We start from the raw sequence: 144,179 nt of genomic DNA, 5'->3' as shown, positions 1-144,179 counted from the left end.
GATATTTTGATGGAGTAATTTTGTTGGGGATTCATTAACTTCCAAGATCCAGGGGGCATTTCAAAGGAGAAAGTGGGGGAGGGGTGGCCTTCTCAGAGATTGACACTCTGGATAGCATAATACATTCTAAAATTCAAATTCCCAAGGAATACCTCTACGGTGGATAGGAAGGTGGGTGGTGAAAGCATCTACTAAAGGCTGAGGAGGAAGTGGGCAGAGTTGTCAGCCTGAACCAAGATGGCCTCCAGACTTCACTGGGGCTGGATGTCACTTCCTACCTCTTGAAAAATGGGAGTTGAATCTTCTGAAAGAGCAAAGAACTGAGTGGAAGGATCCCAGTCAGTCTGTGGTTTAACTTGATTTGGTGAGTTCTTCTTCATGATGAGAAGATGGTCCTATGTGAGAATCAAGAGGAGGGGACCCCATACAGGTGCTTATGAATTATTGATCAGTCTCTTGTTGGGAGAAATATGATACAATTTGGTGCTCAGTAAAGCCTGGCTCTAATTAGAAATCTTTGACTCAGTCATCTATTTTGTGCTGCTGTTATTTTATTTATTTCCCCTTAGGTTTTTCCTCAGTGTTTGATAAATTTTATTGTGAATCTCTCAGCTGTCTCACTTGTGCTAAGGAAAATAAGGGGAAAGAGTATGTTTACCTTGAGCTGAGAAGAAAAGAGGGAAAGTATTTCTCATCTTCCCTCCCTCACCAACCCTGGGAGAAGGAGACTAGGTCTGATGGTGGCAACAGGAATCAAAATAAAAGAACTCTGGGGAAAGGCAAAAGCTCAGAGGGAAGTGTTTGGACACGGATGTGCCCCGCCCTCTTCACCTGCCAGACCTGTTTCCAAGAATATCCTTCTCCAGAGGATAAAGTTTAGATCATCAAATGAAAAATCCTCATTGTGTTCTTCATATTAAAAGTAGTAATTCCTTCCTTCTAGGATGGTGATTTAAAGGATTAAAATTGTTTTAATATGCCACTCATAGCCAGGATCTATGGAAAAGAGACAATGAGATGTAATTGAAGGAGTGTCTCATTGAGATCTGGGTTGGATTTTTGGCTTTGCATTATAGCATGACTTAGACACGTCATTACACTTCATATTCTTTTCCTGTAATGCAATAAGTATAAGAAATAGCATCTAATGGGCTGGTTGGAATAATTTGGAACAATATGTATAAAGTGTTTGTTAGTTGACTGGTCTATGAATAATTCTTAAGAATTATTAGCTTTTATTTTTTGTTGTTAATTTAAATAGCTTTTAACCGATGCATAAAAACCATACATACTTATGGGGTGCCATGTGATGCTTTGGTGCACATATTCATAGTGTAATATTTAAATTAGGCAAAAGTGTTTTCTCAAACATAGATCATTTTTTATGATGAAAATATTAAAAATCTCTTCTACTAGTTTTTTTTAAACACATAGTACATTACCATTATCTGTAGTCACCTTGCTGTGCAATAACACACCCAGAGCTTCTTACTGCTAACTACAATTTAGTCTTTCTGATTCATCTTCCCCCACCTCTTCATTCCTCTGCTATCCTTAGTCTCTGGTAACTACCATTCTACTCTCAACTCCTGTGAGATCAACTTGTTTTTAGATTCACCTATCAGTGAAATCATGTGGTCCTTGTCTTTCTATGGCTAATAGAATGTCATACATTTTCATGGTTAAATAGTATTTTATCATGAATAAGGACCTCATTTTCATTATGTATTCATCAGCTGATGGACACATGGGTTGTTTTAGATTCTTGGGTGTTGTGAATAGTGCTGCAATGAACATAGAGTCCCTGGCTTCTCAACAGACTTGATTTCATTTCCTTTAGAGATATACCCAATAGTGGGATCACCGGGTTATTTAGTAGTTCTATTGTTAATTTCTGATGAAACTCCATTCTATGATGCTTATAGTAATTTACATTCCTACCAAGAATATGCAAAGTTTCCTTTTTCTCCACATTCTTGCCAACACTTTTTTGATAACAGCCATTCTTACTGGAGTAAGTGATATCTCATTGTTGTTTTGATTTGTACTTCCCTGATGATTATTGATATTGAATATTTTTTTTCATATACCTGTTGCCCATATGTATGTCTTCTTTTGAGAAATGTCTCTTTATGTATATTTCCCACTTTTAAACTGGGTTATTTGTTTTTTGATATTGAGTTTCTTGAGTTCCATATATAATTTAGATATTAACTCTCTATCAAATGAATAGTTTGAAAATATTTTCTCCTCTACATTGTCTCTTCACTCAACTGTGTCCTTTGCTATACAGAAAGGTTTTAGTTTGATGCACCCCATTTGTCTATTTCTACTTTTGTTTCTCGTGTTTTTGGAGTCTTGTTCAAAAAATCCTTGCCCATTCCCAAGTCCCAGAGAATTTCTGTAAGTTTTTCTTGTGGTAAATTCATTGTTTCAGGTCTTTTCTATATATATACTTGCTAACGTAATGTAGAGTGAGATTGCAATGGGGATAGGGCTAGGGGAATGGGCAGGCTCTCTCATTTTCCTTTTGTTGTGAGAAGCAGCGTGCCATAGTGAAACAGCTGTAAAATCAGATCACCTGTGATCTTGGGCAAGTTATTCACTTGTTCATCCTCAGTTACTTTGGCCATCCAATGAAGCAAATATAAGTGCCTAATAGAGTTAGCGCTTGCCCCCTAGCTTAATAAACAGTAGGTTCTTCCTTTTGTTTTCTTCTACATCTCCCACCACTAACTACATTTTTAGGGTGATAAAGCTATTTATTTAGGCCTCAAAACTTGGAAGTTGACTTTTAAGCCAATGATTGTGTCTACAACTGTATCCATTTTTTTACCCTTAATCTGCTCCATTTTATACCATCCAATACCATGAGATGTTTATTGAACACTTATCATATGCCACAGATGAGGGATCAAATGTACTGTGACAGTTCTCAGAAAACTCTCACTTTAGTCAGAGGATTACATAGTTTAGAAATAATTATAAGACAGATATTGTACGTGCTGCAAGAAAGGAAGGGTGTGGAGGGTCAGGGTGAAGGCAGGTAGGGCATAAAAGTGGGGTTGTGGAGGAAAATACAGACAGCCACTTTGAAGAGATAACTTTGGAAGAGGGCTGTGAAGACTTTCTCTAAGTTGAGGTAACCAGAGAGAATCAGGAGGAGGAAGCATCCTGAGTGAAGGCATGGGTATAGAAACCTGTGGAACATATTTGGGGAATGGTGACAGTTTAGTTTGGCTGGAATATTTGATATACAAAAAGAAATTATGGGGAATAAGTGAGAGTCATTGTTGTTCAGAGTTTTTAACAACAGGATAATAATTTTGTACTCAGGTTGATTTTAAATGAGGAAACATCAAGAATTCTTTTGAGCAGGAGGATAAGTGATATGACAATGAAGATGCAATGTGTAGCTATCAGAATTTGGAAGTAGTGGGGTTTACCTCTGGATATAGCTGGGTCTGATGGCTGGTGTGGGAGATAGGAAGACAGAACTCCAAGTTCCAAATTCATAGGGCAGTAAAGCTAAGGACAGAGAAGTGGAAAACCTTGGGAATCACTGATAATAGTTTTGTCTAGGATGCTCTGAACATAAGATAGAAGTAGGGGCATTTGAAAAGAGGACCAAATATCTCTTTGTGTCCAGTTTCCCTACCAGTAAAATGGCAATAATATATAGTACCTTCCTGCCAGGGTTATTCCAGAGACTAAATGATTAATACTTATAATAGTTGCTGGCACGTAGTACTTGCTACATAAATATTTGTTCAATAATTAGAGGTAGAGTTAAATGGATATAGGTCATAGGTTGATTCAACATAAGATACATATTAGTGACTTTTCCTCTCAGTGACTACTTATCACTGAGGCTTTGATTTATCTTGTTTATCACCTTGCTTTAGCTGATATTTTATGTAAAATTTGGTATGTGCTAGCTCAAGTTATCTAGGTTACAGTTCAAGACAGAGTGTGATCAACACTGATATCTTCAGCAAATCTGGATACCAGGAGGATGTCAGGTTGGTTGAGAAGAAAACACTTTTGTGTCTAACCTTCAGTTTATGGTTATTTCATAGCCAGTTAATTTGATAATGATGGTGATTTAACAGTTTTAGGCTAAAACTCTAACATTTCTAGGAGATAAGTTTCTTTAATGAAATCATAAGAGTTCTATGGGACACCAAAACACAATGAAAAAGAAAGTATTGGGTAAGTTAAAACTCAGTTTTGGGCTTTGAGACAGTCACTTTTTTCTGTGTCTTATTTTCCCAAAATATAAAGTTAAGAAATTAAACTTCTGTGAATACTACTTGGACTTTCCCACACTTCTTAAAAATTCAACTTTTTCTTTTTTAGCTGGGGTACTGAGGATTGAAACAGGGGCACTCAACCACTGAGCCACACCCCCAGCCTTATTTAGTATTTAATTTAGAGACAAGGTCTTAATAACTTGCTTAGCACCTTACTTTTCCTGAGGCTGGCTTTGAACTTGCAATCCTCCTGCCTCAACCTCCCAAGCTGCTGGGATTACAGGTGTGCACCACCGTGCCTGGTGTAAAAATTTAATATTATGGATATCTCCAATATATACCCAAGTAGTGAAGTGGCTTTGTTTGAATTTGGATGGGTACCTGTTTGCTCCATCTTCTTGGGCTCTGCTTTTCTCAGCCCAGGTGTGCCTTGGTTGAAACCCCCACTGAGACTCATTCTGTAAACAACCGAATGCAATGATATTATTTGCTATTAATTCTAAAAAAATGCTATATGTCAAAATATGGGAACATTTTTATATAATAAACAAACACATATTCTTTTGTAATGTGGACAATTGCTCCTTTATGTCTTTGTTGTCTAAACTCTGTGGCTTTACCTTTTCTCTGAAATGAGACAGTTTCGTTTCAAAATACAATTGTGAAAACTTAATATGCTAGCTTTTTGTTTTGTTTTGTTTCTGCTTTTTGAGACACTGGCACTTGTCATTCTTTTTAACCTCTCTTCAAAACTGAGATACACTAAAGAGGAAAAAAAAACCTTCCATTTTTAAAAAGGTATCTGAAATTTCACAAAGTATGTTGGCATCACAGCATTCTATGAATATTTAATCTTCATCATCAAGACAGGAGGTTGGAGGAAAAAATCAGGTTGTGATATTTGGGAACAGCAGGTGTGGGAAGGAGGGTGTTGAAACCCTCTGCAAATGCATATGAAATGTTGTATGGCAGGTTCCCTCTGCAGCACCCATGTCACCTGGGGTCCCAAACATGCTTTAAGCAAACTCTGGGGAGCTGGAACTTGTCCTCAAGGTTCCCATGCCCTTGGAGAGACAGAGTTCATCCCTGCAAGCAAGGATGGCATTCAGTGAACTCCTTCCCCTCAGGATTTCTCTTTCTTAGGCATTTGTATAATACAGCTAGTTCTGGTCCCTATCCCGGTGGTTTTTTTTGTTTTTTTTTTTCCTGCTACTATTGTTAAGCAAGTACCTCTCTTATGTGTGCTAAGTCTATGAGAATATAGCTATCTAGCTATGAGAATTTGCCATGGAGACTGAAACTTAAGAGTTCATCTATCAACTCTTTTTTATCTCCAAACAATGAGGAGCAATGTAATCATAAAAGGGTGGCAAGTCACCTATGTACAAATCACTTGGCTTCCAACCTCATCACATTCTGCCTCCTACCTCCCGCCCCATGCTCCAGACACAGGTATTGCTGCTGCCTCCCCACGGTAGGACTGTTCCACCCAAGCTCTTGCCTCTGGGTTTTTGTTTAGGTTTTTCTGGATTAGAGATCTCTGAGTGACTATCACCGAACATTGAAAAGGTGTAACCCTCTGGTTCTCAAACTTTTTTACTTTTTTAAAATAAAAGTCTTCTGGCAGGCCTTCTTAAGAAAATTTCTGACCCCACTTCCAGAGATTTTAATCTAGTAAATCAAGAATGAGAACTGGGAATATGCATTTTAGCATGGGGTTCTCATACAAGTGGTCCAGGAATTGACTGTACATCAAATGCCATCTTCAGGGAGAAATTTTTTTTTTCCTGTATCTTACACTGGTATAAAGGTCCAGGCTCAGACTGGAGTCATAGGTCACCATCTGTGGGCCTGTATTTGGTTCAGATGGTCATAGAGTGTTATTGATGTGCAAAACTCTTAATGCTGGGGAGGTAGAAGCAGGGATATGGCTGGTCAGGGGCTAAATCAGACAAAAGGATCACCTCCTTTTTTTTCCCTCTGTGATGTGGGCTGTTTGCAAACAAACCTGGTCATATCAGGAAGTTGAAAATTAAGTATAAATGTCTTGGTCTTAAATTAATGTGGCCTTGGCCTTGGAGTCTACCACATCCTTTCATTTTTCAGACATCTCAATAGAACAGAACATAATGATGTCTTCAAGTGTAAATTTAGATGACTTGGCTTATAGGATCAGTGTAGTCTAAATTATTAAGTCTCTTGAGGTTGGGATCTTTGTTGCCCCAGAGCTACTCCTGGGAGCCAGAATACTACCCACCAGAGAGCTCCCTCTCTCCATACCCATAAACAGATGCTTAATACCTGGGATCCTAACCAATGCCCCTACTACGGCCCTTGGAGCCTGTGTTTCAAGAGCTTACCTGCATTGTAGTTTATTTCATACAGTTTATTTACATGTTTAAAACTTGTCAATTTAACTTCTCTCTTTCAACTTCTTTCCTGCTGTGACATGTGACTTAGGCCTATGAGGAGAACTTTGCATAGTGGTAATCTTTTCATCTTGCTGTGGTTTTAAAATATCAGGGTCATTTTCAGCTTAATTTGACTGTGTATAGTGAGCATCAGGATCTTCTTGTCACTATACTGGACATGGATCCATGTTATTGGTATGACAGGGAAATCATTTCTTCCCTATTGATCCCAGAGATGTAGAAAGGAGGAAGTAATTCAAAAGAGAATTCATACTGAGAGGGGCACAGGAGCTGTCATGTTTAGTGTGTGAACTTGGCTCTGTCTGTTCTCCAGTCTGTAGTGCAGTTTTTGTTAATTAAGATGAGCTGTGAGGGCAGCCCAAGGTGGGCTCTAAGATCCTGTCTAGCTCTGTAATGATGAATAGTGACAGTCACTCTGGGATAACCCTCTTTTTCTCCTGAGCCTTAGGAATAGGGAGGAGCCCAGGTGCTTAGCAGGAAAAGTGAGCCACACCCTGGCCATGAGTCAGATTTCTAATCTACTCAAGTTGGGGAAGGTTGATTTTGGCGGAGCCCATGGCACATGCTCTGCCTCTGTGTGTTTTGTTCGGAATTATATTTATACGAAGGGCATTCCAAAGCAAGGCTCTGCCTTGTGGGGAGCCCTTCTCTGCCATTAATGACTGGCAAAGTTATGACATTGTTCTCTTCATCCTGCTCCTTAATTTTCTGTTACCTTGGGGACATAGAGGTGTAAGAGCAGGGTTAGGACCTGTGACATAGTTTGCAAGGCTCAGAACAACAACAAAAAATGCATTTAAGAACTTCAAGAGGGTGACAGCAGAGAAAAGCAAACACAGAGTGCTTCTCTAGGCAGGTCCTGTGTCACTGAACAAGCAGATGCCCATGGAGTCACTCTGGATGAAAGTGGGTCAGGGAATGAGATTGGGACCTGCAGATGCAAGTAAGGCATGGCCTCACCAGGCCAAAAGATGCCTTCTCATACCAAAGCCCCGAATGGAACATCTGCACTGTGTGTGAACAATGGTGCAACTATTACTGAAGTTTGGTGCCCAGATCATCTCAAGATATTAGGCTTAGCTTCTGTGGGAGTCAAGAACAGACCCTGCTTTGCAAAGGAGAAACAGAGGTCAAGATAGTAGAAGTGATTTGCTGAAGGTCACTGTGCTTGTCAGTGGTAGAATGAGGACTCTATCTGAGGCTGCTTAACTACCATGCCTGTGCCCTTTCTAATCCTCAGTGAAGCTGAGTAACAATGAAATTATTCTTTTTCATTGTGAATTCAATTGGAGCTTGGGAATAAGAGTGAGATGTGGGAAGGGAAATGAGATAAATGCTGACTGAATGGAGAAAACAAAACAATTTAGAAAGCCAAAGCAGTTTGTCTGAGTCCTATCTGATGCACAACATACAGCAAAGCAGACAAATGTCTGCAGCAAAACAAAAGCAGATATTTTCAAATAAAATATGCATATTTCCCACCAGCCCTGAGCTCATCTGATAAGGGACAGATTGTCCACAGTAAATAGAGAGGGAAAAAGATGCCTCGGGCTGAATTTAGTCCCCTGTCAAAATCCGAGAGGGGCTTATTGTTTCTCCCTTTGTGACATGTCGCCTCTTTATCTGCAAGGCCTCTTAAGGCTTTGAAGGAAAACAGAATAAGTTAGCTATTTATTTGCTTATTCATTTGCCCATCCATCAAATATTTCTTGAGTACCTACTTAGCATTTTACTGTGCTAGTCCTAAAAGGATGTTTAAGATGAGTCCCCTCTTTTTGAAGAGGGTAGACAGATGTGTATCGGGACAGAAAACTAACCATAATTGTTGTTATGCTGGTGGCATATGCCGTGTACTGTTGGAAATCAAGAGAAGAAGAAATTCATGCTAATTAAATTGCTCATTTGGTGACCTGCTTGTGTGTTCCTATTTGCCTCAAAAAAAAAAAAAGTCACTAATATCTATGCATTGTCATTGAGCTCTTCTTTCCCAAAGGCTCCTAGGAAGAAGATGTAGCTTGGGGTAGGAGGTGATGTTCTTATAGAAAGTACTCAGATACCCTTGCTGATACATACTGATCCTTCTCTGCAAGATCAACCAGGGGGAGGACCTGGGATGAGGTGGATCTGGCTTCTACCTGATCAGTATCTACATACTTGTGCTCCTCCCTCCCTGTCTGCCAGCCCCAGCAGTAAGTAAGAGAAGAGCCCTGCTGAGGCCAGAGAGAAAACTAGCTGTGTGATCGCCCACATGTCACTCTGACCCCCTCTGGAAAATGGCAGGAGTGGAAGATGTCTAATCATCTAGGACTTCCTATATTCTTTCTCACTGACACTAGGATTGAAGGAGAAGAACAAGGAGAAAAATTTATAAAGACTATCATAGAGGAGAGGAAAGAGAGAAAACACCAAGAGAAATGATCTTTAAATGCATACCTAGAGAACTTATTCTGTGATCCTCTGTTCCTTGGCAGTTGAGCATCCACCAGGAAGTCTGTGCATAGGCTTTGACATTGCCAGAAATAGTAGGCATAAGGTGAATTCTCATGTGGATCATAGGAATAGTGCTTCATACCCACCTCAATGCTTGGAACTTATGGAGCTCTGCTCACCTCCAGGATCTCACTTCTTATTCTCTCAACTGCCCCGGGTGGTAGGTGCAATCTGTAATTTTAATTCTCATTGTGCCGAAGAAGCAACTGAGACTTGGGGAAACTGAGCTACTTGCCCCGATGCCAGTGATGGCAGAACTGGAACCAAAGGCTAGGTTTTCCCTATGATGTTCTTTCTCCTGGATGTGTTGTGCTTCCTGCCCCACTTTACCACAGCTGGACTATGATGGCAGCACAGCACCAGCTGGGGAAGCATCCAGTGGCTCCTGAAGAAGGAACATTTATTAGACAGCTGCCATGTGAACAAGTGAGCATAGAGTCTTTTGCTCCTTAGAATAGCATGCTTCATTATGCTTTTATGTATATATAAATGCGCCACCATGTAATATACCCTTTGGTATAACTAATTTGCACCCATAAAAAATAACATACTGGAGACAGAAGTGCATCATTTGGTTCTACTCTTCAAAGACCAGGCTGGATTTCAGTTCTCTTTGTCCCCCCAACCCCATCTTTTTTTGTCCCCACCCTAAACCATCATAAAGACAATTAGAGCTGAGTGGGGACAGTATTTGTCTTGCAATTACTCTTAAGTGCTCTATAGTTTTGTGGGATCTAAGTGGTATGACCTAGATACCAGTTCTGAGAAACTGAATTCAGCCAGGCTCTGTGTAGAGAGGGGAATGAATCAGTTAGATCAGGCAATATGGCTCAGTCCAGCGTGTGGATGACATATAGATCTACTTTTATCCTCTCTGCTTGTTGAAACCCTAGCTCTTTTTAGAGCTCAGATCCATTGCTACCTCCCCTTCTGGGAAGCCTCCCTGGAATTTCTCCCTTTTAGAGTATTACAGCATTTGTTCTGCTTTGTTACTTGCCAACTGCAAGAAATTGTGGAGAATGTATTGACAAAGAAGATGTAGTTATTACCTTCGAGGGCTCACAATTGTGTGAGGAGAAAACACACACACACACACACACACACACACACACACACCCCTATAAAGCAATGTCACATGACAAATTCTCCAATAGGAAGCCTGACAAGTCATTCCATGTGTACATGTGTCTGTTCTCACATACTGATCTACATGTCTCCTACATATATGATATAAAAGTGATGGTGATGTTTAAAAATCACCAATATCCAATAAATCAAATCATCATGAAGAATATTATTAATAGGAATGTAGGCCTGAGACTTGAGCTCTGTTACTGTCCTTGGGAACACATAGATGCCATGCAAGAAGGGACGGAAGACTGCTCCTGCTCACCATGGTCAGATGTCAAAGAGGAAGTTGGCAAGAAAACCCAGGACTTCCTGAGGGAGAAGACAGGAGAGGTGTGTCATTGCAGAACCAGAAAGTTCCCACCCACAAACCCAATTCCTTGCCTCTGACAGGTTAAGTTCCACCCTGTAAACATTTTCTTTCCTTTTATTTGACCTTTTGTTTGAGAGTGAGTCCTTAACTCTCAGCCAACTTGGTACGTGAGTTTCCGATCAGATTGGATTGTTAGCACTGGGGACTCTCCTGTTTGGCTTCATCTGAACCAGCCATACCTCCAGTGGCCACTATATTTGTGGTCTACCTGCCTTTGTCCAGGTAAAGAAAGAAGAGCCTTGAGGACTGGCCACAGCCTAGCCAGGTAAGAATAGGTGGCTTGCTGCTGATTTTACAGAGACAGGGTGTCTCTCTATGAGCTGATAGCTCCTATTGCTTAGGCTGAGTCTCTGAGTCTCCACCATGGACTTACAATTTGATCTAGGCTCATAGTTTTGTATGACCATGTGAAATTCCTTTATTATTCCTCACTGGCCAGGGTGGATAAGGTTTGTAGACCAGTATTTTCCAACCTTATCTATATATCAACTTTGATCTTGACTGCCTTGTGAACAGGGTGGGATGGGTATAGTTTTCTCTATTCAGTGATTCAGTGAACTGAGGCATAGTCAGTTGATATGATCTGTTCAAGTCTGAGCAGCAGGTTATGGCCAGCAAGAGGTCTGTATCCCTCTTCTCTCTTCCTCTGCTGTACTACCCAGCAGGGTCACACCTTAATCCGAAAAGCCCAAAGTGAAAGGGCTCCCTGAACTTTCAAGTGGTGAACAAAAGGTGATTACTTCTTGGCATGCAGGTTGAGAAGGTTATGTTTTTAATTCACCTGAGAGTGACTTTATAATAATATATAGGCTCTGTCACACAGGGCTGTTTTCAGAAACAACAAATGAGAGCATGTATGTAAAAGGATCTTATAAACTGAAAAATGATATGCAAATGGGAGAGACATGACTATGTGGAGCCTGATAAATGCTTTAAATCTCCGTATAAGCAGATTTTAATTTGGGGCTGAATGACATTCTTCTAATGTCAGCAGCAGCATTGTAAAGCACAGATCACAAGGCCCTTGGGAAACATTTGAGCTTTTCAGTCTTTCTGTGGTATGTGTAAAAGCAAACCTTAATGGTGGGGGGACACCCCCAAATCCTTTCAAACTGACTCTTGCAATTTCCTCTCTTATGACAGTTATCATCTTATCTCATTGTTCTACAGTTTTAAGAAAATCTCATCTTCAGTGATTATGTAGTTTATATTTTAAGATGCTAATTTTAGAACTATCATTTTCCTCTTTGTGCTCAAAAGGTTATCTCATTTTTAGTTGTGAAATGAAATGTTTCCTGTGTGTGTGTGTGTGTGTGTGTAAGAGAGAAAGAAAGAGAGACAGAGAGAGAGACAGAGAGAGAAAGAGTCTTTGGCATTCTTCTGTATATTCTTCTTGTCTTCCCAGCTGGAAGCATACTAAAGAAATTGTTCAATCAATGACCTCAGATAAAATAGAGAAACTTGTTCTAGAAAGATGAAGTGATATGAACAAAACGTGATTGTTGGAATCACAAGTTAAATGCATGTTTCTTACTCTTCCACTGACCATGACAAGTAGTGAATGGTGCTGGGAATCCCAAAGCCACAGCATTACCTATGTCATTATGGAGATTGTACTCAGGTGTCCTATAACATTCCTTTCACTTCAAAGTTTTCGGCCCTTTGACTTTGCTTAGCATCTCTAGTGGTAATGTCATTATACCTTGTAGAGTAGGGCAATTTGACTTTGTTCCTGTGAAATATTTGTTTCAGCCAAATTTTGGAACCACTCATTAGGTGTAGGATAGGAAGTGGGCAAAAGGTGGTGGTGTCCTCATTTAATTCAGCTAATTTGGAGTTTGATATCTTGGAGATCAAACTCAGTTATTTGCAAACTGAAGTATTAAGCAGGCTGATACTGTGTCAGGATTCTTTTAAACAGATATCATTCAGTTCAATAGTTTCAGAACTTTCATGCTAGTTAACTTTTTATTCAACATTAGAGAATCTATTGGCAGGGTCAAGTGTAAGGGTTCATTTAATCCAGAGGTTACAGTCCAGCAGCTACAGGTGAATACAGCATGCAAATGTGTTTGTTTTCTATGTGCTTGAGTGTTAAATAAAATCATCAAGTGTTAAATAAAAATCAAACTAGTTGCAAGTATTCAATGTCCTGGAATTTCTTGTAAAAATCCAAATATCTCATTGTTTAGGAGGACCAGAGGGTCTGTTAATAATGGAGCCATATCAAACAAGATACAGATCCACACACCAGCCGTGTCTGGGGAGCATCTGCTTCCTGTGGAGGGAGCATGTGCTCCCCAGGCGTTTTCAGCCCCTATGGCAACTAATTTAAGCTACCAGGTATTTTAGTTTGTCCCACTGATTTTGTCTAACCTCTTAGGTGTTGGAATTCCCCTAAATAATTCTCTTTCAAAGGAAATTTAGCTCTACACATCAATAGCCTAACTTATAGGTCATTGTCACAAGGAAGGAAGTGAAATTAATTCCTTGGCCCCAACCTCTCATTATGTAAGAGGTAGGAGTAGATAGGATGGCTTCAACCGAACAAACCTTGAGTTCTGATACCTACCCACAATATTTACTTGAGATGGATATCAAACTCAGTTATTTGCAAACTGAAGTATTAAACAGGTTGATACTGTGTCAGCATAATCTCCAGAGAGTAGGAAGGAAATCTGACACTTGCTGAATAAGGCCCTTTACTCAAGACAACAATTGCATAGAAATAAGGAAAGAAGTTTTGATGCACAATAGCATATGCATAGCAACATGGTGCTCTATCCAAAGAATATAAAATAAATGACTGAAGTCCTGGAAACTTGGCCAATGATATCTTTTCTATCATATCTCCATTAATAAATAGTCACCCCTTGACCACTTGATATATGTCCTTAAGTTTAAGGATATAGGAATAAAGTATAGTGACTCTTCCCCAAAGGGTCTTCCATTCAGTAATGAAAACATATATACAAATGAACAAAACAAAACAGAATGAAAAATAAGTAAGTACATAAATAAATGATGCAAGAAGAAAGCAAACAGTGTGGTTAGAAAGTGGCATTTGAGCTAGACTTTGTACATAAAGGTGAGAAGACTTTCCAGCAAAAGAAGAGTTAAAGCAAACTCAATTCCATACCACTTGAAATACACTTAAGAAAGCATTCACTGTGGCTATGCCTAGGGCCAGTGGACTGAAGTAGAATGAGGCTAGATATCTGATTCTGCACCAGATGGTGGATGCTGATTTGCAGGGATAAGGGTTTCCTTCAGGTACAACATGGTGGATCCAATGTGCACTATGACTATTAGCCAAACACTGGTCTGTGCTCATATCTATGCAGCTTCATAATTTGTTAGTGACAGAGCACCTTTAACATGTAGTTTAACTCTTCTCCAAGTTTTTCAGGAGAATTAATGGGAAAAAAAGGAGAATTTAGCACTGGCAATATAGTGGACAATATTAGATGCTAAGTGCAGGAAGCAAGGTGGTAATCTACACTGGAATCAGAAAAGTTGATGAAAATATTTTAAAAATACATTGAGAAATATTTTTTAAAGTGATAGAGATTCCCTTTTGTCTCCCCCCCCCCCACCTTTCTATCAAAGAAAGTCTATTCTGGGTTATCTGAAAATGAGAAAAGTGAAGTTGCATAGGTTCTTCTAACTTATGTTACGGGGAGAGTTATTTTTGCTTGATGAACTTCATTCTTTGGTCTGGAGAGCACATTCTACCTGTAGAATAATTATAGAAGGTTCTTGGGATCTCCTGATCCTGTATTCTTCCATAATATATAACTAATATGTGAGTGCTTCACTGTGGTTCACAATATTCCTGGGTTGAATTCGTGAAGGGAAGGTTCTTATCTTGCAAAGCGTTTCTCTGGTCACCACAGCAATTGCTCATACAACCCCAGTGTCAAGATACTTTGTAAATAACCAAAAGTTTCTCATTTTCAAGCACACGGTCTTGTAGTATGACTTGGAATTATCCCTGTATCTCAAAGGTCTGTGCTTCTACAACACCATAAATAGTTCTGATAAGAGCAGTAGTGAACATAAAGAATAATTCCTGCTTTCAAGGAAAATACATTTTGGTGAGACAGATGGAAAATAAAATCAATTGGTAAAATATATATGAAATATGAAATACTATAGAGGAGAGAAAATTATGAATAGGAAGTTGGGGGTAACTGAGATCTTGGAAAGGGTACTTAGGGAAGGAATAAGACTCTACTTGAATAACCCTTACAGTATGAGGGAATCTGTCATACCAGCATCAGGGAACAAGCATTCTCTGCAGCTGGAACAGCGACTCTGAGGCAGGAGCATTCCTACTGGCACCTTTGAAAAATAAAACATGAATATTATGTTAGAAAGAAGATCCTGGCATGGTGGTAGGAGGCAGTGATAAGGCATGCACCTGTCAGGCACGGTACGGACATTCACTCTGAATGAATGGAAAACATTTGCAGATTTGGGCAGTGGAGCAAATAGTTTGACTTACATTTCAAAAGAACCTTCTATCTGTGGTTTGAGGACAGATCAGGGTAGAATGGGAAGAGGGTAGACAGAAGCAGGAAGGTTCTTTATGGAGTTAGTGCTTTGATCTGGATAAGTAATGTGGAAGTGTGGACAAACTATGTAGTCATGGGAATGAGAAGAACATTTAGATTCTGGTGATTGATTGACTAACTGGGAAATCATGATACAGGAGTAGGTCAAGGACAATCCTATGATTTTTCTGGAGCAGACGGTAGAAAGGAACAGCCTTTATTGGAGTAAAGAGTATAAGAGAAACATGTTTTTGAAGGCATGTCAGGAGCTTACATTTGGATAGGTAAGGTTTGGGATTTTGAGTTGTGAATTCATATATGAATTCAGTGAAGATATCTGAGCTAAAGATAAAAATTGGCAGTCATTAATACATTCATGATATTTACAACAATGAAATTAAATACAATCATCAAAGGAGTGGGTATAGACAGAAAAAAAAAACATTTATGACTGTCTTCTGAGATGCTGCAATGTTTGGGGTTCAAAAGTGAGAATAACTCATTGTAACAAATAGGAAAGGACATGGTGGGAAGGTTCCCAAGCAGCAGAGTGGGGTGTCTTATCATTTAATTCACTTAGGATCTACAGCACATGGTGATAATGACATCTGCCCAGGACAATGAGCCCCCTTGTCATCTACACTCTGATGCACACCACTCTTACAACCTCTGACCTGCGCTCCCCTCTGGTTTCACTAGAATCAAGAGAGGAAATGGAGGAGGAACAGGCTGAGAGGTAGTCAACACTGGGTGGGCATGGTGTGTCCTGGAACAAATGAGGGAAATCATCCAAGAAAGAGAAAGTAATTGGGTGGGACAGATGCTGCTTAAAGGGGGAGCTGGAAATTTTCTGAAAACAGAACATATAACACTGAGGCTTGAGGGGGCTTGAGAGAGAATAGGAGAAGAGGTCTTGGAGATGGTGGATATAGATGTTTTTCCAAGGAGCTTATTTGTAAGTGGAAAATAGGAAATATCTGGAAGAGAGAGTGAAAGGCTTCTTTTTTTTTAAAGTGGGAGAATGAATCTAGAATATATTTTGATGGAGATTGTAATTTGATTAATGCCTATAGAGCATTTTATTTAATTTTTCTACAACTGTGAAGTAGTTCTGGTAAGGGTCATTATCTTATATTTTAACAGGCAAGGAAAATAAAGTTTAAGGGCTAAGATCATCTGCCCAAAATCACATAGTAAATTAATAGTAGATGGGATTTAAACCTGAGTTCTGAAAGTCAAGATCATGGTTCTCTTCTCTGCTTGTCTCTACCCAGCTAATGTTGGAGATCACTTCAAACACTACAATTCTCTATGAAATCTTCACTTCATTGCCGTATAATGTCCTTTAGCAAGTCTCAGGGAATTCACACTTCCCAGCAATGTCTCTTGAACTGAAGGAGATTTCACATCAACTGTAGAATGTTTGGAGTCTTGGGGAGAAAAGAATTTACTATCTAACTTGCAGTATTTGAAAATATTCTTCCAAGCACAGGCTTCAGGTTGAAGCACCTACATTCTGGCAAATGGGAATGTAGCTATTCATGCCTTTATTGTAGGGCTGATCTCACATCAATTTTTTTTCATAAGTAATGAATTTGTGTCTACCTACCAACATCCATGATGCCTCTTTATATTGTCTTCTTTCTGTCCATTTGAAGCTCATACTCACTTAATGAAGCACAGAAAAGTGCTTCCACCTACTTTATTCCCAGTTGGGATATTGCGAGTCTTTCTGAGAAGGGATACACAGCTATTTTGACAGAACCCAGCCTGTATAGAATATAAAACTTTGCACATCATTTGTCTCTTCCTCTAATGGTGGCTTTCCTCCCCCATCAAATATATAATCCTTGTCTTCTAGCAGCTGGTTGTACTGGGTCCTTGGTGTCTCTCCAGAGGCTTGCCTTGTGAAAGACCTCCTGTATCCATAGGCATCCAGACAATGTGTGACTCTGTGGTATATCTAGAATGCTCCAATTGCACCTTTTTCAGATGACTGTCTAGTCCTTTAATCCAGTCATCTTGTGATTATCTATTTGCCAAACTGATTCTTTTACAGACTTTGTGCTTCTCAAGGTCAAAAATTGTATTTGTATGTTTCATTCTAGTCTTCACTTCTCTCTTTTCTGTAACACGGAGATTAGCCCAGAGAACTTTTCCCCAAAATATATTTTAATTAATAAATTAGGTTAGACACTCTTTTAATTCGTTTGTCATAGCACTTGAGAGGCTGATCTTCATTACACAGAGAAAAAATTGGAGAACTCAACTTCTAACCATTCCTACATGAAGAGTTAATTAAGCAAATCAGATGTAAAATTTCAGAAACCAGCTACTGTGGTTCATTTTTCTCTTGAATGTGGGATACATAAATGTATCTAACTGATGTGTACATCTTGAAAATCTGACATTATCATTACTCATGCTTACTCTTATAGTATCAGACTTATCATTAACATCTGCTGATATCATAAGCATTTAATTGATAACACATTTAATAAATGAAGAACTCTTGCTGATCAGTAAGTCAAAGAAGATGAAACTAATAAAAAAGTTCAACCATACCTATACATTCCAACCTTTAAAATCTCATAACTAAAAAAAAAAAAAAACAGGGCAAAGTAAAACGAACATTGGTCTTACTTTTTTAAGCCATTAGTTTTAAAAATTATGAAACTTTATGCTGACCTTCAGAAAAATAGATCTTTAGGCATGTAAAATCTGATCCTTTAATAGTTTTCAAGTATAAAGACATTATTAATTAATTAATTAGTGTAGCTGTAGGGAAAACAGGCTTGGGTCAGAAAAGCTTTTGATCAACTAAGAGCACTTAGTACCTGTGTGACTGAGAAGTTCATCAGCTTTCTAAATTTCAATCTCCTAATCTAGAAATTAGGATACTTGTAGTATCTAAGGCACAGGGAGAGAATGACTTAAAAATGAGGTAAAGTCAAGTGCTTAGTGCATGGTACCTACTTAGTAAGTGTTGCTACCTTTGTCAATATTGATATCCTTTTACATATTGAGTATAAAAGACAGTTTGTAAACAATTTTTTTTGTAGCATAACTCCATTTTTGAAGTAGAAAATGTTGATGTTGTGAATAGATAAAAGTAGAAAAATCATAAAGACTATAGACTGGAATTATTTATTTCCATTTTCTTTCATAGTGAGTTTAAGATTTTTTTCCTTCTTTGCTTTTATGTGTAGTCTAGAACATAGTAAGAAAAATTGAATGGATACAAATTATTGTTACTATTAATCCCTATGAGTAAACATATATCAATGCAGTAGTAGCTTTTGCCTGTTATCTTGGTTATCCTTGTCATCAAATCATGAATGTGACCTCTGACCTAGATGTAGCCTTCTAAGCTCCTTGAATCACTATTACCTTAAATGAGACTTCTATGATTCCTTGTTTACTTATCAACTTCTATACCCATAGCTTTACATCTTTTGGTTCACCTCTTTGAATCAATATTTTTTTAAAATTCCTCTCCTCAGTTGTAAGAAAAATGTGTGCTTAGTGTGAAAAACACCAGAAGATTTGGAAAAGTATAAAGAAGAAAATAAAAATCATCCTTCACCCTGTTATGCAGAAATAATCATTCATAACATTTTAGTGTGTGTACTTCTGATCATAAATGGGTCATTTTTAATATAATATTTTGTAGTATGCATTTTGTTTCACAATAATATATGTCTTAGTGTCAATACATATTTACAAGATTATTCTACATTTTTTTATTACCTCCCTCTCCCAGGATAAGCTCCCTTGGACACTTCAGTTTGTCAGTTCTAATATTTTTCTTTGCTTATTTATTTATTCTTCAGGTTCTCACAATAAAACCATGGGGTATGTGTAGTTTAAGACTCTACTTTTTTCATTTAACATTATTCTGTGAGTCTTTATCAACATTTAATTGACTTAAAATATGATTTCTAAGTGTTGCATTATATTATACTATGGTTATGGATAATACATACTGTGAAACTTTAAGTTTCTCTGATTTGAGTTGAGAGATGCTTAATTAATTCTCCCTTCTACTGGGTTCTACACTCCATACAAGAAGATCTATTTTTTATTTATCATTGAACTACAGTAGCATAATGAAGGGACAAAGATCAAAATCCTTGTGCTGGATGACATGATTTCCCTATGGCAGCTTTTACTATGTAAAGGGATTCAGGAGGCTGTGGCTGTTTTGTTCAGAGAGTGGAGAAAAGGAAATGGCCTACAGTGCTGTGTTTAGTTGTGCTGGGAAGGAAATTCCACTTCAGTTGACTAGGACTATCTGGACAAACCCTTAGGCTAGAAAGCTTGGTCCTCGAAAGATCCCCATTGGTTGGCTGGAACAGCCAATGAAACCAGACAGGTTGTTCTTACCTTGCAGCGTTTCTTGCTTGTTGAATTAAAAAATCAACACCCCCCCCCAAAAAAAAGTCTAGTAATTTGGTTTTATTGATTTCCTCTTCCTGTTGCAGTTAAAGATATAAATTTCTACAAACATATAACCAAGGACTAGAAAATGTGACTTTTCGTGAGTTAAAGAAAATGCAGATATATTTCAGCCCTTTTAGTCTTGTTATTTTCACTTGTAAATGACCTTTTAGTTCCTCAAGTTGGTTTGAAATAGAGGCTCTATCCCGGCCCATGTAAAGTCCTAGGCTAACAGAGTTGGAGGGAAACTGATGTCCAAGTAGTTCAATATATTCCCAGTTCACAGGGAAATAACAACAACAACAACAACAACAACAACAACAAAACCAGGAAAAATGATGATCAGAGAAGAGACGTGGCTTAATTTTGAACCAAGAATTCCCGACTCTTGCTACTTCAGGCTTTTCCCATCTTTATTAAATTTCATGTACTCTGCTCTCAATTGTTTACAAGTTCTTCTCACATAAACTCAGTTGATTATACTCCTTCTAGCCTTCCTTTCCCTGCTTAACTTTAAAACTATGCTTTGAATCCATACTGTATTTTAGGAACATTGCTAGGTCTTTAGATCTATTAGCCCACCTGATTCTTGCAGTATTCTGCAAGGTATATATTGGGTCTATTTCAAATTTGAGAAAACTGAATCTAAGGAGTTTTAATTGCTGTCTAACCCCAGGAAGCTGTAAGCTGTACAACCTAGATTCATACCCAGGTCTGATCCCAAAGCTTTTTCAGTTATGCCAGTCTATTTCCTGATAAAGATATCGATTGCATGAAATGAATCAATTTATGTCTTACTGCTCTGTCCATTATCTTGTGAAAGGATTGGCTTAATTAATTTTCCTGACACTTGTGTCTTTGAGTTGTAGGTGAGTGAACTTAATACATCACCAACACAGTGTGTTTAAATCGGAAGAAAAGTCATCTTTCAAGCTCCAGTGGAGGAAGCTGAATTGTATAGTTTAGCCTCTTGTACTAAGCAGCTCATGGAGGGGCCACAGTAGGAAACAGACAAAAACTGAAGTTTTGCAAAAGGCAAGGAAATAAAAACAAACAATGAAAGAAAGAACTATGTTCAAAACGATATAAATAATGTCATCTCTACTACAGTGAGGATGCATTTCAGAGAGAAACCCTGAAGTCAGAAGACTCACTAAAGTGTTAGAAGGCACGAAGGACGTTTAGTGATACGTGTTGGGACACTGGCCAGACATCTTACTCTGACTTCTTAGAGAAAGCTGGGCTATGATATGACTTCTAACTCTTTAGCACAATAAAGGAGGAAAGAAGCAGGTATTGCCTGCTAATCTCTTTTATCCCCGTGTTTTTTGATCCTGGCTTCTGTTGAGGCCTAAGTTCGAAGAAAGGTCTCTGTGAAATCTCTCCCTTCAATAATCCTCCTTTACGACCTTTTCTCCCAGGCCTCTGTTTAAAATAAAATCACCCCTCTCTCCTCTTTCTCTTTCACATCACTTGCTGGATATGACTTTTTCTGTGAAGACAAGAACTTCTGCCAAATCGTGATGTCTAGTCCTTCTGTGACTAAAAGACTTCATTCTCAGAGGATGTGTTCATTGGAAGTACATTGGACTTACCTAAGACAAACATTCCCCCTCCCTTTTCCCTCATGCATTTACATAACAGGTTTGTAACTTCTTGGCCTCCCTAGCTGTTTCATAACTTGTTGTGAGAAAAGTCTTGCCCAAGAGACACCATATTTCTCCATCTCTCCGAACTTCTTTGATTTTATTTCCTGAATGTAGCTTTTACATATCAGTGGGCAGAAGAGATCCACTGCCTGATAATCCTTTAGCTAAGACATCCATTCATGCATAAGAAATTGTCTGTCTGTGGGTATTAATTTTAGTCTTCTTATGACTTGGAGTTTTGGAGATTTTCTGATAGCCAAATTTTGATGTATTTTCTGTATGAAACAGAATTCTTTTCCCTTAATGTCAGGGGCTGGAAAGGATGTCTGCAATAAAAATGTGGGTGCTTAAAAAATAACCTTTCATTTTTTTCAAATACTTTTACTAATTTTTACTAGAATAATCTTTTTGCTCTTTTAATATTCTGTAGGACATTTTCTTTGTAGAAAATTAGAAAAATAATAATTAAGGGACAAATAATTTCTTATCTCACTACTCAGAGAAAACCAGTATTAACATTTTGATGTGTGTCCTCCTAAACTTTCTTTCACATACATCTGTATTTTATTTTATAAAATTTAGAGCCATACTATGTGCTGTGTCCTATTTTATTTCTGGGTTTAAAAATATTTTCCACAGATTTTGTTCTACTACATTTGTATATTAGTTACTATGACTATATAACATTTGACTTAAACTACAGCTTGTTTTAAATTTTCTGGTATTATACATTAATTATAAATAAGACATTATTGCTACTTTTACAAACCATAATACTGTGGACCAGCCCATTTTTGGTTATACCTATGTAAAAAGAGAAGGCTAGGGAGTGGTCAACCTTATTCAGTCACTTGATGTCTCCATTCACAAACAGGCCATGTTACGTGAGCACAGATGTTTTGTTGCTGCTCTCCTGTGCTCTAGAGGAAGCAATTAATAGAGTGCACTTGAGTCTGGGTATCACCTTCTCTCTAGGACCCTGGACTAGGAGGAGCATTGCCTTTTGGAAAGACTTGGCACAACCCTGGTATAAACACGCTGCCTCTCCTTCCTATCGTCACCTCACCAGCTTGCTAATAGTTTTAACCTCATCAGGATAGTAATTCGCCTTCCATAAATGCAGGGGAAGCCTCGCTTTACCCTTGGCATTTTTCAGGGACTGCCAGGAGCCTCTGCTCAGAGGTTATTTTATTGCCTCCTACTTCTATGGTAATGCAAAGGGTTCTTCAAAACATGCAAGATCAAGACATTTTATTCCTTACCAAGTGCTTTCACATTTTCCATTTGACCTTCACAAAAATCATGTAAAGAGGGTCAGCACCAATGTGTACATTTTCGTGGATAAAGGAGAGGTTATCATGGAGTAGTTAATGATGGTGGAATGTGATGATCATTATTATCCAAAGTATAGGTGTGAAGACATTAATTGGTGTGAATACACCATGTATACAAGCAGAGATATGAAAAATTGTGCTCTACATATGTAATAAGAATTGTAATGCATTCTTCTGTCCTATATAAATAAAATGAAAAAAGAGAGGTTATTACAAGCATATACATGTGACACATGAAGATGGCAGTACTGACCATTCTGTGTAAGGAGTACTTCCATTGATCTTTCCATGGTTCCTACTCCTACATCCCTCTTAGTCACTTTGTGATCAAAATCATATATTTACAAAAGAACTGATCAAATCCAAGTGTCTTCTCTCCCCACTAAGCAGCCTAGAGATAGATAGACACTCACAAAAGTAAGGGTCTGTGAATATCTTGAGCATACATTCTTTTCATAAACACATATTGGTTGTACAAACTGGCCAGTTTCACTGTGACATTTCCATCCATGTGTGTATTGTGTTTGGATTGTGTCCACTCTCAGGCAGGTGTTGTAATTTTCTCAGGACACTCATTCTATGTGTATGCTAGTTATTGTGGCTTGTTGCTTTAACAGTAGTTGTGGCAGGACACACAAAAACATACATCTTTGTTACTTCCTAATATTCTGGCCATATTTATGCATATATGTGCATATATAATTATATCATATGCATTGTGTTTTGTTGTTTTCACTTTTTCGTGAAACAATGAAATGAAAAAGGCCATTTTTGAAAGTCATTGTTGTGTATCTGTGCTTCTTACTTACTGTCTTCAGCAAACAAATATAAAGCTATTTTTTAGCTTTTACTTTTTAGTATTCTGAACTGTCCACCTTTTAAAATTCATCTTAGAATGAATCTAAATGCCACTCTTAGAGCAGAACTACCATCCTCCTCCATCTTTGTGCTCTGCACATCGTTATTTTACCAAGAGCTGTGTATGTTGCTCTGGCTCTCCTGCCTTTTTTCTCTCTGGGTGGAGCTCTTTGGATCCATTTAAACCTTTCTGGCATCTTGTAGAACAGGCTGGCTTCCAAGTGTTAACCTCCTCCCCAAAGTGGTGTGGAAATGGGTCAAAGTAGCCTCAGAATGATATTATTTTAACACATTCTTACAGCTAATTATTTCGTCTGATTTGCTGTCTTGTTGAGCATTCAGTGTTTCAGAAGCTTAATGTATGGTTCACTATTACAACCCAAATTATCCCTCAGTTATAATGTCAAACAAAATGAGAAGTTAGCAGTACCTATTTTTAAGACCCTAGGCTCACTCCCTTTTCTGGTTTCTTTCTACCCTTTTAATGCCTTCTTCTGAACTTTGCCCATTGATTCCAAGGTAAGCCTCCTTTCTCTTTCCTCCATTCCTAGATGTGCTCTGAGAAAAGGCTCTGAGATTCATATTTACCCCTTAAGGTTGTTTTAGGTGATGTGAATGTTTGCTTGGTGCTTCTGTCTCTGGAGTATATGCCTTCTATAACATCCTCTGTGGACAGGTGCACTGTGCTGAGCTGTACAAAAGGTTATGCATTCACAAATGAGGGTGTGGTTTCTTCCCATGCTCAGTTTTTCTGTACTCATTCAGCCCAATCTCAGGCAGTAAATGGAGAACTAGTTGATAGAAGATCATTGTTCCAGAGAGCATAGTACAATCATATTTCTAAACTTCCATTCATGCTAAGCTTCTGGGAACTGGTATATTTTGAGCTGGGTCTAGATGAAAGAACTTCAAATTTATCTTTTTTCTCTTTTTTTGAGATAGGGTCTCACTAAGTTGCCCAGGTTAGCCTCAAAGTCAGGGTGACCCTCTCACATAAGCCTCTGGGATTACAGGTACCTACCACTTCACCTGGCTGTCCCTTTGTATTTTCTATCATGGATGCTCCACAGAGTGAAGATATTTATTATAGACTTGTTTGTTCCACTAATACATAATGAATACATTCTGTATGTTCTAGCTGATGCTAAGGATACCACAGTATATGGAATCCTGTTGCTATCATCTAAGACCTCATGGCCTAGTGGGAGAGTGAGAAAGTTCAGACAAGCTAACCTTCATGTGTAATGCAGTATAAGAACTCTGCAGGGTAGGCATAATCTATAAGGCTACATGGTGGAGGATACTTGACTGATGAGATGAGATTAATGAAGGAAGCCTCTAGCTGCTGTCTAAGCTGAGATGAGAAGAGCAGAGGGAGCTATGGGGTAAAGGAAATGAGAAAGAGCTTGGTAAATTTGTGTACCTACTAATAGAAGAGTATGTCTGAAGCTAAGAGTATGAGTGCTGAGGCAGGGCAGGAGAGATAGGAGAAAGAAAGGGAGGGGAGACACTTGGTGAGACATGAGCCTGTGCTGTTAGGTAGAGGTGCAGATCATGAACTGACCCTGCCTAGCAACTCAGGTTTTATTCAGAGTATAGTAAAGACCATTGGGCGTTAAGATAGCACAATCGGTTTGTATTTTTGGAAGGCTTACTTTCTGCTGTGTGCTATATAAATCAGAGTGAGTAAAATTGTTGGGGTGCCGGTTAGAATGCCTTTATAATAATCCTCAAGAGATGAAGTAGAGGCTGTGGGCAATAGAAATGGAGCAAAGTAGAGAGTTTAGTAGTTATTGAGGAATTCAAAGGTAATGAACTAACAGGTTGGTTAGGATTGAAAAAAAAGAGCATCAGAGAATTTTCTGGTCTTTGGAGGTGTACAGCTGTGGTCTCCCTCACTGAGATTGGAATAAAGAGGAAAAAGTTTATAGAGGCAATAATAAATCTTAAAGATAAGTTCATTTTTGAATATGATTAATTGGAAGTTCCTATTGGTCAGCCAAAGTGATATGACTAAACTGAGTTTTGTAGAGATGATTTGTAGTTTGGAAGAGAGAGCTGACTGGAGACACAGGTGCAGGAGTCAGAGATTTAGAGATTGTAGTTAAACAAGGAGAAGATGAGGGCATCAGTAGTGTGCTCTGAAAAACATTGGCCTATGAGCAGTAGGTTGCCATGATGGAAGCTATAAGCCATGAACACAGAAGTAGAAAGAAAACAACTGGGAACTGGCAGTCCCAAGGAACAGAAGGATATGAGAATTTCAGGGTGGATACAACCATCAGCAGCATTGAGGGGGACAAAGAAAGAAGACATAGCATGGAGGGTAGCCACTAGTTTCAGTCACAAGAACTTTGTTGAGAAAGGTCTTCTGAGGCTGAGAAGCAGACTGCTGTTGATTACAGTGTGAATGGAAACCATGGATGAAAACAGAGTGGGGATGAATAATTTTTTTGAGAAACTAGGTCATGAGATGCTAGAGGTCCATTCATCCTTCTTGTGCGTTCGAAGCTCAGATGGAACAAATATGGTTTTTCTTTATGGCAAGCCTTTTTACACTTGGAAGGGAGTCATCAGTGTCCTGTACATTTTCTGTCTTCTCAATTGAATTTCTGTAGTACCTCTATTATTCCTCATGTAACAATGTTAGTGGTCCCTCACATCTGTGTGTCCACCTCCTTAGAGAAAAGGAAGGTCGTCTTACAGGTTATGAGTCAAAATCTTCTCCTGGAAATGGAAGAGGGGGAATTAAAAAAGTACCTGCTGAAGTTAATGAAGCATGTTTTCATTCATTTACTTAAGTATTATCTGTATATATGCCAGGTGCCCTAATAGAATAAATGATGGTTTGACTCAGTTTTGAGTGGTGCCTTCAAGGCAACTGCTCAGAGCCTGACTTTATGGTCACAGGAGAGAGCTAACCTTAGACTCATGGAAAAAAGGAGTCCTCATGGAGAACAAACTAGTTTCTCTCGCTCTGAAGGCCAGCTAAACCTTCCTAGGAATTTGTAGCAGTCAGAAGAGGAGAGAGGATCCTAAAGGCTTGGTACTTCCTTTAATTTGCTTTGTGACCTAAGGTAAGTCACTTCCCTGATCCCTTCTTAGGAACTGGTTTCTTATTTGTAAATGGGATGATGTTGATTGAGGTGACATCTAAAATGCCTAGCAGCACTCTTGGGTTCTACCATGTAAAATTGTGCAAGTATTCACTTTACAAAAAACAATACTGGGCTAGAGTTGTAGCTTAGTGGTGGAGTGCTGGGTTTGATTTTCAGCACCCCAAATATATAAATAAACAAACAAATAAATGTCTACGAACAAATAAAAATATATTTAAAAAAACAGCAACAACAATTCCGTCAATGTGCAATGACTGTGGTATCTATCCCTTGACCTGTGTGGTGGTTGCATGCTTATCTCATGAGGATTCAGTGATCTGCTCATCTATCATTATTTGAGTACATGGCATACTTGACTAAAATGTTCATTAATAAAATAATATTTTATTATTAAAATAATTAAGACTGTAGTTTTATTGGGGGAATGCTGTATCATTAGCATTTGGATTAATATTTTTCCTTTAATTTTATTAAATGTGAGAAGTGACAGTTGGCTTAACAGGAAACTCAGGTTCTGGAACAAATTCCTTAAAGCTCCCAACCAGGAGCATCTTGTTGTGGAATGTTTTTCCTGTTCCTGCGTGACACAGAATTAATGCTAAAGATAGTAATCCTAGTTAGGCAATGATCCATTCACTCTCTGAGATGTCCTAATAGTAGGGAAAGAACCTTGGTCTAATTTCTAAGCATTGTCATCATCTAGATTTGGAATCAGTAGATACAAAATCAGGGGTCTTATTGACTTTGGAAAGAGAAGAAAAGAACTGCTGCAGGTCTCATGGTTGGCCTTGGCAGGTTTGGCCAAGGTTGGCCTTGGTTTGCTTTCATTTTTTTCTGGGCTCCTTTTTGCACTTGTATATGGAGAAAATTTGAGACTTCACAGGTACTCTAAAGTATATCAACAAGACAAGTGTTTAATCCTGGTTAGGTCCTTGCATATTGCTTTTATGTTTTATTCTTTCCGTCTCTTTTGTGTGTGTATGGGAGACAGAATCTGGTGATTTAGTCATTATTCTCTTCCCAGAAAGGCTATTGCTTTACAAATGGTCAGACCAATTGCAAAGTGGGACAATTTTGTTGCCTAATATAAGTCACTCCACCCTATGTTGGTTTATAGGGTGGCTTTTTTTCTACCTTATCAGACATATCTTCTGATGAATCACCTCTAACTCAATAATCCTTGTGCAGTTTTGTGTTAATGGCAACCTCCAGAATTTATCATTGTGGGGATATGAAAGGGAGAATCTGAGAAAAATGGGTTATAAGAGTGAGACAGATATTTTAAATAACAAACACACAAATTAGAAAGAATGTATTACTCTGGAGAGAGAGAAGTGAAAAATAGATGATGTAATGTTGGAGTATACACAAATATGACTCACCTCTCCATAACCTCTCCAAATCTGCAATGAAGTGCTTAACCCCCTGAAATTATGAAGGCAAGCGTCTGTGTATGTGTGTGTGTGGGTGGGTGTGGGTGTGGGTGTGTGTGTGTATGTGTTGCTGGTATCAAACTCAGGGCTTCGTGCATGATAGGCAAGTGCTCTACCACTGAGCTATCTATGACCCCTGCCTGCAAGTGTATTCCTTACCCCACTGAGCCAGATCCTGCCTTTGGGTTTTACTGTGGGTGAACTATCCCAACAGGCAGAGAGGAGTAACAGCAGGAATATGGAGGAGGTATTAGGAGGATTTCAGGTTCATGTCCTACCAGAGTATGGTATTTTTCACCAAGTGTAACCAGCTCTTCAGGGAGTAGGGATTGGATGTGGGAAACGGACATATTGGTTACACAAACCATATTATCTGCCATCCTGGAACACACCTTCCTCTCCTTCTCACACCTTTACCTGGAATGTGTGTCCACCCATCGTCTAAGACGCTGACAGTTCCTAGGTGCCTTTCTCACACCTCTCAACCCCCTCTCTCCTCCCACCACTGTTACTCCCATCTTCTGTTTTCACTGTTTTCCTATCATAGTTGTACCAGGAAAGGCTGAAAAAATGCTTATGTTCTCTCTCCCCCACTAGATTATGGCCTTCTACAGATTAGAGTCTCTGTCTTGAGTTTCTTTGTGTGTCTGCATCAGAGGAAGTGCATATAGAAGATGCTCCTGGGAGCTTTCACACAGGACTTTGTTTGTCAGTCCATAGACATTTACAGCACCACTGTGCCCTTCAGATCTCAGACACAGCAGAAAAACAGGCAGGACATCTATTTGAGAAGCTTATACTTGGTGCCCACTCTGAACATTGCCCACACTAAATGCTGGGCTATGAAAATGGTGTGGCATAGTGTCTGCAGTTGCTGGAAGTGAAGATAGAACAGGAGTGAAGACAGGAGAGGAAATGGTGAAAACAAGCAATGTGATCGATATCACAGGAGCCAGGAGCTCAGATGTTGTCAAAATCCATAAAGGGTGGAAGGTAGAAGTGTTCGTGGAAATGTGTAGGAACATTCATCTCAGGGATCAATATTATATTTATTAATTCTTTTCCTCTCACTTTTTTTTTTTTAAGGAAACCACTCTAAAAGTTAACCTAGTGTGAGGATCTCAGCAGACTTCTAAATTCTTTCCTTCCCCAAAGCAAGGCTCATTATCTAGGCTTTTGTCTGTCTCTGGCCTTGGCTGGTTACACATTCTACTCATCACTCTCAGTGTCTGTAGCAGCTCTGATAATGTGGATTTCCAACTGAGCTAGAAGATATTCAGAGGGCAACACCCCACAATCTGCACAATGGGGATCCAAATTCATGATGATCATCATGATCCCCTTCCTCTGACCCCAAAATATTTGAAGGTCAAGAAAATTGCTCTGTTGAAGTCACATCATGAAGATGAGACAGGAAGACCAAATTTGAGCAATCCTTGTGGGCTTGTAATATTTGGAGTAAATCTTGAGGAGTCATTTGTTGAGCCAAAAGAAAATTTAGGGATAATTTAGTTCAACAGCTTTCAAACTTGACTACCCCCCCCAAACCCATACGAAAGCAGCAGAAATTATGTAACAGATAAAAAATAGATCCTCTTTGACCAAAATGGGTTTGGTGACTGAAAAGCCCATCTATTCACTCCTCAGGTTGTCCTCAGGAGCAGTTTTCAGAAGCAAAATTTGAAAATCCATCAAGTCTGGCCCCACAAGCCTGTAGTACAGAGAGGAGAATCAAGGAAGCAACCTGTCCAGGGTCACCCTGAGTGAGGGACTCCTGGTTCTCAGCCTGGCCCTGTGTGCTCTCTCCTCTTCTCCCCAGCTGCTGAATTCCAGCACTGGCGGCAGAGCAGAGGGCCCTGCCTGACCCAGGAGGAGCTGGAAGGGAAAAGCCTCCCTCCACTTAGCTTCCCCTCAGGACACAGAGCATCCCTGCTGGCATATTATCACTAATACACAAGATGTGAAATTGGGAAGACTTGTTTGCCAGTTTCCTTATCTCAGCTGGCACAGAGTGGGCTTGCTGGAGAGTTACAAGGTGTTAGAGTATTGTTTATCCACCACACATGCCTTGGCTGTTCTCACAGAGAAAGGCTGCACACATAAATTCACATATTTTACCTTTATAAAATGTCAAAATTAAAAGTAGATTCTTATTCTGGGGATGTGCCTTAAGAACGGTTAACCCCTTCATGTCTGTAGAGATGTCATCATTCAAAAACACAGTTGATATCTTTGAAAGCAACCCAGGTCACAAGAATTAACTTCCATCCCTCCACCACACAGTCGACCTGCAAAAGGGGAATAATTCTTGTTAATAAACCATAGAATTTTCTAAGTTTCTAGTCTTTCCACAAATATACCTGTGGGTACAAGGTTTTCAGCCCAATGATGTCTGAAATTTCATTATTTTTTTAACTTATTTTTAGGGAGCTCAGGAGAGAGACATACCCCTTTGGGGCCTCAGTTTTCTTATTTTTAAAGGGCAGATGTGATGGTCTAAATGTCTGTGTACTTCCAATATTATGTTGAAACTCAATCCCCCAAGCAACAGTGTTAGGAAGTAAGACCTTTGAGCCCTGTCTTTGAGTTCATGTGTGGTGACCTTGCCTTATAACAGGGCTGGAGGGAACTAGATAGGCTCTTTTGTCCTTTCCAGGGAAACACTAGGAAGGCCAAATTGGCAAGGATCCAAGAAGGATTCCTGAAAACTAGATGTCAGGTAGTGCTGAGGAAATGGAGACTGGCAAACCGCAGAGCCATTATATAGTTCACTGGGAAACAGCCCTGAGTTTTACCAGCATCTCTGTTTAATGTCAATCTTGTTTTCTTAAATCTGAACTATGATACTTTCTGTTATATCCAAACCATTCCTTTTTGGAATTCCAGGGAGAGGGAGGAAAAATTCCCAAACCTCATTTACTTTGCCTCTGACTCAAGTCCTGGCTAGTGAGTGTGGCTGGCTACTCCTTTCAATCTAATTAGTTGTTCTCAGAACTTTTTATTCATCTACTTCCCTGGGAAGCAAGTATTTACTGGGGGACAAGTATGCTGGATCTGTCTTTGATTTTAAAAGAGAAAAAAGAATCATCTGATGATGGTGTAGCTTGTCTACAGGACAGAAATCTTTTAGTATATAATGGAGCAGCAGCTTTGGGGGAGATTGGAAAGCTGCAGATGAGAGGGGTGGGGAGGGTTCTTCTTCAGAAGATCTGAGGTGGAGATCCAGAATGGGAAATTAAGTGGGAAATCTGAGGAGTGGTATAGATTCGAGTCAGGGCCTCATTATTGTCTCCATGGGCCTTTTGCCTTCTTGAGCCTTTTCCTTGTAATAATATCAACATTAAAAATTGTGTTTTTGTGGCTTTAGTCTAATATTTTGTATTTGTTCTCTCTTAGTCAAAATGTATTAGGTTTGTAGTACCTTACAAATTTTACTTTTTTTTTAATGTGAGAAAAAAAATATTTTTTGATCCTAAAAGTTATTTTTTCCCTTCTGATTTTAAAATAAGGTCAAACATTTGGTGGACTCCCAAAACCTTTGTGAGCCCCAGGCTCTGGGCTTCCTGGGCCTAATTGATGTGCCATCTTGGTTCTGGGGAAGGAGAAAGGCTTCATCTTGCCACATGGGTTTGGGGGCTAGTGATGCGGAAGAAGCTGCAAAGGGGCCCTGCTCCCTGACTGGCCTCAGACCTGCCAAAGTGCCTCTGGTTTGCCAAGACATGCATTTGATGGTCACGCCTCTGCTGTTCTTCTAAAGTTGCAACTAGACAAATAGGAAAGAACAGTGAACTAGAGTCCTGAAAACTAGCAGTCTGCTTTCATGGTTTGATTCTAAGTTGCTGTGTGACCTTGGGTAAGTCCTATGTCTCAATGGGTCTGTTCCAATATTTGAGAAGTGAAGGAGTTGTACTAGACAAGAATGCTTTCTGTATAATTTATGCCCTACATGCTCCTGAAATGCTATTAGAAAAAGTCACAGTGAGATAAATGAAGTCATATATAAAAGAAGATGATTATACTTAGACCAGAACCTGGAAATAAGCTATTTACTGAAATACTACATTAAACTTAGCTCTGAATTTTCTGGCAACTGAAAAATACTGAGTTTTTTTGTCTGATTGAAATGAAGGTGGCTTTTCTTTCTGGATTTATTTGGCCTTTATTTATACTTTTTTTTAAATTATGAAATCGGCACTATTGTTGTTTAATTTCTTTTTTTAAAGAAAAATTCACTCACAGTTCCATAACCTCAATAAATCTAAATATTACCCTTCTAGACTTTATTCCGATGATCATTACCAGATAACATTTTTATTTTGGTTTTTACTTTTTTTAACTCAAGAAGATATGGTCTTTATTGTCATGCTGGTGCAGATTTGATGCCTGTTATCCTTTTAATGTATACACAATATCAGTTGGATATATTAAGCCAGCCCTGATCATTAGGCAGTTAGTTGATTTCCAATTTTTTATCACCATCCAGAATGAGCTATCGATATTGTAGTATTTAATTTCTTTAGGATACTTTATACTACACAAATTTCCAGGAATAAAAAGGTTCAGAAAAAAAGTATGAACCTCATTTGTGTTTTCTAAACTGTGACCTTTTAATTTTCCATGAGGTTGTGCTGTTTTTGCTCTGGGGCACTAAATGCTAAGATAAATGAATAGGGAATCTCATGAAGCAATGTCTTTTTCAATTTGAAATGGCTCTCCATGGGTTTGTTGCAAAAGCAGAGGAATATTTGATGTGAGCTAGATTTGTTACTGGTATCAATATGCTTTTAGTATTTCAGTTCATATAGTCTATTTGTGCAGGGAGAGAGGACAGCTTATTGAACTGGGAATAAACAAATTGTCTGGAGAGTGAGCTGAGGAATGGAGAGGGACGCTTAGAGGGTCAGCCCTGCTCTCCCATCAGGAAAGTTGTTGAAGAATTTTATTCCTTGTCCATCCAAGACTTCCCCCTGATTGTTGTAGAGCTGGAATCCTTCTGGATTGGGTGGCTGTGCTTAACTTTCCCACTATTTATGGCTGTAAGAATGTAAATGGAGCTAAGTGTTTCCTTCTTTCCTGGATCTCAAACAGCTTGGTCTCAGAGTGCTGAGCTTCCCGGAGTGTTTCCAGAGAAGACAGCCTGAGGGAGAGGAAGTGGTGCTAATTAAATCCGCCCTCTGTTTTCCAGGCACAGGAGCCTTTCACAGATGTCTGTTGTTAGGCGTGTGTTCACAGAGTGCGCAAATACAGAAGCAGGCTTTCCTTCCCGAGTGACACAAACCTTCTTCCTTCACAGGTTATAGGGAACTTTAGAAAGGCATTTCCTTCCAACACCCACTGTAGCGGAGGTGGAGGTGGCAGACCTGCATAAACAGGGTGCTCAGCTGCCCGCAAGGCCAAGGTGCCTCACCAGCCCCGCCTCTCTCACCCTCATCCACACTCCCACTATATTTCCCTACTTCTCCATCCCTTGTATTCTTATAGGCCAATCTCTTCCTTTTGCACATCTAACTTTTAAAAATTACCTGAAACTAAGGAAGGCCCTCCTGTTAGGGGACAGCATGACATCATGATGGACATGTTGGGCTCACAGTGTGGTTGGAAGTCCAGGTGCTGCCACAGCTCTCCAAGTGTGCTCTGGGTAGGACCCCTCTACCCTGTGTCCTCAGAAACACAAGGATAGAGTAGAAAACTCTTCCAGGGTTGCTGGAAGGATCAGAAGAAGCAGAATAAATTGCAAACTGCAGAAGACTTTCCCCTTGTGGGTTCCCCTAACTGACTGTGTTCTCCTACACTCAACCGCATAAGGTGACTGTCTACGGCCGCATTTGTCTGAGGCAGTCCTATTTGTATCTATCATCCAGGCATAACTGCTAATAGTTCCCTTAAAAAAAAATTAAAAAAAAAAATATATATATATATGTGTGTGTGTGTGTGTAATTTTAATTTTTATTTTAAAATATAGTTTAATGTATTTTATATTGTCTAGATGGACACAATACCTTTGTTTTCTTTCTTTATTTTTTGATGTGGTGCTGAGGATTGAACCCAGGGCTTCACATGAGCTAGGTAAGCGCTCTACCACTGAGCCATTACCCCAACACAGCAGTATCCTTTCAATGCCAAAGTATCCAGGTTTAGGTAATAAACTGGATGATCATGCTATTTTGACTTCTGTTGAATGCTGTAGTTAGGCCCAAGTTCAAGAGAGGAAACTTTTGGGGGGATGGGCTTTTTCTTACTTTTGGGTGTTTCATGGGAATTAAGGAAATTGAATTAAAACTACCTTTGATTAAGAACAGGGAGGCAGCACTGAGAAAGTGATACATTCCCAGTTACATGGGGAAATGAGACACAAAACCTTCCATGTAGAGTTGGTATCAGGGATGATTGGCCTCCTGCCTCAGCTTGAAAATGCAGCTTCAGATACGCATTTCATGAGGCTTACGTGTGCCTTCTATTTTGGTTTGTTTTATATTTACAAAATAAAAATAAATTTATGATTTTTATTTTAAATGATGTATGATCACTACTAATATCCAGAGACATAAAAATGAAAAGCACCTCTAATACTTTCATCTGGAGATAACTATTTTTAATATTCTGTTTTACTTTTTTTCCCAGATGTTTTCAGCCACATCATGCAGGTATATACATATACAAGACCATTTATAATATTTCTTTCTTTCTAAACGATTTTAATAGGCTGAATAACATTACCCATATAACTTATTTTTTCCCATAATTTGGACATCTTTACATGATACCAATATATACTCATTTTTTAATTATTGTATTGTATTTGATCATATGGCATAACATTTTATTTGGTCAATTCTGTATTGATTGATACTCAAGTCTCACTATAAATTTTTGGTATTATACATAATATTATATGTTTAATTTTGCTACTATATGCCATATTTATCTATTATACATAATGTGATGAACAAATAAATGCATTTGTGTGTGTGTGTGTGTGTGTATGTGTGTGTGTGTGTGTGTGTCTTTGGGCAGTTGTCTAGATTATTTCCTTAGAATACATTTTTAGTATTGGAAGAAAATTCGCAAATTTAAAAAACTTTACTCAATTTTAAGTAATCTTTTGCCCTCTTACTACCCACAAAACAGATAAATTGCTAAATTTTAAATAAGCTTACAATCTGGTGAGTTTTCAAGCAACAATCCTATGAAATCTTGAAGAGAAATTGGTAATTATTTCATACTACTCTTCCTTAAGATCAACTTCTGGTCTCCTTGTATTAAAGAGGAGAAAGTGGATAATGATGTTCATCACATTGTAATGCAAACAAACAAACAAAAACAAAGTACATGTATAAAGGCATGAATTGGCCTTTATGAACGTACTTTATATATAAAGATATGAAAAATTGTGCTGTATATGTGTAATAAGAATTGTAATCATTCCACTTCATATATTTAAAAAAATTAAAATAAATTTTTTAAAAGAAGAGAAAATGGAAGACTTGCAGTTTCCTTTTTTTCTATGCAGAAGCTCTCTGCTTCTGGGCTGTGCTTAAAGGTCCTGTGGGATCATGGATTGTAGTTAGAAGTGTGGGTTATTGAGCTTACCCACTAGTGCCCCTGTTTATTTAACCTTTGGGGTGTTGACAGTTTCCAGAATGTCTTTTTTCCATCATAGCCTATTTTGCTGCAGCTAGGATGCAGATGATTTATTTTTCTAACCAGAGGACTTCTCTTCCCTCGTTTTAGGCTGAAGAATGTCAACAATTGGAAGTTTTGAAGGATTCCAGCCAGTGTCTCTGAAGCAAGAGGGAGATGACCAGCCCTCTGAAACTGATCACCTGTCCATGGAGGAGGGAGATCAAGATAAGACCCCTGTGCGGAGGGAAATCTCAAGACAGTCAAGTGTAACTAAATCAACACTTTGCCCCAATCCTTATCACCAGCCTTATATCTCACGGAAGTACTTCGTTACAAGGGTAAAAGCTTTTAAATATTATGTAAAATTGTTTTTAAAAAATCTTAATGCCCTTCTGTGTGCCACAAGTCTTGCCACGTGGTTGCACTATTTTTTATTCTCATGTAATAATAGCAATGATCATGATGGAGATATCTTTATTCCCATTGTACAGATGACGGGCCTAAACTTCAGAAAAGTTAAATGTCTGTTCTTGACATCCCAGATAGTATCAAGGAGAAACAGTTGCTCTAGGATTTGGATCTTTGGTTCCTTAGTCTTGTGTTCATGCTAAATTTGGCTTCAGAAAACTAATGTTTTATGCAGAGTGAATCTATAATATAGCAGCTAGAATGTAAAGCTGGGAACCTGGTGTTTGTTTGGAAAAAGACATAGATTGTGAAATGGAAAAGGGTTTCTGGGAATAGGCTGAATCTCCAGGATTGAGGGTGGGTACTGTTGTTCTGTTGTGGGGGTATGCACTTTAAAATCTCAAGTAGCTGCAGTCTGGAGCTGAGCTGTCTCACCTGTGAAGTGCAGTACAGCTGGGGAGTAAATGGGTGAGGATGAGGCTCTTTTAACTGGATGTAAAAATGTGTCTTAAATTTATTGCATCTGGATCAGGTACTTTCTGGGTTTCTAATATCTTCCCTCTTGAGCTTTTTTTTTTTTTTTAAATCTTCTTTCTCAGTTCTTCAATGTTCTTGTCAATAAAGGTAGTGGTTACCTATTATCAATTAGGGGTAAAATTAGGGAATTGCACTGTGACCTCAGAGGTGTAATTTTCGTGTGCAAGGAATATTCGTTGGTTGAAAAAAAATGTTTTTCAACTTAATATCATAAATATTTGGGGCCAAGAATTTGTGACTATTTACAAAGATTTTACTAATGAATTTTGATTTAGTATCCTTACAAATATATTTTAAGATAAATTTTTAACTAAAGCAACTGAATGTGTGTGAGTCTCTGTGTGTGTGTGTGTGGTGTATGTGTGTGTGTGTGTGTGTGTGTGTCTGATTGTGTGTGCTTAAACATTATGTAGACTCTTATGTGCAAGGTGCTTTGGTAGGTTCTATATTATGTGTGTGTTTATGTGTTTTTGCATATGTCAAACATATGGTTTGCTTTCCAAAATATGTGAACTTTATTGAATCTGCGAAGTTGTGAGATAGAGCTGCAAATGAAATCAAAGCATCCTTTAGAGGTTTATAATCTTTGATATTGATGAAATTGGGGTTTAATGAAAAGGAGCAACACAGTGATATAGAGTAAGGTATTTATCACTGGGAGCCAAGGCAATCGTGAAACCTGACTAAAACTCCATGTAGAGATGTTGTCTTTGCATCTGGTGATGGGCCTAATTTGGTATAGGTCAACCAGTAAGCAGTTGTAAAGAGAGAATAGAGAATAGTGAAGAGGGAAAAAATACATGGCAAAACTGAAATTTCTCAGGACGAAGTAAAACTTTGTCTATCTGCCACCATCTAACTTTGATGATATGCATCTTATGTATGTATGTTTGTATGTATTTATTTATAACCCAGGGCATGCCAGGAAAGTACTCTACTACCGAGCCACATCCCCAGCACAGGGATTCATTTTTAGTAGCTGGCAACTATTACCACTGCACTGCTCACTTAGCCAACCCAGGGTTAGGAGAATCTCAGGGAGGAAATCAGACTAATACGGATATACTGGTACAGGTTCCACTCCTTATCATCAAGGGGACCAGGTAATAGTTGTCTTGAACATGAGCTGCCCCAGTGTATAAATGACCTATACTGATTTTCAGCAAGGAAAAGGACAGAAATTTCATTTTTGCCTTTTGAATCTTGCACAGATGTCTCTTTCAGCCAACTCCACTTTGAAAATAAAGCAAACACAATTCTAGAAAATGTAGTTCCAGCTTAGATAAATTGACACAGTCCAAAGCCACTACATATGTTATTATATATTTCCATAATGCTTTTATTATTGTGTCTCTGTGTGACTTATATAATAAATTCACATCCTTTATCTGTTTGGTTCCCTGCAGTGAAACTGTGTGGTAGGCAGGGGAGGGCTTACCATATTTTTCTTAAAAGTGAACATATTGAAATTTCAGAGGAGTGAATTAACCTCTGAAAGCCACACACTATTAATGGAAAATCTGCAGCTAGATTCTGAATCTGCCTACCCAGTCAAATGCACTGCTCTTCTTATCATGCACAATTGAATTTATGGCCCTTGTATAAGAGTTTTCAGTGAATCAATCTAATCAGCGTGAAGAACATCTTCATCAGGTGTGTAGAAAACAACCCTAAGTTCTCAAAAGCTTATTCTCATTTTATTGGGGAGTCTATTGTGTATCTGAGAACTCTTTATTGGCCATGAGGGCAAAATTCCCAGGGCACTCAACATTTGCTCTCCTTCAGACTAAAAGGCATGAGTTCTTTCTAGCCTGTGAGCATAACCAATGTGTGTTAGCACATGTGAGGATAATGAAAGGACAACTGTTGATTCAACTGAAATTTATAATGACAGGCTTTTTAAAAAATAAATAAAGGATTAACTCAGTTTTACTAGCTTATAAACAACAGATCTCCTGATGTGGTGGTAGTTGAGAAAATGGAAAGGTGTGTGTGTGTGTGTGTGTGTGTGTGTGTGTGTGTATGAATTTCTTCATCTGAAAAGTGTGGATAAAAACCCCAGTCTTATGTCAGGTTTAAATATGCTAATTTTGTAAAAGTTCTCAGAGTATATGACACATTTATCAACATTTCATAAATTATTTCAAAATTGTTATTATGGATGCCTTTTCTCTGTTAACATTCACATTTCTATATGTAGTTATAAGAATGGCATTGAGATACCCAGGATGTCACAGGAATTCCAGGATGAGATAGAAATGGAGATGTTAGGGTCTATAGGAGTAAATAAGAGCCAGTTTATTTTCTGAAGAGATAATTAAATAAAACCAAGATTCATAAAGTTTCAAATCTATGAACCTCTTCAGAAAGTATCACTCCTTAGAACTGAAGTGAAATCTGAGATGCTGTCATACAGGGCTTCTTAATCGCTACTGTGCAAACAAATTAGATTCTGCACTTCTACAAACCTTCTGGCAACACTGAAGCTTTTTGTCCACAGATCACACTTTGTACCCCAAGGAGCTTGTCAATCCATTCATTTGCAGAGGGAAATAAAGGCCAGAAAGGGGGAGCTGCTGACTGAATGTCATATTATTAGTGAGCTTTGACTTGCCCATGAGGCTAGAAAGAGCAAAGCTGGGGCTAGAACCAGTTTCCAGCTGCCATTTCATAATTCTGGGGCCAGTGCTTCAATGAAAAACAAAAACATTTATTACAGATCAAGAATTTGAGGGATAGATGTTGCAAATTCAGAAGAGCAGTGAGTGAATGAAAAGATTTCTTGGTCAGCATTTTATTTTACTAAAAGATTTAAAAATCATTGCACATAAAATGGTTTATCAATACAAAATTAGGAAATATGGATAAACCAAATAGAAGTCACCATAATCCCACTACTGAAAACTAACCAAACAGTATTGACTATTCACTTACACCTTTGGGTATATATCTTTTTAAACTTCTTACATGTATAATTTTTATGTAAAGTGAGATTGTATGCTCAATATATTTTATATGTCAATAATATCCTTCTATATCATTTGTGTGTGTGTGTGTGTGTGTGTGTGTGTGAATGAGAATTAAACCCAGGGCTTTGCATATGCTAGGCATGTACTCTACGACTGAGTTACACCTCCAGCCTTGTAACATTATTTTTAACAGTTCTATAATATCCCCCTGTGGGGATATACTGAAATTTATTTAACATTTGTTGGATATTTAGGTTATTTTTATGTGTATAATTTAAACTAGAAAGGAAAGCCATTTCTTGGCTTTCTGTGGCAGGATAAACTAACTCAGGTACCAGATAGACCTGTCAGTGCTATAATAAAAAGACTCAACTAAATGAATTTCAAGTTGGCTTTGTAAAAGGATGACTGAAATGAAAATTCAGATTAATTCTTGGCCAACAAGAGATAATGTTAACATCTTACTCTCAGATATTAAATACAGGACTGAGTATCAGACCATGAAAGAAATCAGTCTGGTCCTTAAAACCACATTGTTCTTTACTAATCAGTCAAAGGAGGTTATTTCCTTCTATCAGGCTTTCATACTATTATTTCCCCAATTGATACCCCTCTGACTTAGTTTAGGAGAATTCTGTTCAGTGGTAGAAGGTCTTAGAGAATGTCTAAAATACCCCATAAAGCACACAAAGGAGGTGTAACTTGTCCAATCAAGTTCAGGCAGCAACCTAGAGACCATGAAGGACTGGGAAGTAGGTCCAGAATTCAGGACTCTTGACACTTTCCCACATACTGCACTACCTCTGACTTAGAAGAGTGAGTTAGAGGTCACAAAAGTGAAGGTCTAAACCCCTTGTCATCTACACGCTTGATAACTTTTTCTTCCAGTTTGAGCTCATCTGCTATTATTGCTTAGACATATCTAAATTCAGCCTAGTGCCTTCTCTGAACAAAAGTATCCCTCAAGGCTAATAACTTGAGGTACATTATGATAATCATCTTAGTTGTGGAGACTGTATTCAAAAGCAACTTCTTATGAAAGAAATAATACTTAATCCACATGGGGAAAGATATTTTTAAACTCCCTGTAGGACTCTATATTTGCAGATACCTTATCAGAAAGTTGAAAGCGATTTGGGATGGGGAATTATCTCTAAATTTGTACTTGAGAATGTAAATTACATACAAACTAATGGGACTAAAACTATTTGATCTTTTAATATTTAATTAATGGTTCCCCATGGCCTTTTTATAGCCTGTGTTCTATTGTGAGCAACGAGACTTTAATAAGCAGGTTCAGGACTTCCCATTGTGTAAAGAGATGTCATTGCTTCCATGACACTAATTTGGCTTTCATAGTCTCTCTCTTTCCCTCTTCGTTTGCTATAGGGTTCCCTGTGTCTTGCTCTCACATGGGGGATAAATACATCTATTAATTTTATTGTTATTGCCTGTGTGAACTTCTTTTTGGTCTAGAAAATAGATATCTCACTGAGCAAGAGGTTTCTCAACTCCCTGCTGTATACCCGTATTCCTTGAAGATTGCAATAAAGATGATTTTTCTTTTTGAGGGCAGACCCTTAATAGCAATGTGACAAAATAGATTGTCTTCATTTTCAGGGAAAGACATATTTACTTTGCCTTTATAAGTCACATCTGATTTATAGCTGATTTTATTACCATATGTTATCCTTGCAAAGTGATTTCTATCTTACCATGATGGCGCTCACAGGAGAAACCTGAGTGCCTGAGTCTCTAGGAACATTCTTTCCTGTACCATCCCTTCCCCTTACTGTCCAACTGAGGAGCTCCTTACATGGAAAAGAGTATGGGTATGGATATAGTTTTTGTGACTAGTGACCCTTGGCTAGCATAGTTAAGGAAATGCAGGAAAACATACATTTTGGGGGATTCCCTGAGTAATTTGCCTTGACGGAAACTATTCAGGGACAGACTGTAAGAGATGGTATTACTCATTATGCTTCTAATTTAAGTCTCAGAGCTAACTGTTGGATGGTATTATCCATTTGCTCCCCCAATTCTGGTATGATTATTTCCCTTCTATTTTATATTAGCAATAATGGGAAAGATGATAGATAGAACATTTGTTAGTCAGTGTTTGTCACTATTTTCATATGTGATGTTTCGTGACATCTCCCAATATGTTATTATCTTATCCATGTAACATGTATGGATGTACAGAATATTGAGGTGACTTATCACACATCCCAAGAAAGGCTGAAATTTAAATACTGACATTCCAGGAAAAATTCAAAATGTTTGAACATTTTATTTTATTATTTCACTCAATATTTTTCACACTAGATGATAAATCTTAATTTATTATAGTGACCAACAATAATAAAATAAAGAAGAGTGAAATTCTTTATGGAGGTCCCTTTCTATGTTTTATAAGGGCTTGACCATTATTCTCACTGAAGGTAAGAATAGCACACAGAGAGTTGGAGGGAGCTCCAGAGGCTACCAACCGGTTTGGTAAAGAAAAAACTTCATTTTTAGTATTGAACTTTTGAAAAGGTGTGCAGTAAAACATCACCTTTGTCCATTTCCATCAATTCTTCCCTCTGTAGGAATCCACTCTTAATAGTTCTTATAGACCCTGCTAGAGCTTCTTCAGGCCAGTGCAAGTAAGTGGGAATACTAGTTCTTATTTCCACTTCTTTTTACGCAGAAAGTGGCCTATTTTATTCTCTCTTCTGATAACTTTTGCCTTTCATTTGATAACATATTTGGAAATCTTTCTATATTAACACAAATTCCTTCATTATATTTATTCCTTTGTCATGTTACCTTGTATAAATTTACATCAAAATATATCTCACTAGTACCCTATTCATAGGTACTTATGGTTTCCCCCCCCCAAATGCTGCTACCCCAAAACAAGACTGCAAAGAATACACACTTGTCATTTGCACATATGCAGAAATTTCTGAATTTCAGAAGTGGAATATCTGGATTAAAGGTTAGATCATTTTTTATTATTTATTTATTCTAATTTGTTATATACGATGGCATATATCATTTAATATCATATATCATTTAATATCATACAGATAGAGCTCAAATTTTCAAGTCACTGATTATACACAAAGTATTTTCACACCATTTGTGTTTTCATACATGTACTTAGGGTAATGATGTCTAACTAATTCCACCATCATTCCTACCTCCTTGACCCCTCCCTTTCCCTCCCTTCCATTTGCGCTATCTAAAGTTCCTCCATTCTTCCCATGCCCCCCCTTCATTACCATTATGAATCAGCATCCTCATATCAAAGAAAACATTCAGCCTTTGGTTTTGGGGATTGACTTACTTCACTTAGCATTATATTCTCCAACTCCATTCATTACCTGCAAATGCCATGATTTTATTCTCTTTCAATGCTGAGTAATGTCCCATTGTGTATATATACCAAAGTTTCCCTATCCATTCATCTACTGAAGGGCATCTAGGTTGGTTCCACAATTTAGCTATTGTGAATTGTGCTACTATAAACATTGATATGGCTGAGTCCCTGTAGTATGCTGTTTTAAAGTCCTTTGGATATAGACTAAGGAGTTAGATAGCTGGGTCAAATTGTGGTTCCATTCCAAGTTTTCCAAGAAATCTCCATGCTGCTTTCCATATTGGCTGCACCAATTTGCAGTCCCACCAACAATGTATGAGTGTGCCTTTTTCTCCACATCCTCGCCAACACTTATTGTTGTTTGTATTCTTGACAGCTGCCATTCTGACTGTGAGATGAAATCTTAAAGTAGTTTTGATTTTCATTTCTCTAATTGCTAGAGATGTTGAACAATTCTTAGCAAGAAGAGTGAAGCTAGTGGCATTACTATTCCTGACCTTAAACTATACTACAGAGCAATAGTAACAAAGACAGTATGGTATAGGCACCAAAACAGACCTATAGACCAATGGTACAGAATAAAGAACACAGAGACTAACTCACATAACTACAGTTATCTTATATTAGACAAAGATGCCAAAAACGTACATTGGAGAAAAGATTCAACAAATGGTGTTGGAAAAACTGGAAATCCACTTGTAACAAAATGAAATTAAACCTCTATCTCTTGCCATGCACAAAACTCACCTCAAAATGGATCAAGAACCTAGGAAAAAACCAGAGACCTTGCATCTAATGAAAGAAAAAGTAGACCCTAATCTTCATCATGTTAGATTAGGCCCCAATTTCCTTAATGAGACTCCTATAGCGCAAGAATTAAAATCAAGAATCAATAAATGGGATGGATTCAAACTGAAAAGCTTCTTCTCAGCAAAAACCAAAAAACAAAAAACAATCAGTGAGATGAATAGAGTGCCTACATTTTGGGAGCAAATCTTTACCAAAAGCACATCAGATAGATCACTAATCTCAAGGATATTTAAATCACTCAAAAACCTTAACACCAAAACAAACAAACAAACAAAAACCCAAATAATCCAATCAACAAATGGGCCAAGGAACTGATCAGACACTTCTCAGAAGAGGCTATACAATCAATTAACAAACATATGAAAAAATGTTCAATATCTCTGGCAATTAGAGAAATGCAAATCATTTTTCTTTTTCATTGATTTTGCCTATTACTTTACATAGGGAAGATAAGTAAGGTTTAGAAAATGTTCTACATTATTATATTTATCTTCACATATTTTGGCAAAATACCTGGCATAAAAGCATTCAATAAAATGCTTATTTGGGTATTATTTCATTATTCTCCAACTTCACTTTTTTCTGGAAATTATTAGTCTCACTACTGAATTATATTCGTGAGAGGCCGAAATTCTGTGATACAAAAAGAGAGAAAAGTACCCATGCTGACTCATCAAAGAAGCATTATTTTTTTTTTTTTTTTAAGAAAACTTTGAACAGTGTACTTGGAAAAGTCAGACTGCAGAACGGGTGCCCAGGTTCGGTGAAGGGAGGACGGTCAGGAGATCATGGGAATTTCCCTTCAGGGCAGTTTAACCTTGCCGGCAGAATCTCAGGAAATGAGTGATGTTGGCACCAACTTCTCAGTTAGCAGAAGTTCAAGGTGCATTGGACGAATGTTCCAGAAGTTACTGATTTCATGACAGGCTTCAGCAAGCCTGGGAGGCCATGTTAGCTCTCTGACAACTCTCTAGCCAGCAGCAGACAGTGATAGAGTTAGAAATCACTCAGTCCACAGGCTGACTATCCAACTCAGTGAGAAACTTGTTAAAATGATGGAATCAGAGTCTCTCACTCTAAGGGCTCTGATCATATTTCCCTGAAGGTTTATAGGATGTTTTGCTCATCAGCTTGTCTCATAAAATTTTGGCTTAGTCCAGTCTCTCATCTCACTGGCAAAGAAATGGAGGTCCAGGAAAATCAAATAATTAGATATCATCACAGAGTTAATCAGTGACAGATCTGGAATATGAACCCAGGTCACTCAATGCTGTTCATTCCTGGATGATGGGCTTGGGGAGGAGCTAAGTAAGTAACACTGTATCATTTACCCTCGTTTCAGCTGAAGCAGCTCAATTCCTTTCTTGTTTTTCATAGATAGATTCCCATAATCTTTTCCTTAACAAATGGACATTATGTTCTAAGTGTTTCAGAGCCTTTTATCAAAGGTAGAAAAAAACAAGCAAATGATAATCATACAACCAGCAGGTATTTGAATCAGTCCTGGCCAGGCTAGGGTCCCTGTTTCCTTTTGTGAGAGGAGGGTCTTATACTAAGAGGATTAGGAATGTTAATATTTACAGCAGTTTAGATATTTGGTATTAAAGTCCTATTATACAGAGAATACATATGAGATATTACAACTGAATTGTCATTACTGCAGCCCAGTGCTGGGAACAAAGTCAGCACCATGTTAGATACCCAAAAATGAAGGGTCAATTTTCTTGTAATCTCTTCTTATCAATAAAATAAAACAGCTTAGATTTTATAAGTCTCAGGCTATAGTGGTTCTCCACCTTGACTGGGTATAGGGATAATCTGGGATGCTTTAAATTTCCTGGTATACTTAGACATGGGCCCCATCCACTGAATTTCTGGTATACTCGTTCTAGTCTGCATCCTTGGTGTTAGGATTTTTCAAACCTCCCTGGCAATTCTGGTGTGCAACCAAGGACTGAGAATAGTTGCCTTGAAGGCATTGATTCTTATAAGTACAAACTTCACACTGACAACATCACCTGGGAACTTGTTGGAAATACAAATTATCTTTTTCCTGACCCAGACTGACAGAATAAGAAATTCTGGGATGATCCCATAAATATGTATTCCAACACATACTCCAGGTGATTTCCATGTGCACCAAAGTTTATGATCTTTGAGCTAGAAAGTATGAACTTATCAGTGATACTCTTAGTTACCAGTGATGAATTCTGCTCCCTCACCTGTTGAAGTACAACATTAGGGAAGCATGCTGAGGCAAGAATATAAAGCAGGGTTTGTTTAAAAAGGGTAACATAGACTTCTCCCTGGAGGGAGAAGGGGGCCATAGCTAGTATCCTGGTATCCCAAGAAGTGAGGGGTTTTGCCTTTTTTTATATGTCTTAGGATTCCTTTGTTCTCCTGGTCTCTTCCCCTTATCTTTTTCTTCCTGAGCAGGGACTAGGCCCAGGAGATCCTCGGTAGGATGGCCAAAAGGTGGGAAACAGGTGGGCTGGAGGGGTTGGGGAGAAATGATCTGGACAGGAAGAGGGCCTAATTAACAACTCCCTTAGGGAGGGACAATCCCTGGGACAGGTTACCTTAGCAGCAGGTTGGAGCAGGGGCAGGTTATCTTGGTGAGGGTGAATGAAGGTCTCTGAAGGCATTATCATTTCAATCCTTCTCCAACTTTCTGGACTCAAATTGGCCTCCCTGATCAGATCTGACTTGATTTACCTATCTAGACTCACTGCCAGTCTAGTTCAGGCTTCATTAGGATAGGTATCGATCAATAAGTAGAACTAGGCCAGTAAGCAGAAACACTTATTTGGGAAAGAGCCAAGAAAGTGAGGCAAAAAGGTAAAAAAAAAAAAAAGCTCATCTCTCAGAATGAGCTAAAATTTATGATCAAAGCATTGGAAGAAAAATGCTATTCTGTTTTATTGAAGTACTCTCCTAAGAGAAAGGTTTGATTTAAAAATGTATACAGTTCTAAATACTTGAAATTTCCTGATTAACATACTTGGTAAAATTGGTCCTCTGAAAATGGCTGTCTGCATTTGCATGAGAAAGTAGGAGGAAAACTTGGATTACTTTTGCTTCACCAATGCTCAGCAAATTGGTAAAAACTAGAGTTCAAGGCTAAGATCTCAGGCTGGCAGTGTGTAGAATAAATGTGCAACTGCAAGAATGGTACCTTCCCTGAATTGCTTTGTGGAGGAACGGCTGGGTTAATCTAACAAATCTGGGATATTCTAACAAAGTGGCCTAATCTTCTCTAAACTAGGTATTTTCTCCTTCCCTGCAGCCAGGGGCCATTGAGACTGCCCTGGAGGACTTGAAAGGCCACATAGCTGAGACTTATGGAGAGACCATTCAAGGCTTCTGGCTCCTGACAGAGTGAGTAGCTATGGCCAAAGGAACTAGAGTGGAAATGTTTTCCTTGACATCACTATAGCAGAAAAAGAAATGAACCTCTGATAGATTGTCTTCTGGTTGCTATATAAGAATTGATTGGCTTTTCCATCTAGGAACACAAGTTCCTTCTGTCTCATGGCTGATCAAATGGCCAGTTTGGACTTTTCCTGCTGTTATCTGGGCTGGTCCTCTTGTTTGGCCATTACTAAGACTACTTCAGGGCAGGCCTGTGGCATGGCTCTCAATGACTGATGCATTAACTTCCTAAATCTCTAGTTCTAGTCTCATTTCCTATAACCATGTTGGGCTATTAATCATTCCATTCCAGTGTAATGGCAAGAAAGTAGAGTTCAAGGTTAAGATCTCAGGCTGGCAGTGTGTAGAATAAATGTGCAACTTCAAGAATGGTACCTTCCCTGAATTGCTTTGAGTAGGAAAGGGAATTAATGGATCAACTTGTATAGTTTAAATTGTATTTTATGTACAGTCAGCCATATAAGAAGGCATACCAGGCCACCTGTGGAAATTAGGATAAAAAACAAGTCTAACACATAAGTCCTTATATTATTACCCTCCCGCATTTACCCCTCAAGGCTTATCTTAGTGATGAGAGTTCTCATTGCAAATTTTCAGCATGCAGATGTTTACTTTTTTGTTGTGCCTAGAAACTATTGTGTGAGTGACCCTTTCTTTACCCACCCAGTGAATATTAGTGATTTCATGTTTTTTACAATAAAAAGCAAAATATCCACATGATAAGGGAAAGAGGCGACTCTTTTATTTAATTAATTAATTTATTTATTTACGACAGAACACATAATATTAAATGGAAAATGTGAATATCCTTCTATGACACTTAATGTTTTCAATAACTTCTGTTTTCTGACCTGGTAACCTGATTGCCAAAGAATCCCACAGAGAGGCTCAGTGATTCCTATGCTATGAGGGAAGAATAATTTAGTTAAGTCAGACATATTTAACTCAGTTGAAAGAGGGCAACACTTGAAAGTTTAACATCCCAGGCCAGCAGAACACATGCCTCAACTAACGGGAAATAGAGCCAAACTACCTGTGAGTCTGTCTGATTAATCTCTATTTTATACTATTCTTTCAAATGGGTTCCCAGAATTGGATGAATAGAACTTTTGAAATACAACTTGCCTGTCCAATTTGAGTCTTTGTTTCTTCATCTATAAAATGGTTCTTTAGAAGACTAAATAAGATAATATCTGCAAAGTGTCTATAACATAGAGGATTTTCTTTTCTTTTTAAATATATTTTCATTATACATAAGATTAGGATTCATTTTTACATAATTATAAAAGCATCGAATGTAATGTGCTCTAATTCAGCCCCCAGTAATTTTCTTTTCTTTACCCTCCTCCCTCCTGTTCCCTTCTCTCTACTGAACTCTTTCTGTTATTTACTTATAGTATTTTTTTTTAATTAGTGTCTTTTGGATATACACGATAGTGAGATTTACTTTAGTGTCCTCCTCTATTCCCAAGCATGAACTATCAATTAAAGACTGCTTCTCCATCCTCCTCCTCTCCATCTTCCTTTCCATCTTCTCCTTCCCTTTCCCCTTCTTCATCTTTTGTTGTCTCTACCTTCATTTGCATCCTATTCCACCTCTATCATTTCTGAGTTGACTTTAATGAAAAGGGAAGCCTATAATTCAGGCTTTTCAATAATTTACTTTTAACAGTCTCCATTTTATTCCTACCCCCCATTCTCCTTACACAGAGTAAAATTTGACTTAAGCAAATATAAACCCTACTTTAATTAGGACGATGTCCACATAGATTCTAGAGGTACAATCAAAAGTAAATTCTTAACCTAATTTGTTTTGGTAATGCATCTCTCTTATAAGGAAGAATACACAAATATAGCCTTTCAAAATCTAGTTGTAACCCTTTTTGAGTTCTCAAATGATGGACCATTAACTTAATTAATATTGTATATTTTAAAAGTTTGGTTTTATTTGTATAAAAATGTGCCTTTTTGTTTGTTTGATGTTTGTTTAGTGATTATAAAGACTTGCAGATATAAGTAGTCCAAAGATAAATCAGATTGTTCAATCTGCATGCAAGCTTAGCACCATAATTCTAGGTGCTTGACTTAATATGAACTACAATCATTAGTTTTCAGATAAATATGAACAGCTATGTCCCAAAGACCCAAACTTTAAACCCAGTTTTGAATCTAATAAGAAGTTCTGAAATGGGTAAAGCCTATCTATAGACTCATTTTCCATTTCTCCTTTATTTTTTGGTACTCATCTAAATTAAGGACAAAAATGAGTGATCTATCTTGTGTACATGGGGTTCCATGCAATCATGTTTGCTTTCACATTTCTTTCCTACAGTTTGGAACCGATCTCACTTTATATGAGATGGGTTTGGTATTCTTTTCAGTCTGCCTCTCTGCCATAATTCTTTAATTTCTCCTTCCAATTAAAAGATGGTTTCAAGAAAGGTTCTGATTTTAGTCATTTCCACCATGGTGAGAATTGCTACTTTCTTCTCTTTGCTACTTAAACCTTAAAGCTTGTCCTTTGGGGTCTTGTGCAATGGGAAGGGCTGTCTTCTGAACTAAATGAATGAGGCTCAGTCACTGTGACTGTTCAGACACAGGAGGGAGGCCCCATTGTCAGAAAGAGGAGGGTTGACAGAAGCTTCCAAAGGTCTTGAATAGTTAAGTCTTTTTGTTTGTTTGATTAGAGATTGTGGGACATCAATATGGGGAAAGGGAAAAGAAACAGTAGCAATAAAAACAAACAAAACGGACTGCTAAAACAGCAACAGCAAAACAATAAAAACCAAATCAAACAAACAAACATACAAGCTCAGAAAGAGAGAGCCTGGGACTACCCTGCCCCTTGCTTCTTTATTTTATAGAGAAGAGAGACTCATTCATTCAGGTCCCATGAATTATAAAATCCTCAATGTTGACCAACTTCTTTAATCCCACCAACCACACAAGACCCTCTCATAACACTTCTGTGTATGATGGGGCTTCATGCATATTGACTCTCAGCTCCTGCATGGAGATGAGATTTCTCTGGTTGCTCTTCCAGTAATTCGAAGTATATCTGCTTTTAAATAAGAATTCCAGTTTCAGAATGATGAATGTAAAAGGCCTTTTAATATACATGGCACATTAAAGCATATGTTTACATTTGTAAATTTGCTTCAACTTCCTGCACCTTGTTGCTTTTATGATCACCATTTTACAAATGAGAAATGGAGGTTGGGGTGCATGAAATGGCTAGATGGAGAGGTAGATGTGATAGAGCAGGGAAGATGGACAACACCCCTCTAGTAGTCATGAGGCTGACTGGGTTCTGATTCTTTCCAAAATGTGTAAGATGCAGGTGTGCAGTGATTGATGAGCTCAATTCAGTCATTAGTCATGGTTGGTCAGACTCCTAGAAATAGTTTGATGGAGGAGGACAACGTGGGAATCTCAGGAGGAGAAATTGGAGAAGTAAATGCTTATGGGCCTTTTGCATTATGCTAAAAAAACTGAGATTCTATCCCATTAATGATGTGAAGACACTGAAGGGTTGGCAAAAAGCAAATGTATTGACATTTTATGAAGATCAGTATAAGCCCATAATCAGTTATTTAAAATCTTTGGAAACTGATGTGAATTCAAACTGAGAATTTTTCAGATTTTAGAATGGTAAAACAAGCTGGGCGTATTGGTGCATACCTATTTTCCCAATGACTAGGAGGCTGAGGCTGGAAGATTGTAAGTTCAAAGCCAACCTCAGCAACTGAGTGAGACCCTGTCTCAAAAAAAAAAAAAAATGTGGATGTGGCTCAGTGGCTAAACACTCCCTTGGTTTAATCCCTGGCACCTCCCCCGAAAAAGTAAAACAATGCATATTATTTATTATTTTATGTCCCAAGTAGAAATGTAAGAATCTAAGATAACCTCCCCCTTAATTAAATATAGTAATTATTTTGAAGGGAAATGTGTGATTCAAAGTAAGATAAATAAAACTATAGATGGCAGGTCCAGGTCTAAAATATGGTAAAGATCTGCTATCTTCAGAGCTTTGCTGTCATGAAATAGTAGATTAGGATATTTGACCTTCATGTGTTTGAAATGTCAAGGACAAACCAATGTGTAGAAGGTTGGGTGACAGATATTTACTTGTACAGTATCAGTCAGGGTCTTACCAAATGGTGTATTAAAGTTGATTTACACTAGCTCATAAGAGGTGATTGGTGAGCTTCAGGAATTTTAAGAACCAGTTATTATTAAAACTAATTTGTATAAAATTTTCATAAAAATATAATGTAAAATAAAAATAAATATATAGTCAAAACTCACCACTTTATGATTATTTTATTTCATTTTCTTGTTATTCATGCTCCTGGGGTAACTTTGACCATTATATTTGCTTAATGAAATATCAATTATGTTGTGCTATGACATATTTCTTCCTAACTCCCCATTCACTGCTATTATGTTGGCAACTTAAATTCAGCCACAGTGACAACATTACACTGTGGAAATTGGTAAACACCACGGGTCAGAGCTTTATTTCTTGATTTATTATTTGTTGATTTTCAAAACTTAAGAAAGTAATGGAAAATGTTAAAAATGATGGTGAAATTTAAAAGCATATCCTGTCTGCAGGTCTAACATCACAATACTATTTTAAAAATTGAGGAAATACTATTCTTACATTAAGAAGTTATTATATAATTCATCAAAAGTTACCTTTTTCATTGATGAATGGATGCATAAAGTATGCACAGAGGCAATAAGAGAAATGTTATTGCAGTATGTCCAAGGCTACATGGTTGCAAAGAGATTGTTTTCTGGACCTGAGGTAGAGACAGACTTTGCTGGCTCTTATCCATCTTGCTGACCCCAGCTGGAAATGACAACAGGCTCCTCTTCCTGAAATATCACTCTGGTGCCCTCTACTGCAAAAGATTAACATGGTCCCCTCTTTAAATGAGAAACACTAAAAGGAATTTCATCATTTAACACGGAGCATATAACATATAGCATAGCTGGGCTTTGTGGATCTTTGTGTTTCATATGAGGAAAATTCATGGCAACTCTTGGGTTTTGGCCTGGAAACCCGATGGATTGCCGGCTACTATTCCAAGTTTTGAAGAAAATGATAATTCAACTTCTTTGAGAAGCCATCATAAGACAAACATGATAGAAATTACTTTATGCACACAGTCTCACCTAGTCTTCCCAACAATCTTACCATTCACCTGTTATAGTACCTGTTGATTACAATTTTGGAAAATATGATTTTGAGGTATCCATAGAGCACCCATGTGGAGAGGTTGAATAGGCAGTTTTACATATGGATCCAGATCCTGTCTTCAAAAGTATTTTTTTAAATGGATTTTGGAATGCTTGTTTATTAAAACAGTGCCTTATGTAGAAGCTTAGGACATAAAAAGAAATTAAGTAAAGCAATTTTCCAAGGATGGCATTCAAATGAATTCAGTTGAAGTATTTTATGGTATTCTAAATTGTATGGGTATATTACTCAGTAAATTAGAAAAATACTTTGAAGGCATTTGGAAAAAGGACACAAAGCCTGGATAGAGAAGCCAGGAGGAGAACTGGAGTGCTATATCCAATGAACCCAGATCCAAGCTAGATCCCAGTTTAGCTGAAACCATAATGAATATCCCAAGAAGTGTCCTAAAAGGAGCCAGGTCTTCTGCCTGGTGTATCAAGGAGATTTATATGCCTCTAGAGCAATAAAGATAAGATAGTGTTTGTTTAGCTCTGACCTCATCTTCTCAATCTCTTTCTTGGCCCTATGGAAAAGCACACTTTAAGAAATTGTGTATGTGTCTTGAGAAGTGATCCATTAAGCCAATGCCGAGAAGACCATCTTGACACTTTCTGGTGTCTCTGAGAGGATGATATGATAGCAGTGAAGTGGCTCTTCAGCACCATATACTCTGAGATATCTTAGCTACAGTGGTTCAGGAGGCAGGAGGAGATGGAATCTTCCCCTGCACACATTAGGCTGAAGTGGTGGGGGTGGGGATTCATCATCATTATTTTTATTATTGCTAAATGAGAAGACTTGCCTATGGTGGCTGGGATCAAGTAATTCTTACTCTTCATCTTTGTGAAAAATACTTAGAATGTGTTTAATTATCTACTTTTCTCCAACCTGCCCGGTTTCTATCCTAGGACTTTGTTATAATAGGAATGTGAAATCCAATTCATTGTCTATATTAAACATACAGATATAGAATTAAAGTAGGAAAATGATGTCATAGAAAGTGGGTAGATTTGTAATTAGGAGACTTGGGATCCTCTAGTTCCTACCAGTGTAGCTTCATGAACTTGGGTAGGGGTTATTTTTTCTCTATTAATTTGGGAGTTTGTTTTAATATGTTCTTTGGATCATAAAAAATTCACGGCTTATGAAAAACATCCACTGTTAATTTTTGGTGTTATGTTATTCCACCTTTTTTCATGCATTTTTGCTAAGGGTTGTTATATTTTAATAATAACATTTATTGAGCTTTTGAAATGTGCCCAGCACTGTGATAAGTTGGTCTGACCATGCATTTGCCATTACATGGAGATAATGCATATAATTTTGATTATCTCTAAATGGTACTTCTTTTTTTTCCTTGTATTTTTCTTAGTTACAATATAGTTTTTGTAAAGCTACTCAATTGTTTACCTGTTATTCAGTACTTTTCAAACTGTCAATAGCTACCCACATTAACCAGATTTAAGGGCTTATTGTTATTCTTCTAAAATTGAAGCATTGAGTAGGGATGTCTATTATTGGGGCGGAGTAAGACTTTGTAGTTGGAAAGAGAAATGAAAATATATGGTGAGTGGGGCACAGTGGAGCATACCCGTAATCCTAGAGGTTTGGGAGGCTGAGATAGGAGGACTGTGAGTTCAAAGCCAGCCTCAGCAATTTGGCAAGGGCCTGAGCAACTCTAAGTAAAACAACCCTGTCTCTAAGTAAAACATTTTTAAAAAGGGCTAGGGATGTGGTTCAGTGGTTAAGTGCTCCTGGTTTCAATCCCTGGTACCAAGATGAATCTGAATATGTTTTTTGATAAAATAGTAACATTTCTGTAGCACTTTGTAGTTTAAAAGCACTTTGTCTTAGTTGAACTTCCTGGCAATGGTCTGAGGCAGGAAGTGTTACCTCCAGTTTGTAGAAAAGGGAATCAAGGCTAGGAAGAGCATCATAGCTCTAAAGTGGCAGTGATAAAGCTGTAACCCTTTATGCTGCCCTGACTTTTGCTAAAAATAATCCTTTCCTATTGAGCAACGATCCCATGTGTGCCTTGTTATTACATCACAGCCCCGTGATGGGCAAGGGCTGCCTCTTTCATAGTGGGCATCCCCTGCCGAGCCCACTGTAGCTCCTCTGGCAGAAACATGTTTGAAAAATTAGAATTCTGTTTCTTGGACTTGGACTTGGTGATGTAAGCGGAAGTGTTTAGAAAGATGTTTCCAGAAGAAAGAGCTCTCCCAAATCTTTAATTAAAAACAAAGAGAGCCTGGGAGTCAAAGGAATGTTGAGGAACAGGTGACTAAGAAGCATCTTCAAGGCCTGGGCTGCCTCTGATCCTCCCAGCACTGCTTTGGGATCACTTTCACGCTTGCTCTCCTCAAACAGACCCAGGGGACAAGGCCAGGAGGAACTATTGGCTTTATTTTATGGATGAAGAAATCCAGAGATTAAATGACCTGTCCAGGGGCAACCACTTATTAAGGGTCACAGGAGAGCTTGACTGCATGACACCTCCCTCCCAGCCTCGCTGTCTTCTTATTACACTGCTCTCGCTGCCTTTTGTGATTTTTCATCTTCTGACACAGCGATCACTGCAGTTTAAATTGGTTAAATGATCTTTGTGCCTGTGTCTAGTTTCTCTGTTGATTGTCTTTTGTTTGCAGGGACAAGGGTCAGAGGTTCATTGGAGACCTTTTCCTCTTTTCCTCTCCAGATCTTTCTCTGACTTGTGCTGTTGATTTGACTTTATTTAGTCTTTGCCCAGAAATCACTAAAAGACTCAGACACCTGTGGGGAATGGTGAATGATACTGATGGACTAAAGGCAATCACACTTTGATCCTGTCAGTCTACTAATGTTATAAGGGTTGCTGAATTAACTGTAATGGAAAATACTACTAATAATAATTAAAAGGGTAAAAGACCCAAAACCTGGAAAGCAGAGATTTATAGTCACAACGGATTGAAGGATAAATCTACTATGCAACTTAAGTTAATATTCTGAACTGTTCTACCTAACACCATTTTTTGCACACTTCCTGGTATTCCAGATTCCCGATATTCTAATTGTGGTCCTGGGATCAGCAGCACCATGGTCCCTGGGAGCTTGTTAGCAATGCTGACCCTCAAGTCCCATCCCTCAGGCCCTCCTACACCTGAACCTGCATTGTCACAGGATTCCTGTGCACCTTATAATTTAAAAAGCACTTATCCAGATCACTCTCATGCTCACGGCCCATGCACTTGCATGGGTCCTCACTATCTCCATACAATTTCATTGCATTTTTAAGACCCTGTATGTAAGACTGAATTACTCACTCCAGCCCTATTTACCTTTAGAAATAATCACTTAAAATAAAGAGTCTGGTGTTTCCCCAAATTTCTGATGCTATGTCTTGGCCTCATGGTTTTACTCATCACCTGATTTCCTTTAACATGAATGCGTTTCCCTGCTTGTTTACTGGCCTAGATCTCTCCTGTCCAGCAGGAATACCAAGTCCAAAGAACCATTCCATATGACCTCAACAGGAATAATCTCACCTCCCTTCCTTGGACTCCTTTTGTAACGAGTATAGTCATCATGCACATTGAGAAAGCATTTAGATTCACTTAATTCTAGCCTATCTCGCCTCACCTTCCGGTACTCCACACAGTGTATGGCACATGTTATGGCTTTGAACCTAATTATGAGCTTGACTCAAATTTAATTTGATAGAGTTTCTGACACTAGCAGAGTCCATGTGTAGTCCTGTCTCTGCACCCCTCAGCCTCCAAGCAATGCAAAGCAAAGCCCAGTAAGCCTTGCATCTGTCCTTGGGTGAAAGTATTCAGGCTTAAAAGAGCCTCAAATCTATCAAGATGTTAATGACCTGTGGCAGGACTCTGGCAGCAACAAAAGCACCTCTGTTGCCAGAATCTATTTATGCAGGGTGGGTGTTTTCAACAACCACTTAATTAAACACTTTGCTTTTCTCTATAAATTCTCCATGGCTGCAGCCTCATGCAGATAGCTAATGGTCCCTCAGTGACCTGCATTATAGGTCAGTGAGGGCATTTAGTTACTGCAGTCAAAAATGTACTTGGAAGTGTTTGTTTTCCCATGACTGCCACCAGTAAGGGAGGACACAGAAAGAGCACAGATGATAAATGTCTGGTGCTGCTAAATGCCTGGCTCCATCACTTATCAGCTATTGGACCTTGCAAATCTTGTAAATTGTGTAATCTCATATCCTCTTGGTCTTAGTTTTATCATCTATAAAATGGGGATATGAAGAAACTTATTTTTATGGATGAAATTACTGAATATATGTATAATGCTTACAACAATATTTGTTGTGCCATGAAATGTTGGACTTTTATTGATTTTTTAAAATTCTAATTTGTTATGTATGACAGCAGAATGCATTATAATTCATATTACACATATACAGCACATTTTTCATCTCTCTGGTTGTACACAAAGAAGAGTCACACCATTTGTGTCTTCATACACGTACTGTCTTTCCTACCCCATGACTCCTTTCTTCCCTTCCCTCCCCTTTGCTCTATCTAGAGTTCCCCTAATTCACCATGCTCCCCACCCCTCAACTTCATTATGAATCGACATCTTTTTATCAGAGAAAACATTCAGCATTTGTTTTGGGGGGATTGGCTAACTTTATTTAGCATTATATTCTCCATCTCCATCCATGGCAAATGCCATGATTTTATTCTCTTTTAATGCTGAATAGTATTCCATTGTGTATATATACTGCATTTTCGTAATCCATTTATCAACTGAAGGGCATCTAGGTTGGTTCCACAGTTTAACTATTGTGAATTGTTCTGCTGTAAACATTGATGTGAAAACTCAACTCAAAGTGGATCAAGAACCTAGGAATTAAACCAGAGACACTGTGCTTATTGGAAGAAAAAGTAGGCCCAAATCTTCTTTATGTCAGATTAGGCCCCAGTTTCCTTAATAAGACTCCTATAGCACAAGAATTGAAATCAAGAATCAATAAATGGGATAAATCCAAACTCAAAAGCTTTTTCTCAGCAAAAGAAATAATCAGTGAGGTGAAGAGAGAGCCTACCTTTTGGGAACAAATTTTTACCACATACATATCAGATATAGCACTAATCTCTAGGATATATAAAAGAACTCAAAAAATTTAACACCAAAATAAAATAAAGAAATAACCCAATCAATAAATGGGCCAAGAAACTGAACAGACACTTCTCAGAAGGTGATATATAATCAATCAACAAATATATGAAAAAATGTTCAACATTTCAATTAGAAAAACGCAAATCAAAACTACTCTAAGATTTCATCTCATTCCAGTCAGTATAGCAGCTATTAAGAATACAAACAACAAATAAATGTTGGTGAGGATGTGGGGAAAAGGCACACTTATACATTGCTGGTGGGACGGCAAATTGGTGCAGCCAATCTGGAAAGCAGTATAGAGATTCCTTGGAAAACTGGGAATGGAACCACTATTTGACCCAGCTATCCCACTCCTTGGTCTATACTCAAAGGCACAGACAATCCAGTGCAGCTGGATTATGGTGAGCAAGTGTGAGAGAGCTAGAAACTAGCTAAAGAGTAAGAAGGAACAAGAAAATACATGTATTTTGATTACCAGACTAAAGAGTTTGAGCCACATTCTTTATGTAACTATTAATTGGAGATCGTAGGCCACTTCTACCCTGCTCAGTGGTTTAGATAGGAAATGTGGTCCCAGTTTGCCAGTGCCTTGCCATTCCTCTCTGTCTTGACTAGCCCCTCTCTACTCCCTTGATACAGTGTTGTGTGGAAACCAGCCCATACCCTCTCATATGAGAGGCAGCTGTGTGTGTCTCTTCCAAAAACATTTCATGAACTCGCCTTGGAATCTTGATATAGTTTTATGTATGGTAACCATTTATATCAATAAGATAAGAATCAAAGCATTGTTGCTATTTTTGAAATTGTTTAACATTTACAATACACCACTGTTTTATGTGTTTTTCATGATCACAGTGGACACTTCTCTCTTGATTTACTGAATAATATCAAATATGGTGTTGATTTATTAGAAAGGCAGTAGACTCTGGAAATAAATACCCAATAATAAAAAAATTAATCTTAATGAACAGGAGGCTGCCAAATATGTTTCATTAAAAAATGAGACTTAAATCTTAACAATCATAACCTCAACACATGTGAGCTATCACAGTTGTTAGATAGATAAATCCCATAGTTTCCTATGTGTAAGCATGCTGCCTCATTTGAACAGGGCTCTATGAAGAGTTGTCTAATTCTATGGAGTCCATAGTTGTCCCCAGATGTCTTACTGTAGGAAGGCCAGGGTGGGTTTAGAAGAGCAACCACTTTAAAGAGAAGGAAGCCTCTGCCCCTACTGGTCTATCTAACAGACATAGCTGGATAGTCCAAGTGTTGCTGTGATTCCTCAAATGCTATCCTATATAAATTAATAAAAGTGTGAAATTCTGAGTAAAGAAAATGGTCAGGGAAAGAGAAGGACATTGATAAATATTCAGTCTACCAGGAAGATATAGCAGTCTAAAGGTGAATGCACCAAGCAACAGAGCTAAAAAATACTTTCAATAAAAACTGACAGAATTGAAAGCGGAAGTGGACAAATCTGTAAGTTTAGTCAGAGATTCCACATCATTCTTTCAATAATAGACAGAATAAGTAGACAGAATAAAGCAGGAAAGATCTAGAAGAATGCAACATCATCATCAATAAACAGAACATAGACAACATTTATAGTACACTCTATCTAATAACAGCAAAATACATGTTCTTTTAGGTACTGATCTCTCCAATACTCTGAGCCACAAAACCAACCTCATCAAATCTAAAGGAGTTGAAATCATAGAATATATTCTCTGACTACGATAGCATCAAAGTAGCAATCAATAGTAAAAAGATTATATAAAAAAATCTCTAAACACTTGGAAACTAAATAATATACTTCTAAATAAATCATGGATCAAAGAGGGAGTCTCAAAGAAATTAAAAAGCACATTGAACTGAACATAAAGAAAAGCATAGCATATACAAATGTGTGGGGTTTATCTAAAACAGTGCTGAAAGGGAAATGTATAGCACTAAAATAAAAGTGATCATATATATTGAGGGAAAGTCTCAAATCAATAATCTAAGTTTCTGCTTCAAAAAACTAAGGAAAAAAGACCTAACATGAGCAGATGAAAGGAAAAATTGTAGGTAATAGTTGAAATCAATTTTTATAAATGGATAAAATTAATAAAACAAAAGCCTGATTCTCTGAAAGGGTCAATTAAATAGATAAACCTCTAGCAAGACTGACAAAGAGAATAAAATTATCAATGTCAAGAGTGAAACAAGAATATCAAAGAGATAATAAGGGGTTATAACTAGCAACTCTGCATACAGAAATTTGATAGCTTAGACAAAATGGTCAATTTCTCAAAACACACAAACTACCACAACTAATTCAACATGAAATAGGACATTTGAATAACCCTATAACAATTAAGAGATTTAATTTGTAATTAAAAATCTCCCTCAAGAGAAATTTCCAGGCCCAGATTGTTTCACTGGAGAATTCTATTAAATGTTTGCAGAAAAAAAAGAACATCAATTTATACAATCTTTTCCAGAAAATAAAAGAAACACTTTCCTACTTATTCTATGAGGCTCATATAACCTATTATCAAAACCTGACAAAAGTAAGGCTACAGGGTAACATTCCTCAAGAATATATAGGCAAAAATTCTTAAAACAAGAGAGAATAAAATTTGGCAATATATAAAAAGAGATGTAAACCACGACTAAGTGAATTTATTCCCGGGATGGAAGACTGGTTTAGTATTAAAAAAAAAAATCGACCAAGTTAATCCACTATATGAACTGTCTAAAAAAGAAAGATCACATGATAATGTTAATTGATACTGAAAAAGTATTGTGATAAAAACTCTCCAATTAATAAAGGGAACTATTTCTCTGTGTAATAAAGATCATCTGCATAAAACATATAGGTACCATCATGCTGTTGAAAAATATGTTGTGCTTTCTGCTTAAGACTAGTAACAAGAAAAGGTGTTCATTCTCACTACTGCATTCAAGATAGTATTAGAAGATTTAGCCAGCACAATAAGACAAGAAAAGTAAATTTAAAAAGATCAAATCAGAAAGGAAAAAAACATTGCAAATGAAATGATAGTTTTTAAAGAGAATTCCAAGAAATAACAATAAGAACTCAGAGAACTAATAAATGAGTTTAGCATAGTTGCAGGATACAAGATCAACATACGTAAATTAGATACAGTATTCCTACACATCGGAAATAATGAAGTGAAAACCAAAACTAAAACACAATAACATTTATAATCATGAAAAGAAGAAGAAATAGGCATAAATTTAGAAAAACACACATAGAACTTGCATTCTTAAAGCTATAAAATGCAGATGAAAGAAATAACAGAAAACCTAATGGACTGATATACTGTGCTGTCAATTAGAAAACACAGTAAAAATGTCAATTATTTCCAAATTTGATGTGTGTATTTAGCACAATTTCTATCAAACTTGCAGCAAGATTTTGGTAGGTGTACACAAGTTTATTGTAAAATAATTATGGAAGACAAAGTAGAATAGCTAAAACTATTCTTTAAAAACAAACTAAAGTGTTCTTCACTGAAAAATTTCACTTTTTATCATGGAATTTCAGTTTTTGACCATAAGTCAGCCCATGAACCAAAAGATAGTTTACTTGGATTATTTGAACTAACAGAATTCCTTATCTTGAACTGGAAGATACAGAGATACACCAACATTAATAGGGTGGATCTGAAAATACTTGAAGGGTCGGGCATAGTCAAGGTCATAATCAAGGTTGAACTGAACAGGAATAAAACATAAACAGAAGGAGCACCCTAGTCAAGAGGAAACAGATGAGATGTATACAGAGATACTGAAATCCTGTTAGAGGCAGTTTTTGAGAGAGTAGCTTTCATTCCTTGTGATTTCCCAGGTTACATGGAGCCAAGCTGTGCTGTGGTTTCTGCTCTTGGATTTCTGTGGAACTCCTCTGAGGATTTTTATAGCATATCTCCCCCTCTTGGGTTTGGATGATCTGGGCTGTGTCTCCTGTATTCAAACAGCTGTAACTAGCACAGTGGAGGAATATCCCTTCCAAAAAAAATTGAACAATGTAGGTGGCAAGATGTGTACATTTTTTCTATCTTGTCCCTCTGTGCCATCTTCTCGGCTGCCTCCTTAACACTGGGCTTTGCTTCCTGCCGGCTCTATCGGCTTCTAATCAAGTGAGTCCCTTAAAGTGGATTCGAAAAGAGAGCCTCTCAGGGACAGGTCTCTTGTGAACTCTTGGCCTGCTATAGAGGACTTGAGCTATTCAACATCTATTCAGTAGTTTTGTGGAAAAGGATGAAGGCTGGGATGTAACCAGATTCTTTTCTTTGTGTGCCTTTTCAAATATCCTCTTGCTGATGGTACTGGGGTAGGGAGAGCAAAATGGGCTGGTAGCATAGGAACTGTAAGTGGGAAGTGCAGCATCATGGAATGTATATGGACTGAGAAAGGAGTCAGAAGAGCTGGCTCCTGGCCTTGGCTCTGTCACTTTGTGCTAGACCCATGTCAATTTATTGAGGCTTGCTTTCTCCCTCTGTAAAGTGAGGGAAAATAAATGGGTAATGTTGAAAACGTATTCATAAGTTGCAAAGGAGCAGTGGTTGTTCTTGCATGTGATCTGGCTTCTGGTTGCGTCTTCCTTCCTCCACTCTCCTCCTCCTTCCTTTGCTTCTGTGGTGCTGGCCTCTTGCTGGGTCATAGCCTGGCTGAATCCCATCCCAGAGCCTTTGCAGTATGTCCTCTCTTGACCCAGAATACCATTCCCACAATTATCCCCTGAAGCCTTTTTATCCAGGTCTCTGTATTTATCTGTTTATTTCATTTTGTCTGTGTTCCTTCCTAGAATGCAAGTGTTAGAGGAATAGGGGTTTATTTGATTCACCACTATACCACTAAAGCCTATAATGTAATAGTTTTTCAATAAATATTTGTTAGATCAGTAAGGGGAATTACTTCTGGCCTGGTTTCCTGGTATTGTTTCTCTAAAGAAATACCTTCTTTATACCCTATAATGAGAAGTTCAACTGCAAATCAATAAAAATCAAATTTGCTTTGGAGCTATAATCCTAAGCTGCTGCCCTTGTGACTTCTGACTTGAGTGAATATCTGAATCCACTGCTGGTTTCTGAGCTCAGGGTATCTAAATAAATGTGGCACGATTGCTTCAACTGGTGCTCATGGAGTGCCTGTGGGGTGTTCCAGATGCTCCAGGTTCTTATTGTCTAAGGTGTCCCATAGCACCCACCTGCAAGGGGAACTTGATAAGTGATGCGTAGTATATATTTTAAGCCAGAGTAACTCAAATATAATATCCCATATAATGAATGGATGCACCCAGCTGTGTCAGACAAACAGGCAAACTGGAAAATGGAGAAATTTGTCTTATATGTATACAATGAATATATATATAATGCTCTTTTAGTATTTGAGGGAAATTAACACAAAAATATTTTGTATATCTGAACACTGTAATAGACTTGAGGAGTTCTCTCTAAGTAGACTTATTGCATGTATCCATTCATTAATTCAATAAATGTTGCAGAAGTATTTAAAGAATTTAGAATAATCATTTCCTTTTTCATTATCATTACATCAATGACCAATAGCAATGAAATATTTTATGCATAATTTGTTTTACACTAAGTTCTTTCTACATGCAGTATTTCTTGTCCTCACAAAAGCCATTATCTTCATTTTGGAGATGTGTAAATTGGGTCTCAGAAAGGGTGAGTAACTTTTTGCATGAAGTCAGAGCTGGTAAGTGACAGAGATGCATCTCAATCCCAGGCCTGTATGATAGGAAGCCTGCCACTGCTCAGGAATCTAGCACTTGGAAATATGAGAAGAAGATAAAGACTTATTTGTGGTCACAATGCAAGTTCTTAAGAATCGTGACGAAATTTCTGGTCAAGTATAGTGTGTCTTCAGGAAAGGGACGTGAAAAAAGAAACGGGTGTTTGCAAGGCAGTTTCTCTGCACCAGACCAGGTTGGGAGTATGTCATGATATGATTATGTGCTCCAGTCTTAGTTATCCTGGCATGTGAAGTCAGACACAGGTGTTTATTCCTACAGTTTAAGAACTTTTGATAAAGTGAGTGGGGAAATTAGGATTCATGGTTTGGAGTGAACAAGAACTACTTAGAAGTATTCTGAGGCATTCTAATCCTGAAGGCTGTGTAAATCCACAATCTTTCAGTGACAGCTAAAAGTTCCTCAGGACTAAGGCCAAAGAGGGTCTATATGGGTAGCTAGAAGTTTCTAAGAATGACTCAAATTCCTCAGAAACCCTGAAAATGTGTGGTCTTTCAAAACCTTGTCATGAACCTAGGTAACTTTCCAAAGGTTATAGATAGCTAGGTCCCGTTGCCACACTCCTGAGTCAGAAATTTTGTGAGTGCTTTCTGACATTGTTAGGTGATTCTGTTTCCATGATTTTCATCTACATACTATGTGAAGACATTTCATCTAACATGTCATCATGTACATGTCCCTGTATTTTGGCATGTTTTACCTTCTGTCTAAAATTGATTACCCTATACTAAGTTGTCTCCTCTTCATTTTTCAAAATCCTCTCCAAGCACACTTCATACAGAACCTTGATGTCCTGGGTACCTTTTAGCACCTTTTTGCAGAACAACATAGTGAATTCCAAACATTCCCTTAGTTTAAATTCCAATCCCAAAACTTCTGGCTATGCAACTTTGGGCAAATTACTTAACCTCTTTATGCCTTAGTTCTTCATCTGTAAAATAATGTCACTACGTTCCTCAGAGATTGATGAAAACCTCAATGAGACAATCAGATAAAGTACACAGAGCAAAACTTACACGAAACTAACAGTAAGTAAATGTTAGCCATTCATAGGGATTTCCAAAGCACATTGTACCCGTATCCATCTTTTTACTTACCACTGTATCCCATAATGGTTGATTTACTTATCTTCCTCCCTAATTATATTATAAACTTCTTAGGGACAGTCTGATAGACATTTTATAGACCTACACAGGCACCTGGCAGTATTATTGATTGAAACAAAGGTCTTAATTACCTTCCTGATGGTTGGTGGTTTGGTCAAGTGGAGAGTTCAGGGCCTGAAGTCAAAACATATCTTGGATGAATCTGGGGCTGTTACTTAGAACAAGTTAACCTCCTGAATTAGTTTTGAGTGCCATAACTTAATGCCATAGACTAGATGACTTAAACAGACATTTGTTTATCACAGTTCTTTGGCTGAGAGTCTAAGACCTGCGTACCAGTTGGTCGGTGAATTTGGTTCTTAGTGAGGACCTTCCCTTTGGACTCCAGAGAGCTGCCTTCCCCAGTCTCCTTAATTGGCAGAGAGGAAACCCCTATGTCTCTTCTCCTGATTGGGCACTGATACTCTCATGGGGCTCTGTACTTGTTATCTCATCTAAGCCTCTTCTTCTCCCAAGGACTCCATTTCTTAATACTACCATGTTAAGGGGTAGGGCTTCAACAAAGGAATTTTAGAGAGTCACAAACAATCAGTCCATATCACCTTGCTGGGACTCAGCTTCCTTATCTGTGTTCAACAGGATTGTTTGGTAATGATTAAAAGAGCTAATGTATACATAGCATCTGGCACAGTACTTGATCCCAGACAGACCCTTTGATACTTGGGGACTTCTGTTATTATAATCACAGTAGAATTATTTGTATGTATGTGCAAATCTCAAATGCACCAGACCCGATTTATACACACACAAACACACATATTTTTTTCTTCTCAACTCAAAATCTCTCTTGTAGTTCTTACTATATTTTCAGAACTCACAAACTCCTTTGTTTCCTAAAGTAAAAATGACTATTTTTGCCCCCTACAGTCAACTGAATCTAATGAAACCTTTGATAATACTTCCCATACTCAGGAGAAAAATGGCTTTTGGAACATTCATAAATGGATATTTTTAGGTCTTCTCTATATTTTATGAAGAGACTCTATCTGCCCTATTATAAGTGCATATTAAAAGTGTTGAAAAAAAACGAATAAACACTCTTGAGTTCTATCCTTGTTCCCATTACAAAGAATAATCTGTATTTGTGCTTTTCCAACACTGAGAGCTTCACTGACACCAAGAAATGAAGTGGTAATAAAAGAACCTTCTCTAAAGGTGTCAAATGGATGCCTGGGACTCCTTTTGCTCACCCTGTGGGCAGGGGACTGCCAATTCCAAGGCCTGGTTCTTCCCCCATGGACTCAAGTCACCTGTATCAAGTCTCACTGTGACTTTGGGTGCCACACTGTTATTCCCTATGTATTTTTCCTTACATAGGAGAGTCTTGTGGAATCCTTAAGAGTAGTAAAATCTCAGTATTCCCCGTAAAGAGCACAAAGCCTGGCCCATGACTGGAGCACAGAGGAGCAGGGAGAAAATAACACATCATAGGGAGCCAGCCTAGGAGAACTGTGAACAAGGAAGGTTTGTGGCATAAAATTTTTATTGGAATACAGAATTTACTTTGAGGGTCTCCTATTTTAAACAAATTGGAGAGGCCCTAGGAAAGAATAACCAAACAAGTGAAAGAAATGTATGTGGATTATTTAGCTAAAGGTTTTACAAGACTCCACTTAACTCAGGGGCAGGGAAATTGCTTTGCTCTAATGCCATGCATTTTTCATCTGTTTGTGTTTGAAGAGCAAACCCGAATTGGATTCTCTTCAGGGTCTGGAACGCAATGGATGCTCAGGGGAAATGTGTGTAATGAATGAGTCAGTGTTTTCCTCCTGGGATGCTGATTCCTGGCTAGCCAACACACTGTCTTATACTCCAAGACCTGGACATCCTAAGAGGCTTGGGGTGTGCTCAAAGATTGATAATGCAAATCACAGATAGTCACTGCATTCAGTATCAGGAAAGATATCATTGCTGAGTGGTGTGTGTGTGTGTGTGTGTGTGTGTGTGTATGTGTGTGTGTGTGTGTATGTGTGTGTGTGTGTGTGTGTGTGTGAGAGAGAGAGAGAGAGAGACAGAGACAGAGACAGAGAGACAGAGAGAGAGATGAGGTGGGGGAGAGAGAAAAATAGGAGAAGGAAGATATTGAGAGAATATTATTAGAAGAAAATCTTTCAGGGAAGGAAATCATTTCAAAACCACAAACTGATTTGGTACAGTCTTTTTAAAAAGCAACTGAAAGTATTCTTGGTGTGAGGCTGGGGCTTCTAGGGAGGCATCTGGGATAATCTGAACAACTGGGTGGTGGTCCCTGGAAACTTACAGGATGGGTCCAGCTTGTCATTGCTAGTTCGCTGTTGCCCTCTGCTGGTGAATCTGTTATCATCCTAGGAAACTGCAGGCACTGAACTCCTCAGGTACCCTCTTCTTACCTGAGATCTAGGCTCCTTCCCATCATGTATGGCAGGGGTGCTTGTGCTGAGGAACAGCAATGACAAACAAGAAGTGGTGAAAAATCCTTTGCAGGAAACATTGGCTCTCAGAACAGAGGGGATAGATCTCATGGTTCTATTTTTCACTCCATTCCCTACCTATGTGCTGAGTCCCTGTTCTCTTTTTGGCTCTGGTTAGGCACAGGGAAGAGACCCAGATATGAAAATAAATGGATTCTACGCTGGATGGATTCCCATTTAATGTGTGTAAAGGGAATAGGTAGAATAGATACAGAAATCACTATAATATGGGGAACGTTCTGACTAGGGCCACAGTGGAGGCACTGATACAGGCTTGTGTGTATTTAAAGGAAGAGAGAGGACATATACTTGGGGATAAGAAAGGTAAGACTCTATAAGATAGGAAATACTTGTGCTGGGAACCTGAATGATGGTAGTATTTTTATTTTCAAAAATCTCTTTTCTTGTAGAGGTAAAATATATTTCTTATAGAATGGATTCAACTCTGGTAAATTAAAGCATGAAAAGCATTAAAATAAACATTTGACATCCTTCCACTCAAAAATAATCAACCTTAAAATTGGCTGTGTACATTATTTTGCTGCCATTGTTACAAAATTCCATCTATACAGTATGTAGCTTGTGTATCCTACTCTTTCTCATTATTATGTCATCAACATTACTGATTCTTTAAAAAAATTTTTTCTTAGTTGTAGTTGGACACAATACCTTCATTTTATTTATTTATTTTTATGTGGTATCTTTCATGTGCTAGGCAAGGGCTCTATCACTGAGCCACAACTCCAGCCCCCTGATTATTTTTTTAATTGTGCCACTTTATGGGGGAGTATTTCAGTGTATAAAACCAAGCATTGAATTCCCCAGGCAGCATGAGCCAAGCCAAGGTTGCACAGAGCAACCTAGTTCATTTCACAAATATTTTTTTTGAAACCTACAACCTTGGAGACACAATAGGAAGATCTGACTCTGTCTTTGCAGGGTTTACAGCATAGAAGAGGAGACATGAATTATATAATCATAGACATCACTGTAAAGTTTCAGCTGGGACAAGTACCATAAAAGGGAAATGTAGGGGCTATGTAAGTGTATATTGGAAAGAAGAGAAATGGACACAGAGGTTTGGGAAGGTGTGCTGGAGTAAGTGGTGGTGGAGGTCAGTTCTGTAGGAGTTAATTAGTTGATGAAGATAAGCAAGAACATTGTATGCAAAGGGAAAAGCAGGTGCAAAGGCCCCTTAGTTGAAGGGTGCATGTTGAAAACCAAGAAATTGAAATGAGCTGAAGGAGGAGAGAGCAGAGCGACTTGGCCAGAGATGAGATTGAAGTAGTGGTGAGGCTTAACACTGCAAAGCATTTTAGTTAACATTTTTTTTTGTATTTATATATGACAGCGGAATGCATTACAATTCTTATTACATATATAGAGCACAATTTTCCGTATCTCTGGTTGTGTACATAGCAGGTTAACAATTTTTTGTCATTTCTCATAAGAGCCACAGAGAGCTGAGGTGAGCAAAGCCAAGGTGGGGAGGTAGAGAGGAGATTTATTTTATCTGAAGAGTCACCTCCCTGCAGTAGCATGTGGGAAGGGTGCAAGAGCAGATATAGGTGATCCAGGTCCAGGTGGTGAGCATCCCAGACACAGTGAGAGCATGAGGGCAGTGGTGTAGGCAGGAAGTAATGGAATACAAGCCAGGGTGATGGGGATGGAGAGGGAGGGTAGTGGGTGGGTTTGAGAGACATTCTGGGAATAAAATAGGAACTGGCACAGGAGGTAAGGAAGTGTGAGAAGCAATGGACAACCCCAAAGTCTCTAGTTTGCCCACCTGGATGGAGAGAGAGTTCTTCCTCAAGACAGGGAACACCAAAGAAGGACAAGGTTGGAATAGGACAGTCATGAGTGATGTTTTGAGGAAGGAGTTGCTGGAGGGAACAGTTCCTGGAGTGGTACCTGTTATCACATCTGCTCCTCCCAGGGTTTAATGACACTTGCACAGCACACCAAAGGGGCCTCTTTTTGGAGGTGATGACACTAGGGAGAAAGCAAGCCCCTTGTCTCAGTATCTGAGTCAGATCCCCATGCTCTTATATCCTATTCGTAAAACCCTGGGCAAGTCATTTGTAAGTTCTACGGGATTCAGTTTCCTTGTCTTTACAATGAGTGGTAACATTCAGTTAGTTCTAAAGGGTTATTATGGGGACTCAATGAAAGCTTGGTTATTTAAGGACTTTGTAAACCTTTGGGCTGCCCAAACTCAATGTATCATTGTTATTTGTATTTCTTTATTTATTGTTATTCTTGCCATCCAAACTTCAAGGGTATTAATATCAGGAATATGTAATTCAGTGTTTTCTGCATGAGTGCTTTAGGGAAAAAAGGTGTGATTGAAGTCTAAATAAATAAATATACCACCCAAGAGCTAGAGATGGTGGCCCTAAACTATTTATAAGCCCGTGTGTTTACTTGAATTCAGACATTCCGGCATGTAAATTATGCAGAGTCTATGTCACAGCAGAGCACTCTGTGTTCCTAAAAAGAATTCTCCTTTTTTTTTCCCCCCCGGAATCCTTTACCTTTTAAAATAAATCTCATTATGGAGTGCTGACATTTTCAGTAAAACCATTTAACCAAAAGCAGCAGTTATTTTAGACTAAAAACAAGTCTGGTTTATTAGGCAGCAGCTTATAACGTACTGCTAAGTAGATACGATCTATTTAGAGAAGCTTATGTAGATCTCTGAGAAGACATTTCAGAATTCTCGTCTCTTCCTGACTAAGATTGAGAGTGCTAAACAGACTATCAAGATTTCTCTTTCTCTCTGTAGAGTAGGAGTTGAATACCACTGCGTGTTAGAGGGGGTGGAATCCAAAGAACCAAGATTTTAACAGATCTATGGGGTTCTATTCTGTTTCTTTCCACTGGGTGCCAAGTCTATCACCATAGTTTAGCAGAGGGACTTTGGATATAACCTTCCTCAAAGGGTCAGGATGGATGTAGAGAGAATTTTATAAATATTCAATGACTGCCATCCACCAGGACTTCAATTAGTGATCTCATCCTTCTTTTCCTCCATCTGTGGCTTTTCCCTCTTTCTGTATTCTACATCTCCTTTGCTCTTTCATGTTTCTTCCCGTTCGTCTTCCCGTTGAGCCAACACACCTTTTTGGCCTTTTAGTATGAAATGTGCTGAAACAATTCTAAGAGGTCACAAAGTATGCTACCCTAAAGACTAACAGCAGCAAAAAGTGCTGTGGGTCAGGGGAATTACAGAAATGTTCACTTTTTCTAACCAGAAACCACTGTTCTGATTCCTTCTTGTTCTTTCATGGAGGAATTCTTAACTCTCAGAATTTCTCGTGTGTGCCCTGAAGGACTCTCAATTCTGAAGCAAATAAAATCAATGAATATTTATCTAGTGTTGATTTTGAAGAATCCCACTTCACTTGTTCAGCTATATTTCTACCAGAAGGATATGAGCTTTCTATATAATTTTGGCCTCTGTTTAAGTCTCCAGATAGTGATGTGGCCGTTGGAGATCAGCATAAACTAGTGAGTAAATTTTGTGAGTTAGAATAAAGAGCTATTTGGGGTTAAGTCTCCAGATAGTGATGTGGCCGTTGGAGATCAGCATAAACTAGTGAGTAAATTTTGTGAGTTAGAATAAAGAGCTGTTTGGGGTGTCCTTGGAGGAAGATGTGCTCCATGAAGGCTTCCTAGAGAAGATGTGGAGATGTATACATCAGTCCAATGCCACAGGATGCAGACTTGGTATTCCTCTAATGGATTCTGCCGTGGGTAATCAACTTTGAGTTCTGTGATGATAAAACATTTTCCTGTCATTGCCTACCTTCCCTCCACAATTAGTCATGGGTTCAGAGAGAGAGAGAGGAGGTGACCTTAGATACTGTTCAGTCCCTCTTCCCTCAGATATGATCCAACCTCATTGTCTTCTGTGCTAGGTGTTTCAGCAAATGCCATTGTCTTAAACTTGGGAAGGCCATGTCATCAACTTTTATGCCCTGTGATGACCCCTGCAGGATAGACCACTGGAACAACGAGAAGGAGAAGATTCTGCTGGTCACAGACAAGACACTCTTGATCTGCAAATATGACTTCATCATGCTCAGCTGTGTGCAGGTGCAGCGGGTTCCCCTGAGTGCTGTGTATCGTATCTGCCTGGGCAAGTTTGTCTTCCCTGCCATTTCACTGGACAAGTGAGTATGGTGTCTGAGACTTGGAGAAGGGGTGCAGTAGGGAGAGGCAGGCAGGGAAATCAGTAACAAAGTCAACTCAGTAGTGTATGCTTGGAGAACTGAGGGAAATAGTGAAATTCTGCAATTGAATGCATCAAATTATTGAGTTCCTACTCTATGTCAGGCACCAAAGGTCTCCTTGTCCCAGCCCCTTTAAGCAAATGTGCACTTTAACAGGAGAACCTGACAAGTAATTAGCCAACTGTAAAGTAGGAAGAGCAGTGAGAACAAGGAAGAAAGGTTTTTAACCCAATCCATGGGGCCCATAGTTAGGATTACTTTTCTGGGGGAGCACTTGAGCCAAAATTTGTTTTTAGCTAGGATTTAGCCAGGGAAAAATAATCTCACCCTTATCAGAATGACAATTATCAAGAATACAAGCAACAACAAATGTTGGCGAGGATGGGGGGGAAAACTTCATTCATACATTGCTGGTGGGACTGCAAATTGGTGCAACCAGTATGGAAAGCAATATGGAGATTCCTCAGAAAACTAGGAATGTGAACACCATTTGACCCAGTTATACCCACTCCTAGGTATATATCCAAGGGAGTTAAAATCAGCATACTGCAGCAATGCAGCCACATCAGTGTTTATAGCAACTCAATTCACGATAACTAAGCTGTGGAACTAACCTAGGTGCCCTTCAACAGATGAATTGGATAAATAAAATATGGTATATATAGACAATGTAATATTAATCAGCCATAAAAATTACTTTATGACATTTTCTGGTAAATATATGGATCTGGAGACTATCATGCTAAGTGAAATAAGCCTATCCCCCAAAACCAAAGGTCAAATGTTCTCTCTGATATGTGGATGCTAATACATAACAAGCTGGGAGTGGAAGAGAATAGAAATTCACTGGATTTGACAAAGGGGGATGAAGGGAAGGGATGGGGATAGGAATAGAAAAGACAGTGGAATGACTCTAACAGGACTCTTATAGGTACATAGGAATATACTACAGTGAATCTCCACATCATGCACACCCATAAGACGGGGATCCTAATTAGAATATGATATCATGCTTGTATAAGTATGTTAAAATATACTCTACTGCCCTATATAACTAAAAAGAACAAATAAAATTTTAAAAATCTAAGAACCAGCATTAACATTCTAAGTAAAGGGAAGAACTTAGTCAAAAGATTGGAAGTAAGAAAATGTGTAACACCTTTGGGAATTCAGATTATTTTGAAAAGCCCAGCGGATAGAACTCAAGATGGCTGATAGCTCTTTCTTTTGGGAGTCTCCCCTGGAAGCTCAGTACCGGGAGATCAACTGTCTCAGAGATGTTGATAGTTATGGAGGGAATGAGTGAGCTCTATAAAGAAGGATTATTGAACTAAGTTCGTTCCTGTATGATCTTGGAAAGAAGCACATTTGCTAAACATTTTAGATTTAAGCCCTAGGACAACAGTCTTCGTCTAAGATAGAATGTGAGTTCTTCCTACTGAACTGTGAGCTCCGCAAGGACAAGTGTCATTTTTTTTTAAGGTATTGGTGAAAAAACACAGTTTTATCAAGTGATTGGTTTTTCTTATGCAAAGCTTACCATATTGAAAATCTACTTTTTATTTATTCTTTTCACAAGTCAAAGAAGTGGTTAATTCCTTTAGTTTATAAACTTTTAAAAAACTGGTAGATTTTTCAATAATATATACATTGGAAAAATATATTTGAACATCACAAAAGATGTTTAATTAAGACTTTTCATTTCTACCCCAGACCCTCAGTCCAATATTCTCGCCACAAATGATAATAGTTTCTTGTCTATTTTTAAAGGAATGGTCTATAAACATAAAAGAACAAAACCCTTTCTGTGCATATACATGGGTATTTATACATATATCAAAGTATTTATCCGTATGTGCTTATTTATTGTGTGTTATTTTACCCAGGGGGAGCACATGTCATAAACTGTCCTGTCTCATGCTCTGTGTCCAATGACATACCTTGAAGACAAATTGTCTAATCTTATGTAGATCAATCTCAGTGTTTAATAGTGCAGCATATTATGTTTTAAGTCTAACCTATTTATCCAGCACCACATCGACAAATAAATATTTATTTTTACCTCAAGTACTACCAACAATGCTGCTATAAATATTCTTGCCTGTAGGACATATTTTACACACATATGCAAAGGATTTGTAATGTGGATTTCCAAAAGTGGAATTATTAGGTCAAAGTCATGTGAATATTAACTGACATAGATTGCCAAATTGCCTTCCAAACAGGTGATATCAATTCATGCTCCCACAAAGCCTTGAAATATTCTTGGATACACATTCTAACCAATATTGTGTATGATGAAAATTATCTTATTTTTAAAATTTGTGTCAGTAGAATTTGAAGGGAGTCTAACATGTTTTTCTTTAGTTAGAAAGTAATTTTATTTATTTTTCTGTGACTTTTTTTATACCACAACCCATTATTTTTTCTCTATTAAGATACTGATTTTTTTCCTTAATGACTTGTCAGTGCTATTTATGTATCAAAAAACTTCATTTGTTTTCTGAAGATACATTGCAAATATTTTTTCCCAGTTTTTCATGTCTCTTTTAACTTTATGATATTATTTTTGTGACCTTTAAGTGTCAAATTTGTCAGTATTTTAATGCTTCTAACTTTGTATCTTTTAAAGAATGACTTTCTCCATAATAAAATCGTAAAATAAATTTCCAAGGTTTTTTCTAGTGGTTACATAATTTTATTTTTAGACACATTTAAACATATTTAATCTAAATTTCCTGTTTCAAGGAAAAGATGTAATCACCTTTTCAGCTGGTATGCTAGATTTTTCAGCATCATTTATTCAGATTTCACCTTTCCCCCAATGATTTGAAATGAAGCTATGTCATATATTACTCTACTTTGTGTATTTGTGACTATAGGTTTTCAATTCTATTCCATTTACCTATTTTTTTAAATAAAAAAAGGCTTTATTTTAATCTTTATTATGTTTTGGTATCTGATGGAGTTACTCTCCATTTATTCTTCTTCCTAGAACTTATATATTTATGAATATTTATTTTACATCAGTTTGCCTAATTTTTAAAAAAAATTTTTGTTTTGAGACTGAGGATGTAACTCAGTGGTACAGAGTTTGCCTAGCCTGTATGAGGCCTTGGGTTTGATTACTAGCATGTAAAATGAAAATCACATTTATAAATATTTTCAAATATAAGATCAGTCTTTCATTCCTGATATAAGCTCATTGCTGGATTCAGTTTGCTAATATTTTATTGGGTACTTTTGTGTTTGTGTTCATGAGTGGAATTAGTCTGTTATTTTTATTCTTTTGTAATGCCTTTACTAGGTCTTAGTATTTAGAATATGTTGCCCACATAAAACAAGTTAGGAAGTATTCTCTCCTTTATTTTCTAAAAGATTTTCATCTTTTATTTTCTTGAATTTTATCTTTTACTTTCTTAAATTTTATCTTTCCTTAAAAGTATGATGGAGTTTATGAAGGGATTCATGTGGGACAGGTTATCTATTTCTAGGTGGGAAAGTTCTTTAAATTATTTGTTTTATAAGTATTGATTTAGTTATATTTTTTATTTGGTTTAATTTAATTGGTAAGTTATATTTTTAAAGAGATGTGAAGTTTATTTAAGTTGTATCTGAAGGTATAAAGTTGCTACTGATATTCCCTATTGCCCTTTAATAATGGTAAGACAGTTTCCTCTTTTTTTTTCCTAATAATGGTGATCTGTGTCCTTATTTTTTGTTGTTGTTGATGATGATCTCATCAATTTTGTCAGTTTTGATGAGAACATGTGTTCTTTTAATTTGACTAATTTTCTGATTACTGTTTAGTTGATTTCTACTCTTTTCTATGTTATTTCTTCCTCTACTTACTTTGAGTTTTATTTTCTTCTTTTTTGACTGCTTAAAGTGGAACCCAAGGTTTTGATTATAGTTTTTTCCATAATTTCCAAATAGAAGCATTTAGAGTTATGTATTTTCTTATGAGAACTCATTTTGCCACGTCACATAGACATTGATATGTTATATTTCTATTTTCACCCAGAGATACTTTCTAATTTTTCTTGTTGAAAATCCCATGAATACGTTAGAGGTTACATTGGCTCATTTTCAAATATTTTGTGCTTTTCTAAATATATAACTTAATTTTAATTAAAAGAAACTACTGTCTTTAATTTGAATTCTTATAAATATATAGAGATTTATTTTATGGGCTAAACTCTGACTTATCTTTGTGAATGTACCATGTGCAATTGAAAAGAATTCTATTTGTATTTTCTATAAATATAATATCCTAATTTATTAGCATAGTATGTCTTTACTGACTATTATCTAGTTTTATAATAGTTACTGAGGCAGTTGTTAAAATATATTATTATGAGATTTTCTAGTACACACTTTAATTTTGTTGATTTTTATTTGATGCATTTTGAGAGTCTTCTGTTAGATTTAGGCACATTGACAATCAGAATTTCTTCTATAAAAATGAGCCTATTTTCATTGTAAAATGTTTCTCATTATCTTTGGCAATACTAAGTGTCTTAAAGACTGTTTTAAAATCAGATATTATTGTAGCCACTTCTTCATTTTTATACTTACTCTTTGCATAGCAGATCTTCTTTATCCATTTACTGTCTGCTTATCTATGATCTTGCAGTTATTTATTTTTGTTACATAGTCAAATATTTATTTATATTTACATATTCACTTTTCCTGTAACTCTTCATGCATTTTGGTTATTACCTCTGGGTTCCTTTTCTCTACCTTATTTTAGACTAGGATTACTAGTGAGAAAGTCTGTATTTAAAGTGTGTTTCTTGTAGAGATCACGTAATTAGATCTTGCTTTTAATCTGTTCTGATGATATCTGCCTTTTGAGTGTTTTCCCATTTTGATAGTTTTTTATGTGATTGGAGTGAAGCCATTTATTATCTGTTCTCTGTGTTCCTTTTTTGTTTTTTGTTTGATTGTTGTTGTCTCTTTACTCCTCTTTGGATTAAATATTTTCCATCATTGAATTTCAACCAATCTATTGACTTCTAGCTATAGCATATACAAATGTGTTATGGTTGCTTTAGGGCACAGTTTCACAGTTTCTCATTGATGTTTTGGACATGACAGTTCTTCCGTTGGGAAACTTATCTGTACATTGCAGGCTGTTCAACATCATCTCTGATTGACTCCTACCTATAACCAATCCCTGAAAACTACTGATATTTTACCTGACTCCATAGTTTGCCTGTTCTAGAATGTTGGGTAGTTGAAATCATATAATACACAGACTTTTCAGATTGGCTTCTTTCACTTAGTAATATGCACTTGAGGTTACGCCATGGCTTTTCAGGACTTGATAGATCTTTGAAAATTATTTTCCTCCTCAGATCTAATTTAAATGGTGAGCTATGCCACATATTTCTTATTATTGAAAGATTTCTGCACATTCAGTATAAGAATTCCACTTGGAATTAATACATCTTTATTAATATTTCATTTTTGTATTAATATTCCTAAGTTTGATTACATATAGTTTTATTTGTCCATACTTGCAGGCTTGTGTCACTATTAGCTAATTTTCTTTATTAATCAAGTTTTTTTCTGTTGACTTTATCAGCTAAAGAAATGGCTTCATCTGGTAGTAGAAGTTTGTTTTGATTCACCTGTGAAAATTCCTGTAGCTGGTAATTTTAGAGGCAACTCACTACAGCATTCTTACTTTTATCTATAGTATTGGCTTATTTAGATTTTTATGATAAAGTTTTGTTCTCTATATCTTACTAGAAAATACTGTTTTTTAGATTTATATGTATTCATTAAATTGAGAAAGCAATAAAAGAAGTTATTAAAAATAACAAAAAAGATTATTTTGTACATAGTACTTTTAATCCTTATATAAAGAGTCAATTAGCAAATGAACAGTTGATTGGCTGATTATTTTCAAAGTACCACCTTGTTGAGTTTACTTGTTCATAATAGAATTCTTTTACTTTCTCATTCATTATTTGGGACACTTATGCACATTATTCCTTAATTCATTCATTCATTCATTCTTTATTTTAATTTTTATTTATTTATTTTTGTGTGTGTGTTGCAATTTTCAGCATGTTCTCCTGGAATTTTGATTCATTTATAGTCATTTTATTAGATATGTAAGCTTTATACATTAAATTCCCTCAATGTCAATTTTCCATGTATGTAATAGTATTTCATTATTACAGTTCATACACCCTGCTATTTTTCTTTGTTCACTTCCTCTTTGACCTGAGAATAGGTTGAAATAACTTTTTTACTTGAAGCTTTTACCCCTTTCAATTTTATTATTAATTTCATTTTATTACGTTGTATTCACAAGATAAACTTCTCTTACTTTTTCTTCTTTCTATAATTTTCTGGGTACTTTTACACTTAAGTAGTTTTTTTTATTGATTTCATAAATACTTTAATGTTATGTCACTGCTTTCCCTGTTTTGAGTTTGATAAATAGTGTTCAGATCCAGAGTCCTCGTGCTATTTATCTTTCCTCTATTTGTGCCTATTTATTTAGTAGTAACTTTTTTTCACTACTTGATCTGTCATTCAGTAGAATAATTTAGTTTCCTCTTAGGATGGCAGATTATTTTACATCAATTTACATTATGAATGTGGATCTTGTGTTGTTCTATGGACAACCCTTTGTAGATGGTGAATTCATTTTCCATTATAAAGTTAATCTCTTCTAATGCCTTGTCTGTTGAGAATTGCAACATTTATGTTCTTTTTCTTTGAATTTTCTCGTTATATCTTTGTCTAATTTTACTTTAAGCTTTCTGAATCTTTTTTTTTATGTGTACTTGCATGCATATAGAATATAACTAAATTTTACTTGTAATCCAAATTGGCATCTTTTTCTTTCAATTAGTAAGATTTTAACTTCTTTACAGATGTTCATATGATAGTGTCTTAATTCTGCCATCTCAATTTTTGTATTATTATATTTTTAATATATATTGCTATTTTATCTACTTACTTAGCTTTCTATTGAGTGAATTTTTCTTCTAACATAGTTTTTGTAAATTTTATTTTTGAATTGTAGTTGGACACAATACCTTTATTTTATTTTTATGTGGTGCTGAGGATCGAACCTAGGGCCTTGCATGTGCTAGGCGAGCACTCTGCTGCTGAGCCACAACCCCAACCCCTAATATAGTTTTGTAATCTGTTTATTTTTAATTGTAACAACACAAAATCTTTGGTCCTATCTTTTCTGAATATTATCTAGTACCTTCCTAATAGAAACTTATTTAGCCAAGTTTGGTGGTGCATACCTATAATCCCAGTTTTTTGAGAGGCTGAGGCAGGAGGATTGCAAGTTTGAGGACAGCCTTAGAAATTCAGCAAGACCCTGTCTCAAAATAAAATAAAAAAAGGGCTGAGAGTGTATCTCATTGGTAGAGCACCCTGGATTCAATCCATAGTCATGCAAAAAAAGGAAAAAAAAAAAGAAATTGGTTTACATAAAACCACTTTATTTTTATTTTTTCAGCTTCTACATCATACTTTTTTTTTACAATTGTTAATAATGATCATTATTAGTTACTTTAATGTTTGTTTACTTGAAAAATAGGTTTCCATTTGACATGCTGAAGTAATAAGCATAAAACCTGCACTTTGAAAGATGAGAAATCTGCATATTTCTACTATTCCCCAATGTTCCCATCCTTTGCTTTTCTTCTTTCATTAGTTTAATCAGACAAATTTCATTTTTATGGAATATTTTATTTAATTTCCTATGAAGCATCCAATTATTACCACTGGGAATTGATGTAATTCCAGGCCTCCTAATTAACCAATGCAGCCTTGTCCAGATCCACATTCTGTGTTTAGAGTGGGAAGGCCCGTGCCAGCAGCTGGCATGCTGTCAGGTGTCGCAGGGCTTGCTGGGCATGGGGGGGTCTGGGGGGTGGTGGTGTTGGGGAGAAGCATGGGTGACGTAAGGTGGTTGCTTCAGGACTGCTAAGGGACTTCTAGCAATCCTCCATATCAGAGTACTACACTAGGAGTAGAGTCCTGGGTTCCAGTCTTAATTTTACAGCCATTAACCTCATTTCCTTCTACATTAAAAGGTGACATTAATGGCATTCTGCTTAGTTAACAGTCTCAGTGTTAGGCTCTAATGTCACAACATGAAAGCACTTTGTAGTATGCCTTCTAGACACCAGGTATTAACAAATTCGGATTTTCTCCCAGATTAAAGCTTTTGTTAACATGGAACTAAGCAGATTAATTTGATTGCTATCTTTACTTCCAGCTGAGTTGGCCCTCCTCAGGCATTAAGTCACCATTATAAGGTCTGGGGTGAGGCAGCAGTAGGCAGAGGACAGAGTGGGAGGTAAGGGAAAATCAGCCACAGAACAATAAGAAACTGATTCCTAAGAAAAACCAGGACAGAGTCTGAGCAAGTTCCCTTGTTAAAAGAAACTGCCTTGGTTTCACATTGGTACCCACGGGCTGTAGGTAGTAATACTGATGCTGTTTCTCAAGTGCCTTTCCGGTGCAATTTGACCTTTCGCACCCAGGAACAAGCTGGACTGATCACTGGCATTTTACATATGAGAAAGGTGAGACTGAAAGAGATTCCAGGATCCAGGCACCATCGGCTGTTGAGCTGGGTCTCAAAACCTATTCTTCCAATTCCCTGTCCATTGCTCTTTAATGTGGATCAATAACATTCTCTCCCTTTCTCTCTTCTTTACTTTCCTCTTCCTGACCTTTCATCCTTCTCAGTTTCCCTCCCTTCCTTCCTTCCTTCCTTCCTTCCTTCCTTCCTTCCTTCCTTCCTTCCTTCCTTCCTTCCTTCCTTCCTTCCTTCCTTCCCTCCCTCCCTCCCTCCTCTTTCTTTCTTTCTTTCTTTCTTTCTTTCTTTCTTTCTTTCTTTCTTTCTTTCTTTCTTTCTTCCTTCCTTCCTTCCTTCCTTCCTTCCTTCCTTCCTTCCTTCCTTCCTTTCTTTCTTTCTTTCTTTCTTTCTCTTCCCTTACCTCTTTCTTTTCCTTGGCCCCCCTCCCTTCTCCTTTCCCTCTGAACCTCTGGATCAAGATAACCTCTCGGGTTAGAGTCACTGGGCTTCTATGAAGAAGGCACTATGAAGACTGTTGGAACTTAGCAGAAGAGGTGCCAGTGTCTCCCATGCACCATTGCTTACAGAACAGTGGCTTTGCATTTTTTCTGCTTGCCTTTGGCTTCATGTGGAGGGAAAGGGCAGTGGCAAGAGACAACCAACAGCTGTGTGTCATTTATTTGTGAGATGAAGCCAGACTCTTTTCAGAGGACTCACCAGAGATAAAACCAGGAAATAGGGGGAAAGCCCTGGCTTACCCTCCAGGGTGGCTAGTTGCTAGTACATACCTTCTGCTATCTTCCCTTATCTGAAATGATAAGGAAATCTAAATCTCATTTCTATCCTAAGTGAATGCATTTCCAGATTTTAATTAAAAACAAATTTCCATACCTAACAGTACCAAAAAAGTAGAGGCAGAAGGGGAAGACTAGACTATGATTCTATGTGAATTAATCATAAAGTTAGAGATGTGACTGATCTTAGTCACACTATTTTCTTGTCACTTAAATTTGTAAAATAAAAATAACTTTAATTCTTGTGGGTGTAAATTTCCAATTTAAAAAAATATCAATAAATAAAAATCTCTGCCAGGCCTAATTCGCACAGTCGTTGTAGACTTAAATGATGAATGTGAAAATTCTTTGTCAATCGTATAATGGTAAAATAAAAGTACATTTTATTCATTAAATTCATTTAAGGGTTTCTAATAAATCCATATTTATTTGTCACCTCTCCCGCTTTTTCAAAAGTACCACAAGAGAGAACAATGAGGAAAATGAGATTCTAAGTGGTTCAATGACTGGTCCTGAAAACAGATGGTGGTAGAATCTGAAGCATGAGATCCTTTGATTTCATAGCCTCCTCATTCTGTCATACACCCAATTCATACTTGTACTCCAATGCATTGAAGTTTTTGAGTGTAAGAAGGCCCCCTTTCTTTATCTGTGTTCCCATCAGAACTCTGTAGAATGTGGAGAGCAGGTTCTGATGTCAGACTGGCTGGGAGCCAGCCCCAGATCTGCTTCTGGCCACCTGGAACAGTTACTTAACAATTCAGGCCTCAGTCTCCTCATTTCTACTGAGGACTGGGGACAGGATTGGGGTACTACCTATCTCTTTGGTCTGTGTTGAAGATTTAATGAGATCACACATATAAAGTGCTTAGAAGAATACCTGGTATGTACTAAGAATTTAAGTGATGCAATGTATGTAATAACTTTGACAGAACTACAGAGATTTAGGATTCAGGGACTGGGCCCTATTTACTTTCCTGTTAAAAGGTTCTTCTTGCTAAATCTTCTCTTGCCAAATTTATTAAGTCTCTAAGGTGTTTTTATTTTTTTTTTGTATTGAAATGCAGTACTCTTAACAGTGTAGCAATTTTTCAAAAGTCATTCATCTTAGAGAACTAAATAATTTTACCTAAGCAATTCCTTCTGTGAAAGATCTCTCTTAAGAGGGTTTCTGTTGGAAAATATTGTTGCTGTCACACTGATATGCCAACAAAGCTGAAGGAGGAGGTCAGGCCAAGAAATGTCTTCCTGTAAGAGCAAGCATTGTGAGTATCTCTCTGTGCTGTTTACATTTGAGTTCTGCAAAATAAAAAGGATACACCATGCTGCAGAAGTGAGGTCCTGGAAACTGCTTACTGTGACCTTCAAGCATCTCATTTTGGAGATGCTGGTGAAAGCTGCAAACTTCATCCTGCCTGGGTGATTTAGGGTCAGCATGTGGAGGACATGGGGAGGGCAGCTAGACATTATTCTATCCGCTCAGCCTTGCTCTCACAGATCTAAAGGCCAGGGAGCTGCTCCCTGTCCTCAGAGTTCTAATTTGGCATCTCTTCCTCAGATGAGAGCTTCAAAGGGCCTCTGCTTTAGGATGAAATCGGCTCGTGGCCCAGGCTGATTTTGCTGGCTTTGCGTCTTCAGTGTGTTCTAATCACTGTTATAAGTGTGGTTCTGTGGAGCACCTTGTAAAATATTTTCCTATTGCTCCAGCAACATCTCCTGTCTAGACAATCTAATTATGAGCACAGAGCAAATAGTTGAAGAGTATGCCACCCTCAAGGGTTGCATAACTCCAGGAGAAGGGCTAGGAAGGCAGGGAAGGGAGGGTAGGATAGTGTTGGTTACTGTTTGTTGACCTGACCAGAAATTGTGTGCTTCAAAAGAATCAGGATAACTTTTAATTAAGAAGAAATAATCTAGTGGAAGCCAGCATTTTATTGTTCTTCCAAACTCAGAGAATTAAAGGTATTAAAGTGTTTCCCTCTAATCATATCTTTTTCTTGGCTTCAGAGGTGGTTTGTGGTCTTTGCTTTAAAAGAACCAAAAGCCACGGATTAATAATCCTCTCTCCCAGCAGCATGTTGAAAATAAAAAAGCAGCTCCTTAAATGTATGGTGTTTCCAAACAGCAGTTTGATGGCATTCAGTGAGTCCTTCCTGAGGCCAGCTATATGGCAGGCACTGTGCAGGACAAAGAGACAAGACATAAAGATGTTCACTGTCTGTTGGGGACATAGATGCAAAGCATGGTTTATCCCAAATCAGGCTTGGGTTAGGGCTCTGGCATAAAGCCAACAGTGCCATGGGCACAGGAGAGGGAGACAGAATTTGTAGTGGGAGAGATGAGAAGTTTTTGTGGAGAAGGTGGAATTAGAACAGTTTGCTACATGGTGAGTAGAATCTGGGGACAGAGATAAGGAGGAACAGGACAGTTGAGCGTCAGTAGGCAAATGCACAACTAATATGATTATTTTGAGGCTCACATGCACTGGGATTCAACTGTTGGGAAGGTCAAACTTCAGGAATAGTCTCAAATGAAAGTATGAAGAGTTTAGGTTTTAGTCTTACTAAGATATGAGATATAGACGGTGTTTGCAGGGAAGGACCTGAAAAAAAAATTTTGCTACAGAAAAAGTAAGGGTGGTAATAATATGACAGATGGCTTGGAGAAAACAGAAACTGGAGCAAGGGACCAGCTAGGGAAGATATTGTGTGATAGGGAATTATAAAGATTTCAACTGGGCCAGCAGGTGAGAAAAAGAGGGCTTTAAGGTGTGGGAAGACTTGGCAGAAGCAGAATCTCTGGCCTGAAATGACTGGATTGAACTTTCCTGGTATGGGAGAGGGGGGCAGAAGGGTCAGCTGTGAGCCCACAAGTGGAAGATGCATATTTATCATCTGGGGTGCCTGAAAGGCTGCAGGAGAAGACGAAGGTTGAGATAAACTATTCACTCGTCTGACATTTACTGAGCACTTGTCATATGCAAGGTGCTGTGCTGGGCTCTGTGACACCATTGTTATGATAGACTCAGAGTTTCTGCTCTCATCGAACTGACAATTAAGAGGACAAGCAGATAATAATCTAAAATCATACTGATGGGCATAAAGTCACAACTGATCAGGGCTTTGAAAGGGAGAGTATGTGAAACCTATATTGATACATTAAACGTACCTGAAAACAGCTGTGTAAAAACAGCAAACATATTAACCCTTTGTTTGAAGATCAGAAACATTGATAATATTAGCTATTTTCTCTCTCAAAGCTTCTGTCAATGTATTGGTGGGGCTGTGGCACCCCACTACCAGGGAAGCTCACTTGCAAGCTCACTCATGTGGTTGTTGACAGACTCAGTTTCTTGCTGGCAGTTGCCAGATCTATCAGTAATCCTTGCCACGTGCCTGACAATATGGCTCCTGGCTTCCTTCGGAGGAAACAAGGGAGAGAAAGAGAAAGAAAGAAAGATTGAGCAATTGAGAAACCAGGCTTTGGATAACCTAATCCTGGAGGGGACGCCTCATCACTCTGTCACATTCTGTTTTCTAGAGGCAAGTCACTAAATCCAGCCCACACTCAAGGGGAAGCTATTATACAAAGGCATGAAAATCAAGAAGTAGGCACCCTCTGATAAGTGGATGCGGATCCATAATGGGGGAGGGGCATGGGAAGAATGGAGGAACTTTGGGCAAAGAGAAGGGAGGGAGGAGGAGGGGGCATGGTTCAGGAAAGATGGTGGAATGAGATGAGCATCATTACCCTAGGCACATGTATGACTGCACATATGGCGTGACGCTACATTGTGTACAACCAGAGAAATGAAACATTGTGCTCCATTTGTGTAGAAGGAATTGAAATGCATTTTGCTGCCATGTATAACTATTTAGAACAAATAAAGAAAATAAAAGTGTTTAAATAAAATTAAAAAACAACCCAACAAAAAGGAAGTAGGCATCATAGGAGGGAGCGCACCACAGGCAGGGGACCAGATTTAAAATACAGGATTTTCACCCAGATTGGGGTGGAAGAAGATAAGGAAAGACTTCTCCTCGGAGAAGGAATCCTGGTGCTGGAAGCAGAAGAAGGATCAGAAAGTTAAGGTGAAGAGCATTACGGAGTGTGTTCCTGGTAGAAAGGATAATGTGTGCAAAGGATTGAGGGAACTGTCAATAGGCCAATGTAACATGAGCCTGCTAAATATAAAGGGTGCAGAGGACCAGAAGTAGAGACGAGTTTTGCATTTAGGAGTAGATAAATGAAGGGCATGTTGCAGGAGCTAGAATAGTTCTGCTTTATGAGTTTCTTGCACTGGCATTCATAGCAAATTAAGAGATTCCCAATGGAAATCTCTTGCTACAAACTATGGGGCCACTTCTGGAACTGCTGGGAAATGGGTCTGATTCAGTGTATAAAATGAATAAAATTGCCCACTTATCTGTTTGGATAATTACTTGTTCTGTAATGGGATAATGTCCATAAATCACCTTGGTTTCTTGAGGGAGAGGTATTATATAAACAGAAGGCTTTATCAGTGATGATGAAGAGATTTGAAGGATAAAAATCAGAAATTCATCTTGGTGCTGTGGCATTTTGCTAAACTAAGGGATTCATAAAGTTTGCAACGAGTTCTTGAGAAGTGTTTTAGATTAAGTGGAGGCTGCAGGGCATTAGGGGTGGTTGCAACTGGTATAGGTAAGTAGAGGCTAGTGGCAGGTGAAAATGCCTCTTTTTAGCTCATAAATTCTGATAAAGGGCATCTGCCCTTGTCAAGCCTAGTTGAGGGCAATTACTTGGAAATGTACTATGGAGGCTCCGTCTTTGTTTTGAAAATAAGAAAATCTGAATTCCTGTCCCAATTATTCCTCCAATTTGTTTTGACGTTTCTTCTTGTAGAGCCTTGGTTTAGTCCCTTGTAAAATGAAAGGAATTACATTAGATGATTTTAAAGTCTTCGCCATATCTTAAGCCAATAATTAATCAATATTTTAGAAACTTCTTTCTAGTTTTGGTTTTATAAAATGTGATAAAATAACCCCTTGTCAGGAAACAAGGAGTATAGTAACCAATGACAGTTTTTACTTTGGGAAAGTTTGACATTTGTAGCAAAATTTGAGCATTTTTGCCTTTAACTTTTTAGCTGCAAGGGAAGGATGAAATGGGAACAAAGAAGATGAGCTAGAATTAGTACTTGATCTACTTTTCCATGTTCAACTGACACTCTTCTCCTTTCTCCTCTTTTGTCTTTCTTTGTTTTTCTTCTACTCTTCTCCTTAGTTCAAATTCCTGGACCCACTCCTATAGTTTATTTTTAAAAATATGATTCCTATTTCCAGTCCTTATTAAAAATATCCATCAAGGTATGAAGTTGATTGATTTTTTTCTTTATTTAGATGTGTCTAACTATTAGACTCATCAAAACAATGGACTATGACCTCATTAGTGAAGACATAATTTTTAGGCACAAATCAAAGCAATTCCACTGAGAAGAAAGTGGGATAAAAGACTATTGAACAAGGGTCCAGGTTCTTGCTTTTCCTAAGGAGTAACTCAGATCTCTTACCTCTTCTCTTTCCAAATACTAATTTGCTAAATAATATAAAGCAACACAAAAATGATATAACTTTATAAATTTACCAAAAATGATATAACTTTATCCTTAAAGTATTTTTTTTTTAATTTTTGAAATCTGTGAATCTAGAAAGAAGATCTTTTATCTTTTCACACTCATGAAAAGATTCAGCTTGGTGACTAACTATGGTTTGTGTTTCGATGTGTACTTGAGGAGAGAGGTTGGCCATGATCTTTGTAGGACTTGGGGTCTTAAAGTCTTAGTGTAGCTGCAGAGTGAGAGAGTAGTGCAGCTAATAATGACGTGAGTCTCTTCTTCCCAGAATGGCTTCGAGCTGAAGAGTCATGGCATGTTGGCACATCTTCTATTTCCACTTAGGCAATGAGCAGCAGCTTATACCTTCTCTGTGGAATATCTTTAGGCATGAATAAGAAGGAAAAAAAAACAGGTTTATTTCACTACCTTTTCTAAATTAAAATAATGAAAATTCTGACTTTATAACTTGAAATTCACTATCAGAGTCAGAAAACCATCTGCAAATACTAATGGCCTGGTATTGGTTCCCAGTAACATTCTCTCATCCTCTCTTCTGGCAGGATTTCGAAGTTACTGGGGAAGCCTGGGCACAGTTGAAACACTAACCACCCCACTCAGGCTGTCTTCAGGCCAGGTCTGTCCATTTGACTAAGTTCCATACAGTAGAATGTGAGCAGGAAAAATGGGAGGGCGTTGTGGGAAGACTCCTCAAAAGCCAAGGAAGTATTCTTCAGGGACTTTTCCTACTTCCTCCCCACTCCCCCATCCCATATGGATGTAACATTCCAGCCACTGTGGATTCTGGATCCTAGGACCACAAGTAGGGATGGCAGGGTGGGGTATTTAAAGGAGCCTCGCTTCTTCATGATTCAGTGGAGCTGCCCTTCTGGTCCTATACCGCCCACCTTTTTTTCTTTTACCAAGAGAAGATTTGTACAGTTGGTCATTAGATGGGATTTTTCTTTTATACTGCAGCCAAACCTAATCCTAAGTAACTGATTCACAGAATAAGATGCTGCCAGGTCCTGAGGGTCGAAGGTGGTGAGGATTGTGGTTTTTAAATGTAAAATAACAGTATTGTGGAGGATTCTACATATCATGATTCCATGCTTAGATCGTCACTTATTGGCAATGTGTACTCATTGAGCTGTGAGGACTAAATAAGAATGCATGGGTAGTGCCCACCTGGTGACTGCTCTAAGTGCTCCTTTTCTTTTCCATTTAGCTTCCTTTTCTTTTATTTTCCTTTAACTAACTCTTTTTTTTTTATCCAATTTGCTTTGCTTTTTGTTGGAAGACAGAAGTTACTCTACATGGATCCTTTAAAGTATTTCAAAGTGCTATTCCCTGAGAAGCTGCTGAGGACAGTCAGGACTACAGGTCTATTTTATAAATTTAGCAAGAAAGGAGTTTTAATCATTCAGTCAACTCAAGGACTGTTATGCAGTGACTAGCAGAGAGCTGGAGCCAGTTTTCTGATTGGAATAAAAACTTGATGTGTTGGTTTGAGACAGTGAAACCCCACTGATGGGAGATAAGGGATTTTTTTTTTCTGTGACTAGGAAAGCATATGTAAAAATTTCCATAAGAACAAGATGGAATCATCCAACTCAAACCAGGCAGGAAATGCATATAAGGGATGAGTCCATACATGTACATGGTGAAGTGATCTTAAATCCAGTATATGGTCACCTAAAACACCTTTGGTTATACCTTATATCATTTGACCACCAGAGGAAGCTGGTTATAACACAAAACATGACTTATAAGTGGGAACAACAGGACAGCAGATAATTTATCATCCTTTTTTTTTTAGTTAAAAGACTATTTCAATTATTTTATATAGTTGCCACCATTATGTGTTTACCTCATTTTTAAAAAATTTATGATAACTTGTATTTTGCTGCATCTAGATACCAGAAACAGAATTAGTTGTGATAGTTTCAGTATGATTATTCAACAAACAGAAGGCAGTGGCCTAGTAGTCTCTGCTAGGAAAAACATCATGTATATGCATATGTATATGTATGAGATAAAACACCCATTGGCCCTGTCTTCAAATAAGCTTGAGATCTAATTGCGGATGAGGAAACTATATATAAAATTAATTTTCATATAAGGCATAACATTACAAACCCTCAATGGAATATGAAAGCAATATATTATGAGAGCATACACTGGGCACACATTTCTTAGTGGTGCAAATTTTGCTAAAGAAATGAATATGTTGATGGATTTTGATAGAGAAGAATATGGTGCCTCATAGACTGATAAAAAATGTGACAAAAAGATGTGAAGATGCAAAGTATGAGAAGCAGCTTAGTACGAGTATGAGTAGTCTCCTGAGTATCTGGAACATAGGGAAAGTGGACAGAGAGAAAGCATGTCCATGGACAGTGTTGAAAGGCCAGGTAGAAGGTTTTATTTACTTTGGACGTTGGGAATGATAAAGCCTGGATTCTTCATGTATCTCCGTGCTTCAACAAATCTGTAGAGCAGCTTCAGTGTGATAGGCACATTGCCATGTGCTTAATAAATGCTGAGTGATTGATATAGGGAGTGGAGTATGGGATAGAGTGGACCACTGAGAAAAGTGTAATCAGGTCTTTGAGCCAGTTCTGGGGAGAGGTGTCAGATGCATAATGTTGGTGTGGAAAGTTGAGGTTAAAGGTAAGATTCTGAAAGTCACCTTCATACCAGCAGCACTAATGATTTCAGAACCCAATAGAGCAAAGGCATTTGAGACTTGCTTGAATGGAGTTAAAGGCTGAAAACAGAATTGCCTTGGAGCTTATGGACCTACTGTCCTCAGCACAGATCAAGTTATATCACATGCTGTGATGAACTGGGCAATAAGCGAGGATTGTGTCATGCACACCCTGACTTTGCCTCTGGGGATCTGTGCCAAGAATGCCCTGGATTTGATCTTGGGTGTGGTACTGTCCACTCACTATTAATGCCAAGGGAGGCATGTTGACAAGGATGGGTGGATGGTGGGGGATTGCTGAGCTATTTCTTGGCAAATCTCTCTGGGGAGGTGTTCCCCAAATGCCACAATCCTGTTATTTTTGAATAATGGATTGAACCCAGGTGCCTTATTGGACAGGGCCACTCCCAATTTCTTCCAGATAAATATTTGGTTGCCAAGAAGTTATATTTAAATGAGAAATACCTCCTTAGGAAGTTGTTGCCCAGGAATTCCTGCAGAAGGCAGGATCCCATCCCTGCTGGGGAATGCCTGACACCCACCCCCAAAGGTATGCTGCATTCACTATGTGCTTCCTGAGAGTACCTGACTTGAGGTTCTGTAAGAGTCTGTTTCTCTGAATAACAAGGTGACCCATCAATGTTAGAGATACGGCATTTATTTAATGGCAGGATTCTGAAGCATAAATGGAATGTAAATCAGGGATTTGGCTTCAAAGAAAGAAATTGGTTCTCTGAAAAAGCTGAATCTTTCCTGGGATAATCCCAGAGTCTATGCAGCCAGGGAATTTGGATCTTTAAGGCATGGCGTATTCTTGAGTTTACTCTTGCTGCTCGTAATCATTGTTTAATTGTTGATTTTGCAAGCCCCATCGATTTAGCTTTTCTATTCTCATTATGGGAAGAATCATCTTATGTATTTTCCTTCACTGAATGGGACTATTGAAACTTAGCAATTAAATCTTAGAACTGCTTTTGGATCAACTATCCTTAAAAGTACCCCAGTTAATAGCCTTGGTATTCTTTTTATAAAGCACACAGAAGAAAATAAGAATAAAAACACACAAGAAAAAAAAAAACAGAGGTGGAGGGTGGGGCTTAGACAAAAAACACAGTAAAAATCCTATTACTCTAACTTTCTGAGTGAGAGTTTTAAGTTTTGGGTCTTTCTTTTAAAATCTAGTCTACACATCCATCCTCTATTACAATATACCACCTCTCCCCATGATTTTCCAAAGTATTTCTTAGTAATCACCCATGTGCTATTTTGGTTTTGTTTCTAATGCTGCCCCCCACCCTGCTTAAAAAAAAAACCCAGAAGTTGTAGTGATTTTCACTGACAAAGATCCCTTCAGAAAGGAGAGACTGCACTGATGTGTTGTGTACCAGCTAGGATGTAAGTGAGAAGAAGCACATTCAACAGATGGGACAAGCCCTGGGGCTTCATTGGAAATGTTTTCATAAGAACCCATCCTAAGGAATGGCATGGGGCTGAGGGATGCTTGCCAGAGCATCAGCGTTCAGGATTTGTTTCTTCTGATTTATTGCAAAAGAACTGTTAGTGATATGTTTAAATTTTTCCAAGGTGCTATTATTTTCATTCAATAAATGAGAATGAATGATAAGAAATATGAGCTTTTGGAGCTGAAAGGGAGTTTCAGTGATTGGTTCAATCCCCTTACTTTAAAAAAAAAATATGTTTTAGCTATAGATGGGCATAATAAATATCTTTATTTTATTTCTTTATTTGATGTGCTGCTGAGAATAGAACCATGCTTCACATATGGTAGGCAAGAGCTCTACCACTGAGCCATAATTCCAGCCCCTCAACCCCCTTACTTTATAGCTATAGAAGACTGTGACCAAGAACCTTGATGGCAAAACTGAGAGTAGAACTGAAAGCTGGGTAAACCACTAAGCAGCTTGTTCATTGACCCAAATCTACAAGTTCTAGCAATTTTTTACATTCCTCAGGGAACCTGCTATTTAGAAACAGCTATGGAGAGGAGCATTGGTTGAGTAGATAGTAGAGTGGAATTAGAGTTTTTACTTTTCCTTAATGAACTCTCTGACATGGGTTTTCTTCTCTCTTCTCTGTATTTTTTTAACATCTCTATCTGCAATGAAAGAATAGCCTAGCAATGATCTCTTCTAGGTATCCTTTGGATCTAAAATTCTGTAATTTGAAATTGTTATCTGGGTCTTCTTAAAAAATAATAATATGATGATGATGATGAAGAGAAAAGGAAAGCCCAGGTGGTTTAACAGCAATCATACCTTATGGAAAGGAACAGGTCTGGACAGTGTTGGAGCTTTGAGTTTAACCCCATCTCAGCATTTAACTCCTTGTGAACTTCACTGCTAGGGAGAAGGCTTTCAATAAAGGTCTTTCCTCTTGCTTCTTGGAATTTTCAAATAACTATCCCTTTAAATTGGACTTGTCTGAAATCCATGTAGTTCCCCTGGGTAGTTGCTGGGTGGCAGTAGAAGTGCTCAAGTGGTAGCCTGTGAAAAGTGCAGAAGGGCAGAGCCACAGTATTCTAGGTTCACTTAGCACTAACTGTGTATGGGCTCCTGTCCCACAGCAAGTCAATGACAGCTGGAAAGGCCAAGAGACCTGGAGTTGGTGGGCAGGGGTCTGGGAAGGGGTGACTTTTCCTTTCCTACTGTTCATCATTGGTCGTTTGAATGGAGTGGTGAATAATTACAGTGACTACTACAATTTTATCACACAGCTACTGTGAACCAGATGTATTAGGCTTTCTTAGATATGTCATTATGAATTCAATTACACTATCCAGGCAAAATTCTCTCCATTTTACAGATGAGGATACTGAAGCAGACAGAGTATCAGACATACTCAAGACCACAAAGCCAGGCTGTGATTTACCTGGGATGAAACACCTATCTGCATGATACCAAACTCATGCTTTTTCTACCATGGTCACACACACACACACACACACACACACACACACACGATAAAGACAGTAGTAAAAGCCTATCTCTGATGTGAATAAATCAATGAGAGTGAAAGAATTAGCTAAAATTTTGACTACAGAGAGAGTGATCATCTCAGCTCTTAGTACCTTTGGGTCATAGCATAGAATCTGCAAGACCCCAGTACACTCAGTATTTGACTGGATACACACACACACACACACATACATATTCTCTCTCTCTCCTCACCCCCCATTCAGTGAAGCCAAGGTGATGGTTAATTTTGAATTTATAAATAAAGAATTTAGGCCCAATTGAATGTGAAGTCATCTTACAATATTCATTGGGAAATAAGGACAGAGTTGGGCCTCTTTGATTCACAGGCCTGGTGAGATATTTCCCATTGCTCTAAAATGTCTTGAAGATGGGTTGCTCTCTCTGCATGGGAAGTCCTCCAAGGCCGATGGACTCAAAGAGATCCTACTGCACTGAGTTGAGATGGTCAATGATCTCGTCTTTCAGCACCAGCTGACTCCTGAGGATGTTGCCTGTTTAAGCTGCAGCTGTTTATAGAGTCCTGAGCATAGTAGATGCCTACCTTAAGCTTGCCCACGTGCATATAAAGAAACTGTGAATGTGTCGCTTCATTACTGAAGGCCCTCAGTTGGTGTCAACATTCAAACTCACCTTGATAAGTATGCCCTATCAGAAAAAATTAAAATAAATAAGTCTAGACAGTCTAGGTAGTATGCATGCTTTTGTTTTATATTATTAATTTATTTTTGATAGAATATATATAAGGATTTTCAATCCTAATATGTGTATCAGAAGAGCTTCCAGAACTGGAAGGAGCCTTAGAGATTGACTACGGCAGAGAGGGAAAGTGAAGTAGGTGAAATTAAACTTATTTACTGAGCTTTGGACAACTGAAGTGTCCTGATTCCTTAGGGAAAACATGGGTTTGAGAAGTAAACCAATGTGGATTTTAATCCTCACTGCCATTTACTGGTGTATGACAATAGATGAGCACTTTTTGTTTTTGAACCCTAGTTTCATCTGTAAAAGTGGAGATGAAAATACCTACTTTGCAGGGTAGTTGGTCAGTTTAAATAAGTTGCTCTAAATCAAAGCCTAGTAGGGTACTTGTGTATTTTGCATTTTCTCTACACTCTGATGCCCCAATGTCTCTCATCTGGTTTGGATTCCAATGAGATCACATTATATAGTTTACAGCACAATGACCCACATGATCTGGGAATACAACTCAGTTCTTGATGGGAAAAATACAGTGCAATCAATCCCTTTATAATTTATTTACGTCATAGATTAACCATGTTATAGCATGCTTTTCCCATATGTAGTTTTAAGCAGCTATTATTACACTTGGGATCTGCTTTGACTTGTATCCCCGAACCTGTATAATTAAGTGTTATATTATAGTGGGCTTCACAGCATTGGGTAATGAAAAGAATTCTGGCCTTGTAATCAGCGGAATGTTGTGCCAACTCTACCAGGCCCTGGCTGTGTGATTCTAAATGAGTCTCCTTTTGAAACCACATGTGTTGGTTCAGGTAAACTGAAAGGATCTTATTAGTTTTCAGATTTGATTTGTCTGTATTTTCTTGTACTGATCTATGTTGAAACTCCTGTATATTTTATCTGTATCATTTTTCTCACAGGATGGTGGTGTCATTCTTCAAATATAAATAAGCTCCATATTATAATATTAAGCTTATTTCCCAACCATATACTACTTCTGTTAAGTTCTTCTCTGTTTAAATTTACTGCAGAGGCTCAATGTTAATTAGGATTAGTAAATCCACTAACCAGTTTAGACAAGGAGAGAACTTTACAAAATACCCCATCTAACAGGAAGGTGGCGCTAGAGACTCTTCTCAATGATAAGATGTGGGGTCCGGAGTAGAATAGTCATAGCTTGAGTAAATTGGAGACCACCCAAGGCAGGCATTTTCTCTCCGGTAACCCTAACATATTATTATACAGCCTCTGTTTGAAGGCTTCTGGTAAAATAGAATTCACAACTTTTTCCTTTGCCTGTCTAACTCAGGAAGACTGGTTAGAATGGTTTTTAACGTGTTGAGTGGAAATCAGCTCCTCTTAAAACCCTTTGATCCTAGAATTTTCCTCTGTCGTTACACAGAATCAGGAGTCAATCCATTAATTCAATAACTATTCAGTTTGTATTGTATGTCAAGCACTCGAGAGCAAAGTGGAGAGGTAAAATATGTCATCTTTCTTTTCAAGGGCTTTCGGTGTGATTGGAGAGGTAGAGAAGTGTGTTGGTGGCAGTTTGAGGTGGCAAGTGCTGCTACGTGATGAGAGGGCAGAAACGATGCCTCAGAGTCTGAAAAATCAAAAGTCTTTTATGTCCTTCAGTCTGTTTTCTCTAGGCTAGCTGCACTTGTAGGATGAGAAGGGAAGTATATTTTTGAATATCATAGAAGATTCAGGAGACTTGAGATCTAAACCCAGTTTCGCTACCATTGTCCCTATATGACTCAGACAAATTTATTTGTCATAGAGGATGTAAACAGTGGGATGTCATTTAATCCTTGGAATTTTTAAATCAGCAGTAGGTACATTCATTTGATGGCTGTGGCCTGATGTTTCCTTCTTCTTTACTTCTCCTCCTTACTGGTTAGCCTAGAGTAGAAAGTCAGTACTTCATCCTTCCTGGGTCTGGACCTTCCCAAGTCCTACATATCCCCTTTTTCATCATGGAAGAGTGATGCCCCTTATTTTGTGTCTGAAATACTCTCAACAGTCACTAAATAAAGAATACTTTTAGAGAAACCCACACAAATTGTGAACGTGCCCAGGCACATAGGAAGTTGCCCCCGGGATCTTTCCATTGACCAGCACAAAAAAAGATGACTAAGGCAGTGTCTTCCCACTCCTATGTGGAAATAATGTTGTATTTGTCTGGAAGCCAGAGGGGAAAAAAATGTATGTTGAAAATGGCCCGATGACAGCCTATTTTGTCAATGCCTCAATACTTCGAATCCTTTATTCTAAAATTCTTACACTCCAAGTTTTTCACTGAATCATGTGAAGAATTTTAGAAAAAGAGCTAATGATTCTGAGCCAGGGATCTGTGGAACCTGTTAGAAATGGGCAAGGCTGGGGTAGGCATTACTCCCACCTGCCTCAGCCAAGCTCTGACAATTTTCTTGTAGCTTGACATGAAGTAAAAATATTGGGTGAGTGTGATACCTAACAATCACTGGGGAGAAATCCCTTCCTGAAGGGATATAAAAGTCAGTCTCTAAGTCCAGTTAACATAAAATAGAGCTTTCTTTAAATTGTCAAAAAATGCAGTAACCATTTGTTCAAACTCTCTGGATAAATTTCAAGGCTAAGTCACTTTTTCTTGCTTTTATATCATACAAAACTTAAAAAGAATATGAACTCAAAGGACACTAATCTCACTGATTTCTTGATTTAATGGCTCTCATATGTGTAGTGGGAGTGTAGTAGTTGAGGCATGGAACCCAGGTAATTGCATTGAGAATTCTCTAAGACTATGATATCGGGGTGTATTAGTCAGTTTTCCATTGCTGTGACAACATACCTGACACAATAAGTGTAAAAGAAGGAAGATTTATTTTGACTCCTGATTTCAGTCTTTGGTGGCTGCACTCTGTTGCATTTCGCCCTGTGGCAAGGCAGCATATTATGGCAAGAACACATTGTGGAGGAAATCTGCTCACTCCATGGTTGCCACAAAGGAAGAGAGAGAGAGAGAGAGAGAGAGAGAGAGAGAGAGAGAGAGAGAGAGAGAGAGAATATGATTCAATATCTTCTTCAATGGCATGAACTCAGTGACTTAACTTCCTCCAACTAAATCCACCCCACTTTTTTTTTTCTTTTTGCACCAAGGATTGAACCCAGGGGTGTTTAACCTCCAAGCCACATCCCAAGCCTATTTGAGACAGGGTCTAAAGGTCTTGCTAAGTTACTAATGGCCTTGCTAAATTGCTCAGGCAAGCTTTAAACTTGTCATCATCCTGCCTTAGCCTCCCAAATTGTTGGGATTACAGGTGTGCAGAACTGCACCTAGCTAGACCACACCTCCTAATGGTTCTACTAGCTACCAGTAGCATAACAAGCTAGATAGAACCTAGAACCCATGAGCCTTGGGGAACATTTAAGATCCAAACTATAATTCAGGGCATACATTTTCTAATGGGCTTACAGTAAACTTTCAGCACTAATTAAAATTTTTGCATAAGAATCCCCAGGATTCACTATCCTCTCTCTTTCCCTGAAGGATGAGACTTTTCCTTCAACTTGGCAATACGTATTTATTGCCAATTTAAAAATATTTGGAGAGAGTTTAATGATGTTGATCACATTTGAAAGGATGTGAATAATTAATTCCTTCCTTAAGTTTAATTTTGATCTACACTTCTTTTCCTAAGGGAAAAAGAGCACTAAGTTTTCACAACACACCTTGAAAATTTAATGAATATTTATAAATATCTAAAAGTGAAATCACTGTTGACTATAACAATTGCAACCCACAAAACCACTAATTTATCAAATATTTGTTGAGGTGAAGGTACTAAGTGTATTCATGCCTTTTGATGGCTCCAGGAAGAAGGGAATGGAAAAATGCATCCCCTGTAGGGAGTTCTGGGCCCTTTTCTTTTTTGACTAAACTTCTCCAAATCAATCTTTACTTGACATGTTGGCTTAGACACCAAGCAGTATACATAAAAATAATATTTCAAGCCAGGTTCAAACAAGCTGTTCAAATAGAACAAGCATGCATTGATCATGAATATATACAAATCTCTATTTTAGCTGTGGTAGTGATATGGAGCTAAGTAACACAGTTCCTGCTGTAAATAATGCCTGTTCTAATAGCAGAAGTATTTTAAGTTTATAGATATCTATGTAGAAGGTGCAACAAAGTCATACCAGTAAAGAGGAGTTGACACTGAGTAGAGAATCTGTGTGGTTGTGGCTGCATCTGAGCAAACCAAAGGAAGTAGAATATGACATGACCTTGGGAGGGAGAATACCAGGTGAGTAATTGGGATGTGAAGAAGAGATTGAAGCAAAAGGCTATTCCAGGTGGAATGTTTAGCAAGAATAAAGCCACAAGGACGGAAAGAGAAACTCAGAACATTGAGTGGGTGTAGTTTTTGTTTGAGTGTAATGAGTGCAAGTTGGATGATGAAGATAGAGATGGGGGCAGATGATGGAGAGAGGCTTTGGTCGCTAGTGTAGAATGTGTGTACTACACTGAGTATCTTAACTTGCTCAAATTACTAGAGGATAGCATCTGAAAGGGCGTAGACCTTAGATATTGGATAAGGATTTTCTAGGTGGAAAATTGGAAATAATACTACATTAAGACCCTCGAAAGTTTGTGTGATTGATAAGAAGGAACTGAGAAATTGATTTGAGTGGGGCAGCAGAGTAAGGAGGGAGGGAGACAGGGAGGCCTGTTGGGATGGCACAGTGGAGTAGCGGTGAGGAGATGAGTACTCATACTACTGGACTGATTGAACTTGAAGGTGAGGTGACCCTATAGAAGAGGCACATCAGGAGATCTTCAATTGACTTTGGAAGTGGGGGGTTAGGTAAATAGCAGAAATGGAAGAGCATGAGAAAAAAAAATGTCAAAATGGTGAAGATTAGAATTCTTGGAGGCAAGGAAGACCCTGCTGGTAGGAACACATCAGCTGGGAGAAGTGGATTTCAAGGGAACTGTGCAGATTTCCATGTTGGTGACAAGTAGAAAACAAAATAAGCAAATTCCTTTAAAATTGGGCCATGAGAAAAATTTCTTGGGATGTCATATCAGTTTTTCACTTTTCTCTTCTGGAAAAATTGAGGTCATAAAGACAAGTACCCAAATATTGCTTCAAGCCTACTTTAAAGTATTGATGTATAAATGATTTCAATTTAGGAAAAACTTAGTAGAACGTGCGTTTTAACCATGAAGTGTAAAGACCAGACATTGTTAGCAATCCCTAGTCTCTTCCTTTACTTGGCCGTGGCTGTTCTAAATAATACCTTGGGATTACTTATGATGACAGGTTTGGCACTGTGCTTAGAACACATACACGTCCCCTTAAGCAAGCTGCTTCCTCTGGAAGAGACCAAGAGAGAGGCAGGGTTTTCTCAAAACACCTAATTTTCATTTCTTCCTCCTTCTTTTAGTTAGTGGGTAAAATTAGTGATTACCGGACCATGTATATATTTTTAATGACCCTGCATGCTTTAGGGATGAATCATGGTAGCCTCCACTCTCTGCCTCCTTATTACTTCATTTCCAACTCCATTTCTGTCTCCACTATAATTGCAGCGCTGGGTGAGACGCTGCTGGGGGAGGAATTAGCTGAACTGTGGTGGTTTGGCAACAGAAGGAGAGAGAGGAAGTAACATGGAACGGGAGGTCTGTGTAAAACGTGTAGTGTGTGGCTTTCTGCCCAATCAAGGCACTTCCCTTACTGTTTCCAGCTCTGTGGGGCTTCGATGGCATTGGGTGTGAGAGGGTGGCAAGTCTACATGCCACACTCAACCAAAATGTAGTTATCAGGCTACAAAGGAGACGCTGTAATCACTTGTGTCACACATATCTCATATTCGAAGGTCCCGGGGAAATTTCTAAGCCACATGTGTATTTCATAAAACAGTAAATTCAAACTTAAGAAAGAGATGGATTTGAATGGTCTGATAGTTTGATGAAGAAAAACAACACAGACAATTACAATGAAATTAAGAATGGGAACAAATGCAGTATTGTTGTGTTAGAAGTTTTCATTTTTTAATGTGTTATATTAACAGGGATTCAAACCTTTCCAAATTAAAATGTGTCACTGACTAGGCTTTTGCAGTGGGTACATGTTTGGCCAGGGTAGATTGCAAGAAGACTAACTGTAACTATGTGGTCTCCTAGTGTGCTAAGTCCCTTAATCAATTAGAGAGATATGTTGTTGGAAAAAAAATATGTACAGCCAGCTTCAAAACCACAGCAACAATACAAATATATTGAGTAGTAACATCAATATCATAGATTGGGTAGTATCAATACATGAACTAGAATGTATTTTACAGCATCACTACTCTAATTTCACACTGTGTGTTGGAATCACCCTTATTGTAGCTGGCAAGGAGGAAACTAGCATCTGCTTTGACATGCCCAGAAATTAGGGAACTCACTACCTCCTCAGGCAGACTGTTCCATTTTAAAAAATCAGCTTTAACATTTGAAAGCCTCTGTTTTTCTAAATCTGCCTCATTGGTCCTTATTTTACTTCTGTAGCCCCATGAAAGCCTGGTCTCTTGCAGAAACGGCAAGCATGGCATATTTATGAACATCAGATCTTGTCATTTATCAGGCTTCATGTCACCAGGCCAATCAAATCTCTTCATGGTGACATTTTCTCATATTAAAGACCCTTCTCACCATGCCCCTTCCTTGAACCCTTGGTTATTTGACTTAGTCTTCTTTTTCATGGTAGGCTTTGTGGAGTTAAACGATTATTGAGACCCTTAGCCTCTGAATTACTCTAAGCAACCTATCACTTGAAATCATCAGATGAAGTCTTCCCAGGAGAGAACTTGGTTAGTGGTTGAAGGTTTCCTGGGTGCAGAGAGAGCAGCAGGGTCCAGGGTTCAGGAGGAGTCAGGGCCCTGCAGACTTGTGTCTTCTCTCCCAGTGTGGGGTGCTGGGAGCTGGTGCTGGGAAGCAGATTACTTTACAGATGGAACAGATTGCTCAACTCAGATCCATAATGTCCTTTTTCAGCAATGGGGTAAGTGGTGCTTTGAGCAGTTGCTGTTTCTATTCATCTCATTATAGTTCAAATGCTTAGTAAATAAAGTTGGATGTGACATCATGCAGCAAGATAGTGCTTGCAACTCGGGGAACCGAGATTCTCATTCTTGCAAACATCAGGACCTAACAGCCTGGTTTCTTCCATATGAAAAATAACTTCTATTTTCCATGTGCCAGGCATTGTGCTCAGCACTTTATATACTGGGCCTCATGTTCACAGGAATATAACCTGAGTGTAATTATCCCCACTTGATCGCTGTGTTCCAAAACTGGAACCCAGGTCTATTTGTCTTCAAAATTTGGGCTTTTCTTTTTCTCTTCTATTATCCCCTTCCTAAAATGAGAGGGATGCACAAGAAACCATATCCAGAATGCTATTTTCAGTCTCCAGCACTTCTGATCAGTATTCTTAGAAAGTCTGTACGTCCAATAAAATAAAAAGTTCTACAAATTTTAACAAATCAAATCTGTTAGGATATATTTGAGGTCAGGGATGTTATATCCTGGGAGGTCAGCAAACTTTTTCTCCAAAGGACTAGATAATAAATATAGAAACTTTATAGACAATACAGTATCTGTAACATCTACCTAATACTGCTGTTATAGAGTAAAAAAAAAAAACTACAATTTTATTAATAAATATATGTGCCTGTGTTACAATGCAGATTTACTTACAATAACAAACAGTGGACTAGATTTGACCAACAGAACCTAGTTGGTCAACCTCTACTTCAGCAAGTAGATAGTTAGCATAGTGAAGGGTGATTCTTAGTCTTTTTATTTTTTAAATCTTTGATACTTGGGATTGAACCCAGGAGTGCTCTACCACTGAGCCACACCCTACAGCCCTTTTTATTTTTTATTTTGAGTCAGGATCTTACTAAGATGCTGAGGCCCACCTCAAATTTGCAATCCTCCTGCTTCAGCCTTCTGAGCCTCTGGGATTATAAACACGGGGATTACCTAGTATGAGGGGAAATCCTTTTGAGAAAGGTCTTGTCATTTCCTGTTGAACACTCTATGCATGAGTCAGTTGAAGTTCAATCACAACCACTGATTCTGAAGATTTCAGATAAAGAATTGTTCTCTAATATATCTGAGACGCAAATAGGATACAGAAACAGACAAGTATGGCCCCATAGTTAATATTATTGACTTTCACACTCAGCAAATTGGTGCAACCAATCTGGAAAGCAGTATGGAGATTCCTTAGAAAACTTGGAATGGAACCACAATTTGATACAGCTGAACTACTCCTCTATCAATATCCAAAGGACTTAATCAGCAGACTATAGTAACACAGCTGCAACAATTTTCATAGCAGCTCAATTCACAATGCTAAACTGTGGAACCAACGTAGATGCCCTTCAACAGATAATGGATAAAGAAATTATGGTATATATACACAATGGAATATTACTCAGCATTAAAATATAATAAAGTTATGGCATTTGCAGGTGAATGGATGGAATTGGAGAAAATCAGCCTAAGCGAAGTAAGCCAACCCCAAAAAACAAAGGCCAAATATTTTCTGATAAGTGTATGCTGATCCATAATGGAGAGGGGGATAGGAAAAATGGAGAAACTGTGATTGGGCAAAGGGGAGGGAGCGGGGGAGGAGGTATGGTGGCAGGAAAGATGGTTGAATGAGATGTATATCATTACCCTAGGTACATGTATGACTGCACATATGTGCCATGCTACATCATGTACAACCAGAGAAATGAAAAGTTGTGGTGCAATTGTGTACAATCAATCAAAATATATTCTGCTGTCGTATATACCTAATTAGAATAAATAAATTAATTAATTTTAAAAAGAGTATTGCCTTTGAGTCAGATAGGCCTACATTAAAGTTGTAGCTCTACAATTTTCTAGTTGTGTGATTTCTTACCAATCAGTGTATATTAGTCAACTTCTCTGAGCCTCATTTTCTGTATCTTTCTCAAGGACCATCAGAAAGCTTAAATTAGATAATGCATATAAAATACTTAGCACATAAATTATGGAATCAACCTACATGCCCTTCAGTAGATGAATGGATAAAGAAACTGTGATATATATATATACATATATATATATATATATATATATATATATATATATATATATATACACACAATGGAATATTACCCAGAATTAAAAGAGAATAATATCATGGCATTTTCAGGTAAATGGATGAAGTTGGAGATTATTATGCTAAGTGAAGTAAGCCAGTCCCCCCAAAAACAAAGGTGGAATGTTTTCTCTGATATACGGATGCTGATCCATAATGGGGATTGGGGGGAGTATAGGAGGAATGGAGAGACTTTAGATAGGGCAAAGGGGAGGGAGGAAAAGGGGGGGGCATAGGAATAGGAAAGATGGTGGAATGAGATGGACATTATTACCCTAAGTACATTTATGAAGACACAAATGGTGTGACTCTACTTTGTGAACAACCAGTTCAAGTTGAACAGGGAAGTTTTGTCCTCAATGAATTTACCTTTCTGGTTTGACACTTCTTCCGCTTAGATACCTATTTTGATTCATATTTACTTATTCTATCTCAGGGTCTAATCCATCACCCAAGAAAGACCTTGAAAAGCACCCACAAGATTTTTAAATAGTTGCAAACAGGCTGAAAGAGTTTTGTAACCCAGGGCCATACCAATAAGCATCAAAGCCCTTTCCAAAAACTGTGAAGCACGAGCGGTGGAATGTTAGGTACCGGCCAGTGGATGAAGTGGTGTTATTCTGGGCAGAGGGTCATCTGGGTGCTCCTGAAGTCATATCTGGTAGGCATTTGTTCTTTCAGCAAGCCTGGCCAACACTGGTTGCTGCTTCTGCACACTCTTCAAACACCTGTATCTGCCTGGACACGCAGTTCAAAAGACAGAGAGTGGGGGAGAGGGCGTTCAACACATGTTTGTGTGCTTCATTTTTGTTTTGGCTCCTTCCTTCTCCATATCTCTCCTCTCTTCCCTCTGGTCTTCTTTCATTATTTCCTCTCTCCTGGCTACTCCCTTTCTCTCTTCCTTCCTGTCTCTCTCTGCCTCTCCTTTCTTTCCTCCTCCTTCACCATCTTTCTTTTGTATCTACTTCAGTGAAATGATATTTTGGGGATTTTCTACAAATTTGCCTTGAGGCCCTTCAAGGAATACCTTTCCCATCGACCTGTTTTGATTACTTCGCAGAGGTACACACAGCTGGCCCCCTGTTCTTTTTTTGAGTAAAACCGCAATCTACTCAGCAAATCACTGCTTTTTATTGTGTTGGCTGGAGGGAGAAAGGATCAGATGGGTGAGGTGAGGATGGGGAGTGGGGGATGGGGGAATAATGACAGATTTGATGATAATTAATATTTTCTGTTTCTGAATAGTGAAAGTCTCGTCCAAGTCCCCCAGCCAAGCTCAAGTTAAACTCTTGGTGTGTGGGTTTAAATGTGGTGGAACCTGACATGCCGGGGCCGGTTCAGAGGGAGTGATGCTGTGTAGGTGGAATTTTGTGGTTCTCTTTTGTTATTATTACTGAGTAAACCATGCATATCTAAAAAGGAAACTTTAAATCAACCTACTCACAAGGTGAATTAATGTATTGGATCTGAGTTACCTAGCCCATAATTTCAATTACCAGAAAGTTTATGTATTAATTGTTCAAGGCTTTCGAGTTCCTTGACCACTCACTTTCATCTTTATATAAATGCTAGTTACTAATGCCTCATATTTGTGCCAGATTTTTAAAGCAGTAGGACCTCTCAGAACTGATTGGTAATAATTTTTTGATTCACCATTTTCAGCTTTGCCAGCATTCATAAATGGAAATGCCTCTTTTGTGACTCTCAGAATTTATTCACTTTTTTTCTTTCATAAAAGCCAATGAACCATTCTTTTGTATCAATAATAAATACAAATAAGCAAAAGATATTTCTGCAATATTATTGGTTGGAAATTTTTGACGCTGTGAAATTTGACTTTTTTTTTTTTCTGGTGCTGGGGATTGAACCCAGGGCCTTGTACATGCAAGGCAAGCACTCTACCAACTGAGCCATATCCCCAGCTCCTAAATTAGAGTATTTTTTTTTTTGAGAGAGAGAGAGAGAGAGAGAGAGAGAGAGAGAGAGAATTTTAATATTTATTTTTTAGTTATCGGTGGACACAACATCTTTGTTGGTATGTGGTGCTGAGGATCGAACCTGGGCCGCACGCATGCCAGGTGGGCGCACTACCACTTGAGCCACATCCCCAGCCCCAAATTAGAGTATTTTTAATGAATATATTTTAATAGCTGGGTGCCAGAAACAGAAGAGCCCTTTGAGGATATCTGTCCTGACTGTTCCATGTACACATAAAAAGGTACTTTAAGTAAATGAAGAAATATCAGATTGCATAATGCTAAGAATGTTTCTTACTGATGCACTTCCATATATTATACTAATATGAGTGTCTAAAAGAGAAAAATGTTTTCTGATCACAGAGTTCTTTTCTCATAGGGCTTTTTTTGCATAAATAACTGCATAACTTATCTCCTTTTCACAACAATTCTTTAAGGTAGGTACTAACTCTGTTTTATGATAATCAAAGAGGCTAATTCATTTGTTTAAGATCCTATGTTTGATCCATGTGGAATTGAACTCAGGTCTTTCTAGCTGTGAAGCTCCTTATGCAATGTTGCCTTAATTTTTTTTTTCCATAAAGTCTTTTCTTATTTTTTCACATAGGATCATTTCTCCTTTCAGAATCCTATAGTCACCCTTTTATATTCATTTGTACTAGGCATTGTGAAGAATGTTTTCCAGTCCATGTGAATCTTGCCTGAGTAGGGTCACTGCTCACAAAGATGGAGCCCATTAGTTACAGGCTTCTCTTGGCTTACCTGTTAGTTTACCTCCTCGATCACTCTGCTTCAGATGTGCTGGCTTCTTTGGTGTTTCTTAAAACCTACCAAGCAAAAGCTCTGGTTTTAGGCCTTTGCATTTGTTGTTTGTACTTTGAATGCTGTCTCTGGATTCCACAAGGATGTCACCCTCATTTTCTTTAGACTTCAGTTTAAGTTGGCACCATATCAGAACCCTGGCCATCCTGTTAAAAAAATAGCCACATCAACCTTTTTGCTTTACTCTGCTTTATTTTTTTTTCTATCACATATTCCTACCACATTTTGTTTATTTGTTTGTTTCTTTCCTGTTTCCATGAACCAGAAGATGAGAGCTGAAACTGGGTTTGGTTCACTGCTGCATCCCAAGTGTCAAGAACAGTGCCAATCCAGAGAAGGAGCTGAACAAATTAGTCTTTGAATGAAGCTGAATGAATACATGTTTACTCTTTTCTATTCCCCACTCCCAACCAAGTGCTCCTGTCTCAATATTTGGAATTGGGACTTAGAGACACTAGGGAAAAATGGGAACTTATATTAGTATGTTAGGAAAAGACATAACCTCAGGTTTGTAGGCTAGCCAGGTGAATGTGGAATAGAAGAATGTCTCTGATTGCCCGCCAAAAAATATCTTTCTGCCACACAGAGAATGGATTAGTCATAAGAAACTGTGTGGCCCGGGATAGAAAGACATGGAATGGCTGGCTGGCTGGCTCCTAGGCAATTTTCTACTTTCTCTTCTGTCTCTGTTATGAGGCCTGGTCTTTGAGGGAGCATGGCCCTGCTAAGTGGATCTATGGACCTTTGCTGCCATATGTTTGGTGGGTACTCTCGTCAGCCCAGCTGGTTGTCCTAATTATGGGCTATGTTTCCCTATCAAGTATTGGGAAAGACCTCTCCTTATAATGAAGTTGTTTTCTTAGGTCAGTTTCAGTGGTTTAGTTGCAAGAATTATACATAATTAAAATGAATAGTAACTCTAACACCTATTTATAAAGTTCAGGTCTGATGTCCAGTGTTGGCACACTGGGAACTTCAGGGACTCAATCTTTCTTCAACTTTTCATTCTGCTCTCATTTCACCTAAAGACCACAATATTCATGCATCCTGCCTCATGTTGCAAGAAGGTACTGCTGCCCTTTCTAGCCTCACTTCTGTACTACAGAAAAGGGGAAAGAGGAAGAGGCAAAGAGCTTTCCTTCTCTGCAGCTTTGCCTTTGTCATTTTGGAGAGGAAGTCTTCCTCAGGGATTTATACCTGTACTGTCATACAGACAGTGTCACATGGCTGGCCTTAGGTAGAATAATCAAGATGGCTTTTTAGGGTTTCTATATGAGGATGGCAAAGGAGACAGAAGCTATGAACATGGTTATCTGTTATTTCAGTTGAAGCTAATATTGCCCAGAAGAATCATATGACTGCTTTAAATATCAGTTTTTCAAAAGGGTTTGGATCCCGAGCCTCACACTTCCTAGGCAAACGCTCTACATCTCTATCCCCAAAATATCAACTCTGGAAGCAGAACTCAAATGTATTTTTTTTCAACTGTTCCCCAATTTAAGATATGGGGAAAAGACTGAAAACTGAGTCCATAATGATAAAATGTGACTTTATCACCCAACACCAGAATCATAAAAATTAGCGTTTTGATTATAAATAGAGACATAGAAAAGAGAGAGAATATTCTCATGCATGCGTGCGCACGCGCGCGCATGTGTGTGTGTGTGTGTGTGTGTGTGTGTGCATGTATTATGATTTCAGCTAAATAATAAAACTGATTTTCACAATGTTTAGATTTGGATCAATAACGTAGTTGCTTCATTTTTTTTAAATGAGTAACATATTGCATGTAAGAAGCAGATGCTATTTAAGATAAACTAAGATAGCAAAGTCTATATATTTTGTTTAGCTATTTCTGGAATCTGTAGTAAGCCTGTAGTAGGAAGTACAGGCATAACTCCAAAGGTCAACATACATTCAAGGAGGTAAGGACTGTGTAGTACAGTATACAGCATGACTAAGGAAATCATATACTATTTGTCATATAATTTGGGGGCGATTTACTATGTTTTTAGAAGGGACAAACCTAATCTACTTTATGATTAAAAATTCCTAGTAAATGAAACAGATTCAGCTTTGAGGAGGACCCAGGGAGTTTGTATTTCCTCTCTACTCTCTGCTCCTTTGTCCCTTTCTTTTCTGTTCCCACCTCAGCTGAACCAAGGGTCCTCTTAGGCTTCGCCCTGAACAAATGATATTATTTTGAGCCAACTTGCAGTTTCAAAAACCCTAATAGACTTCATTATCATGCAGGAGCAAATTAACCTTCACAAGGGCAGCTTGCTGCAGGGTAAAAGGAATTACTCAGCTATTATTGAATCTATCCTCAAGCCACTGATTTGTACCTAATACTATGAGTTTTGAAAATAAGCAGCTTAAGATGGTTTTGCAGAAAAATTTCAGCTTGTTACTAGGTGGCTGAGTTTGTGGATGTCTGTATCCAAGTGTGAGCCTTTTGTTTTTCCCCAAAATTTCATGGAAATTTTTATGGAACATTTATCCTATGTCACTCACAAATATGCTGTACCTGTACCGGGTATGTGTTAAAGACTGAAAACCCAGGTTGACAAACGCTGATTGGACCTTTAGTGAGTTTGGGGGCCCAATGATTGGAAACACATTGCAGCTGCATTTTTTCCCAAAGGCCATCTCCACCTGTATGCCCCACAGGCATCTCAAACTCAACACATCATCTTCTCCTAACTCTTCTTTCCCAAAATATCTGCTTCTTTTCTGTAAGTCTTTCTTTATGAGAATGGCCTTGTTATCATCCCAATTATCCAGGCTGGAAAAATCAGTCATCTTTAATTTCTTCCTCTTCTTTCCCCTCAATCTCATCAGACTGTCAAATTCGGTCAAGTCTATCTTTATAACATTTCTCAAACCTAACCCTTTCCATTCCTACTGTCCTGCTCTTAATTTGAGTTTGCTACTTCACACTTCAGTGGCTATCATGGCTTCCTGGTGGTGTTTCTACACAGTTGCGAAGAGTTTGAACTCTGAAATTCTGCAGCATAGGTAAAAGTTGAGGGTCAGCTCCTTATCAACCACATAGACTCTGGAATGTTGCTTAAATTCTCTCTCTTTTCGCTGCTGCTTCTACAAAATGAAAGTGATGATAGCTTTTATTTCATAGCATTCAGAGGATTGAGGCTATATATTGATTAAAGATGTCTAATATAGCACTAAATAAATAGTAAGTACTATGGATTTTTTAGATCCTCCTGACTCCAGTTTCCACTAGTCCTCAAATCCATTCAATTTAACATGATCAAATTATCTTCTTAACATACCACTCTGATCAACTCATCTCTGCTCAAAACTTTCCAGTGAGGCCCCATTATCTACTTAGGCTTCACAAACTGGATTATAGAAAATCTCAAGTAACAGAGTTGTGGTAATGGCTGTGAGAAGTCATAGGGTAAATATGCCATATCTACTTGAAGCCTAAATTTTGATCAGTTAAGTGGTTTATTATTTTAGAATATTACTTTTATGTTAAATCATCCAGAATAAAGGGAATGCAATAGGGAACACATTATTTTAATGATAAACCTAGAGATGGTAAGTAAGTTTTGTGTTTATGGCAAGTGGCCTTGATACAATGGCAGTGGAAGTATCTACTGATCAAGAGTGAGCAGCAGTGATGGCTTTAGAGCAATGCACATGTCTTGGCAACATGGTTGCAACCTACTCTTCTAATTTGTCCATTTCTGGATTCCATTTATGTCCTCATAGCCACATCAAATCAGATGTCGATGCTTCCCATATATGTCTCATCCTTCCTCTTCCACTGAACAGACTCATGTGGCCTTCCTTTTCCCTATCCTAAACCACTTGTCCACCTCTGCCCAACACTCATACATACTTGCTGTCTACATTCATCCAAGTTGTAAACCCTAATTCTTGGTGATGAATCAATAAAGTGTGTGATAAAGTGAAGAGGCATGTGGATGTTCACTTGAAGGTTGCTTTATTGAGCACTTTAACTTTGCATAAATTTTACTGAAGCCCTGTTAGGGATAAATAAAACAAACAAATATCCTTGCTATTAACCAAACCAGTAATTACATGGGAACTTTTATTAAAAGGCTGTTGGTTTTCTTCTGGAGGAATAATGGCTTCTGAAATGTTCTAAGGCAAAGAAGCATGGCCATATTTAACTGTGGATTATTATCTCTGTAGAGGAGGCTTGGGATGAGGCCATTTTAGAGAACAGTTTGCAAGTGTCCTTTGAATTATATAAGCTGGCTGAGACTAAATCAGAAAGATCCCTATCAAAATAGTAAGAAGCTGACATTGGGGTATTTAAGATTAACTGGACGGGAAGATTCCTAAGATTATATGAAAGATGTAGTTTAGTTGAAAAAAAAATTCAAGGTAGACTAAATGATGAACCCAGATAAGACTTCTGTAAATTGTGTGAACTGAAGGAAATTGTCTTTCTGGGTCATAGTTCCATTATCCAACATAACATAAATAGTAATGGGGACAAGAGGATCAAACAAGGTGATCTAGTTATTCACAAATATGTCTTATAAATTGTAAGGAGTTTCCTTATGTGTGAGATGGTGATAAGAACATATGTCTTCATGGTGTCATGCTGAGGACTAAATGAGAAATCTAGGCAAAGCATTTACATGGTGTTTAGCAATATGACGCCCAAGAGGATAAGTATCAGTCACATCATTAATATCATTACTACTCTTCATGCTCTACACCAATGAAAGTTTGTAGTATTATTATGCTAGCAGTTTGATTTTTGTCCTTTCACTAATTTATGATTTTGGGCTATAAAGGGATAGTATCCCAACTCCTCTTTAGAAAATTCTCAAAAGAAGCTGAGTCGTGAATTATTAGAGATTTCAACCATCCTCTTTCTCATTTGCATACTGTTTTGTTTATCTCATTAGCTCCTGAAAGCAACCCTGACAATTAAGCAGGTAAGATTGATAATCACTAGTTGGGACAGGGACAGACTGAAGCTAGGGACACTGTGTTTTTAGCTATGACTGTACAGAAAGTTTATGAAGGCTACAGAGGGCCCCTTTGGCCCTAGTGCAGACTTTCCAGAGCTCTAGAGAAGCCCCTGAAGCTGCCATTTCAGCTGAGCTCTGGGAAGACAGGTACTGAAGGCACACAAATGCCTTCTGATTCTTCAGATGCCAAGCTACATTCAAGCATTTGGTGGGACTTGTGACTACTTCTTGAGACACTTTTTAGAAACATGGGAACATCTTCCACGTTCTTCCTTGATGATTCCAAATACAAAAAAAAAAAAAAAGATATAATCTGCTTAAAAACTTTTGCAGCATCAGTGTAGGAACTCGAAAAAAGCAGTCAGTTAAAACTTTTACAATTGCAGGATTTATACAGAATAGTAACAGTGATTATCCCTGGGTGGTGGGATTAGATGTAATTTTCCTTATTTTTTGCTTTTTCTTTTTGCTTATCTGTGCTCTCTGCTTGTTTTTCCCTCTCATTAAATTTTATGCAAAAATAGCAATTATATTAGGTTAGCTAGTACCACACTTTAAAACTAGTATGTTTTTCAGTTACTACTTTGGTATCTTGAAAATTTTCTTTTACTTCTTTGATTCTGAATTTCTTTTATCTATGAAGTATAAATAATAACAACAACAGTAATAATAATGCATAGCTCATAGGGTTGTGGGGGAAATTAAAAGAAATAATGCAATGTAGAAATCTTGGCCTATGATATTCAATTAATAGATTTCTAACACTACCCATAAAATGGCAGAACCACAAAAAAATTTCAGTAGTGGATCTAAATTCTATATAGAATGAATAGATAGATTTTCAAATATATCAAAGGTGACAAGTCATCCCAAATCTCAGTTCTTTTCCACGTATTATTTAATGAATGGCTCTCACCAGCTTTTGCAATTAAATGCTACATGACAACAAGCAGAAAAGCCTGGGAAGGTTAACTTGGATGGAAGGTTGGGGAGCCTTGCTTTAAAAATGTCCTTGTAGGGGAGGAGACAGCTGAGAGGGGTCTCTGCAGTGTGTGCCTGGCTGCCTTCCAAGGCAGAATAGGATTCAGGCATCTCAGGGTCCCATGTCTGCTTGTTTTGGACCTTGTTCAGATCACTCCCCTTAATAAAAACTTGCAGCCTGTGTTTCAGAGCTCAGGCTTAGTTTAGGCAGCTTTCTAATTGGTTTATGTCATTCATTAGGAATCTCATTTTTTTTTTTTTAAAGTTGGCGACTTGATGCCAGATTGTGGGAAGTGATTCCCTGCCACCCATATCTGCTTTGTTGTTCCCCAGGTTATAAAGGAGCTGGTAGGTAGGCTCCCCTGGCAGTGGCCTTAGCTTGGCTTCCAGTTCAGCAGAGTTGGAGGCCTGATCTGATGGGATGGGTGGCCCTCACCTCCCACCTCCACCTTCACAAATGGCACCCACTGGTGGTGACTTGCCTGGAGGGACTAACCACTTTCTTCTTTTCTGCTGAAGTTACAATTGAGGAGTTCCTTATCTGAATCTTAGAGAACTGAACAGCTCTTTCACTCATGGAGAGGGTTGGGCTCAGAGAACATGGGGAAAGAAACATCAGAAAAGAAAGTATAAGTGTCAAGGATGGGTTAGCTACCCTACAGATTATCAAACTCAGCCAGTCTGGGAATAAACCTTCTCCTCTCCCAAACTTGTCCTGATGCTCTGGTTAAGGTCATCACTGTCTTCTCACTCAGAAGGTTAAAACTTAGAATCATAGAATAGATGGGTACATGATTTGAATTTTCAAGGATATTTCTAACCAATCATTATGATCCTTTGATCTTTGAAGTCTTTCTCCTTTTATTTATTTATTTAAATTTTTACTGTGGCAGTCCAGGTCCTACAATCCCTTTACACGCAGGTTCTAACGTTTCTGCCTTACTTTATGCTCTGCAAAATCCATCCTTCCTGTCAAGTTTTGGCCATTTATTCTTTATAAATCAAAACCAGGGTCAGGTCCATAACTCTTCCCTTGTTAAAATCCTCTTTTAATCTCTAGTTGTTTATAGGACAGTACATTAGAGTACAAGGACAAACTCCTTAGATTGAATGTAAAGCCTTCTATTTCTTGACTCCAGTCTTTAAGTCCAAACTTTTGGTTGACTACTTCCCTGATACAGACAAAATTGAAATCACACTGGAATGTTCAAATTTCTGTATAATACTTTATAGTTTCTTTCAGTTACACTCTGTGAAGTGCTAAGAAAAAGGGGCAGTTGGATTTGGGAAACATGTGAATGTCTCCTCATCAGGTTATCACCAGATGGCCGGGGACTGACTGGTGATATTCAGGACTGAAGCTGAAGTTTCTAGAGAATGAAAACTGTGAAGAAGATATGGAATCAAGTCGTCAGACACTATATTACTCTGCAATGATATATAAGATTGTATGAAAGAAGAGAAAAAACTCAAGCTCTTTCTTGAAACCAATTCTGAATTATATAACCACCAGGTGCAAAGTATAATATCACCACAGAAAATATATAAAAGAGTAAAATTAGTGCTTGGGTCTCACTTTGGTTCTTGGATGGAAAAGAATTAGCAAAGTTTGAACTGGAACTATAAATTAACACTATTGAAACATTTGGCATCCTACAAGATTTTTGTAATAGGACAGTGTGTATGAGTTCTATTACAATAACATACGCATCGTCCCCTTCAGAGAGAGAGTAAGTGGACTGGGTTTCAAGGAAGGAAACCTAAGCCTTGAGGTTAATTAAACAATTGGCCTTCAGCAATTTTAGTAGACTATTTGAATTTCACTTTCTTCATAAACATAGAAAATAAAATCTGATTCATAAATTGCTATAAAATAAGTGTCTGATGAAGGTAAAGTTCCTAATTCATAAATAGAAGCTGTGTGGCCATCCAGTGTGGCCATCATCCAGGCCAGAGATAAACACAGAGAGTTTGCTGTGTGTAAAAAAAAGTCTTTCCATGCAGAACATGAATGTCCCCATTTCTAACCACCCTCAGTAGCTCAAACACACACACACACACACACACACACACACACACGAATGAGAGAGAGAGACAGAGAGAACTGTGGAAAAAATGGGTTATTAAAGACTTTGAGCTTAAGAATAATGCATATTATTCATTCCACCTAGATAGAAAAACCTCAACCCTATCCTGTATCCATGACTTTTATTATGTCCTCCTATTTGCAATAGAACCTTCTCCTAATCTTTGAGTGACTACTTTGCATTCTATCACATTCTAATTAAATTGCAACTTAAGTCCTTAAGGACTGACTGATGTGAAGTCAGATGTGGAGTGTTCCCATCTGTTGATATGATGCCAGTTTCTCTTCTCATGGTTTTTCCCTCCTCCTGTATTTCTTAGAACTCATATCATTCCTAATAGGCTGTGAATAAACCAAAGGCAAAGAAATTTCCTTGCGCATCTTGATGAATGCTGCCCAGGGCAGTGTTTCTCACATAGTTTCATTTAGCCTGCAATTGTTGAATGAATAATATTGTTAATAAGAAAGTTTTAAATCTTAACCTTTTAAACTATGTCCTGTGACTTTAAATAAGAATTCACTTTGTTTAGTTTTCGATAATTACTTGCATAAAGTCTTTTGGGTGCAACTCAGATTATAAAAAAAGGTCTTGGTCTCTTTGACCTTTAAATTATTATAAAGATGCTGCTTTGATATTCTGAGATTCATTTCTTCTCTTCTCTCTCTAGAAACATGTGGGGATATGGTAGAAGAAGTCTTTTTTGGTACTCATATTTGTACCTTGAGGGGATTGTGTGCATTGTGCAAATTTTAATTTGAATGATCAAAAGTTCCCAAGGGCACACACTGATGCATTAGGCATGATGCAGGATTAATTAAAGACTTTGTTCAAACTTTGCCTTCTTGTCTCTTACAGTCTTGGATAATGCTTACAATGCAAATAGAATTAATTTGCCAGACACAGAATTGTTCTGCCATCCCCTAATTATGTTGTAGAAAGATAATTTCTTTGGTTTCATGTTTAAATGATATATTTTGCTGTTTTTTTTTTTTTTTGAACACATAAGATGTTTTTAAGCTTTGACCAGGATAGATTTTTTTAAACCTTTTTTGAGACTCTACCTGCTTTAACTTAGGGACAATTTCTATGATGGTAGTACATTTTATGATGAGCAGGTAACTCAATGCCTGTCTTACCAAGACATCCCACATTCAGTTCTTTTGCTTTTGCCTTAAGCATTTAGCCTAAATAAGTCATCAAGAGGGTTTGTTTGTTCTGCCTTATAGTTTCTGATCAAAAGCTTCTTTATGAAAGATCAGATGCCAAAGGTGGAATTTAACTGTGAGCTATATTTTCCATGCCTAATTTCTCCCAAAGTCACTTTGAAAACTCAACCCTTTACGATGGAGTTTAGCAGTGGCAGGTGTGACAAAGACTTAGAAAAGTTTCTTTCCGTTTGTATACTCAATCCTTTGCTGTAATAAATCCTACTTATAATTATAAAAATAACTAGAAATAGAAGATGTATTTGATGGTGAACTCTAGGCAAGAGGGCAGCATGGTATGTCACTAGCACAGACTATGTTGTTGGCAGCTTGTTGGCTAAGTTAGCAGGTGTGCCCCTCCAGGAGGAAGAAGGAGTTATTATGGCCTATCACACAGTATGGGGATAACTGTTGGAGTAGTTTTCCTTGCTTAGCCATACAGCTGGAAACTAGAAGATGTTCAGAAGAGGGGACGTGGCTGGCAAAGGAATTTTGACCTTGTCAATTGAGGAATGGTTGAAGAAACTAGGTATTCATTGCACTTGTTGCTTTTAAAATTATATAAATAAATAAATTATATATATGTATATATATATATATATATGCATGAGTTTATATATGTACACATACATACATACATACATACATATATATATAGAGAGAGAGAGAAAGGCAGAGAGAAATTCATCTAAAAAGTTGTATCACTATAAACCTTTGAATAATCTTCACATGTAATTTTGTAATGTCTGTTTTCTTAATGCAAACTAATTTGTTTCAGAACTTTTATGTGTGATAATTCTGTTATGGTAAGAAAATGTGGATTGCAGCTTTTGGATTTTGCCTTGAAAAACAGTTGACTGTTAGTATCCTCTCCTTCTTAGACTCCTGACTCACCATCAGGTAAAAACCATGGTGTAATGCACTGTTTAATCCAAACCCATACTGTGGGCCCATACCTTATGCAGCCTTTTGATTCTTGTCTAGCTGTGTGCATGCCCATAACATGAGGAGCTCTCAGGTCCAAAGGGATTGGATGACCTTGTGTCCGTGCTCTGTCTCTCAGAAACTTGTTCCTAGGTATCCAGTGGCATCAGCATGACCCAGGAACTCAGAAGGATAGAGTCCAGAACATCAGGCCTCACTCTCAAACAACTGAATCAGAATCTGTGTTTCAATAAGGTCTCCAATAATTCAAATTCACCCTGAAATTTACCATGTATTTTTTTAGACCATGTTCTATTTGCCTGATACCTAAAATTCCCTGTCCAAATGGCTGTACATCTGCTTTTAAGGCTTGTGTGGGCTCTTCAATGGTTCTGTCCTTCCAAGAAAATATCTTGCTGCCAAAGGACAAATACTTGGGCCTGAGGGGCGACCAAGAGTTGATCATTTGGGTAATGAACTTGTCGATGGAATGTGGAAACATGGACTGATTGTTTTTTACCCATGTATGTAAAACCTGACACAAGGAGGGACAGATGCTAGAGTTGGGGGAACAAAGGGAGAATCCCTGCTCTCCATCTGTACTGTTGTACTGAACCTGGGCGGAAATGCAAAGTCTGTGGTCAATGGTTAAATAATAACAAAATCATTCATACAAGCCTATATGTATGCAAAGCAATGCCACAGCAATGTGAAGATAAGTGGAAAGCCTTGAGTAAAACTTTGCTCATTTACTCAAAGCAAATGTACACAGTGAAATGTAGGTGAATTATGTCTACTTCAAGAAATGTCTCCTCGAATTCATTGATTTTGTACAGAGCTTAGTATTTCTTGCCATTTTTCTTCCTCTTCACCCCACAGGTTTCTGAATTGATGGGTTTTAGGACAAAGCTAGCAGGAGAACAAGAAAAAATTATTAAATTCCTTTTTTTTTCTCATTTACCTTTCCAAGTTTTGCTAAGGGAGTACTTTAACCTCATGAAGAGAGGTACCAGACACTTTACATGGTCCTACATGGGACTATAAATAGGCAAATGAGAAAACAGGAACAGGGTGGGATCTCCTAGGTCATGTATTAATGTAAGTACTGGCACTTAATTCAAATCTGCATCTTCTAAACTCTATGACTTCTTTGATTACACCGAAGTACATCCTAATTAACAGATTTCTTTGTCGCCAGAGTTTTACCTGGCGTAGGTGGACGTAACCATTCTGGTCAGGGATAGAGGAGGCCATTGGACATCAATTTATACTAAACAATTAGAATAGCTGAGCATATGGCTTTTGTTGACCATGACCAAGTGGGAAAATGTTAATTGTAGACTACATCTGTGTGTGAAAGTTAGAGATAGGCATTTTTGCTTTGTCCACATAGCTCATTGTGTGAAATACCATGAACAAACTGAAAAGGAAAAATAAATAGGCATGTTACATGTAATTTCTTGAAACTTGTTCCATTTCAAATTCCTCCAATGTAGAAAAAGCAAAAATGTTCTCAGTCTCAGGAGAATGACCCACAGGGACCTGTGAGGAGAGACCTGGGTTCCTGATTGGTCAGCCAGAGAGCCCTCTGCATCTTCTCCAGGCCTAAGAAGCCCCAGCCCTTTCTCCAGGGGTATGCAGAGTTGGACCAGAAGCCTGCAGCATCCTGTCTCTCCAGTTACCCCTGTATGTATTCTAGACCATCTACTTTCAATATCCCTTGAGAAGAAATGGAAAAGATAAAATTCAGAAAAATGTTTCTCTCAGAACAGACAAATAGCAACAACCAAAAACACCTAGATACTCTGTACATGTTGAAACTTGGATATTTGGGGTGCTTAAAAGTAACTTCCTTTTAAGAGGGGAGCTGAAGACTTACACAAACCCATGTGATTCACCAAATGTCCCAATTTATAATAGAGGGAGTTGCCTCAAAATATTTCCTTTATTATGTGGCATTTTTCTGTAAACCTTGCAAGAGTTGTCCTCTCCCCTCTTCACCTGGCAAATTCTTGGCACAGAATTCAGTACAGACATGGTGTGATAGAAATGGTGGCAAAATGCACTCAAAGCAGGGACACAGACCGCTTGTTCTGTAAAGGTACAGCCTTTTCTGTCCTGGGTGTTTCTCTACAAACTGACTTTATGTACACAGCACCCTTGATGATGGCTTTCTCCCATCCTCCTTAAACAAACAGAAAACATCTTACAAGACCCTTTTAAAACATGAAATTCACAAATATAAACTAATGAAAGACAAAAGCACCATCCACCGGATTTCTCTGGTCTGAGGAAGGAGCACTGTTTTTGGTTTTTGTTTTAAGAGTGAAAAGCATGGTTCTACTCATTTCAAAGTTATTTTGAGCACATATTACAAGATGGATGGTTGTGGGGACAATGGACATGATTTTGACACAGACTCTATTCCTAAATAGTTCATAGTTTATTTGGTGATAGAACAGGTAGACAGCGTAATTGAATGAAATTTTCACATTAGTTGTAATAAAGGTTGTAAGACAGCAAGTTGGATTGTTTGGTTGGATTTCTGAGGTGTTGTTGGATATTGGGAATGTGTGGTAGAACTGTACTGAAAAGGTCTTAAAAATTAGGCTGACCGAATATTCCTAAATCTTATGCACAACTGGAAGCCTCTGAATTGGTTGAATTGGTTCTGTGGAAAAAAGGCAGAGGGTAGATTGGTTCGGGTGGAGAGAGATGACAAATGAATACGGGAGCTCCCCACCCACCAACTTTACATGAGGGAATGAAGGACTGTGTGGTACAGATGCTTCTTTTCTTCATTGTCTTGTACAGCCATAGGATACATTATTAGGAGATGCAGAATCAGAGAAGCCAAAATTCGAGTGCCACGTCTGCCAGTTTCTACTTGATGGCTTTGGACCTCAGTTTCCTCATCTGTAAAATAAATTTTTCCTCATCTGTAAAATATAAGTTTATGGTAAAAACTAGAGATGAATGTAGAACTCTTATTATATTGATTGGCCCTTATTGGCCTTTGCTCTTATGTTCATCTCTTGTGTCTTAAGTATGCAGATACTTATTTCCATGTGAAAACAATACCTGCCCCTTACAAAAGATTTTTAAAAGGAAAAAAGTCCCACTATTGTCATATATGTAAGAAACAAAAGTAAATAAAAAAAGAAAAAGAAAAAAGAAAAAAATCCCATTGTCGTCTCAATAGTGCTGATTTTCTAGTATGTTTATTTCAATCTTTTTATATGATTCCTCCTCAGGTTCAGTGCCAAGGTAATGAACCATAAGGGAGGCAGCTTTAATGCTGTGCTTCTTAAGATTTTACTTTTGATATTGCCAGATTTGCTCTGTTGTTTTTAAGAAGAAGAACTGGAGCTGGATGAGATAAGTTCTGTGTCTTTGCATCTGACCTTTCTCTTCTATCACTGCAAAAACAGTCCTAATCCAGACCTGTACTCTGAGCATTGTTGAGAGGAGGCAACCTCTGCCAGCAAAGCCACTAAATATCCCTTTTGTTAACCCACCCTCAGTTCTCCCTAGCACTTAGTCACACCTTGCAAATCAACCTCAGGACTCAGGAGTAGGAGGCTAGGTAGGAGTTTTACCTTCAAATCAGATATATCTAGGTGTACATCTCAACCTTCACTAGCTCTGTGTCTTTACACATTTTATACATCTTTTCTGATTTTTCAGGTAATAATTTTATAAAGAATAATACAATAATGGGTGATGAAATATTTTGTGTGCTGTAAGTTATAGTCTAACTAGCAAATATTGAATATCTACCATTTACAAGGTGCTGTTAGAAAACTTTACATTTTCAATTATATTAAGCCCTCATAGTATATTTTTGAGAAAGTTAGCACTATTTCCTCTTAACAGATTTGGAAACCCACTAATTTACTTCAGTGAGCCACCACACCAAATCTGTCAAAGATGAAGTTTACACTTAATGTTTTCTGTTCCTCCCATGACCACAACTACCGGTCAAGCTCTGATTTTTTTCTCTCTCTCCTTTTTAAAAATTGTTTTGGTTTACATTTTCACTTCCACAATGGTATGCATCAGGAAGATAACAGCTAGCAAGATTCACTCCACTCTTGACTTTGGACCCAGGTAAGGCACATGGCGTAGCCTTGGGTGCCACTCACCTCTGTGCCAAGTGGTTCTCCATTCTGTAGTTTTGAGTCTGGTAGTCAGACAAATTTCTAATTAAACCACTCCACACTTATTCCCCAGAGGCTCCTCACCAGTGTCTCTATTAGGATTAAGTTGCTTTAGAACCCTCCCTGACATGTTCAATCACCCTCTGCCCCAGCCTCCACCATTCTGTATAGCCTTTTTCTGAACTGTCTCCCTCTACCCTGCTTGTTCAAAAGTAGTCCAGCTGGAAGTCAATATAATCATCATAAAAATAAAAATACAAATCATAGCACATAATTGTATAAAATTCTTCTTATATGGATCTTTGTTCTCATTACTTCCTATGTCCTCATTTTACTTCCTGCTATGTTTTCAATCACCTTTTTTCAATTATCCAATTCTTCCTATCCATCAACCCCCAGAAGAGAACATCGATTTTATAGAGCCTGTTCTGAACTTCTTGAAGACTTATTATCTTTCAAGATTCTTTCAGGATAGTTGGCACAAAGCAGAAGACCAGAAAACACATTAAATGAATGAAGACTCTATCACAGAGTCAATGATCAGAGGTTGTTCCTGTTTCCAAGTTCTCATCACATTATTTTCCAGAGCAATTTCTCTGAGTTGCTTAAAACACATTAAATGAATGAAGACTCTATCACAGAGTCAATGATCAGAGGTTGTTCCTGTTTCCAAGTTCTCATCACATTATTTTCCAGAGCAATTTCTCTGAGTTGCTTAAAATGTTGCCATTTGGAGTAACTATGAAATATTGTAGGAGTTATGCCCACACTTTGTATGGAATCTGACAATGCCAGTGCCTGAGGAGTATAACTCTAATAATGACAAAATTTCATGTCAAGTGGAAAGAAGGTTATCATTTTTGTTTCATTCTGACAAGCATAGATGCTAACTGGGCCATTTAGGTGCTTGAGTAAAAGGGCATGGAGTTTTGTTTTTTTTTTTTTCCCCTTAGTCCAAAAGTTATCATAAACTTCATTGAATTTGCTTTCCATTTAAATTACATCAGAGAAATTCAATATTTTCCTAGAAAATGGATGCATTTCCCTAGAAGATGAGCTGAAAAGAGGATATTTTAAATTATCTTACCATGACCCTAATAATAATGCATTCCCAGGTTCCCTGTCAATAGAAGTGTAGAAAACAGAAATTAGAAGTGCAGCTGGAGTCGGGAATGTTGATAGCAGCAAGAAATAGCAACCTGATGTCGAAGAGATAGCTGACATATAAGGTTATTAACTTGGCACTCAAGGATCTTTTAGAGTGTTGGGCAAATCATCATATGTAACAGTTCTTTCTTATATAGAAAGAACCACTGGAGCACAAGAAGATATTATAAAGGTGTTAAATAGTGACCAAGATAACTCTCTAGGTTTTAGTCTCTGTCTTGATGAAATTAAGGGGTCAAGAACATACAACATAAATGCTGAATAATAATTTTTTTCTGGGTCTGAACATCTGAGGTTTGGAATGTCTTTTATTAAATAATAAAAAAAACTAGCTATTTTTAGTATAATCTATTTAAGGAAATAATTATATAAATTTTAGAATGATGTCCTTTCAAATAATCCATTCATTCCAGCTCTGGGCTGGGAACAAACAAACTTCTGGGTGTTATTTCAAGTGAAACCCAAAGATTACCAATCTTATGACCTGACAGATTTGAATTATTAAATATTAGATTTTTGTTGAGTTACAGTGTCCTGTAGAGACTATCTAATCCGTTGCTTCCACTATTTTATAAAAAGGCAAATGGGATCCAGAAATGTACCTAGGTCTAAGTCAAAATAAAGTTATTATAGTTAAATACAAGTACTACAGAGTTTACTCTAAGTTAGGATATGTGCTAGGATTAGACCAGTTTATATTGACTGCCAAACTAAAGATCTTACTATCATAATATGTAACATTCCAAAAATGTGGAATATGGAAGTCAAATTCATATATGCATCCTACTACTGTGAGCCCCGAAATCTTGGGTTTAAACTTTGGTGTGGGCCTCCATCTTTCCCTCAGCTATGAAGATGACCTGCCTCTAGGACAAGCTCATCTCAAGTTTCCGAAGCAGATAAACATTTCTGTTGAGGACTTTGTTCCTGGTAGATAGCCCTTATTTAGTCACTGCCCTTTTTGTAAGCATTCACCCTCATTTTCTCTGACATCTGCTTTTGATTTTAACCCCTTTAGGACTTTTCCCCCCAATAGCTTAAGATTATTTCTTCAGCTCAATAGCCCTCTGAAGATTTCTCATATTCATTAAGTTGTACTTTGGGTTTTTGTTTAACTGGTCTAACACAGATTATCCTAGAAATTATTCTGATCTGTCTGCATAGATTTACTGGGGTCAGATAAAGGAACTTGGAGATGCTCTGGTTTTACCTACCTGATTTCACAGACTCCTGGAGAGAAATAAAGGGTTCAAATCACCCAGCAAGTTAGTGCAGACCCAGCCTTTGAACTCCCACTGATGGTTTTTAGCACAACACCAGAGTGCCCTGAAATCTCTCCTGTGGACACAGCTGATCCATTTTGCTTTCTCACTTACTTCCTCCTCAAGTAATATAACCCACAGAATTTCTTGGTTACCTGTGCCAGTAAATGGTTAATCTCAAGAGCCCAAGGCTCTGGAAACTTCTGGGAGGGAGCCAGGTGAGCAAAGAGAGTAGATAAAGGCAGCACCTGCCCATAGGTTTGGAACCGCCTGGGGACACTGAGAGAATGTAAACACATTCTGCAAATCTTATTGTCTGACTCTGTGCCAGCGTCTTTTGGGTTCTTGTCATGGAAAATATTTCCTCTGAGGTCATTCAATGAGCCAAGGAGCACTGAATACCCTCCAGGGTGCCAACTCTGTCCCAGCTTTTGTCCAGATTAAACAAGCAAGGGACTAACATTTCAGGGGGGCCCTGAAGACTCACCTTTCAACAATACAGGCTGTGAGGTAGGGAAAAAGGAGACCTTAAGAAAATACCTCCTGCTGCTCGGAACTGCTCTCCCCTCCTGGCCCACCCTCCTCCTCCCCACCCAAAGGCCTCCCTCTGTTTGCTCACCCAGACTTACAAGCACACGCCCTGCGTTTAGAGTAAGAGTTAATGTCTGTGCTTCCTCATAAATCTCAGTTTGGTGCCTCCAGCTATGTTTTTAATTCTGTGGTGCAGCTTTGAGATTTGAGATGAGTAGAAAGGAGGGTCCGCTGACGAAGGTAATAATGGAAACTGCCGTTTCTCATTCTGGGGAGCAAGGCCTCCTCATTCTGTTCTGCTACCTGGTACTTTAATGGCCTAGCAGAGAATCTTTGAAGGCCAGGATAGAAGAAGAGTGGGGAGTCAAAGGAAAAAGCTGGCTGGCTATGTCATCCTACTCAAATGGATTCCTGGCTTCTCTCTCAAGGAAGAAGAATGCAAGGAATGAGCAAATTAACCCGGACTGGTAACTGGCTGGCATATTTTCTAGGTCAGCTAAAAATGACTCCAAGGAGAGGAGTCCTTCCTGACAGAAATAATTTCTTGTCTAACAAAGCTTGTTATCAAATAAACTTTTCCCTCCATTCAACTTGGAGCTACTTTTTGCGGTGTTCAACTACATTTATTCTTCATGCTTGGGTCCTTTGCCACTTGTGTGACTCGTCCCTTTGGTGTAAACCTCAGGTTCTCAGTATGCCGTTGTGTTTTTGGTGTGGAAGACAAACCTTCTACGGGTTTGTTGGGGCAATTTAAAGTCATAGTTGCTTAGGCCTTCTACCTCCCAACAGCTGTGCTTTAGAATTCTGAGTCTGAGTCACTGAGAGGAACATGTAATTAGCATGATTTAAGGAAGAGCTGTGATCTTTGAAAACTCTGCCCCTTGGAGTGTGTATATATATGAACATAGAAGAATTGGAAACTGGCCTCTGAGGGAACTTCCAACTCAGTCTAGGATTCTAATAATCTCTGATTATTACAAGCCTTCTTCTACCAAGTCTTTATGGATGGTTCTCTTACCTCTATCTCTTTCAGCATTGAAGTTTACCAGAAATGAAGACTGCATTGCCCTCCTTACTTCCACCAGTATGGGAATGCAGACCAGATACAGCTGGTTCCCTTGAGGATACAAAGTGGTGGAAATAAAACTAAATTGTAAGGGGTGATCTTTTACTTCTGTAATGAGGTTGGCAGGTTTCTATCTATACCTGTTTGAGTCTTGGAAGGAAATGATAGCCATAGGATTATGGCTTCTATGATTTAGATGTTGAGCCTCTTCATTTTTTTACCCAGAATAATTCCATGAACAGAGAATGTTCTGTGTAAAGGGTGGATTGAAGACAGAGAATTTGGGAATGTTTTAGGGAGCCCCTTCTGGGATAGTTTAAAAATGATTTTTAGCCCATTAGAAAGCTATTTAAGAAACCATATTCATCTGGTCTGAAGAAGGCAACTGCAGGGCTGGGGATGTGGCTCAAGCAGTAGCGCGCTCGCCTGGCATGCGTGTGGCCCGGGTTCGATCCTCAGCACCACATACAAACAAAGATGTTGTGTCCGCCGAAAACTAAATAAATAAATATTAAAAAATTCTCTCTCTCTCTCTCTCAAAAAAAAAAAAAAAAAAAAGAAGGCAACTGCAGGACTGGCTTAAGTTATCCAAATGAGAGTCAATCAGAACGATTTAAGTTTAGGAAATCATATACATCAAAATGTTACTGGGAAACAGAGGTTGAATGCAAAAGAAATATCCTGGGACCCAGAGTTAGATGGAAGCAGCAGGGTCAATAGCTCTGTTCAACATAAAACACCCCAATACTCCCTCTGTGCTATACACTAGATGCACTCTTCTGACTTTAGCAGTGTTGGGTGGTTGTGGTGTTTCCTTTTCCCCCTTTTTATTCTGTTTCACTAGCAGTTCTTCATTTGATGATCTGATTAAGTCTTGTCATATTCTTTATTTTATTTCCTTTTTATCTTATTTCTTTTTCTTATTTTATGTCTTCCAACTTTGCTCAAGAAAATTGTGATCTGGGTGAAATAAAATTAAAAAATGCAAATTTTAAAATAGTTCATAGTAGATATTTAAGTACACAGTGAGCATTTAATACTTGTTAGTTGGATAGTGCCCTGTAGCATATGACATTTTTATCATTTATCATCCTCTTGTTCCAAAATTGTTGTTACATAAAGATCAGAAAGGTGGTATAAAAATGCCCAAACATATAGAGCTGTTGGAAAACCCAGTTGACTCCCATAGTAAGATTTTAGGAAGAGTGCACCAATTCTTTCATTGCTTAATAATTGGGTGTTGGCATTCTTGTCTTGGGACTGTACCCCCACTTCAATTAACCCCTTGTAGCAGTTCAGTGAGAAAAGCCCACTCTTCTTACAATCATGGCAGAAATTGTTATTCTCCCCTTCACTGCCAGTCCTACCTTATTTTCCTATAATCTCATAATTGCTAATATTGAGTGTCTATAGAAATCTATGCCTTGAGACAAAGACTTTCTGATATCTAGCTAGGATCCCTAGACAAGGTTTTTGCCCATAAACAATGGCAGGCTCCTTTTTAATTTTAACTTTTGTCTACTGGAAAGAAGGTGGTTTTGTGTAGTAGCATGATCTTAACTCTGAATGTACTTTGTGTGTCCCAGAATGATGTCAGGAGCCCTGAACGTTGCCTCAGGAGACCAGGGCTCTCTCCTGCTCATCCCTTTTCTGTCATGATGCTTTGGGAAAGTCCTGGAACTGAGTCTCAGTTTTCCCATCTTCAGAGAGAAGGCATGGAGCTATGAATTCTAAGAGCTCTTTTAGCTGTGACCTTTTAGTTTACAAACCTTAAACTGTTATCCCATCCCTGCTGTTCATGGTTGATTAATGCCTTTACGTGTTTATAAAATATTGTGGTAAGTCTTAAAATTCCCTAGGAGTGATACAACAATACTCAGTGTGACTTCTGTAGCACGGGACTATTCTGCTATGGAGGGTTTATTTCTCTAAACTAAAAAGACCATGACCCAGAGGCCCCTTCTGGATGCTACATGTCCTTGGCTAGGTGAATGCTGGTAGCATTGTAACTATAGCTATTGACATCACTTACACAGTTACTGAGGTCATGGAATGTGACATTCTAAAGACTCTCTAAAGAAGAGAACTGACAGCCATATTACTTCTCCATATAAGAAAATATGTTCCAAAGTTTCAGAAAAAGAAGTGATTTAAATTCAAAGTCAGAAAGGGAAATGTGATTTACCCATGATCACATGGAACTTCAAAACCAGGGCTGTAACACAGAACTATTAGAGATCCTGCTCATTGCACTTTTTAACTTCATTTTACCAGCTTACATGACATATCATGTAAACACAAAGTTACTATTTCATGAAGCATTTCTGGTCATAAAAACACCTCTAGTCTCCACAATTCCCGTAGGTCATATGACAGGAGAGAAGATGATAATAGACTTTAAATAGGCCTCTGATACTATAGGGCTTGGTATGCCCCATACCTTTTGCATTTGGAGAGAATACTTAGTTTTAGGTTTATCTTTTCAACTTTTTTCTCTGTAGTTCAGGAAAGAAGTTTACTTGAACTTCTACATTTAAGAGTATACTACATCTCTGAAAAAGCTCACTACCATGATCAAATTGATTGGTTATTCAGAAGTAACCAAAGCTCAAACTTCATTTAGTATTTCCCTAAGGTAAAGGAAAATCATGGGTACTTATTAGAGAAGCTATCTTGGCAGGTTTTCATCCCCTTTGGATAAGAGAAAAATTGCACCCAATACATAAATTGACATATGAAGCAGTAAATAATTCCATTGTGCAAGTTGTTTTAATGGACTCAAGCCAGAAAGTTCCATTAACCAGCATGATTAGAATATTCATGGAGGGCCAGGAGAGGGTGGTGCCTGCCTGTAATCCCTGCAGCTCCAGGGGTGGGAGGTTGGGGGGTAGGGGGGTTGGGGTGGGCTGAGACAGGAGGATCAAGAGTTCAAAGCCAGCCTCTCCGCAAAGGTGAGGCACAAAGCAATTCAGTGAGACCCTGTCTCTAAATAAAATACAAAATAGGGCTGGGATGTGGCTCAGTGGTTGAGTGCCCCTGAGTTCAATCTCTGGTACCCAAAAAAGAAAAAAAAGAATATTCATGGAGGTCAGTGTTTATTGCCAAGCCAGGAAAAGAAAAGAGTGAAGGAAAGTGCCAGGCTGGGGGAAATGATAAATGCCAGTACAGTCTCTGAGAAAGTGAGGGCTTAGAAAGGGAACTTTAGAGGCATGCACAATATTTTTTGCTTTTTTCCCTTTTTCTTATTTTTTTTCCTTCTTTGGCAAAACGTTAACTACATAAAACGATACATGTTGGTTTTCAAATTCAATTACCAAAACTGTGAGAATGGGCGGTAGATTGTGCTGGGCTCTTTTCTTTCTTTCCTTTTGTAGGAAGCAGCTCAGGGATCCACCACCTGGGAAGGCTGAGGTGATAGGCATTTGTGTGAGGTTGTGTTTGTGCACACCTCTACAGGGATAAACATTCAGAAACTACAAGAGCATTCCCAAAGGAATCCTTCCTTAATACAGGAAGTGACAGCTTTGTGAAGGCATAACAATTAAGCTCCAGGTTTTCATCTAGAAATCCCAAGGCTTTAATTTCTAGAAGAAACCAGACCTCTGTAATGTTTCATAGGGCTGCTTAGAGTTACCGGCAACTTAGTTGAAGTTGGTTGAATGCAAGGCACCTGAGCTTGGCTTAACCTCCAGGCATTTCTTTGCATTCAGAGATGTTTAAACCCACAACCATTAAATTCTTATGGGCACATCCAAAAGAACAGGCCATAGAAATGACAGTTTTGTTAACCAACATGGGCACACTCTTCTGCCATGATTTTACTATTCCAAAGCTGACTTTCTCTTGGTCTGCACTTGGATTTATCCAATGACTAGAACTAGTCTATGCCAGACAGTGGCTTCTTCCCACATACTATTGACCAGGGCTGTTAATTTACTGAGAGGGGCAGGCACGATCTCCCTACAAACATTAACATGTCCTTTGCGACAGATTCACTGGATGGAATGTGTGCAGAAAACGAAGGGCCAGGAGAAACAGAAGCTGAAACCACTGAATTGAGAAACTGGACATTTTCAACTGCTCATCCCTTATGTCCTACCAACTGTCTATGTCCCATGTCTTTCCCACTTTTTAATTATGTTTACTGCTTTAAGGAAACCACCACATTGTTGTAATGTCACCTTGACTGTTCTTGTCCCTGTCCCATTTACTTGATACCCTTTCTCTCTCTCCTTCTTAATTCTTGCTATCAGAATGTTAGTGTGAGTTTAACTCCCATACTACCAGCTCTGGTCACTGTCATGAGCACCAGACTTCCATTTTCATGCTGAATTCTCAACAACAAACTCACCATGTTTGAAAATAATTTTATTATTTTCTTCTTACCTTCTAAATTACTTAGAATAATTGAACTAGATGGGAAGTAAGCCACTAATCTCAGCAGCGGTAGAAAAGCCAAGTGAAATATTACTTTGCCTTCCCAAACTTGTTTTTGGTTGTTTTAATCTGGTAGAAATGACTAACCTAATGGAAAACTCTTTCTTTTAGGAGACCTGGAGAGGGTCTTAGGATCTACTGGGGGAGTCCACAGGAGCAGTCCCTGTTGTCTCGCTGGAACCCATGGTCTACTGAAGTTCCTTATGCTACGTTCACTGAACACCCTATGAAATACACCAGTGAGAAGTTCCTCGAAATTTGCAAGGTAGGTGGTAGCTGGGCCATCACTCTTAGATTAGTTGTGTTGTTGGCAAAGCAATGCGTTTCTATGATATGTACCATTTTTTTCTTCTGTACCAGAAGAAAAAAAGATAGGATACAAACTTGGATCTATAGAAACAAAACCTTTAATAGATTTATAGAACAGCTGTATATCTATAGCACAGCTATTTTACTTATGTAAACATATTATATTAACCATACTTGATACTTCTCCCTTGCTAATTTCTTTTAGTGTAACATCATTTAAAAATTGCAAAATGATTGCATTTATTGTCAGCAGGATCCATACAGCTTTCTCTATATAACCAAATCTTAATTATTTTATTCTGGGAAGAAGTCTGGACTAGTGTAAAGTGTGGTTAGTCAGAGTTGGCTCTCTGGTCATGTTTAACTAAATCACTTATCTCTTAGGAGTTTGGTAGCCTCCTCTCCAAAATGGATATGATAAATGCTTCTCTATCACTCAATATCACTGGACCATTGTAAGTTTAGTTGGGGGTAATTTGTGTATCGATGTTCCATAAAGTACAAAGCAATTATGATTTTTAAAAAATTCATCAGTAGTAGGGACAGTCCCTTATACTTCTCTCATTTTCCCCAGGTATTTTAAGTGCTGGGACACTAAGTAATCAGAAAGAACAGATGGAGCTGAAAATTCAGTGAAAAGACCAAACAATTTATTTTCAACAAATCAAACATATATATTCCTATGCTTGTGGGCCTAGAAATTCTTATTTTTTCTGTCCTTTTCACATTTACCTTTATATTCACTTCAGAATATTAAACTTATTTGATATAAATTCAGAAGTTGGCAATCTGCATGTAAATTTCTTCTGTGGTTAGATGCCATATATTACATTTTTTTGCATTATTAAAGCAAGTGTGTATACACACACACACACACACACGTAAATACATAATTTTGTATTAGTGAATCCCCCATTTTAAAAAGAGTTTGCAGTACAATGTATGTGATTAAAGGCTAGTTAGGGCCTTCATTCCCCCAATTATGGAGGTACAGTTGGCTTAGATCCATCCTACTCACAGAAAAAGTCAATGGTTCTCTCAAGATTTATGCGGAAGTCTTGAGAGGTTGTGGTATCGTGGTTTACCTCTGGCTCCACAATATTGCAGGCACTAAATTATTTCAGTGTATGGATCATGTTGCCACAGTTCATGTGATATGCTTATTTCACAATCCCTCAACCAAAGCATCAACATCAGCTCCTAGCCTGACCCTTTAACTACCAAAGCCAACAAAACAAAATGAAAACCATGAAGAACAACATAGTACACAGAGGTATTTATGAGAGTAGATGTGCCGAGAGCATTAGGGACATAGAGTGGGAGTTCATATCCTAACTTCAAATGCAAAATAAGATCTCCCTGTTTTGAAAAGTCATTACTAATAACAATATTCTGATGCCTGTTCCATCAATCTCTCATCTTCTGTTTCTCCCTAAGCTCCTATTATTTTCTTATTATCATTGTTAATGGTGCAGAGAACTTTGTTTCTTCCTTCCAAGCAAATTGGGTTCTAAACATTAAAATAATATATATTTGTGGATTCATAGTTGTATGTTTTTATAAGTCAAAATAAATACTAACTGCCTTGATTATTACAATCCCCACTTCCTAGGCCATATCTTCTTTTATTCCTCATACTTGGTGCCTTAGGTAATCATCGCATCAGTTTCCTTAGCTGTAAGAAGTTAAGGGTAAAAGATTGAAGAATAAGTTCTATACACTGTAGAGACATTTCACTCTCTTATTATAATATCTGATAGTGCTTTGTTTTGTTCTGCTACATATAGATACAGTCAAGTATTTTTAAAAAGAAAATGAAAAGTAAGATATTGAAAGGAGTATGGACTAATTATTCCCCAAATAGCCATCAATGTAGTTAGTATCCTGGAGCATTGTGTTTTGCCCTAGCCCTCCCACCAGCAAAGGCTAAGAGAGAAACAATACTCACATTATCTTGTACTAGATGGAAGTAAGGACAATAGGTGTGTGTGTGTGTGTGTGTGTGTGTGTACGCACGCACATGTGTGTGCAATTGAAGTTGCACACACATCCACACATGATGACTAGTTGATTAATGATTGGTTGTTTTTTTGTCAATTAAACTACATTGTGGATCTGTAAAAATTTTTTTTAAGGCTATTTCTTTTAAATTGTTAATCTGAAGTCTTTTTTTTCCACCTTCCTGGCATAAATCTGGTACTTCCTTTTGCCAAGCCATTTCTTGTTCAAGGGCCACCCCAAGTCCCAGCTCTCTAGGGAAACAAATGATCTCTATCTGGGATGTGAGAGGATGAGTACTTTGATCCTGTTCTTTAAGTCTTAGTTTGTCTTTTGTTGTTGGTTTTTATGTCGCAGTATTCTTTTTGTTTAGGATATTTTCCAAGGTTGGCTTTGATTAAGACTCAGTTACATTATTGCAAAAGAATAAATAAGAAGAAAGATAATTTGGGGGATCTAGAATCCCTTTTATGTGAATATTTTCACATAAGATCTTAACAGGGTGTTATAAACTACTTTTTCTACTTCTTTTTGAAGCAAGTAGGGAAAATAAGAGAGGAATATGGAGGAAATGCAGCACTAAATCACATTTCTGCAGAAATTTAATTCAGTTTAGCACAGGGGAGGAAATAATGTGGACTTGAGTAATACACAGTCAAAAATTCAAATTATTTATAATCTAATGAATAATATTGCTAAAATATATTTAAAATGTTCTAACTTAATGCCGAGAGTCTTTTTTTCTATAGCACCTGGAATTTCTTTATTCAAAAACATTTTCCAACACCTATAAAGTGCAGGCATTATTAATGTTGCTAATGATATGAACGTAAATGAGATAAGAGTCTTGCATTTGTGCAAGACACTGTTTAACAGAGGAGGCAGAAAAAACATAATGATTTTAAAATAAATATTAATTGACTAAAACAGAAGTTTGGATCAAGTGAGAAGTGGAGGTACATGAAAGGATATATAATATTCATAAATAAGGAGATACTAACTTTAGATGAAATTTATTTTTATACATTCCTCCATTACAATTATAATGATTTGGATAGCAGATATAGGAGTCTAAATCAAGTTGGGGATAGTAGGAGGGACAGAAGATGAGGAAATTTTAAATTATTCAGATAAAATTAATGAAAAGTAACTGACAGGATATAAAAGATGATGGAGAAGAAGTCAATGAAAATATAATTTCTGGCCTGAGTAAATGGTGACTCCATTAATTCGAGTTGGGAAAACAAGAATAAGAGTTGGTTTAGGGGTTTAATTTTGTTTAGGACATGTTAAGTTTGACACATCCATAGGCTGTGAGCTGAAGTTGATTGTCAGGCAGTTAGAAATTTGTGTCTGAAACTTGAGCTGTTGATATTAGTTTCATAGCATGTAACCTTGGGTGGAAGCTGATTGGTACTGAAGGAAGATACTGAAGGAATGAGCACTAATGCACAAAAATGCATTCAAGTTCAAATTTCTACTCTATCTAAGTCTCTTAACTTTGATCTACAACATTGCTATGGAGTTTATATAATACTACGTCAAAATACATTATTCTTTTATTCACCTCATTAACTGTTCCATTTCCACATCTGGCTAACATGGTGGTCAAAAGGCCCCTTTCCAGACAGTCTTGCTAACTGTCCACCTAACCAGCCTTTTCCAATCTTTGCATACATACTTGGTGTTACGCATCTCATATAAAACAATTGTGAAAATGTGAAATACTAGATTTTTTGGCATGGATTTCACTAGGATAAGACATAAAAATAATCTGATAATGTAACTGTATTTTTGTTCATTATAATATGAATGATATATCCATGTAATTAAATTAGCAAAAAACCCATACATAGGGATTCGGACAATAATCTTCTTTTTAAAAATAAGACACTTAAGGGCTGGGGATATAGCTCAGTGGTAATGCACTTGTCTAACATGCTCTAGGCTCTGGGCTCAATCCCCAGTACAAACAAACAAAGAAACAAATAAATAAAAACTTAATCAAAGAAATTAACTGTCATTGGCTAAGGTCATGCAATGATAGCTCTACATCCACACCTAAAAACTTTGCTTATATTCAGGGAAATGGGTATAAACCTGAAGGAATTGTCTCTCTCTGTGTGTGATTCTCTTGGTGTGCATGTATGTGTGTGCAAGGGGATGAGAGAGACTGTGTGAATATTCATATTTATTAATACAATTATATAATATTGTGTATTGCAATCTGGTTCAGTTACTCTCAGTTGATTTATTCACATTGTATTTGCAACTTGTAGTCTTATCTTCACCTTTTTTTTTTTTTAATAATTTCTTGGTCAGGTTCCTTTAACTATCATGTTGTTAGGATTGGAGTGTACTTCTGGAAATAAGAATAGGACCCAAAGCTGGTGGATAATAGTGAATGGATCAGGGATGCTTTACAGCAAATCAAAAGTTATCTGCACAATAACCCTTTCCACTCTTTCCTAGCATTTTTATCCCTCTTGTGAAGGAGCTCGTGAAAGTAAGCCAATGTTTTAGCAATCAAATTTAGTTCTATATTTTAGCCCCTTGGTTTCCCTTCACATCAATTCAACAAATATTCATTGATCTGGCATTGTGTACCATCTAATAAGCATTGTGCTAGTTACCTGGGATCCTAAGACTATAAAGTAGATTTTGCCTCCAGACACTTGTGGTATAAAGGGAGGAGGCAAAAAGGTAATTAACAAATTATTATTTAATGTGCTAAGACTGATAATAGAGGGATTCTTAAGGTGTTATGGGAGCCTAAAAGAGGGAACAGATAAGTCCAATAGTTAACAGGTATGATGACATTTGATGTGAAACTCAAGGTATGAGTGCTTTAAGTATCAAAGAAGGTGAGAAAAGACCTTTTTTAAGTAAAGGAAACATGAGTAAAAGCTACAAACAAATTACAAAGCTATATGAAATGTTCTTGGCTAATGACTAATTCAGCTTAACTGGAGTTTGAAGTCTCTCTCTCTCTCTCTCTCTCTCTCTCTCTCTGTATTTTTGTTCAATATAGTATGAATGATATATCCATGGATGTGTGTGTGTGTGTGTGTGTGTGTGTGTGTGTGTGTGGTGTGTGTGTATGTTCAGAAAGGAAGAAAGGAGGGTTGGGGAAGTAGAATAAAACAAGAATGGAATTTAGGATGCATGGAAACCTCTTACCTAAAGAAGAAACTTCTGCCTTATCCTCTTATTTCTCTCTATACAACTGAACTTACCCACAGTTGTGATGTATATATTTTGATCAGCAATGCAACTTCCCAAGTGCTTTTAAGTATTCAGTGTTGGATAAGCTTGGTCTGTAAGGCAGTGTGCTTCCCTCTCTACATAGGGAGGTTGAAACCTGTAGCCTGAAGGCTTGGAAAACCTGCTCAGGCTGAGGAATGTGGGCCTGCAGGCATGAAACCTGGTCTCTTTGCCCAGTGTAAACAGGAAGCAAGTAATGGTTGTAATAAGGAAAACTGAGACTCTAGGCAGTGAACGGCTGGCAGACAGCACCTGAAGCCACCAGAGGCCCAGGCACTCAGCTGGTAAATAATTGCTGTAAAGTCAAGAATATTTCACTCCCTCCTTTCAAGGGTGCTGATTTACTTTACTCTACCCATCGCAGAGCCCCTGTGTAACTGGAGTTGTTAAAACTTGACCCTCTGTTTTTGAGACTGGAATAAAGGAGGGAGCCAGAGGTGGGTGTATAAAAGCTTTTAGAGGAAAGTATGTGGCTGGTGGCATTCATATCAGATGACACAGCGTTCCTGTCACACAGATTGAATTCAGGTGCTTGAAATGTTCAAGAGCCAGCTTGGGGACTTGGCCTTTTGTCTGCCTCTCCTTTAAAGCTCTTCTTGTCTCTCTATAAGCAAGTCTCTCCATAAACCGGCTTGGAGAGGGCTCCCAGAAATGACTGGAAATGAAGTGCATCTGACTCTAATGAAATGCCAGCTTCGTTGAGTTTGAAATACTGTCAACCTTTTCTTTCCAGCGCTTAGATTCTAAAGCCACAGAGGAGTCTCATGAAGTGAAGCTTATGATAAGGACTGAGGGAACATTCAATAATCCAGTTTGACACACATTGATTTAGGAAAAGATACCCTAATGATCCAAAGGGTATTGACAATGAAAATGTTGAGATAATTGCATGTTGGCTTAAAAGCCATCATGTTTTGATGACGATGTCACTACTGATAATAACAGTTAATATTTATTGATTATTGAGATGCCCTTTCTTTATGACGTTTGCAATGTGACTCCAAACTTCAGCCTCACTCTTTTTTACTTCTCTAGTCCTTCCTGCAACAAGTAAGGATGTGGGTACACCTGCATGTACACATGTGCACACTGCTAATTCATAAATCCTTTATTTCATTTTATCGTTATAACTTATGAATTTGATACTATTATTATCTTTATTTTATGGAAAGAAAATTATAAAATTCAGGATGATTGGATAACTTGCTCAAGGTCACATAACTAGCCAGTGCCATAGTGAGAGTAATACCAGATCTGTCTGATCCTAATACTTCTGTCCCATCATTCTATATGTCCTTCAGTTCAGTGATTCTTAAGGGGAAATGATTTTTGCCCCTGGGGGGGGGGGACATTGACAATGTCAGGAAATATTTTGGGTTGTCACAGTTGGAGTGGAAGTGCTACTGGTGTCTGATGGGTAGACACTAAGGATTCTGCTTAACATCTTAAGCAGTACATTCTCCACCATAGTAAAAACTGACTTGCCTCTAAGTGCCATTGAAAGTAGTCTTGATTTAGTTGTATAGAAAGCCATACTTGTGATTATGTTTAGAAAACTAGATGATTTATTTGAATGGAGATATAAGTAAAATGCAATAGAAGAAAATTTTGTTTGGTTTTTATGTACTTATTTTCTTTCTTCTTTCTTTTTTTTAAGTTTGATTTTAAAAAATGGATAGGATACTGGGTCCTACAGACATTTATGGGTTGAATCATGGACTACCTAAGCTGGAAGTTCTTAGGCAATCTTAGTCCAGTGATTTTCATTTTAAAAAGTACCTTACAAATATAATTACTCAGAACTCAAATATATAAAACAGATAAAAATAGTTCAGCTCTTATAGATGTGATTGAAGATATGGAAACTGCCTGTTTTTTTTTTTTTTGCCCTTTCTTCCACATCCTGTCCCCAAGCCCTCAGATACTTGCTGTACCAACATTATTAACAAAAGTAACTTTTTTCTTTTTAAGAGAATATGAGTTTGAATGATAAATTATATGTGGTCATTCAACTATAAAGAAATGCATTTACTGGGCACAGTGAGGTATGCCTATAATCCCAGCTACTCAGGAGGCTGAGGATCCTGTGTTCAAAGCCAAACTGGGCAAAACCAGACCCTCATCTTTAAAAAAGAAGAAAGAAGGAAAGAGGGAAAGAAAGAAGGAAATAGAGTGAGTGTGTGTCCTAAGTACGTGATTTGAAAACATTTAATTCAATACTTTCTCTGCACTATTTCCAAGTGAGAAGCAGGAATCTTTCTAAATATTAAAATTTTAATACTAAATTTCTATATGTTAGAAAGAACATATAGAAATTTAGTATTTCTCATAACAGCAGTATTATGTAGTAGAAAGGAATTTAGAAGCTAAGTTAGGGGAGCTGGGTCCATGCTTTTGTTGAGGTGCTCACTGGTTATTTGGTGTTGAACAACACTCTGTAACATTTGAATGAACACTCAGGTTACCAGTTAGATCCCCTCTGCATTTCCCAAGTGCCTACCACCTTGTTCAAGAGGAATTCTCAGAATTTGTTGATTTCTACCCTGTGTTCTACATCTTTTCTTGCTTAGGTTGTTAACTCCATAAATGTCATTCTTAACTTCTGGTTCTATGGTTATTATTATTATGGACATTTGAAGTGTAGATATGGGCTTTTAATCTGTATGTTTTCTTCATGTTCAGACCCAGGTGCACATCTATCTGAAATCCTGGATCCCATTATCTCACCATCTCCAGCCTCTAGCCCTCCTAGGCTTCCTCAACTCATAATGATATCACTCTCCACCCAGTTGCTCAGGTCAAGATTCTGGGTTATCACATTTGATTCCTTTCTTCTCTTCAGCCCTGTATTCAAGTGCACCAGCAAAGTCTATTGTCCTACCGCCCCTCCACCCCCAAACAACAAGGACAACAACAAAATCCCTGGTTGAACTGAAGCTGTCTTGCTCCAAGCCACTAACTTCTTTTGCCTGGTTGCACTCTCCACACTCACCCATCTTGCCGCTTTTATCCTTGACCTTCAAAGCAGCAAGGATTATTTTTAAAAATACAAATCATACAGCATTGAAATTCTCCTTAAAAATCAGTTCCATTCAAAGCCCTTGATAAGACCCCAAAGACTCCCTCTGCCATTGCTCCAGTCTCTTGTGATCCCATCTTACAGTCCTTTTCTGTGTTCCTTGAATATATAGTCTTTGCAAGTGCTATTTTTTTTCTTCCTGAAATACCTTCTTCACCTGACTATCTCCTTTTTATCATTTGGGACTCAGCTTAATTTTTACTTCCTAAGAAAGACTTTCCTTGAATATGATAAATGAAGGAATTCTCACTCCCTTTACTACTTTTGTTTTCCTCCTAGAGTCTATCACCATCAAAATCACTTGTATTTGCTGTTTTTACCTTTTGTCTCCTATCACTGAAAGCTCAATAAGAGCAAATTCTTGCCTGTCTATTCATAGCACTTACATACCCAGGATATAGTGTAGGTGTTTTGTGAATATTTCTTGAATGACTGTAAGGGTCCTTTCCTGTTAATGACATGGAGAGTTATAGTACCAATACTACTGGAAATAATTTGTAGACACACAAAAATCAAAGCAACTAAAATCAAAGTGGCATTTAGTAAATGTAGATGATAAACAAACTGAAAATTCACGTATTATTTCTGAAATTAACAAAATTTGGCCATAGGAAATTTAGCCTTCATAGAGCTAAATATTATTACAAACTTAATAGTGTTAAATTTAATATAATACCATTAAAACTATCAACTAAAACCATAAGAAAGTAATATTATTAAAAGTAATACTCTTAGAAAATAACATATAATGGCTAAATTTAAAATAACAAAAAAAAATAAAATTTTACTATCAAAGTTGCATAAAAAAGAATATATCTAGTGGAAAATATTCAGACAAAATTAAAATGGAAAACATAAAATATTATACAACTGTTTGGGATAGATTCATTCTTCAATGAATTGTTTCAATGTATAGAAAACACATTTTTAATGTTTTACTAATGTTTGTATAATTTTTATGTAGGTTTATATTAAAGTATAAAGATAAGAGAAACAGATAACAATGTCTTGTAAACTTTTTCTTTAATCTATCTCCTTGATCAGTTAGAAAACTTCAACAATCTTAGAATTGTTAGTAATTAAGATTTTCTTTTAATTAAGATTTTACAAAACTTCTTACTTTGAAATAACTTTAATTTCCAGAAAACTTACAAAAGTAGTAGAGTTTCCATGTCCCCGATTACCCAGCCTCTGTTGACAACTTATATGGCCATTATGTAGTTACAATATCTGGTAATGAAATACGAGAATAATACTATTAAATTAACTGAAAACTTTATTTAAACGTTTTCCCCCTAATGGCCTCCTATTATTCCAGAATCTAATCCAGGACCTCCCACTGCATTTAGTTGTGTGTCTCTTTATTCTTCTCCAGTCTATTATAGTTACTCAGTCTTGGTCTTTCTTTCATGACCTTCCCATTTGTGACAAATTCTGGAAGCTTATTTTATAGAATGCGTCTGAATTGTCGTTTTCCTGGTGCTTTCTGATGATTACATGAAAGTCTGCTTTTTTCCCAAAGATACCCTATTGATGATGCCATCTTCTCATGGGCATCATACTGTGGGTTTGTGATGACTCTTCATCTCAGTATTAGTGATTCCCACCAAGTTCTTAAGAAGATGGTGGTTCTGGAGACTAGTAGCAAGAGGAACCACTTGCCTGTCTACACTGTGGACAGAGAGTCATGAAGAACATGCAAAACCCTGCTTGCCTGTTACTTTCTTTATTTTTTGTATTTTTGGTACTACTAAGCACACCCTCTGAGCTACATTCCTAGCCCATTTAAACATTTTATTTAGAGAAAGGGTCTCACTAAATTGCTTAGGGCCTAGCTTAATTGCTGAGATTGGCTTTGAACTCACTTGATCTTCATGCCTTGACCTCTAGGATTATAGCTTCTGGGTTACAGGTGCACACCACCATGCCTGGCTCTGTTAAATTCTTTACCCTCAGTAAAATGAGTCTATTTTTAAATTGTTTAATATTATCCATTTAGGTGAATATTACTTTAATGAAAAATAGACAGGGACAAATACTTTGGATTGTTTTGGAGAACCCCAGACATTGAAGTACTTTAATAAACTCTAGTTTTATCAATAAACTTGATTTTTATCATCAAAATCATTACTTTTTCTTTCTTTCTTTCTTTTTATCTCCAATATTATCTTAATAGCTGAAGATATCAATGCTTCTTTTCAGAAAGACTCAGAAAGGGGAAGTGAATATAAAATGCTACATTACTCATCTATTTTAGATCTTACTTCTTTCTATCATTCCTTCCTTCCTTCCTTCCTTCCTTCCTTATGGGTTAGGTCAAATAATAGTGATGGATACATTTTCAATTTCATATTTTTTCTTATCATTTGGTGTAAAATAGAAATATAGGATATAATGAATATGGACAATTGAATTATGGTGAAAAACTGACCACAGTTTTCTCCTACTGGGATTCCTCACAAGGACACACTTGTGGGTTGATCTCTTAAAGTAAACACTGGCCTTCTCATGGAGAAATGGAAAAAAAAACCCAACAATCCCCTTGTAGAGGATGATTAATAATTTTCTTTTAACTTGAAATGAATTCAAGGAGTTTTAGTTCAGGTTAGGCAGCCAGTTGCCTAAAAAATAGGCTTGAACCTGGCTTTGAGTAGGCCTGTATTCCTAATGTTCTTTTTACCATGATGCAGAAAGTAGAGTTACTGTGGGTAGCTCATTTACTCTCAGCATGTTTAACATGGAAATGATGATACATTTTTCACCTGTTAGGTTTTTGTCAGAATGAAATAGTGAGGACTTTCTGGGAATACAAAGATAAGAGATTGCCTTATCTATAGCTCTGTCATGCTCCCTGAATTGCCCTCTTCTTTTGATGGCAAATGAAGAAGTTCAATACCACCTGGCTTGATCAAAAGAGGCAAAAAAAAAAAAAAAATTTTTTTTTGGCTCATTTAACTTAAAAGTTCAGGAGTTGGCTTATCTAGTAATTTAAATAACTCTTTCAAGGATTTCTCTCTCTGCCCAAGTCTTAGTTCTCTCATCCTTGGATATGTGTTCAGTCAGGTTTGCTGCTTGCCACAAAATGACTTTTTGGCTCATATTCTATAATTTTGGCAAGCACACTGATTTTGTGCCCATGTCTGAACCAGAGGAAAAGATCCCCTGACTGGTGTGGCCTGAGGTGAATGCTAATGCCAGTTCCACTTAAACTGTATACTTAGGAACCAAGTGGAAGAGAGTGGTTGTCCAATGGAGAGTTGAGGTACTATTAGAAGGAGAACTCTAAAGGATGGAAAGTCTGCTGGGATGGAAAAAAAATAGCTCCTGTCCACCAGGCCCTCCTTAACCTGCTGAACCTCCTTTCCACCTATTGAAATTCTATCAATCCTCTAAGGATTGTCTTAAGAGTCTCCCTTTGATGTCACTCCTGATCCTCTAGCCAAGAATCATGTCTTCTTCCCCTTTTGTGTTCTTTAGCACTTTGTGTCTTTTTTTGGTGCTTATTTTAGTAAACTCTATGTTATTGATACAAGTTCACTTTTCAGATTCTTTATTGACAATTTTTGAGGGCAGATACAGTATCTTACTTCTCTTTAAATCTTCAACAGGGCCCAACAAATGCCTGATTCATAATAGACTATCAGCAAATATTTATTAAATTGACTTCTTAATGTTGTACAAGTTATGAATAATGGAAAATAAACAAGACGAGATAATTTTATTATGTACATAATTTATTAACTGATTAATTTATGAAAAGACAAACAGAAGCGATGTTAACTATTCTAAGAAGCCATTTATGTTTAAGAAATAAGAACTGCGGCCCCAGGAGAGGACTTACTGGGAGTGGGTGCTACGGGATCTATTCTGCATTTACTAACTCTTTGCCTTCCCCTTTTATTCTTCAGTTGTCTGGGTTCACGTCGAAGCTTGTTTCAGCTATCCAGAATGCCCGTAAGAATTCTGCTGGATCTGGAAGAGAAAAAGAACTGATGGTGTTAACCCAACCCATTTTGATTGAGACCTACACAGGGCTGATGTCATTTATTGGAAATCGCAACAAACTTGGCTATTCTCTTGCCCGTGGGAGTGTTGGTTTTTGAGACTCTTTTTGGTACATTATCCATAGATATGCCATTATTGAAGATTTTGCTTCAGTCCACTGTATTTTTGGACAGAAACAGTATTTTTAGATAGTACTATATGACTTTGAATATTTAATATTTCAGGAAAACTGAAAGCTTGATTGACTGGATAGATACACATTTCAGGTGTATCTATTTTACTAAATTTCATTAAAATTGGAAAATAAATATTGCTGAACTCAAGTAATGTTATCAAATAAGTGCCTGATCGTAAACTCTGAGCAGACTCTGGTTTCTTTTTTCTCCTGCTTATTATATGTAGGCATTTGCCAGGTTCTGATCTTCACCCTTCTGATCCATATGTATTCCCTGGTAGTTCTCCGTAGCTCTATTATTGTAGCTATCACTTTTATGAAGATGACTTCCAAATCCTTATCCATACCCCTAGTATTTACTCTAAGATTCAGTTTCACATTTCTGTTTGCCAGTTGTGTACATATCAGTGTTCCAATGGCCTTTCAAATTTAGCATGTTTATGGTCCCATTTCTCAATCACTGAAATCCATCAGTTTTCACTTGTATAAATGCATTCCATATCATACCACATCTGTATGTGGTTTGGCCTTGTATCCCGATATCCAGACATTGAACTTAAACCTCATTCTCCTTTCACAACTGTTCAAATATTCCTTCTCCTTTCCATTCTCATAGTGATAGGACTAGATCAAGATTTTAATTATGCTCACTTGATTGTTTCAATATCCTTTAATTGGGATCCCTATTCCAAGGTTGTTTCTATCCTTTATGTGCTTGGTTGCCAGATTCTGAAAGCACAATTTGATTGTATCACTCCCTGGATCAGGAATTTTCAATGACTCATCTCCCTTTGCATATTTTTTGTTGAAATGTTTTTATTCAGTAATGGATCCTTTCTTCAAATAAAATCTCCTATGGGAGCCCCTGAATGCCTCAAAAAAAAAAAAGTAGGAACTCTGTAATTGAAGTGAAGATGGGAATGTCATTGGTCTCTCACTGTTTAAGTCTCAGATTGCTCCATTTGGGATTGATTACCATAAAATTATTACAATAAACTTTTTACCTTTCCCAGGACCCAATAGTTATTGCTAATGATCAGTTAATTACACCCCCCCCACACACACACACTTTGGGAAAAAGCTGAAGCAATCATATGAAACCATGTCCATGGATCTCAGAGCATTTTGAGAACCACATTTTCAAAAACATTATCCTAACTCACTTTGTTCCCATTACTCTTATTTTTGATTTCTTCTTTGTGTCTCCATAAGTTAGATCTAATTTTGAACAATCCAGGAGAGAGTTTTTTTGTTTTTGTAATTTTAAATCTTACTTTATTTAAATACATTTAGAAAAGCATCTTTTTGAATATTGATTACCATAAAATTATTACAATGGACTTTTTGCCTTTCTCAAGACCCAAAGTTGAGATATCTTGGTTGACATTCAAATTGAAAATTCCAGCTAAGTTTTTTGTTTTGTTTGTTGTTTGATTTGGGCTTGTATCACTTATTTCTAAGTCTTAAAATATCTTATTTTCTCAATTTCAAATATTTATTCTCTGATACATTTACAAACAACAATTTGGTGTAAGTGTTTAAAACCTCAACTTTGAATATCCCTTATTTTATTTTGTCTCTGTTTTCTTCCATTAATATTTCTCTCCTTTCCTCTTGTCCCCCTTTACATTACTCACACCCTCCCCAATATTAACAAATATTGTTATAGTCCCCAAGGCAAGGAACTTCTATTCAGACTGTGAAAGGAAATGTTGAAATCCTTAGCTGTCCTGTCAACAGTAGTGGGATGAAAAGTCGTTAGATTATTTTGGCAGTGGTTCTGAAGCAGGCATTATTGGCAAATTATTGTAATATTGCTCCCTGAAAATCCCCATATGGTTCAAGATAGTGGCATTTGCTGGCAGAAGCCTTTGAAACGTCCAGCACATTCTTCTGAGGATTGCTCTGACAATTGACTTCTCTCTGCACATTTGTCCCTCTTGTAACTGAGGCCAGCCTGTTCCCTGATGTCCTCCTAAAGGACACAGTGCAGCAGCATCAACAGGAACTGCTTAGAAAGGATGAAAGGAGAGAGCTATTTCTTATTCTTGAGACCTAGTCTGTGACAATAGGATAAGCGCTTAGTAGAACCAAAGTTGTTTCATGTGAAGAAGTGAACTCAGAGTTGACATGAGAACTCTTTACCCTTCATGGGCACTGCCTGCCAGATAAGATATTCCATTAACTGATAAATGGGACCTAGAAGGCAGGATTATGACCAGAGTGTGAGAGGATTCAGGAATTAGGATAGCAGTTCAAGATAAGAAGAACTTCTTTATAGTTACAAATGTCCACTGATGGAAAGGGTCGCTTTGTGAAATACTGAGCCCCCCTTCACTCAAATGTACCAGAAAAAATAGATAAAGTGGATATTATAAAAGGCATTGCTGTATTGTAACATTTGGAGAGAAGAAACAATCATTTAAGGCTAGTGATCTTATAATTCCCCAAATAATTATTGCGAATTATCAGCTAATTACACCCCACACACACACTTTGGGAAAAAGCTGAATCTATCGTATGAAACCATGAAAGATTAACTTTTCTAATGTTTAATTGTGTCTTCCCCAAATTGGAGAGAATGATACTATTTCTGCCTGCTTCATAAAGATCTTTTGAGGGTTCAATAAAAGGAAGTCAAATTCTTTTATTAAATATAAAACACTGAATACCTTTCTATAGAGTGTTGTGACTTCAGTAGCATCAAATGGGACAAATCCAAGGCAACTCAATTCACTTCCCTCCAAGAGTTGTTTCTTGGTCACCATGGACCTTTCTCATTTGATGCTTGGTGTTTTCACTTAGCTTCTTTTTCCTTATGCACAATTGGCAGCCAGAATCCTGGGGACCTTCTTGTATATCTGAGTTTCTTCAGACTGATATCTGAAATGTTCACTTATATTTACCAAAGGAATGCCATAAGTTTAACAGTGAATAGATTAGAAAGGAGGCATTAAGTACTATCACCACAAAAGTGTCTAGGTGAATGGTCCTCATTATTGGATCTTTATTTCGTTCAGTAATTCTCACAAGAAAATTTTTAATAAGCCTCCTTTCAGAAATGGCATAAGTATATCCACTGACTATTTCCCCACAGTCTTTTGATACATCTTGGTCTGTTTTGATGGTTAGGAAATTCTCCTTGTGTTGACTTGGAATCAATAATGTCTGTCTGCCATCTTTTCACTTAAAAGACAAAACTGTTATGGATTAGAGTAAGGTAAACTTGGGTTTTCATGTCAAGATGTGGAGCATTAGGTTACAGAGGCAAGACTGATGAATTCTCTAGAGTTTATAAGAGGGAAGGTCAAAAGTCAGAATGCCTCACCTTCCAGAGGCCAATCAAGCTTCTTCTTCTGCATGACTTTTGGCTGTCTTTTAAGTGGAAAAGAGTGGGTGATTTGTGAGTTGGCTGTTTTTGCATCATTTGCCTGAAGGCTCACTTTCCTTGTCCCTTTGCTGTGCTGTTCTAAGGAAGCCAATTCTCAAAACCCTGGGGCTAAGATAGCATGGAAACCACCTATACAAATGCCTTCACTTCACAGACTATGAAGCAAAGGCCTCTTAGAAACTAGGAAGAAATTGGTCCAAAAAAAAAGATGTCAAATTCTTGGCAATGCTGATATTAGAGCAAATCTCCCAATTCCTATTTTTGGCACACTTCGATTTTCAATATAATATCTCCATTTGCAGACGCCTGTCATCCGAATCAGTGTATCATGTTTGCTGGGTTAATTCTAAAGTGAGAAAACAATAGATCATAGTTGTTAGGGGGAATTTCCAGAATTTATCTTTCTTTTCTTAAAGGCTAAGGTCACTCATAGACCTCTCTGATTTCCCATCTGATCAAAACGCGAAAACAAAGCGGCGGAAGCCAGCAGTGCCAACAGATATTTTGTAAGGCTGCTTTACCTCTGCCTGGCATTTTGTGGGGCAGGAGAGGGAGGGCAAAAGTATTAAATTTAGGCTTAAAAGCTC

At 37.8% G+C, this 144,179-nt stretch overlaps 1 protein-coding gene across 1 annotated transcript; it reads left to right on the top strand.

The window, feature by feature from the left end:
- Positions 1 to 35,804: 35,804 nt before the first annotated feature.
- Positions 35,805 to 140,198, top strand: Tprg1 (tumor protein p63 regulated 1). The gene is made up of 5 exons (XM_026389410.2): positions 35,805 to 36,026; positions 47,066 to 47,157; positions 71,001 to 71,177; positions 127,483 to 127,636; positions 139,930 to 140,198. The coding sequence occupies exons 1-5, from the start codon at positions 35,805 to 35,807 to the stop codon at positions 140,122 to 140,124; spliced, it is 840 nt and encodes a 279-aa protein (XP_026245195.2). The 3' UTR covers positions 140,125 to 140,198.
- The last annotated feature ends 3,981 nt before the right edge of the window (positions 140,199 to 144,179 follow it).

Source organism: Urocitellus parryii, chromosome 2 (assembly GCF_045843805.1).
Source record: "Urocitellus parryii isolate mUroPar1 chromosome 2, mUroPar1.hap1, whole genome shotgun sequence".
Taxonomy (NCBI): domain Eukaryota; kingdom Metazoa; phylum Chordata; class Mammalia; order Rodentia; family Sciuridae; genus Urocitellus; species Urocitellus parryii.
The sequence above is the reverse complement of the archived record's forward strand: the minus strand, read 5'-3'. Positions and strand labels throughout refer to the sequence as shown.

Bases quoted from the DNA above. Each gene is read 5' to 3' on its own strand.
- Tprg1 (XM_026389410.2), top strand. From the start codon at position 35,805: ATGTCAACAATTGGAAGTTTTGAAGGATTCCAGCCAGTGTCTCTGAAG. The intron at 47,158-71,000 runs GTGAGTAGCTAT...TGACCCCTGCAG, and splicing joins GGCTTCTGGCTCCTGACAGA to GATAGACCACTGGAACAACG. The intron at 71,178-127,482 runs GTGAGTATGGTG...TCTTTCTTTTAG, and splicing joins CCTGCCATTTCACTGGACAA to GAGACCTGGAGAGGGTCTTA.